Source organism: Triplophysa rosa, linkage group LG1, assembly GCF_024868665.1.
Source record: "Triplophysa rosa linkage group LG1, Trosa_1v2, whole genome shotgun sequence".
In the NCBI taxonomy this organism is placed as follows: Eukaryota; Metazoa; Chordata; class Actinopteri; order Cypriniformes; family Nemacheilidae; genus Triplophysa; species Triplophysa rosa.
The window spans coordinates 37557292-37676067 of record NC_079890.1 but is presented as its reverse complement, the minus strand read 5'-3'; the positions used below and the strand labels follow the sequence as shown (position 1 = coordinate 37676067).

Sequence of the window (118776 nt, the reverse complement as noted above, 5' to 3'; positions counted from 1 at the left end):
TTGACGCTAAATCTATGTAGTAAATAAGCATGTTAAACGTACAAAAATGCACATAAAAACTCATTAAGGACATTGATTAATGGGCTATGTGACTGGAAAATCCTGTAAATGTAAAGATTATAAAGGTTGATTCTATATTATTTATATATTTACACTTTTCAAAAGTTGTCTATTGCATACAGTATAAGACTGGCATAGAAACTATTTTAACATTAAAAGTTTACATTTATTCATTTAGCAGAAGCTTTTATCCAAAATAACTGACAAATGCGGGAGCATTTAAGGGATACTTCACCCAAAAATGAAAATTCTATCATTTACTCACCTTCCAGTTGTTCCAAATGTGTATAAATGTCTTTGTTCTGATGAACACAGAGAAAGATATTTGGAAGAATGCTTATAACCAAACAGATTTTGCCCCCCATTGACTCCCATAGTAGGAAAAATAATTATAATTTTTTTGTTCTGTTGAAAACAAAAGACATTTTGAAGAATGTTGGACAGCAAACAGTTTTGACAGTTTTGACAAAAACAGTTTTGACAACCATTGTTTTTTTCCTACTATGGGAGTCATTTCATCTTAAAGGAACAGTTCACCCCCCCCAAAAAAATCGGTCATTGTTTATTTGCCCTCATTTTAGTCAAAGCCTGTATACACAAAAGTGTGCAACACTAAAGGAATGTTGGTAGCCAATGACATTTCGGAAAATATCTTTTGTGTTCTGCAGAAGAAAGAAAGTCATTCAGGGTTTTTGGGTGAACTGTCCTTTCAGAGCCAAATATAGGCATTGTACAAGTTCATAGTACTTACTTTACTCATTTTTATATCTTCCTTTTATATATATATATATATATGACATTTTGTCAATGCGCTAAACAGTACCAATAGTTTACAAGGCTATTAGGAGGGTTAAAGGTTAAGTAAGCAAGGGAGAGAATGAAACTACATGAAAGATGTTTTTTTAATTAGACATAAAACATAGACAGTTATTGGTTAGTCAAATAAATGCGGAACAGGTTGTTTTGAGTTGTGAAGGATGCTGCAGTTCGTATGTGTGTAATCTGTGCCACTTGCTTTTGCCAGTTAAAAGCGACGGAGAACATGGGAGATTATGGGGTCATTTCATACCTGGCTGATGCTGATGGAAATGTGACTCTTGGACCTGCAACACCTTTATCCACCAGTCGTTCGGCGAAACCTCCATCCAGATCAACACCTGTCCCAGTTACACAAGCACCAACAACATCCGCACCAGTGACCCCAGTTCTACCAACATCCGCAGTTACCACAGCAACCCCAACACCTGCTCCCGTTACCCCTGTTCCACCAACACCCGCCCTAGCGACCCCATCACCACCAACACCCGCCCTAGTGACCCCATCCCCACCAACACCCGCCCTAGGGACCCCATCACCACCAACACCCGCCCTAGCGACCCCATCACCACCAACACCCGCCCTAGCGACCCCATCACCACCAACACCCGCCCTAGTGACCCCATCACCACCAACACCCGCCATAGCGACCCCATCACCACCAACATCCGCCCTAGTGACCCCATCACCACCAACACCCGCCCTAGCGACCCCATCAGCACCAACACCCGCCCTAGCGACCCCATCACCACCAACACCCGCCCTAGCGACCCCATCACCACCAACACCTGCCCTAGTGACCCCAGCATCACCAACATCCAACCCAATGACCCCTTCACCACCAACACCCGCCTCAGTTACCCCAGCACCCACACCATCCACTCCCACACCAGGTGAGGATCTCAATAAAAAGGCAGTGACTGAAACAAACACATCATCTCTGCGTAAAGGTGAGAAAGTGTGCAGACCATCAAATACATACATACATACAGTACATGATAATTCTTATAAACGGTAATAAACAATGTGGTGCTATTGTGAGTAACTTTGTTTCATATTGACTCTGCTGTAGAGTCGGAAACTTTTGGAGATCTCGCAGACTCCGTTCCTGCACCCGAGGCCACGTCTGCAGCCGAACCCGAACCTGAGGAGTCCACAGCCGCTCCTGAACAATAAACAATGAGCTGGTGTGAAACATTTAGAAAAACTTGAGTGCTAGAACTATATCATCTATATTATATGATCTAAATTAAACTGGTTGTTTTTGCTGTGACTGATATCACACAAACAATAGACCTGTGACATGTTTCAGGACTTGGTGTCTACTAGAGAACATTCTGAGTCCTTTTGTCATAGAGTACTTTTGGAAATAAATAAATAATCAGTTGCTCAAAATGATATTGCAAACATATGATGCATCTATGGAATAGTTTTATTCATTTTTCTCCAGAGAATAAAGATTCTCTATTCTGGCCATCCACTGGCGTTTAGTTAATGTCGACATAAATACACCAGGTCATTCTCTCACTCAGATAAAGATGCACGTGTCTAAATCACTGTTTTTACATTGTTTGGTAAGTAGCCTCAAAAGTTGGGTTGTTTCAACTAGTGTTTGGTAACATAAGTTCGTTCACAAGCCAGCAGGTTTTTTTTCCATATTTTACCCCACAACGGGTTGAGACGACCCAGCTTTTTGGAATGCATTTACAGCATGTAATACAAGTAAATCATAAGAAACTGTAACTAAATTACTTACATTAAAAGAATAACTTGACGTTTGTATGGGAAAGTATTTTAATTAGTTGCTCAGTAATCCCTTACACCCAACACTGATTTCAAAAGATCTGAACAGACTATATTCTATTTTATAGTCACTGCTGTTATGTTCAGTCACTGATGAGTGATGTTTTACACTGTACTGTTGATTTGAATCTGTCATATAGTAATTGAAAACAGGTCAGAGCTTTATACAACTGCAGGAAAAATTAACGGATCATTAAAAAAACAGTTTTTCTGAATGTACTAATTTTAGGTGTGTTTAGGTAAAATTATCATTTTGTTTCATTCAGTGAACTACTAAACAATATTTCTTCCAAATTTCAAATCAAAATATAAAAAAAATATATAATCAAAATAATCTTATTTGCATTTATTTGCAGAAACTGAAAACTGGGGAAACGGGTCAAAATAACAGAAAATATGTTCTGTATTTTTTCAGACCTCAAATTCTGCAAAGAAACCAAGTTCTTATTCACTTTTGAACAACACGACAGTCATATTTCTACATTTTAGGGAAAAAAAAACATTTTTTGTGTTAACCTTGATTTTTCTCACAGTTTTCATGCGTCTTGTCATGCTGTCAGTCTTTCATGTCGCTGTTGGATGACTTTATGTCGCTCCTGAGCTTTGATTTTGTTGAAATTCAACAAACACTGGACTGAAATGGCCACACAATACATATAGAAATTATATTTGAATGAAAATTTGGTCTCTTAATATTCTCTTATTTTTTCCCAAAGCTGTATTTCTCACATGAAGTCAGTTAACACTGTTATTTCAAATGTGTTGTAGTTTGGCATTTATGACATGATATCCTGAGTTCTCTGTATGTTGGTTTTCGGCATAAATGGGCATAAGTTGTTTGTACTGTATGCTGTTTGAAATAAAAAGCTCATTAATGTAAAAAAAAGCTTTGGAAAGTCAATCACATGAGTGCATCAGTCTCCTGACTTTATACATCTTAGACAGATCCAAACTGGGCCCTTGCAGTGATCGCTTGTCACTTCTGAAAGACAGTGGACCTCACATCAACATTGCATCTCTATACAAGCCAGCCAGTTAATAGAGGTCAGGGCTTTTTTAGTATCTACAACCTCAAAAAACTTATAAGGTATATTCCCCTCATAGCATTACCTAATAAAACTGCTGTTGACAATTATGCTCATACTAAATAACCATGTTATTATTTGACAGGAGTATATAAAGCTTGTGTCATGAAATGCAAATCATGTATAATTGTTGTTCAGTAATAGCTCTAATCATGACTTAGGATCTGAATAATGTTGCTGTAGTCACATGCTGATTTACAGTCACATGCTTAACTGTAAATCTGTGTGTGCGTGCATGTGTGTGGTCGTTCACAGGATGCATTGAGCAGATTTCATCTAAGAGACAGACAGTTGCACTAAACGCCTCTTATATCATTCACACTGGAGCTCAAACTTCAACAACTCAGGTGAGCAGCTAACATCATCATTTTCCACGGTAAACATCACTGTAAAAAGAAAAACTTCATTTTACAGAATTTTTCTGTTGTTATTTATTCTTTTTTTTACAGATTTTCCAAGTAAAATGTAAAAAAAATACTGAATTATACAATTTTTTTATGTATTTTTGAAATGCAGTCAAATAACGTAAAATTACAGAAAAAGACCGCAAATTTACAGGAAAACTGGGCAAATGTAATTTTACAGGTGAAAACCGTTATTTTACAGTTTATTTCTGGTGCCCCAGCTCCCAGAAAATATCTGTTTTTTAACAAGATTTGTTTTTTTACAGTTACAGTATATCCTGTAATTTTACAGGAAAAAACATATTTTACAGTACATTTCTGTTTCTCCAGCTTACAGAAAATGTCAATTTTTTACAGAATTTTTTTCAAGTGATGACTACAAACTGTAACAAATAACGCATGATCTGTATGTTTGTTGCTATGTTTCATTTGTTTGTGATGACTGTCAAAACTCATGTCAGTTTGTAGTGTTGTGATGGAAACTATGATTAGTGTTGTTAATTTTTCTATGAAGTCAACTTGTGTTTTTGATTTAAATTTTATTAAATGTACTGAATTGTCTGTAACAGTTTACGTGTGGCGTGTGGATGTAATTGGACAGAGCTGGATCTCAGTGTCTGATGTGTTTAGTGCTTCACACATGCAGAATTGAGTTTGTGTTTCACTTCTGGGGATTTACAGATAATCCACTAGAAAGGTTTTAACCCTCCTGACCCGCTCGAACAACAACAAGGGCAGAAGAAAGTGTGTCCTGACCGCTCACCTGACCGACACAAGCCAAAAGCAGCCCTTTAAAAACTACAGACATGAGTCACTGTACTATTCTTGTATAAATCTTAAAGCATCATTTATAGTGTAAAGAATGTGCTTATCATTTTTCCAGCAAAGATGGCTGCTAGATGGCAATTATTTCTTACTGTCATGCTAAAAGCAATACAGAAGATCTGTCTTTGTTTGGTGTTAGATGGTTTGTCAGAGGATGTGGTTCGGGGTGCTGAGACATCATGTGTGTCTTGTTTGGAATTAGTTTCCGCTTTGAATCGTGTCCTGTCAGGCATGTGCATTATTTGGCGTCTGTTGTGTCGGTTTAGTTACGCGTCAATATGAATCATGAGTGTTTGTCATATATGTGAATCATATGGGTGTGCTAAAAGTATGCATGTGTTTGAATGAGTAATGTTAAAAAAAGCTTTCTCAATGGATCCATGAGAACAGAGTGGATGTTTTTTTAAGATTATATATAAAATTTAAAACTGTCTTACTCTTCTTCTAAATACATTTCATGATGTTTCTCAACTCAATTCAAGTCTATTTTTATTGGTCACAAAGACTCTATTCCCACAAGTTGAGATCAATGAAAGTAGAAATAAAATATGAGGAAAATTAAGATTTAAAGAATTATAAAATGTAAAAAGATTACAAAATAATTGAACCGTAACTAATAATCTGTCAAGCATCATAAAATGTAAGATTTTGAAATCCTCTTATCCTCTACAGCTTCAAGCATTACAACAATTATTTTATACACACAATTACTGTTTGCTATTGTACAGAATATAAATAATAATTCATACATGTTTCTTTAGAGGTACGTGACAATGAAGTTTTGTTTAGGACCTACATGACCATATTTTTTCAGTATACAGTATTAGATATAAAACAAATGGGGTTGAATAAAAACAAACAATAACAAGTCAAAATGTCAAACATAATGTATTCGTGTGGCTGCTTGCTGGTTTATTGACATTATTAATACATTTCCATAAGCCAACTTTAATATTGCCATCAGTCGGGTGAAAATTTGACTAACAAATACTCGTGAGTAGAAATTTGGTTTCTGAAAATGTTCCCACCATTCTGAAGCTAAAGCAAAACGTCATACTGATAGAACACATCACCAGAAATAACAGGTATGAATATCAGATCTATATTTATATACATTTACATGTATGCATGTGGTCTGTGTTGCGTATGTAATCCTGTGGTTTCTCTGCATAAACATGAGGCTGGGAAATACTGTCACTGGTTTTTTTTTTATCCCTTTTAGGGGTTTTTTTGTCCGTACATATTGTATATGTGTTCATGTGTGTCTCAGGTGAGCAGAATGAACTATGTGGGTCAGTTGGCCGGGCAGGTGTTGGTGACGGTGAAGGAACTGTATAAAGGTTTAAATCAGGCCACTCTCTCGGGCTGTATTGATGTGGTGGTGATACGGCAGCCTGACGGGACGTACCTGTGCTCACCTTTCCACATCCGCTTTGGCAAACTGAGGGTCCTGCGCTCTAGAGAGAAAGTGGTGAGTGTGTGTATCTCACAACATGCAGTGTATCTTCAAGCAGACATCAAAGAATTCTCTAACAAAGTCTGTGACACCTGAAGGGCATTCATCTCAATGACAGTAATGAAAGTAAACAACGATTGGCTGGTCGGGACACAAGTTCAAACATAGTCTCAAACACTTTTCAGCAAAATCAACTGGTATTCATTAAATTAATTAATGACACAGTTTAGTGTCAAATGCATCAGTATTTGTTATTAATACTAAAATAAATACTACTTAAATGCTATCATAAATAATAATTACCACATTATTGCTATATTATTATTATGATTAGCAGTAGTAGTAGTAGTGATAGTAGTAGTAGTTATGATATATTTATTTTATTTTGATTTGATATTTGATATTTTTAATTTAATTTTACTTGTAATGCGCCCTTCTCATTTTTATTTGATATTTGATAAGCACAAATGATACTTAATAATTATTTAATAATTTATTTTATTTATTATACGTGCTACCACATGTTACAGAATGCAAAATAACAAATAATAAAACAAATTACATACATAACTGTCACCCAGTCGGTCTTGTCTCGTTAGTCTACCCCTTGGTGAGCACCTGGAGGTGCTCATTAAAGGGGGGGCATCTGTCACGACTCAGCCGGTATCCAGTCCGGTGCAGCCGGAGTCCATGCCGGTGTCCCAGCCGGTGCAGCAGCCGGCGTCGCAGCCGGCGATGCAGCTAGTGTCCAGTCTGGTGACCAGTCCGGTGTCCAGTCCGGTGTTCAGTCCATTGTCCAGTCCGTTGCCCAGCCCGGTGCAGCCGGCGTCCAGTCGGGTGCAACCGGCGTCCCAGCCGACCTTCCAGCCGGCCTTTCAGCCGGTGCAGCAGCCGGCCTTCCAGCCGGCGTTAAGCCCTGTCCAGCCGGCGTCTAGCTCGGCCCAGCCGGCCTTCCAGCCAGCGTTCCAGCCAGCGTTCCAGCCGGCGCCCAACCTTGTCCCGCCGACGTTCAAGTCGGCGGTCCCCCCCAGGACTTTCCCCCCTAAGTCCCCCAGAACTCCGCGCCCTCAAGCGCGCCCAGGGACTAGGACTGTTCCCCCCACAAGCCCTTGTCTGTCCCCACCCCCCCTCCCATGTTTATTATTTTTGATGTCCCACCCTAATCCTGTTGTTGTCCTGTCATGTTTGCCCTTGATTTTGTATTCATTGTTTTGCCTTGTCTTGTCTGTCACCCAGTCGGTCTTGTCTCGTTAGTCTACCCCTTGGTGAGCACCTGGAGGTGCTCATTAAAGGGGGGGCTTCTGTCACGACTCTGCCTTATCTTGTCATGGTTTTCTTGGTCCTGTGGCAGAGTCGTGACAAAGCCTTTGGTTTAGTGTGAGAAAGCCATGGGGTGTTTATCTTTTTGACACTCCATGTGTTTTCTCGTGTCCTGTCATTGGCCCCGCCCCTCTCGTTTCCTGTATTGCTTCCCTGCTGTGTTTCATTACCCTCACCTGCCCTGTGTTATTATCCCTCATTTGTGTTCCCTTTAAATGCCCTCATGTTTCATTGTCCTGTGCTCGTTGATTGTGTGCGTTTTGTATGTGCTGATGTTCTTTGTGTGCTTGTTCCTCGAGTTCCTGCCTTGTCTTGCCCGTGTTAGTAAGTTTGAGTTTTATTGATTATTTTTAGTTCTCGTTCTGCCCCATTGTGGGAAGTTTTTGTTGATCCTTTTAATAGTCTTTTGTGAAAGTGTTGTTTCCCCCATCGAGGTTTTTTTTTTTTTTTTTTTAAATAAAGTAATTGTTAACCCCGTCGCTGCCGCTGCCTGCGCTTGGGTTCTTCCGCCACGCCTGTCGTGACACATAATAGTATATATAATATAATATAACAGTATATAAAGTCACAATAATAATTACAATAATATTAAAATCTTAGACATGTTTATAGAGTTAGGGTTTTCTTACCACAATTGTTTTTTGCAGCTGTTGTTTTTATTTTGTTGTGTAATAACCAATCTGAGTTAATTTATGCTCTCCATTACTTTAGTTAGGAGGAAAATAAATATTTCTTTAACATGTATGTATAATTTTCCTGCACTTATTTTTAATGACCTAATTAGCTATTAGACACAGAGGACTTTGAGTTCACCTTTAGCGATAAAAGAAAATGGATTTGTAGTAATCAGTGTAAATAAGACCCTAGTGACATTAAACCAGACATTTATTCCAGTTCAACCAGCAGAGTTAAATAAATAAAATTAAATAAATCTATCTCTTTTCATCCTTACAGGTGGATATAGAAGTGAATGGATCACCAGTAGATCTTCATATGAAGCTGGGAGATAATGGAGAAGCATTCTTTGTACAAGAGACCCAGCAGGACAGTGTAAGTATAAATACATGATAACCACACCCATAATGATTATCTCATTTCTCATAAAGCTTTTTAATTCATTAAACAGGAGACAATTCCTGCCCATTTGGTTACATCACCCATACCATCAGACTGTGATGCGGTGTTCTGGGGACAAGAGTCAGCGGTGATAGGTTCATGTGTAGAGGGCGGGGTCATGGAGGATGACAGCACTGTGATGAGAAAGAAAAAAAGGAGAAGAAGAAAACCTAAAACGACTGAACAGAGGAAAGACGAGCAGAGCCCTCCTGGAGCAAACCAGTATTTATTTTCTCTAATTAGACATAAATGTTCACATCCCACCCAGAAATCTTCACACGCTCTCATGATTTGTTTTGACAGACACAAACACACTAATAAAGTGACACAAGTGACATCATTGATGTGTTTTTATGGTTTCAGGGTGTCGGGCAGTGAAGTGAGACAATCTCTCAGATGGTTCGACAGCTATCCTCTCTCTGACTGGCCAACAGACAGGTGCTCACACGCATTTTAGTTTATTCACAAATACAATTTTTTCAAAGAATAGTGACTCGCACATATCGCAAGCGAGCAAGCCAAAGCTGATAAGATATTTAAGAAAGAAGAAACCATAACTATAAGAGAAACGAAGACAAAGTTGGACATGCTTCTCTTCTTCTGCATGATCATTATCATCAGACTGATTCATATTTAAACATATTTATTCAGCCTTTAATGAAACTTTTCCTCCACGCATTATGAATACATTGTATTACAAACCTATACAGACAATTATTTTCATAGTTCGTATCACAACTGTATACAAACTGTAGTAAAAAGTTCAAACTTTATTTCAAAATCTGCGAAAACTTTTGTTTTTGCAAAAGGAAGTTTAAATTTGTTTGGAAATTCAACTAGATTTTCTTTCATATAATATAATTTATAAATTCGAATTTAAGTTAAAGCGACTTGTAAAGGCAATTTGTTTAACTTACAAATTCAAGGCAGCTTTTGAACTTAAGCTGGGTGAATATTTTTACAGTGCACACTTTATGACAGATTTTTTCCAATAATACAGTGTATTACGTGCTGTCTGTACAAATATTTATTAACTCTAAAGTTGCTTTGCAGCAATGCAACATTAAATTGGAATAAAATGAATCATTAATGTGGAACTTTTTTCCAGAAGTGTTCAGGAGGCCAGTTCTGCTAAGAGTGATTCAGAACTGATGAAGAAATCCTCCGACAGATCTAATCAAGACTCACATATGCAGTGGACGTGGGGAGAACTGCCAGAATCTACAAAGGTATCTTTCGTCTCATAATATGTATAAGTCCAAATAGTGGGAACCCCGTTTCTGAAACAGTTATGATGTACAGTCATGGCCAACTTTGGAAAATTGACATCTTCACCCTCTGTTCAAACATAATAATAAAAATTATACAATACTGTATGTGTTTGTGTCGTAAACTGAAGCTCATCTTTGAGAAGAATTTAAACACGCTTGACAAAAAATGGCACACAACACAACACGCGAGCAAATGCTTACTGAGTCAAGAATGTGGAGAATCTGAAGTCTGAGACTGCTTTTTTTCAAATATTTTTGTTTTGTTTATTTTTTTCTACCATACGCCTCATGTGTTGATTAAAAGCAAATATTGGGAAAAAATGGCCCGGATGATTCTCACGAAATCTTGCTTTCAATATGTCAGACATGATTTTCTTAAAAACGCACAAATTTTCTTTTATATTCAATTAAAACGAGGTATGACATGTTTAAAGGCATTAAGTGCTAAACTTTTAATGACAGTTTAACACAATTTAAAAACATTTTGACAAAAAAGCCACAAAAATTCTCATTACCGTAACCATTTAAAGCTGTCAATCTCGTAGCATGTTTTGCTAAAAACAAGCGTAGCCGTGATGCCTAACACTGCGTCTACACCAGACGCGACCGGTGCGACGCGACACGACAAAAGATATTAGAAACGCATTAGAACACATTATAATTTTAATGCGTCGCGCCTGTCGCGTCCACTGTAGACACGGTGTAAGCAAGTTTTTATTCCTCGTACATAATAAGACATTATTGAATTATACACTCACCTAAAGGATTATTAGGAACACCATACTAATACGGTGTTTGACCCCCTTTCGCCTTCAGAACTGCCTTAATTCTACGTGGCATTGATTCAACAAGGTGCTGAAAGCATTCTTTAGAAATGTTGGCCCATATTGATAGGATAGCATCTTGCAGTTGATGGAGATTTGTGGGATGCACATCCAGGGCACGAAGCTCCCGTTCCACCACATCCCAAAGATGTTCTATCGGGTTGAGATCTGGTGACTGTGGGGGCCATTCTAGTACAGTGAACTCATTGTCATGTTCAAGAAACCAATTTGAAATGATTCGAGCTTTGTGACATGGTGCATTATCCTGCTGGAAGTAGCCATTAGAGGATGGGTACATGGTGGTCATAAAGGGATGGACATGGTCAGAAACAATGCTCAGGTAGGCCGTGGCATTTAAACGATGCCCAATTGGCACTAAGGGGCCTAAAGTGTGCCAAGAAAACATCCCCCACACCATTACACCACCACCACCAGCCTGCACAGTGGTAACAAGGCATGATGGATCCATGTTCTCATTCTGTTTACGCCAAATTCTGACTCTACCATTTGAATGTCTCAACAGAAATCGAGACTCATCAGACCAGGCAACATTTTTCCAGTCTTCAACTGTCCAATTTTGGTGAGCTCGTGCAAATTGTAGCCTCTTTTTCCTATTTGTAGTGGAGATGAGTGGTACCCGGTGGGGTCTTCTGCTGTTGTAGCCCATCTGCCTCAAGGTTGTGCGTGTTGTGGCTTCACAAATGCTTTGCTGCATACCTCGGTTGTAACGAGTGGTTATTTCAGTCAAAGTTGCTCTTCTATCAGCTTGAATCAGTCGGCCCATTCTCCTCTGACCTCTAGCATCAACAAGGCATTTTCGCCCACAGGACTGCCGCATACTGGATGTTTTTCCCTTTTCACACCATTCTTTGTAAACCCTAGAAATGGTTGTGCGTGAAAATCCCAGTAACTGAGCAGATTGTGAAATACTCAGACCGGCCCGTCTGGCACCAACAACCATGCCACGCTCAAAATTGCTTAAATCACCTTTCTTTCCCATTCTGACATTCAGTTTGGAGTTCAGGAGATTGTCTTGACCAGGACCACACCCCTAAATGCATTGAAGCAACTGCCATGTGATTGGTTGATTAGATAATTGCATTAATGAGAAATTGAACAGGTGTTCCTAATAATCCTTTAGGTGAGTGTATTTTAATCGAATATTACACATGTAACATTTAAATGTTGAAAACTACCTGTATCGGTCATGAGAAGGGAAAAAGTCGTGTACACAGCGTGACAAGAGAACATCAAGTTTTTAACAAAAAAAATATGAAGTAGTTTGTTAACTTGTTAGCCATTTTAAAGCTACTAGTAGATGTGTTTCCTTACATAAAATCAAACTTAATGTAAATATATTTGTGTGTGTTTAAACCGTCATTCAAAAACGTTATGGAGGATGAGAATATCAGTGGACACTTCTTTCTTCATTTTTATTATACATGAATATTCTGTCAATCATTTTGTTGTAATGTGAGAACATCTAGAACATCCAATTGTTTATATTAATATTACATTTTTTGTTTAATTTACAACAATGTTTATTTATTTAGGAACATCAAGCACTCAATAGCAACACAAATCGGGAGGCGTTACGGTTATGAGAATTTCAGCAGAAAAAGCAATAAAATACATAAATAATTAATTCCTATGTCAAAATTATATTTTTGTACAAGGTAGAAAACACAGTTATCTTTATTAGGATCATTTTTTTGTGTTATCAAACTGTATGTTTTATAATTCAAATCTTTACTGGCATGATGTTTCAGCGGTTTGGTGTACATTACACACAGTGTTAAAAACATTGTAACATATGGTTTCTTGCTTTCTCACTTCTTTTACAAACATCCTGCAGGTCATTCAGAGAGACCGAGCACGATCCCTTCAGAACAGCAGCGCTACTCTATCAGAGAACACACACTTCAGAGTCATCCTTGATGATATGATGACACACGGTCTGCAGTCTGCTGAACGTGTCTGTCCGATCCTCAGACCTCAACCCAGAACTCCTCAACCTCACACAAACAAACCTCAGTCATCTTATCCTCTCAAAGACCACACACAAAGACCTGAACACCACGCGGGACGTCCTGCATCAGCATCACAGCATCAGACAGAGAAAACACATCTGAACACATCCAAACTACAAACACACCTGCTGGAGCATCATCCAAACAAACTGACTCCACATACGTCCAAACTAGAACCTCATATTCCCAAAGCATCATCAGACCGTGTGTGTGGACATCAACCGTCAGCTCATCCGTTGGGAGACGTGAAGGAGATCTCCCCTGAGTCTCAGAACGTCTCAGAATCACCCTGCATGAGAAAAGGTAATGAGATTGAGATTCTTGTCACTTCTTAGATAACTTTGAATTTACATCATAAGACGGTGCTTTTATATTTATACTGTGTGATACGTTTTTTTTCTATCGACAGTCTATCAGTTAGAGAATCTCAGTCTTATTGACAGTAAGACAAGACTAGAAAGAATACTAAAAACAACCAAACGCTCACTGTAAAAATAATCTGTTTCATATCATTTGCACTCCAAAAAAATCCGTACAAATAGGGAAAAATATACTGTATTAATATGAAGGAATTTTCCGTATTCATTTTTACAGTTTTACCTGTACTTTACATTTTGCACTGCTTTAAACGGCATTTTAGCATTAACAGTAATGTCCCAAAAATAAAGGAAAATGTACTGGTAATTTTCTGCCAGTACTTTATCGTTTTTTTACAGTATGGGGCAACAATCTTTTTAACAGACATTTGTGATATTTGCAGAACTTTAACTGACCCAGCTGAACATTTTAACAAGTCAAGTAATCTCATGCCTCCTTGTTGAGAAACTGTCCTGTAAATATACTATATAAAAAAAGAAAACACAAAAGAAACAAATTAAAGCTAAATTTGACTCATAGCATTGATTAAAAATCAATAAATATCATGATAATATTGTTGCTGTGAATTATTTTGTCCACAGTCATCATGTGACAGCCCTTATTTCTGTATTACATATTTTGCTGTTGGCAAGGAAAATAAGAGTGTGATAGCTCAGATATTTGACGCAGGATTGTTTTATAGACAATTTGTTAATGTTTTTTTTTTTTTGCAACTGAAACCGTCTATAACTTTTGATCTCTTGTGTTTGTGATAACATGTTATGGGGTATATGTAAAGTTATTCAAGTCTTCAGAGTGTGTTGTGTCATATGTTATGTGTGTGTTGAAGTTGTGAGGAAGAGAAGTCATCATCAGGGACCTGAAGACATTTACCTGGATGACCTCAATGGGCTGGAACCACACATAGCTGCTCGCTACTTTCCCAATAGGTACAAGCAATAACACAAAAATTGTTTTTATTAAGATTTTTAAAATTTTGTGTTGTCATCTACATTTGTTTACCTCTATAATCTACATTCATTTCACACCTATATACTCTTCATGTAAAAGCAATTTAAGGAAAATCATCACAGACACACAACTGAGAACTCTTCAGACTGGCCTGTTCCTCTGAGAAGCACTCATTATTTTGTTAATCTGTATATGTGATGTGTGTTGTCTGATGTTAGTGATCTGTTTAGGGGACACTGGGAGGAAGACTGTGAACGTTCTTCATCTCCACAGTCAGTAAGCAGCGCTACGGCCGTAGACAGTGGAACAGAGTGTTCATCTGAACCGCCTTCTGATCTGCTGTCTGTGTCTCTGTCTCTCTGTGGAGGTCTGGGAGACGATGCCAACATCAACAAAGGTACAAAAATCAATATAATCCACTTTAAATGTCCTTAAAGTCCCAGTGAAATTACAAATAACAATGCTTATTTTTTCATGAAATATTGCGGCGTTTATTGTAAATAGCTTATCAGTGTGGGTCGTTGTCTTTTTAAAATTCACGTGCCCTTATAATCTTCAGTTAAAATATGAAAATGCACTTCCGTCCTGTAAAAGTGCAGTCTCAAATGACGTCAGTTAGACGGCTTGGGCGGAGCATCTGTTAACTCCTCCCCTTCAACTGTCAGTCTGCTCCCAATTGGGAGGCTCAGAGATGACGTATTTTTGTATGCAAAACCCGGAAGTGATTTAGCATTTTAGGACTTCTGGTTCCATCGCTCCAAAGTCTATGGGTTTTTTGAATGGGTTTTTGGTAAATCGCCCAAAATAAGGTCTTTGGTAAACCAAACCTCTAAATATTTTCACGTTTTATTCTATGACATAAAACACACAAATTATAGCCCGCTTGTGATTTTTTTAAAGCTTTATTGTGTCTTAAAAATGGCGGTTGCTAACAAGCTGCTAAAAGCGACTACTTCCTTTGGCGGGGAAATTAGACGTCATCGCGCATATAAAGCTCACAAATAATAAAACATGGGCACAAATCTCTTAAAACTTAGATGTGGATTCATTCACCGAGTAATTACACACCAGGGAATACTTTTTTAATAAAGTTTGAGAGAGTTGTCGGAGGTGTGGTGGTGGTGACGTTGATATCGAGCGACCTTAAGTGTAGTCTGTTGATAGCATTGTGTTAGCTTTTTCTTCTGCCGATTGTATTTCGGCTTCAAAAGTAACAAATGTGGTGTCAACTTGTAAAGATTATATTGATAGACAAAACGTGTAAGTGTCATAACCCTTTGTGAAACACAGATCTTATTTTTTGAGATTTTCCACAACTCTACATGCATAGGCTTTCGATCGAGGGAACCCGTGCGCTTCTAACTTCCGGGTTGGCATACAAAAACACGTCATCTCTTTGGCTCCCTATTCAATTTCAAAATGCAACAGCTGTTTTACATCCAATCAAGCCGTGGTGAAAAAACAAGCCACGCCCACTATTTTTTTCATTGGAAATTCCGTTTCACTCGGAAATGTGTCAGAATAAAACGATCGCAACATCCGGTTGACGGGGACTTTAATATGGCATTTTTTAAAAAGATTAAACATTATTTCAATATTGCAAACTTACAAGTAACATGTATTTCAAATTGTTTTGTAGAGAAATTTCTGGAGCATATGGTCACACATCAGGTGTTTGCAGACAATCCAAACATCATTGACAATCCAAACCTGGTGGTGAAAATTGGCAACGGGTAAAGCAAATCCTTACATGGGTTTAAAAAAAAAAACATGTTATTTATTATCAAAACTTTAGAGTATGCAATTGCACCTGTAGAAATTATGTTGTAACTAAAGCATCTAAAAAAATCTAAACTCATATTTTAGCATCTTCAATGTTGCCACCCTTTGACTAGAATTTGTAAAATTTTACTTTTTATTCAGGGAGCCTATTGGCTGTTTTTTTGACACTTTTTTTGGTCCAATCCATTTAAAAAATATTTTTTAATAAAATGTAGATTTATAATACTAGAAATTGATATGTTGTAACAATTATATTTTTGTCTCAAGAAGTTTCAAACATTGAAGCAGATTTTTAAGGTCATTAGAAACATTTCAGTCAAGCATTTCCAAAATTCTTGACTGGTACTGTATATCAACAGCATATAATTAAGACATAAACAAAATATAGTTTGAATTTGTGTATATTATCAGATTTGTCCTATAATGTGATGTGTTTACAGATATTATAACTGGATGCTGGCAGCACCTTTCATTCTCAGCATGCAAGCGTTTCAGAAGAATCTGCCTAAGGTTTGACTTATTTATAAAGATAGAAAGTAAATAATAATAAATGACAAGTGACTGATCGGATAATGTGTTTATCTAGGCTACAGTGGAGGCTTGGGTTAAAGAAAAAATGCCAAAAAAGACGAAGAGCTGGTGGTTCTGGAGGAAGAGTGAGGTCTGTAGACTTACAGCCGCTGAAAAAATGAAGAGGCCATTTCAAAAAGATTTTCAGTTTTTCTGAATTTACTAATTGTGTTTAGGTAAAACAAGCATTTTTGTTTCATTCAGTGAACTACTGACACTATTTTTCACCACATTTAAAACAAAAATATTACTTCTATTTTCCAGAAAATGAAACAGGTGACAATAACACAGAATCTCTGTATCTTTTCAGACCTCACACTACAAAACAAGTTTATATCCATTTTCAAGCAATACAACAGTAATATTTCTACATGTACTTAGGGAAAGTTCAAAAATAATTATTTTCCATGTGATAATCTTGATTTTTATCACAGTTTTCATGTGTTTAGTCTTTGGCATTACTGTTGGATGACTTTGTCACTCCTGAGGTTTGATTTTGTTGAAATTCAACAGACAGTCTGATGACCACAATACATCTAGAAATGATGAATAAATGAAATTTGCTCTCTTCATTTTTCCGTGGCTCTATATAAGCGGACAGCACACACAAGAAGAATGGTATATTCTTATTTAGTGTATTTTTAATTTGGCAGTCACAATCCAAAAAACAAGAGACAACAAACACAGTCGGAGTCTCCCGCCATGAAGACTACAGACCCTCACAGTGAGCTTTATTCATTATTCTAGTGTTCATATGTTGTAGTTTTCTTACAAATACAAATCCATTGATTTGACGGTGAGCTCAGATGGTGATGTTTCTCAGACAGGTGACAGCAGACAGCTCGAGCGAGGAGGAATCCAGAGAACTGAACCCCACAGCGTTAGAAAACCACCACACGCCCTCCTATAAGAAATCACTGCGACTCTCATCAGAGCAAATCGTGAGAAGACCGGTCACACACAACATCTGATAATCTCCACTTTAACCTCTAAACCACATGTCTGCTTGTGTGTGTGTGTGTGTGTGTGTGTGTGTGTGTGTGTGTGTGTGTGTGTGTGCGTGCGTGTGTGTGTGTGTGTGTGTGTGTGTGTGTTTCAGGCCAGTCTCGGGCTCAAAGACGGACCCAATGATATTGTGTTCAGCATCACAACGCAGTATCAGGGCACGTGTCGATGTGAAGGAACCATCTACTTGTGGGATTGGAGTGACAAGATCGTCATATCTGATATTGACGGCACGATCACAAAGTAAAAACTGTTCGAAAGAAATGATTGATTTATGCGTACAGTATCAAACAAGTAGTTCAATTACAGAGTTCTGTTTCCTTTGCAGGTCTGATGTTTTAGGTCAGTTTCTTCCTCAGCTCGGTAAAGACTGGACCCATCAGGGCATCGCCAAACTTTACCACACCATACATGAGTAAGATCACACACACCAACACACACAAATCCACAGCGTTCGAGCCATAAACAACAATGTATTATTAATGTACAGCTGCGGAGAAAATTATGAGACCATTTCACATTTATTTTCAGTTTTTCTTTAGGTTTGTGTTTAGGTAAAATGATCATTTTTGTTTCATTCAGTGAACTACTGATGATATTTTTACCAAATTTCAAATAAAAATATTGCTTCTATTTGCATTTCTTAGTAAAAAATGAAAACTGGAGAGAACAGAAAATATGCCTTGTATTTTTTCAGACCTCAAATACTACAAAACAAGTTTATATTCACGTTTGAGCAATACAACAGTCATGTTTATACATGCATTTAGGAAAAGTTCAACAATATTTTTTATGTGATAACCTGGATTTTTGGATGTCTTTATGTCACTCCTGAGGTTTGATTTTGTTGAAATTCATCAGTTACTGGACTGGAATGGCCACAATACATCGAAAAATGCTGATTAAATGATAATTTGGAATAGTCTATTAATTTTTCTTCATTTTTTCAGCGGCAGTAATATTAAAATAAATTACAGTATGTAAATAACAAATGGAGAAGGAAGGGACGGGGTACTAGACTTTTGACTAATTACATTTTTTAAAACAATGTTTTTTTACGGTTGTTTACGTATAAATAGTTCTTCAGTTTGACTTTTGTTTTGTAACTGACAAGCGGAAAGTAAACTATAAGGGGCCATTCACACAGAACGCGTCTTTGCATTTAAAAACGCGACGCAGCGCTCAGGAATGGTTTTTAAAAAAGCCCCGCCTCCAAATTCTTCTGATTGGTCCACTGCTTTGGAACTGACATTGTTGAGCAGAGCTGGGTGTAAAAGTTGAAATTCTTTTAATTTGACAAGCTGTCTTAAAAACGCGGCACTCATGTGCGAGACGCTGCAAACGACACCAGCGTAAAGGTCTTTGCACATACAGTCAGACATTTTCGTATGCGTTTTTTCGTATTTGGCTCTCGTTTGTACGGTGTCTCTGAATTGTCAAAACGCCTCTCAAAATGCTTGCTACGGATGCGAAAAACGCAGAAAATCGAACTCAGTCCGAATGTTTTATGACAGACGAAAATATGGTAGGCAGTGTGTAAATGTGATTGAGGCAACGCGTGGTCGTATTTATTTTTTTACGTGCAGAAATTTCGGACGCAAATTTCGGACTCAATGCGCAATGGCCTTTACGGTCATGCACATCAGTCAAACGCACGTTTACAAAGAAAATCAATGGAAAAGTAGCGCATTGGAATGGAAAAACGCGTTCTGTGAATGGCCCCATACACTGCAATTTTAGGAGAAACATCCAAGACCATGTTAACACTTGAAACACAACTGAGTTTTTAGGATTGATTTTTTTTAGAAATGGCTATAAGTTTCTCTACTGTTCTGCACGGGCGATTGGCATGGCGGGCATGACCAGAGGTTATTTACATTGGGTTAATGATGAAGGCACCATCTTACCAAGAGGACCTCTGATGCTGTCACCCAGCAGTCTGTTCTCTGCTTTCCACAGGTACACACACACACACAAACACGCTAGAGAATCTTATCACCAGTGTTTTATCTGACAGAAAACCTTTCACATTATGAATGAGGGCATGCAGAACATCTCAGCCGGTTATCATCAGACAGATATATACTGTGTAAACACCTCATTTGACACTTTAGTTATACTTTGAAATGACTGACGTGAGATAAAGTTGCATTCCTCTCTCTTTCTCTGTCAGGGAGGTGATTGAGAAGAAGCCGGAGATATTTAAGATTGAGTGCATGACAGACATTAAGCATCTTTTCCCTCAGAATTCACAGCCGTTCTATGCGGCCTTCGGCAACCGCAGCAATGCAAGTATTTATTTTGTATGAAATTATTTAATAGCCTTAACAATGAACCTTATACAATTACAAAATTAACTTTTAAGCAACACGAGATTATTAAAAATGACCTTTAGATAAGTAGTGACCCAAATAAAATATCGGGACACTTAAAAATACGTAAAAAATATGTATCTGCATCTGACATTCACACATTGTTCATTATATCATGTTGTTGTCAAATTGTTCCGTTTTTGTTTATTTCAGGATGTGTTTGCCTATAAACACACTGGTGTTCCTACGTGTCGCATCTTCACAGTGAACACGAGAGGAGAAGTAAATCAGGAGCAATGCAAAACACTCAAGACATCGTAAGATCACAGCACAAATTTCACTTTTACGTACACGTGTACTTTTTTTTTTATTTAACATCAGTTGATGTTTGTGTGTCAGATACAAGCGTCTGAGTGAACTGGTGGATCACGTTTTCCCCCTGCTGGACAGAGAGCACAACTCAGCGTTCATCCACCCAGAATTCAGTTCGTTCTGCTTCTGGAGGGAACCCGTTTCTGAAGTCTGTCTCGACGATTTGCTTTGACGACATATTTCTTCAGAGGCACGTGTCAGATTGAGAAGTTGTCTTTTAGATGGAGTTTCGTGAATACAGAATCGAATTATCGAAGCCGACAAAACAACAGTGAAAAGTGATGCATTATGCAGATTTATCAAAGAATCAATATGCTGTTGTTAAAAAAGCTTTAATTTATAACAGGAAGCTTATTTGCACATTTTTTTGTAGCACTTGTCATATCAATTCAAATGCCTTTGCTGGTGTATATACTGTTGCCGTACGTTTCTTTTCCGCACAAAATATATATTAAATTGTAAAGACAGTAATAAATGATAAATGAAATGCATCGATGAACATGCCATTTAGACTTCAAAAACACATTTTGTCTCACTGGAATGAGGGCAAATACATTCATGTAGATTATAAAACGAAAATATGGAGAATCAGCCATACATTCTGCATACAGTAGTCCTGTTCGTGTACAAATGACCGCACCAGTGATTAAACATTCAACATGACCGTATACAAAAACACATAACACGTCTTTCACGAATAACTGAAATCTAGTAGTTAATTTGTAAACAAAGTATTGAGAGAGAACCCTATGGATGGGTTTAAGTTATGAGTAATACTTTACAAAAAGGTTAAACTTGTTGACATTAGTAAATGCTTTAGCTGACATGAACCAACAATACAGTTTTTAGCATTTATTCATTAAAAAGTTAGATTTTAAAATGTATTAGTAAATGCTGAATTTAACATGAACTAATATTAATAAATGCTGTAATATTGTTCATTCCCTGTTGAAAAAACCTGCATGTTGGTTAAGTATGTTTTGATGCTCGTCCTTAGCTGGTTTAAGCTGGTCAAACCAGCATCAAAACATACCCAACCCAGCATACGCTGTTTTTTTCAACAGGGTTGTTAGTTTAAGTTAGCCAATGCATTAACTAACGTTCACAAAAATAACCTTATTGTAAAGTGTTATCTGAGAAAAAAGCAGACAACAGCAAGAGAGTTTGAATTCGGTCATCTGGCGGCATAAATTCTAGTACACGTTTGTGTAATTTAAATGACAGAAAAAACCCTAACTAGCTTGTGCTCAGAAGGATTCGGGTCACGTTGGAGTTGTAAGGTTTTATCTGACGTACGTTCTTGGCGAAATTGAGTTATTCACATATTCTTATTCTGTGACAACTTATTTACATTTACATTCTTTACGCTGTGCATTTTGGGACTTTTTTAAAAAGCGAAAATGTTCTATCCACAAAGTCCAATGCAATGCAAAAACTTTGAAGCTCAACAACTCAAAACTGCTCAGAATGCAGATAGAAACATGTAATTCCAAAATCTACGAAATCATGTCGTTTTTGTGTAGTTATTCGGATCACAGTCAATTACTTTACTGACTTCTGCTTTCAAACAAACATCAAGTGCCCCACCAGACAGACCTATTTTTTTGCCATTTATGTTAAGCTATAGTTTTTTTTTCAATGGATGCTCATTTTGTTTAGCTTCTGTTCTGAAAGGAAAATATAGACCACTTCACAAGATGTAAACACTGATCAAGAAGCACTTCCGGTTTGGTTTTATTATTGTAGCCTATTATTGTATTGTATTATACATCAGTTTAAAATTCTTACATGGTTATAAATGTTCTGATTGTTGTATTTTGTTTAAATGTTTGTGTAAACAGGAAGTTCTTCTGGACCAGCGTTTCTTACGTCTCCCGAAGTGGTCTATACAAGGCCATGAGACAATTGGTGAAAAGGTTTCTCTTTGGCATTTTTTTCAACAATAATGAAAAGTTTAAATTGAAAAACAAACTAAACATAAAATGATTAGTTTTAAAATGATAAGTGTTTTTAATATGTATTGGTTCATTCTTCTTTTACACTTGAGCTGACATAAACCTCATGACTCATGCCATAAAAATCTTCATATTAGATTTTCAATCCCAGAATTTCCAAAGTGGTTTTAGACGTGAATGGAACTCTAGACTTCAGCGTTGCCGTTGGCTATCGTTTGGCCACTGTTGGGTAAAGCAACACTCCACTGAATGAAGACAGAATTTCACTGGACGCTGATATCGCCAGTTTCCCTGAGGTCAGCACAAGCCCCGCCCTCTGACCTCGCTTCAGATTAAGAGCAAGATTTACAGAGGCGGACCCTCCACAGACACACCCCTCACCGGCTCCGCCCCCCACTCCAGCGGTGTAGAGCTTCTGGATGTTGCGATTGCCTACTGAGAGATAGGCTTCCACTCGCTCTCCAGTCTGTGCTGTTAGGACGGCGCTGAGCAGGTACCGTCCATCCACTGGTGCTGTGAACACGCCTAGAAACATGAAGATTCAGATCAAAATAATGGCAAGGACGTCTGAACCAGTTTCACAGCAATGAAAACCAAGAGAGAGTAAATGCACCTGTTTTCGGGTCGTAATGTCCTCCATCGTTTAAGAGAACGTTGTTGAATCGAATGACGGCGATTTCACCAGGAAACGGCAGAAGTGTCAGACCGGCCGAAAACGACACGCGTGTCATCGCTCGCACTTCACCTGCACAAACACACTCATTCGCTTTACTGTCACCCAGTACAGATTTATGAAACGTATTCTAGATAAACTAGTTGTACCTGAGGCCATTTGAACCGTCTTCAACGGAATCTGTGCTGCATGATAAAAGGAAGAGAAATATTTTGGTTTACAAAAAAAATCATAAAAATATTTGGATAAATATAAATGTGATTTCTGTTTAGACAGCGTTAGGTAGAGTGCTGACCAAAGTCAGATGCAAAGTCATTCAAGCTACTGTATGCAGTAGACTATATTAAAATAGAAAAAGCAACACACACTGTTGAACAACTCAAAGGGACAGTTTAGTCAACTATGAAAACTCTACCCTTCGTGGATTTGTTATAAGTAAAGTATAAGTAAAATCCCCCAAAAATGATAAACTTACATTTTACGTGTACTTATTTAGCAGACAATTTTTTTCCAATTCAGCGTAGAAAAAATCAGGCTCATGGCTCTGTTATAATTTTGTAAATTTAAGGAACAGTCTGATTTTCAGGTGTGCCAATTTAAAATGTTTGGAAAAATTGTTTTTTTTGCTGTAAAAGTGACTTAAAAATGAAAGAGCGTTTAACGTTTTGTCAATGAACCGACAGTCTCTCTAGCCACATTTGAATTTGGTACGTCCGTTTTGATCTCGGTTTTGACAAACAATCTTAAAATATCAATGGTTTTCTCACACACACCAGTTGTTTCACTTCAGAAGACATTTATTAACCCAATTGAGTCATTTGGATAACTTTCGTGATTTTTGGAGCTTCACAATTTTGGGACCTATGTATGTGACAGATACTTACATCATAAAATAACTAACTGTATTTGAATGAAGAAATGAGTCAAACATCTGGGATGGAATAAATGATGAGTAAATGATGAGAACATTTGTATTTTTCAGTATATTTGTTTAAAGGTTTTTATTTAGCAGTTTAAAAGGACAGTTCACCCAAAAATGAAAATTCTGCCATCATTTACTCACCCTCAGGTTGTTTCAAACCTGTGTAAATGTCTTTGTTCTGTTAAACACAAAGGAAGATATTTGGGAGAATTTCAGTACGGATCTCGTCCCTCATTTACTGCCATTGTAGGGAAAATAAATACTGTGGGAGTCAATGGGGGATGAGATCCGTTTGGTTACAGACGTTCCTCCAAATATCTTCCTTGGTGTTTAGCAGAACAAAGAAATGTATACAGGTTTGGAACAATCTGAGGGTGAGTAAATGATTTTTTGGGTGAACTATGCCTTTAATTGTATAATTGATCAATAATCAGATCAGTATTTATCTGGCACACAAATAACTAGACATATTAAATCAATGGCAAACAGCACTAAACTTTACCAGAACTACTTTAAAACACAATCTGTCTGTAAGGATTGTTGTGTTGGACTTGATATAAGAAAAGCTTATAGACGAAATAAACGACGCTCTTAAAAATCTACGTGGTTAGTTCCTCCCCAACACTGTGTTCAGTAGTGTTAAATACCGGACACAGAATCTGGACTGAGCCCGCCCGCAGGAAACTGTGGGTAACCTGTTAACAACAACATGAAAAATTGTGTGATGACCAAATTAATTTGAAGTTTAATCGGTGAAATGAGTGCATCTCAATGCATGTACCAGGTGCTCCGGCGTAGCCCGTAACGGGTGTCATGCTCCCATTGGTGCCCTGAGGGGCGTGCAATGAGAGTTTGGTTCCAGGAGGCCCCGCCTCCCCTGACATCATCACGGGCCGCTGTGAGAGCGACAGGTCTCCTTCCATGGGAACATTTACAGCTGGTGCACCTTCACGAACACCTGGAGAAGAGCGATGACAGACAGAAAGGGTCGGAAGAAATGAATGCCTGACACTTTACAGGTGTGACATACAACTTCAGCTGCTTCCAAAAAAACCTCCCAGCGTTCAGCGGATCTGTTATTAGAGACCATCTAGATGAAAGTTATAAAAAGACGTTTTTACAAGACAAAGAACATTTTGGGCACGGTCGTTTTTTTGTCCAATGGATCTCAATCTAACCTTAACAAAACCTGACAGAAGAACACGTTTAGTGAATAATAACTTCAAGATGTCATCATTTGCTCTACTTTAATGATACTTTTTTGGTCATATTGGAACCGTTCCACATTACATCATACCGTATAGAGCCAGGATATTCTTCCCACATTCATCTGTTATGAGGTTTAGACGTTTAAACAGGTTTAAAATGACACAAGGATGAGCAAATGATAACAGAGCCTTTATACTAAACTTCTTAACATTTGTAGCATCACTACGTTTGGTTAGTTAAAGAGAGAGATTTACATGTCGCACCCTACTTGAGCTCGCTCACATGATGTAATACACGCGTGACAGACGTCTGGCACACAGCAGCATTGACTCATACACTTAAAACACACTGACACACATATGTGTGCAATTAATTCACTGAATCGTCTTCATACGTTTGGATTTATTTCAATGAAAAAGAGAGAACGGAAATAAAATGTTGAAATGATGATTTCAGCTCATTGACATTGGTTAAATTACTCGTGCACATGACATCTATATTGTTCATATTGAGATCTCACATAATGTTGACTTTTGATTGCAGACGTGACAAATCTGAGCTCATTTTGAGACATTGTTGAGATCTTATCTGAAAGAATAATCATAGACCAGACACACACACAGACATTGTAAAGGTGTTTATCTTTAGAAAGGAATGCAATAAAGATGCCATCTGTCAATTGCAGAGAGAGCGAGAGAGAGAGAGAGAAGCATTATGGGATGTCAAACAATATTGCAATAGCTCGTATCAGCGTTCTGACGATAATGCACACTCTCCTAGAATAGAGCCTCCAGATAAAATGCGTCTAAATACGTGTGTGTGTGAGCGATGAGACGGGATGCGCGGGAGGAAGTTCATCCCACAGGTCACATGTCAAAGGTCAAGAAATGAAGTGAGTGAAAACAAGACGAGTGCTGTGTATCTCACAGCTGCTCTCCCTCGAGCAGACACAAAACATTCATACACACACTCAGATTCATCCAAACCCACGGAGATCTCTATGTAGGCACAGTTCACCTAAAAATAAACGTTTCGTCAGCATCCTCTCTGTTAGAATTAAGACAGTAATGCGGGATTGGAACGGCTTGAGAGTAAAGCGATTTCAAAGTGATGGTTGACCTTCAAAATGAAAATTCTGTCATCATTTACTCATCCTCTTGTCACTTTAAACCTGCGTGATTCTCTTTCGTCTGCAGAACACAAAAGAAGATATTTTGAATAATGTTGGTAACAGAAAACCCTTGGTCCCCATTGACTTGCATTGATTTTGTGTCCATACAATAGAAGTCAATGGGGACCAACAGTTTTTGGGGACCAGCATTCTTCAAAATATCTTTTATGGTTTTTGCGCACAAAACCTATCCTCGTCGCTTTATACTGTATAATGAAAGTGGAACCACTGGAGTGACATGGACTGTTTCAACGATGTCTTTGCTCACTTTCAGCGCTTTGACGTTTGGTTACGTTGCAGTCTATGGTGGAGACAAAAAGCTCCTGGACCTCTTCAAAACTATCTTAATTTACGTTCTGAAGATAAACTGAGGTCCTAGGGTTGAGGGATGACGTGAGGCTGAGTAATTCATGACAGAATTCTCATTTTTCGGCAGAGTTCCCTTTTAAGGTTGTTAGGAGATGTTGGTAGTTCTGGTCGGTCTAGTAACATTTATTATAGTCAAAGTTGCTGGTTGTTGTAATATATACTCTCTAGTTGGTCCAAATCTGTATAAATTTCTTTGTTTGGTCCAACACGGAGAAAGATATTTGGAAGAATGCTTGTAACCAAACAGTTCTTGGACCCCATTGACTACCATAGTAAGAAAAATATTAGTCAAAAGTATTCAAAAGTGCCCCAGAACTGTTTGCTGTCATACATTCTTCAAAATATCTTCTTTTGTGTTCAACCGAACAAAAAATCAATAGTCATTTTTCTTACTATGGTAGTCCATGGGGTCCAAGAACTGTCTGGTTACAAGCATTCGTCCAAATATCTTTGACTGTGTTTATCAGAACAAAGACATTTATAAAGATTTGGAACAACTCGAAAGTGAGTAAATGATGACAGAATTTTCATTTTTGGGTGGAGTATCCCTTTAATGTCTGACCTTGAATCAGTTTATACCACATAAAATGTTTTACTGTATATAAAGTACACTAATGCAAAATGAGTTCAAATATGAAAGGGTATCAGCGAATGCTCTTTACAGATATATATTGTAAACGGTGGGCAACAGTATTTGCATATCAGTTTTTAAAACCATCCCTATTCATGAGCAGTAAAATATCATAAAAATCAGGAAATTACTCACATAAAATAAGCAACTTGATCATCTGACAACAGCAGCCGACAAGAGACGAATGACTTCACACCCATTAGGAGTCGCTCCCAAAAATTACTCATCATTTGCATAAAAATGAAACTTCTCAACTTTTCATTCACAGAAAAACGCATCTTTTAGCCAAATTCTATGGCAGAATTATATTTATCCTTCACGGCAAACCCACAATACACTCGGAAAAGTCCACTACAGGAATTTGAGATGGCTGACAAATATATAGAAAAAAACATATTTTAACAGATTAATAAACTCACACAATATTTGAAATTGAAATAGTACAATTGTGAGTACTTTAAAAATAATAAATGATGCTTTCAAATGCAGCTGCCTATGTAGGCAGCAGACGGCCAGGTAGTAGTTCACTAGGTTTCAGAACAAAGCCGTAGTATGACATCATTAACTTAAAAACAGACTGGATCGAGTGTAAATAACAGATTATATCTGTATAGCCCCAGATGCTTGTAAACACTAAAGTCAAATTTCTCAAATGCACATGCGTGAATCATTGGATTTCTGTACTGAACACAAGCACACACGAGACATAATCCTCCAAGAGCCATTGTGTCTGTCCTCTGGATTTACTGCACACCAAACTATTCTGAAAATGACTAGCCGTGCCTAAAAAGTCTTTATTTAAACCCTGTCACCTTGTGTGTTGCAACAGTATGCATTATTCTCCACCATGGGTGGAACTCTGACTAATGTATCCAGAACATCTTAAAAATTGCCAACACAAAATCGCCAAATGAGGAGCAGATGCCCGCAAGCGCACACACACAATGTTGTCGGGACAGGGGCCAGACGTTGCTCAATTCTGGAGCCCGTCCAGTTGTGACATGTGTGCACCATTACTAGACGAAGGGGAAACTCGACATCCCCCAGGAGTTACCTGCTCACATACACACACATTCTTGTGTACGTAAAGGAAATCCCTCTGTAAACGGTAACGCTTCAGTATCATCATGTAAAACACAACCTCATGTGTAGCGTTTTAAAGCTTCGAAACCCAGAGGAAGACCAGCGGCTGCACAAAAACGGGTGTTTTACTAGTAGCGCTAACACAAACAGACCTCTGTTTGCTAAAGCAAAGATGAATGACATTAGGTTACTAGATCGTTTTTGGAAAGTGCAGTGAAGCGGTTTATCGCTGGAGAGACTTCGGCTGTCAGGAGCAGATGTGCTGCTGCTGAAGAATCACATTAAACATCACACAAATCTCTATAAACTCTCACATCTCACATCAAGGTTCTTGAACCTTATCAATCTTATCTGTGAAAGATGCAGGTTCGAGCTAAGGTAAAATGGACAATGAAAACGGGCTATTTTGGTCCTCAGCAAGACTCCCAAACCTCAGGCTTCTCCAGCAGGACTGTCCTGTGTCTTCGGATAAAGGCATCACGGTTATTTCATCATCACCAGAAAAGCACCACGTACCTGTATATTGCGTCGTGCCGATCCCGTCCTGCCCGAATCGTGACGAGTTGCCTTTAAACGTGTTAATGTCTCTCGTATGTGTGCGCACTGTGCTGTTAAGTTGGCGGACGCAGGTCCACAGGCCGTTCACGTGTTTGTTGAGTCCATCTTTAATCCGTTTCAGACTGTCTGACATCGGCTCGAAGCGGCCACAAACACCCTCGATGCTCGCCACGCGTCTATCAAGGGCGTTGAGCAAGTCCGTCATCGTTGCCACCTGCTCTTGGCTTCGCCTGCAATCCACCTCCAGCATCTCGGCCTTCTGCTGCACACTTTCATTGTGACCCTCAAGAGTTCGGGACTGGTTGAGAACTGGGACGGCGTTCATCTTATGAGCAAGAGTGCCCAACTCATCCTGCAGGATGTGCGAGCGTCTCTCCAGGACTTCCAGCCGCTGGTCATGATCTGATCCGTTCCGTTGCACATTACTGATCTTTTCTTCAAATGCTTGGTTTTGTTCTTCCTCTTCTTTAAGTCGTTCACCTCTCAACTTCTCCTCAAGGTTGAGGCAAAGTTTCTCCGCACCTTTTACGCTCATCTCCAGAACACGTCCCTGCGCGTCAATCTGCTCAAGGGTGGCGTTCTGTTGCCTGATGGCGTCGGTCAGAATCTGCTGGTTGTCTTTTAGCTTCTGGACCTCAGCATTGTTCAGTCCTGGGGAGGAGGTTGTGTTTGGAAGAAGAAGACGCAAGTCTTGAATCTCTTTGCGGAGTTCGGTCTCTTTGGAGTCGAGAAGCTCTGCCAAGCTCAAGTATGAAGTCTCTTGTTCCTCGCACTGCTCCTGAACCGACATCACCTTGTAGTCGCACGCATTCTTCAGGTCGGATAATTTGATGTCCATGCCTTCGAGAAGCTCCGTACGGAGGGCGGAAAGCTTCTCATCTATGTGCGGCTGGCATGGACACTCATTGGGTGAAGCTGTGGAGGAAGGTTGATGCGAGGCGGTCGTCTCTGTTAGTTGATGAAGCTGTTCGTCAATGTTCTGGATCCGAACGTGCAGATCTTGGATGCTGTTTGTATTGGCATTGATCGTGTTGGAGAGGTGGGTGACTTGATTCTGGAGCTCATCTGCCCCGGGTGACTCATGAAGGTCGTATGGGAGCAAGATGCTCTCAGTTCCACCCGTCTTGACATCCTGCGGTTGTCGCAAGTTCCCCAACATGTTTTCGATGATCTTGCTGGCGTCTTCCTGTAACTCCATCCGCAGGTTTGCATTGGCCGATGTCATAGCACTTTGGAGGTCAAGGACTGTCTGAGTAAGACGTTCCACTTCTTCCTCTAACGCCTGAACTCGGCGACTCTCGTGAGGGGGCTGTCCTGTCTGCGTCAAGGGATCAACAGCCGGTCCGCTGTGCCCTTGAGGTGCCCATGGGTGTGTCCCAGAGAAAAGCTCTGGTCCTGAAACAACCAAGCCAAACATATAGTAAATGATACAGTCTGCTGATCTTACTTTTTTGGAAACCCAAAATATTTTAAGATCTTTACCAAGCACGCTCTGTTGTTGCCCGTTGTTGGACTGACGTGGTTCCTCCAGGACGTGAGGTCTTGGTGGGGCATCTTTCAGTTCAGTACAGTCATGACCCTGAAACCCCGGGCAACACCTCCACTCCAGCTCCGTCACCTGTTTGTAGCCTACTTTGTATATCGTCCTCAAACGAGTATGATACCTACAAAGATTGTGATTTTAAAAGCATTCTCTAAAAATGCTGGTTTGTTTCAACCCGTGGTTGGATAAAATGTAGACAAATATAAACGTTGGTTTAAATTAACCTAGAAAATGTTCATATTTGACTCAACCATGGGTTGAAACAAGCCAGCATTTTTAGAGTACAGCTTTATATACTGTATATAAATTATGAACTATCTTTACAGAAAACATTAATATTTCTGTGCAACGAACAGCACCAGATGGAAACAAACAAACTGCTACACGGTTTCAACTTGCCTACTTACACTACATGCTAAATGATGTTTTGTGTACTATGCAAGACACCTTTGATGTACTCATTTCAGTGTACTATGATTTGGGACACGCGTGTGGTCCTGCTCCAAACCTACACCACCTCTCAGGAAATCCACAATGGCAGTTTACATACATTTATCTACACATTATTAATTTGCTAAATGACACATTCCTTTCTTGGGCCTTGTAAACAAACATTTCAGTGAAATAACAGTGAAGAGTTATGTGAGTAAGTTATTGTGATTTACTCTTGACAGTGACACACATCTGGAGTGCAGCTTTGGTTGGGGTGTGAGATTTGCTTAAGCATGTGTGTAATTTACAGCTAGAATCACAAAACTGTTCGGGTGGGTTTCATTTAAATAAGCAATAAAAGAAATGTGCATGACAGTTATGTACAGAAACCGAATTCCCATGGTTGACATTGAAACTGCAGCATTTTTCATAAGTTCTCAAGATTTCTGACACATTCACACAAGGACTGTTTCTCAGCAGCCTCTGGCAGATCAGCAGTCATAAATAATTTGGATACTGATAAGATGACCTGACAGACAGTCACTGGGTCCAATTGAACTACAATGCTTTTCCAAGCAGGAGCAATGTCATCTAATCTGATCTCTGGTCACTTCCTCTAATAAAAATACTGAAGTCTGGATGTGTGTGCCAGACACAGAGCAGCGAAGATAAATGGGTGTGTGCGCACGCTCATGAACCAGTTGGCTTCCATAACTAGATTTCATTTAACTGATTCACCAAAATGTCACACTACATTTTTCCAGCATTTAAAATGTTTTTGATCCCAGGCTTCATGCATTACACAACCGGACGGATTCCTTGCTGACCAGTAAAAGTGCGCGCCCCTCCGCCCACCGCGCGCTCCCTGGAGACACTTACATCACCCGCTGTGCACAGTCCGGCTGATGCGGCGCGCAGGGCGCGAAATGCGGTTCCATGACGTTTTCAGTAGCCGCCACCACCGCGCACGACACGTTTCTGTGCACAACGAACGCGCACCAGTTTCTGTGGGAAAGTAAAGAATAATAAATACTAAACAGAAATATAGCAAAAAAAGGTAACAACCCAAATACTTCGTGTTTAGAAACTACAAATAATACAAAAATAAAAAGCACAATTTCCCAACTAACTAAATAAGTATACTAATTATTGTACATATTATTATCATAGTAATAGAATTTATTTATTCATTCAAATCCTCTCAGATCCAAACATTAAATCCTGAAATTGCTGATAAGGATAATGTTTAATGATTTTAACTCGTTATATTTTTCGTCAGTAATTGTAGGCCAAATTATTAGCGCGTAACAACAACAGATGCTCTGAAGTCTTTAAATAACTACGAGACCAAAGGATGCTAATAAGACAGGAGTGCGCTTTCACTTGCGATTTGCACGTTATTATAGAGATACTGATTGTCCATAATAACATACATGGGAAGAAAAGCATAGCCTACGTGGACTGGGACAAAGTTGACTAAATTTCAGATAGTAAGGGCCAGTATGAGGCAATCTCACAGAACACATGTTACAGTGCAAGCTTCTGCAGTAATATTTCAGATCCAATCACACATACAACAAAAATACATCTTAACAGCTAAACTTTAAGAGGTGCACTTACTTGTTCCTTTGTCGTGAGACCGAGCCTGAATAGGGATTGCCCTGAAACAGACTTAACCTCGATGGGCTTCCATAAACCAATGGAAAGGTAAGAAAGTGTATAATCCACACACAGAGGTGCACGTAACCTCCAAGAGCGCACTTCATTTTAAACGATCTTACAGGAGTGAGCACGCATGCATTTATGATAAACTCGAATGAAATGTTTTAACAAAGTTTCTTGAACACTGTATGAGTTTCAGTGATAGTAGTGAATGGAGAGACTGGCACCCCGCCCCTCAGAGCGCGCAGCTCTCCAGGGGACGCGCGTCTCAGGTTTTGCTGGTTACTTTATGGTCTCCCAATAAACTTCACATGACAAACTGATTAGATTCAAGACTCTTTCTGTTCTGTTAATAATATGTCCCACTTCAGAAGAAACCATTACTATCAACGCGTGGAACCAAGAATAAAAGGTTAAAACGCAACATGTGGGATCGATCAAGTAACAAAACAAGCACAAACAAAACTTTTAGTAACAAATAGTTCACAACAGGACTATTTAACTTCATGAATGGTGTTGAAAAAATACAAGGAAAACCATCACAGAAATTCTAACAGATTTACTGGTTATAGTGGGGATTGTATTAGTTTTAATGGAAACAATAATGGTATCTGGTAATGTGTTGGGTTCTATTGGTGGGACGTTATCTAGCAGATGGGGACCAATAGAACACCATTAAATCCTACTGGAATAAGACCATAAACATACATACAGAAATTTTGAGATGGATCCATTACCGTACGTCTAGATGGCGTGCTGCGTGGACGCGCTCAACGCGCTTTTCTTGACTGCAGCTCTTTATTAGGGTGAGCTTCTGGCCTTCATTAAAAGCGTCGTTTTACATAAGTCCAGGAGAGTTATAGCGCTACTAAAGAAAAGCTGCAGTTTTTCTTCCGTTTGATGTCGGAAATTCTCATCCCATTGCGCTCCGGGCACGACAGGAATGCGCGCAACCGCTGTCCCTCGCAGCGCAACATTTGATATTTAACTCAATTTAAAACGCAAAAACTTTCTGTTTCCGTTTTATTGAGTTTCATTACCTAATACTCTTAAGTTCATGTCAAAGTTATTTTTAGGCTGCCATATTTGTTAAATTGTACTTCATTTGTACAGTTTGTTTAGGTAAATGCTCAAGTGAGTTTTGCCCTGAAAATCTATCAAAGTAATTTGACTAACAACCCCAAACATTTATTTTGGATGTTGGCATCACTCTCTAAACCCAGAGATTTTTTTCTAAACACCGAGTTGATTTATTATGAGGTACTGCTGCAAAAAGTGAAAAACAAAGTAAAAAAATAGGACAGTAATTTTCTTTAATGGGTGGTAATAGATGGCTGCCCTCCCCCCTCTATGACGTCACACAGCCCACTGCCATAAAACAATTACTGGTTGGATTGTTGTGGCCCCAGGCCATGTTTTATTTCACTTTTATGAACAGGTTTGCTCACTCACTGAACACGTGATTACTGGAAGACGAGCCAAAGAAGGTAAAGTCAGATCTTATTTTACAGTATAAAACATTTTCTTCTCTTGAAAAAATAGATACAAAATATACTATGGACACATTCCTCTTATTTAAAATAAAACAAACTTTCTGTGAACTTAAGAGTCAAATACAAAAAAAAGGATCCACCCAAAATTTGGAAAAGTCTATTTATGATGCTCCAAAAAGCAGCGATTCCTTCTCAAGTTTTGCAGCAGCTCTACAACACATGTTGTTTAAAGAGCCCGTCACATCAGGAATCTGCAAAACAAAGCAACAAAAACAGTGACGAATAACCTTATTGAAAACAAAAGCAACAAATACACATCAAAATGACGCTGTTATATATGTGCAAATGGTATACAGTTAAGAAATCTACCCAGTTTTTGTGTTTTGCGACGGGATCTTTTTGAAGGGATGGAGGGCTCTGGTGTTTCCGGCTCTAGACTCCGTTTCACTGTCACAGGGCCAGACGTGCCTTCAAGTGTGCTGGCTGCAAACACAAACACCATATGTTCTTTGTCAGCATAATATGTGCTTGCGCGTCACTCTGGTGTAATAAACCTCAAGCCTCCAGGGGGCGATAGAACTCCCCTAATGTCTGATCTATTAAACCAGGTGTGCTATTATTCAGGTAACTCAGGCCTTGTCCACACGTACATGGGTATTTTTATAAAAAGTTTTTCATTCTTCAACTTAAAAAAAAAAAACGCAAACACATGCTATGAAGCGCTGTCAAGAGCATGCCAAACCAACAGGTGGCGAAATAAGCTTAACCATAAAGCCGTATTGGCCAATCAGAAGCCCGGAATCGGATGTCAAACAAAGGAGATAGCGGTGCGCATTCCAATGTCATACGCCAAATCTCCGGTTTCACCCTTTTACACGACAACACTGCAACCGTAGTTTCTAAAAATCTTCACCCTGGCTAGCCGTGGATTATCCCGCTTATACCATGGTCATTTGCCAAGTTAAAGCTGTTATTGATGTTTACAGTGTAATTTTTGATCAATGATTTAAATTATTTTCGTCAGGTAATTTCAAACATCGATCAAACTGACTGGAACTACCTGTGCATTAAACGGTTTTAATGCACACCTTCCAGCCAATCAGAATCGAGTATTTAAACAGACTATGGTATAATATAGATATAATTGTGCTGAACATTAAATATTGTGAATTTTGAATATTGTTGCAATTCTGCTCCCTATTTACATTCAAGAGTAGTGACATGTTTAACCTTAATTGTTTTAAATTTATTATACATTATATCATGGAGGCAGCTCTCTTTTTATGCATGCAATGATCTTGTCCTGCATTTTGTACTTACTACTGATTTGTTAAAGACCCAGTGAAATAAAGAATGACAATGCCTATTTTTTTCATGAAATACTGCAGCGTTTATTGTAAATAGTTTATCAATGCGTGTCATTCTCTTTTTAAAATTCATGTGCCCTCATAATCTTCAGTTAAAATCTGAAAATGCACTTCCGTCCTGTAATGACTATCCATCTTAAATGGGCGGAGCATCTGATAACTCCTCCCCCTTCAACTGTCAGTCTGCTGCCCGTTCCATTTCAAAATGCAACGGCTGTTTTTATACATCCAATCAAATCGCAGAAAAAGACGAAAGCCACGCCCACAATTTTTCTCATTCGAAATTCCATTTTACTCAGAAATGCGTCTAAATACGGAAGTAAAAACGATCGCAACTTCCGGATCACAGGGACTTACTGAAAAACTTGAGAAATTGTTTTTGAAGGCTCTAAAAACAAAACGATGGCATCGTTATCATATAAAAAAATGCAACATGTTTAGTTTTACCATTTAAAAAATGTCACATAACATTCACTTTTCATAACGTAATATAACGTAAAACGAGACAGAATGATACAGGTTAGGGCCAGATTTACTAACAGCTTGCAGCAGCGCAAATGCCTCTTTTGGCGCAAAAAAACGTCTGTTTGTGTATACTAAAAAACGGATATTTTTGCGACTGACCTTATTGCATTTGTAGGAGTTTCCTCTTCAGACGCAAACTTTATGGGAGGAGAGTAACGTCACATAACGTGATTTACTTAAATTTGCGCTCGTCATTGTACTGGTATTTGCGGCTTTAAAAAGCATGTCTTAAACCCTGTGCTAATTTGTGCTGATATTGGTAGATTGCGTTGGTCATTATGGGAGGTATTGTGACCGTGCACCTTGTTAGTAAATCACCCGCAGAAATTTCCACCCCCATCTGTGCTTTTTTGAAATATTTTGCCTTGTTTAATAAATCGGGCCTTTAGTTATGTATTTTTATGTATAAATGATAGGCTACATTAAGTTTTATTCTATGATATAAAATGTAACTTGTCAAAATGGCTACTGCTACATCAACACATGAGAGAAACAGACCGAGGGTTTTCTCGATGTCTCTCAACTCGTCCTCCTGCTGCCGGAGCTCTCGCTGTTTCTGCTCCATCTCAGGACTCTGCAGGTACTGTAGATGACCGTTATAATCGGACTGGACATTCGCAGCCTTCTGCATCGCACCCAAATACTGCTGCAACAGCTCTGCACACAAACACACGCACGGTTAGTGACCTCGACAGGTTTCCTGCCGTAAATCCTTCGAGGAGTGCGTTACCTATCTGAGTGCGGGTGCTGTTGTGGTCTTTGGGTAATGGAGCTCCAAACACTTGTCCTCTGAGCTTCTCGATGGACGGAGCTTTGTTCTGCAGACCTCCAAACTTGCCGTTGCTGCGTATCCTCTCCCCCTGACGGGTCAGGATCGTCGGACACTGAATCTTATTCTGGACCACCTGCCAAATGTTCCCAAAACCATGAACATGTGCATGCTGCACGTGAACATTCCCAAACACACAAAAGCGCACGCTCTCTTACCCCCCTGCGGTAATGATTAGCAGAATCTAAATCATCCACCAGGATGGTGTCTCCGAGAAGGCTCGTGAACACTGCGGGGAGACAGAAGACGTCAGTTCACCGTTTGAACACAATGAAAACAATGCATGCCAACACGCTTCATGCGAAACGATCATCCAATCCAAAACACACACACACAACGTTAGTTATTAGTCCATTGAAGTACTGCAGGATAAGGAACCACACTGAAGCTTTACAAATAAGACGATTTTCACTTAAAAGGAATTTCCATGACATCATCCCATGATGTATTACGCTGGTAGTTTCATCTGGAAACATTTTAAATATAGAAATAAAAACTCAAATGCAGCAAATCTAAGGACAACACCTCATTTTGATGAGATAAACACACATCTTTCATCTTTGATGTGTCAATAACTGATTGATTTCGGAAACATCTGTTTCTTATTCCGCTGTATAACCAGAATCCAACATTAACACTCGGCAGGCAGCAAATGTGAAAATGGGTCAATGATGAAGATGGAAAGTTTTCTTTAGGATGTGTAGTAACACAATCACAGTGTATAAACATTCGCTGCGATGTTTAGAACATGAACAGAAAAAAATCATTAGCGGTTATAAAAGAGGGTAGATGTTCTCAGTTCAGCCACCACTGCCACGTTTATTCTGACTCCAGATCTGTGTGTCGTTAAAGAATGAAGTGCGAGGACTCGCCTTTATTGCAGCTCTCGACGTGCTGAGGAAAAATGAGCAGATCTTTGACAAACACAGGATTCCCAAGAGGACCGAAGAGTGGCGAGCCATTCTTGATGTGTGGCAGGGGTCTACAACAACACACACACGCGTCAAGATACGCAACGTGATGCTTTCATTCTGCGAGTCTATTTTTAAAATGAGTACCTGTTGTTGGGTCTCCAGAAGACCGTCTCGAGGGGAATCACCTGCTGTCGTCCGTGTGTATCATTATAGATCCTCTTGGCCGCGGCTGTAGTTTCGGTGACCACGCAGTCCATGTCACCCAGGATATGCCAGGAGATGACCTTCGCTGCATCATCATCCTCAACCTGTGCCAGGTGAGCTACCTACACAACAACACACGTACAGATTAGAAACTTGCGACGCAGCTGAGATTTTAATGCAGAAAATAAACACCAACCTTTCCGAGAACATCCGGGCTGCCTTTAAAAGGATCGGGAATGGTGCATCTCCGGCGATGTTGATTCTCCATCGTGGTCAAAATAGCTTTTTTCCCATTTATTTCATTCTCTATTGCTGCGACCTGGAGAGATACACAAGAGACAAACATCGGTGTTGACAGAAACCTACAGTAACGCCTGTATGACAAGAATAAAACAGTTATACATTTTATACAGGAGTCAAAACACATATCCTCAGACTTACGGTGGTTAATTCTGACATGATCAATCCGTTTTTGATCATCTCTGGTTTCAGCTCACATAGTTTGTTAGTAGCATCTCTCACCTGACCTGAAGAGAAAAGACATATCGACTTGAATCTTTGAAACATGTACGAGCATAGAAGCCTCAGAGACGTGAGTTTTCAATCCAAGATAATATCCACACTAGCTAAACCAAAATGCAACTCAAGGCTGGAATAAATGTAAGAAAACTCAGAAAATCTTCATTACACAATTATTAAATAATCGTCAGGATGGTTTCAGATCATCGCAATTATTGCACATCTCTATAGAAGACACAAGAGGGAGCTGTAGCGACTGAATATTGCATATTTTTGTGTATATATTGTCACTAAAGTATGGTAAAACTGGTCAAATGTACCACCACCACAACACCATCCATCACTTAAAAAAAAACTTGAAAGCATATACCATAAAAAGAAACCTGCAAACCTACAATTTAATATTACTTAAAATAATCTCAGTGTGAAAACCAGCCTACCAAAATTTCATTAACATAGAAGTAACATTTTATTGGAGTTTTGCAAGTGAGAAAAAACAGACTAGAAGCTTTTCTATGACTGACAGTATTTTAATGGTGGCTTCAATTCAGCCCTGATCAATTTACTCAATTTACAAGTATTGGGCGATTGTATTATTGACACGTAAAAGCCTAAACCTTAAATATATGATGACCCCATTTTTTCAGATGTATTTCCAAGAAAAAAAACTCTTTATATACGGAACAAAATGGTCGTTTCAAAGCTGAATAAAAAATGTATGAGAATTAAATGTCAATGCCCTAAAACAGACAATTAACTGTCATAATCATCAAAGCCCCAAAACAGACAATTAATTGTCATAATCGCAATGATTTATTCGACAATTAATCGTCATAATCGCAATGATTTATTCGATAATTAATCGCCATAATCGCAATGATTTATTAGACAATTAATAGTCAGCCAAATTTCATAATTGTGACAGCCCTAATCTTCATTAATTAACCTTTAATCGTTTTATTTGGTATATGCAAACACAGCTTGTAATACGGCATGCAAATACACACACAAAATATAAATCGCACATGCACATCTGTTGATGAGACAAAATATATGCAATGCTTACATTTCAGTTCTGATATGAGCTGCTCATTGGTGTCGAAGATGTCTCTGTACATCAGAATGGTTTGAGAAAGACGATCTTTCTTCTTACTCAGAGTCGACATGATTTTCTGACGTTCTGCATCTGAAATACAGAGGTGCACCAAAACATTTGTTTCCTGACTCTCCTGTAAAATTCTCTGTGAATATGAATAAAGATGAATCCGTATCATTGTAGACAGAAATATTACCGTTTACTTTTAGAGTAACAGACAAAAAATGATTTAAAGAACGTTTCATTGGACACGCGGACCTGGACTGCAGTTAACTTCCGGTCTGTGTTTGGCTAGTGTCTAATAATATAACTATTTATATTTAATTTAATTTATGTTAATATTCATTTATATTATGTTACTGTATAATAATTGTATTAAATAAACGATTTGTTGAATGTTGTTGTATGTTCATTTGATTAAATAAACAATTTGTTGATGGGGTCCTGTAGTTTTGACGCATTTAAAGAAACCGTATGATACACTGACATCTAGCGGTTGAGCTTGGTATCGCAGTCTAAATTCATAATATTGGAGAGACAAGTTTAGCCATCTAACGGTTCTTCTCGGTTTCTTTTGATTGTTATCAGAAATATTCTACAGGCACTCTATTGTTTGTGAATGCGTACCGGAAGTTAAGGGCAGTCCACAAACGCGAGCATGAGCAGTAACGTTTGTTTATATTGTCGCTTTGAAACCGACACTAAAGATCTAAACTAAAATCTAAAGATGTTAATGTGCTGCAGGCATTGAAGATTTAAAATGAATAAAAAATGAATAAAATGGACGTGTATTTGCGATACTACATGCATAATCTTAAAACGTTTTTAATAATATATTTATTAATAACCGACTGACCGTTGCAGAATCTGAATGTGAGACTATATGAAGTGATGGTCGCACTGGACATCTTTAGCTCCGGCTGGAAGTGGAGAACGTATTCAGCTCCATCTACACCTGGACTGTTCTCCAAGATGGCCAAATCCTGCAGGACACAAACAAACACATTCACCCACGACGACTAGTAATCCACTCTTTCACTTTTAGATCAGGGGTGCCATTTTAAGTCATTTTACAATGAATATTTTAACATCCTTATGAATTACAGGTGGTTTTAATAACACACTTACAGTGATGTGAGCCTCTCCATTATTGAGGCTGTATGTAACACTTTCATCTCCATTCTCGAAACGAGGAACTTCCATGTCTCCTGTACCCGTAACCGTGACAAACACCTGTCCTTCCAACCCCTCATCTGCAGTGTTATTGTAATTATCCTGTACGCAAACAATCATGAACATCATACATATTTGAGACAGAGGACACTTTATATTTTATGTCTTACAAAGTTCGGAAAAAAACCCTTGTTCACATTCTTATATCTCACCATGATCTTTAGACACAGGCTGTCCAGCAGCGTGCGATTGACCCGAGTATTCCCATTGGACACTACAGGCGTTGAGGGCGGGACCTCCGGGGCTAATTTCGCTGGTTTATTGGGAACTACATTTATTGCAATCTACAACAAAACAAGAAATGAGTTGAACAATAGTAAATATTAGAGCTGGGAAAGTCAACGCGTTATTATTGCGTTAACGCATTAATTAATAAACGACGACAATTATTTTATCGGGTTTTTGTTTAAGTATTATTTTATTTCGAAAAGTCCACTGTCTCTGAAACGTACAGACAAACCATGGGTCACAGAAGGGGTGGGATGTTGATCGGTACTGGCTTGGGATGGGCGTCACCACGTGTCTCAACCAATGAGAGCATTTGGGGTTGACCTAAGACTGCTGAAGCACGCACATGAACCAAGAACACCAGAACTGAACGGAAAGGTACCGAACTCTTACATGGACATTTCGTTTTAAATCTCTTCATAACGGCGGAGTTGATAGAACAAACCACTCCACTCGCCCCACAAAGACGTAATATGCGCGGGTGTAAGAGGCTTATTTAATGCTATTAATGATAAAGCGGAAGGAAATCAATTACCATGCAGAACACAAAATTTCCCCGGCTAAGGTACAAAACAGCAACGACAACGAATTGTGTGCAGTGTGCAGTGTGAGGCTAATGCAAAAAACATGTTTAAACATGCGCGCCTAGAGAGTCAGAGTGCAAACTACTAAACACGTGGGATAGTTCACCCAAAAACAAACAATTTGCTGTTTATTTACTCCCCCCTGGCCATCCGAGATGTAGGTGACATTTTTTCTTGAGTAGAACCATAAAGAAATTTGTTTGGTAAATCTGCAGCCCTCTTTGCTTCATATAATGGGAGTCTATGGGGTCCACCTGACTAAGAGTTCCTAAAGCACATAATTCCAAAAAAGTGGCTCCTGGCGACATGTTGACGTCTTGTGAAGCGAATCATTCGATATTTTCATAAAACTGAACGTCATTTTTAATAATATTAGCCATACTGTGCAGCCTCTGCACACATCGCGATCTTCTTGTAGTATTTGGTGGCGGATGGCATACCAGCATCTGGTGTGTTTAGCACCACCTGCAGAAAGGGAGTGTTGAGCGACTGTCGCAGAAATTACGTATGTACTCCCTTTCTGCAGGTGGTGCTACACACACCAGATGCTGAACGCAGTGAGTAAATAAACAGCAAATTGGAGTTTTTGGGTGAACTATCCCTTTAAGTTGAAATTTACAAGAAATGTTTTAAAATTGTTAATGCTACTATGTAAAGGAAACACTGTTGTAAAAAAGTACATTATTTGTTTAAAGTGTTTGCAAACCAAATCTTATTGCGCTTTTGTTCATATAGCAGTACTTTTAAAATAAAAGTGCACAATACCCTACTTTGAATTCATTATTGAATTTTACGCTTAACAATGTGATTAATCGCGACAGAAAAGTCATGCGATTAAAAATAGTAATCGTTGCCCAGCACTAGTAAATATACTTAAATTCAACTACAGAAGACAGTTTAATTTTTTTACAAGCAAATAAAATAATGATGACAAGTTTGTGTGTGTGTTTCTACCTGTTGGCTCCACCGATATTTGGTTTTGTCCAAAGCCAAAACAAACTGGACGGCATATTTCCCTGCTAGCTCTGGAATCTGTTTGTCCCTGAGAGAATATGGAAAACACAACACGGGTCAATTCCTAATAACATTTATTTTGAAATGTGTCAAGTTCTTAGAAACAATGTTTGGAATATTTCTATTCATGTTGGTCTCTTACTCCTTGACTATAATGATGTGTACAAATGTAAGTAATTATCTGTATGAATTATATTTTTAACGTATTAAAAACAAATGATCATTGATAAATATAGTGCGTTCTATTGTATGTATTACCTGAAGCAGAAGTAGCCGTCTGTTTCTGAGTCCTGACGTTTACTGCACTTTAAAGTGGAGGCCTTTAATGCGAAACACAATAGTATTACTCAATCTTTCAAAACAATATTTCTTTTGTTATGTATATAGAGTCGGGTCTGTTTGTCATATAACGGCCCCTGTAAAGGTCTTTGCACATACAGTCCGAAATTTTCGTATGCGTTTTTTCGTATTAGGCTCTCGTTTGTACGGTGTCTCTGAATTGTTAAAGAAAGGCCACTCAAAATGCTTGACGGATGCGAAAAACGCATAAAATCGAACCTGGTCCGAATTTTTTTATGACGGACGAAAATATTGGAGGCAGTGTGTAAATGTGATTGAAACAACGCGAGGTCGTATTTATTTTTTAACGTGCGGAAATTTCGGACGCAAATTTCGGACTCAATGTGCAATGGGCTTAAGGCAAAATTCTCAACTCGAAGGCACCTGTTTATAATGCCTGATAAAAATACGGCATTATCCTGTTTAAAATGTAGTCATAAACACTACTACAATGCCGATAATATAGTGCCCTATAATATCTGTTTTATTTTTCCCCAAATTCCATTTTTTTCCGTTTAAATTATTCTGGATTCTGTCTCTTCCATCTTTTACTATATAATCGTATATATCTGCCCACAGATACTTCAGTATACTACAGTATTCACTTATAAACTATATTAAAAAACTACAGTAGATACATTGAACCATACAGGGAAAAAAATCTGTACAACTAAGTTCAGTTTCAGTTTCAGTACTATTGTTTCATAAAGTAATATTTTTTAATAATAGGTACTCAATTTTTACTGGCACATTTAGTTTAAAGTCACCATGAAATCAAACAGGAAAATTTTAAGTGTTTTACACAGTGCTGCAGACTTTTATTTTGAAAGGGTCGCCGCAAAGGGTGTTTGACAGTAGCTTTTCTCAAATGAAATACTCAATGCAGTTCATGTGTTTGCGTCCTTGTGTTGCGAGATGCCGATGCTGCATCACGCGTACAGTACACACAACCCGTCACTCTTTCACTCACAGACAACAAAAACAAGCAGATTACATATTTAAACCGCGTCTGAATATTTCTAATGTTATTTATAGCACAATGGGATAAATGCACACAGAGCGATGACGTATGTCCACTAAAATCTTAGCCAGCTCTGTTACATCCAGCGCACGTAGCATCGGTAGGAAAGAATGGAATTTTTCACTCATTGGCTACAAGATGCACCTCGGATTACGGTCAACGACATGAGTCTCATTATCCAAACACTACGTCATACATCGACAACCAAAAAGGAGAAGCGCTTCAGACTATCCGTTTCAAGCTACACTCACAAATACAAAAAAAAGCTAACTAAACTTTTGCACTTACTCGAGGCATGATCACAAAGGCATTTAGCAATGTTGTCGGTTCGCTGAAATTTAAACGTTTTCTTCCTAAACAGTTATCACTTGACGAAAAATTACCTCAGCGCAATGAGAGCGGAAGTGGCTTAGCTGGCTGAGATTTTAACAGTAGTACGTCATCGCCCCGTAAGCATATACCCCATTTAATTTTTGTCAGCTGTTCAGCACTACTTTCTGGGTAACAGATTCCGTGCCGTTCTGCGTTATACAGCAAATTCATGCCTGGATTCTGCGATTCCATCCGCGTTTTCCGCATCATGGAGATCATAGGGCCCTACTAGCACAATCTTAAATGTTTAGATATTACACTGAATATGTTGTCGTTATGTTTTTCTAAATGATCCAAAAACAAACACATAAATCACGTCAGTTAAAAACATAACAAATGCATTTACACAGCAGTCACTCACGTCAGAGGACGGCCGAGACCCCACCGCTAAGCCCTGCCACAGGAGCATCGACAAACTGGCTGGGCAGATATTCCTCACCGGACCGCCCTCTTCAGACAACACGCCCACTGTGAACACTTCAGAAACACCCCAAAACTATAATGAGTGTGATATTCTTCACTTATAAACAAACGGCATGAACGTTCCGCTGCATTCACACAGACCTGGGAAGATGTCTCCAGCACATAGCGTGGCATTTCTGTCGTACTCAATATTCAATGTGAAGGGTATGTTGGGATCAGGAATCACATTCAGTGTCACTACAGGTCCTGAAATACTGTTCCTGCTAAAAGATCCTCGAAATTCCAGCTGATGTTCTCCTCTGTAACAGAAAATTGTGTTTTCAGCAGAATGTACTTTATTTGTCGTACCGTACGCATCTTTTGGTAATGCACATACTCACTTTGGACCGTTTATTTTTTCTAATATGAAACTGGCTTTTCCTTCAACATCTACAGGCTGAGACGACACAGACGATTTGACCTACAACAGACAAGCACACAAATTCACAAAATATTAATGCAGTATAACCGGACAGCAGAGGTATTATAGTTTTGATTTTAGTTTTATTCATATTTCTAATTAGCTTTTATTTTTTGTTTTTTAGTTAAGTTTTTCAGTTATTTTTGGTTAAAGTTTTAGCAATTTTGATATATGCTTTTGTCATTTTATAATGAGTTTGTTTATTTTTTATGTTGCTATAAAAGATCAATTAAAACCCCCTTAGCTGTTATAAAATGCACTGTAACCCACTGCTTCGTGGGGCTTATTGCTTTTGTGAAACTGTTATTCCATATGCGTAGCAAGCTTTCATAAAATAAAGTAAATAAAATGATGTTTAGGCTATGCGATGCGGTCAGCCGTAATAAATCGGGGTAATTTATAACGGCTTAGAACTCGGCTCAGCCAATCCGAATCAAGGACCAGAACTGACCGTTTTATATTGGATTTTAATGCACAGAAACGTTTTCTAAGTTTTAATTTACTAAAATACCCTTGCCGGACAGTATTCGACAGTGTCTTTTCTTCCTTGTTCAGTTTTTGTGCTGGGTTGTGCTGGGTAGGAACCCAGCTGTCAGTTCCTACTTTTGCTCGGCGATGAATACCTCGATTCAGCTTTCAAAAATGTTCATGGAAATGTCTGTTTGGCACACATCCCGGCCCGCGCTCTGATTGGCTGTGCTTTTCAGGGCTCTGCGGAAAGAAACCAAAAAACAGACGTCACGGTACCTTCAGCTGTGGGGAGAGAGTCTTCATCACGATGTTGATCCTCTGATCCGGTGAAGGATTTCCCCATTCATCACACAGCTGAAGAGTGATGGGCGTCTCCAAACCATGGCCATTCAACACCTGCACGGGCTGGAAACAAACGGGTTGAAATCAAACTACAACATTTAGTGTCGATCCTAAATCAAACTGCACCTAAAACGATGGGTTTAGTAAGTGTCTTAAACCAAACCCAAATATCTGATCTCGTTGGCTGAAAAGTTTCGCCCCCTTGAAACGCTGTACGTGTATGTGACGTACCATCTCAGGTTTTTCAAGCAGAACGAGTCTTGCTGGAGGTCCAGCAGTGACTTTGATCCGCACAAATTTCTCCATGTTCTGATATTTAAAACACAACTCTCTTGGTCCGGGAGGTCCTGACGCAAACCGAACACCGCATACCGATAACTGTGCAGTACTGGCCTATAAAAAAAGCATATAAAGACACATTCAGCCTCAGAAAACATTTAATGACGCTTGGATGCAGGCTAACGTGCAAGAGAAGTTTTGATAATAAGAGTCAACAAAAATGTCTTATTTTAATAAGAGAGTTGGTCTGTGTTTTATTGTTGTTGTGTTTTCGTTCAAAATAATAATGACTCCCAAACAAAGCATTCATTTTAAAGTGAAGGTATCCATTAAGAATAATAACGAATCAAGCATAGGTTTGGTTTAAAAAAAGTTAGAGATGTAAAGATCGAACGTAAGCTCTACAGATGCCGACAAACATCTTGTGACTCAGTAACACTGATGATGTAAAGTACATGAATCCATGAGAACATTTCTTGACAATGCTACATTAAAACTTTTTTGAGTGGAGATTTCCAGTAAAAATAACTGTGTCATGCTATATAATGTTACGGTGACTCATATGGTGATGTAAGATTTTAGTCGAAGCATTCACCCTGACGCTTCAACTTCAATACTGCCATTACAAATACAAACCACAAGTTTGCATTAGAAGGCGAAATATATTTTTGCTTTAGTATAATCTGATTTAGAAAGCTGTCCGTGTTTTGTTAAGTTTACCTGCCAGTCTATGAGCAGAGCTGCTTCGTCCAGATCATCTGCAGACACAGTCAAACCCTTCACGCTTTCAGCACTCAGACGGTCCGTTTTATTCCCAAACTGATCGATCTCCTCCACATCTGAGAGACAAACACACGTTTGACAGATTGACACGTTACAGAAAAACCTGAGAAAACCGATCGCAAGCTCTGTAGATTCACTAAATCCTACAGTACACATCTCGCAACACTTCAGAGATGTTTGACTTTGTTTTGACTCTTCAAAATAAATGAAAACATTTATTACAGAGACCAGAGAAAAGTCAAGCATTCTCAGCATTCTGTGTACATTTTTGTGTAATAATGGAATTAAAAGCCCAAATGAAATCATGTACCCGACAACTTGTCGCATTGAGTTAAACAATTGCGCCATCATGTGAGCAAATCGAGTGTCTGGACATTCATTTCTCCTCACCAATACATGCAGAAAAAGTCACGGGTTTAACTTAAACATTTAAAGGGATACTTCACCCCAAAATGTTTGATTTTGTTATTTGGTTGAACAGAGAGAAAGATATTTGGAAGAATGCTTATAACTAAACAGTTTTTGGACTCCGTTGACTACCATTGTAGGAAATGACAATTGTAGTGAAAAGTGACCCAGAACATAGTTATTATAGTTTAGATTTCAGTTTTAATTATATTTTAAATTAGCTTTTATTTTTAGATTTTTTATTTTTATGTTAATTTTAGTTAAAGTTTTAGCAATTTTGGTGTATGCTTTTGTTTTTTTATCATTTATAAATAAATAAATTATTTTTTTTATATTACTATATAAGATTAGTTAATTATTATTTTAGTTTTAGTAATTATTATAATTTTAGTGCTTTAAACTTATTGCAGTTTATTTTTGAGGAAACATTTCAATTTTTCATTTCGTTTAATTTTTTACAATAATTTTTTGGTCAATATTTTATTTGATTTCAATGAACAGAAACCTTTTCAAAATGTTAATTTTAGTAAACTAAAATTACCTTGCCCCAAAACTCTTTGCTTTCCTAAATTCTTCAAAATATCTTCTTCTGTGTTCCTAGAACAAAGCCATTCATAAAGAAATATTTGCTACTATGGTAGTCAATGGTGGTCCTAGATCGTCCAAATATCTTTGTTTGTGTTTATCAGAAAAAAATAATTTATACAGATTTGAAACAATTTAAAGACTTGTACACACTGGGACGATAACCGCACGCGCTTATCGCCAGCGTTTTTCAGATGGAGCTTAATCAAAAACAGAAATACCCCGGTACACAAGGTGGCGCTGCGCAACTTTATGCTTCTGACACTCTATAGTGATGGGAAATTTGATTAATTTGAGTGATTCGTTCTTTTTCAGTTGGTTCACCAAAATGATTCGTTCAGTGACCATTTCGCCATATATTACATATATATGCCAGGAAGTGGCGAAAATGAGTGTCTTATATGTTGTACAAGTAGTTTTAATAACATGTTTGTATAATTGTAATGTATATTACACAACAATATATCATATTCTGTTGTTGATGGGAACGAGAGTGCCGTATTGAGCGATTGACATGCTTTCTCTAATTCATCGGTCAGCAGCTCCTCGTTCACGAACGAGATCTGTGATTCGTATGTCAGATGACTGACTAGTTCAGTGAAAAGGCGTAATCGTTCAGTAGCTCAAACCAATGATAGTGTTTTAACATCCCGCACTCACAGACTATCGGTTCATGCTCAATCAGTCTTGCACAGCAGGACAGTGATCCCACTCATGTGCAGATTAAAAAGTGCCTGACGTGACTGATTTCTCATATTTAATAAAAGCAACACGTAAACAACAGCAGTATTAGCAACAACAAACTATTTGTTTAAGTGTCATGAATGTGTCATAATCTCTAAATAATGTAAATATGATTATATACAGTAAATACATGCTTATAACAAACAATGCTAACCACGGTTAAATCATCACGTTTGTAAAACAGTACATTTAGGTTTTTAAAATGTAACTATCGTTTAAGCATGATATTTGCAGTACAACTATTCGTATTGGCATGGTAAGAAGACAAAGTACACCAAAAGATGGTTACTACCTTTACTATATTAAAACCATGGTTAATTTTCGTAAGGATCTTTACACGAACGAAAGGACCTGCTGATTCTTGTTCATGAATGACATGAACGATCAGTCATCTAGCTCGTCTCTCACGTTCAGACTCAAACACCGGCTCATTCGTTCAGTGAAGGGCGTATTCGTTCAGTACATTCCACCAATCATATGCTCTGTCAAAGTTCACACTTGAACACCATTGGCTCATACTTTAGACACTCTTTAAGGCAAGAAGCTCTCTGTGCTCGATGGAGAGATTTCAGTGAACAGGAGATATGAGTCGATGCATTTCGTGAACGAAAACGATTCGTTCACTTAAAAGATTCGTCAAAAAGCACGATTCGTTCACGAACGTAACATCACTATGACACTCGCTTGTCACACAGAAGAAGAATTCATCTTGCTTCCTCTTCGTCAATGTGTGCTCGGGCAAGACCGTTTTGTGCTCGAGCGCCACCAAGTCGTGTTTTACTGTAACTCCAGCAGCTCCAGGCACGTGAACAAAAGCGGCAATCTCATTGGTCGGCCAGTTTTTAATGCAGCGCGTCAAACCAAAGAAACGAGCCTGAGGCGTTTTTTTAAATGACGCTTTTACGCCTGCCATTTTGCGCATCGGTGTGCACACTCACATTGGCGCCCTTTGTTTAATCACGAGGCGTTAAAAGTCGACGATAAACGCGCGATTATCGTGGGTGAGTAAATGATGACAGAATTTTCATTTTTGGGTATCCGGAAAAAAACAAAGTAAATGCCATTGTGGACAGATCTCAGGTTATAAATGAATGAATCGTGCATGTTGATGGATCGGCGAGTTTAAATGTTACTTACAAATGGTTCCTGACAGAGTTTCACCCATTTGGACAGCTGACTCGCTGAGAGTGACCCGAAGAGTTTCTGGTTCATCTGGGCGAGTCCTTTACACATACACAAAGAGATTATTTCTCTCTCAACAGCAGAATTTCACCGCCCATCATTATCACAGAAGCAAAGTGTGTGGATGTATAATAAAAATGAGACCTCTGAATGAATGTTGGTGGCTTACACTATGATGAAGGAGGTGCTGACTATGTGCTGGTCGTGGAAAGACACGCTGTAGAAATGCTCTCGTTGTGCTTGAGTGGGGACACACAGAGATGGAAGTTTTCCTTTGGAAAGCTCATCAGCGTTCACCTCTGCCGTCCAGTTCACCTGCAGAAACATACACCGATCAGACATGCTTTCATCTGCAAATTATATTTTCTTTCTTATACATCACACTGGAAATTAAACACGTCGCATTATGCGACCGAGTACTGCATGCAATGTGTACTTGTCGAAAACTGCACATGAAAAGTTCAGAAACAGTAAAAAGTAATACGTCAGAAAAAATGAACCTGAATGAGAAAACATACGGTACGATAAGCAGAACGGATCATACACGGCCCACACCTTGATCTTGTTGGTAAGTTTTGGCGGCAGGGAAACCAGCCTATCGCCCTCGTCGTACAGTCTAAAGTTGAGACTTCCGAGCGTGTCACCAGCCGTCCAATCGATGGCCTCTGAATTCTGCAGCACCATGACATCAGAGCCCTCCTCCTGTCTGTAGACCTCCAGACGGGCCACACGTGAGCTGGGCAACACACGAAGCTTACGCTCCACACACGCCACTGTTTTATGGTTCTGTGAACGATTCCAAACCATGTGACAATTCATCACATCGATACCAGTGTTGGGTAAATTACTCTGACAAAGTAATTAATTACTAGTTACTAATTACATATTCAATAATTAGATTACTGTACAAATTATTCTCTCCAAAAAGTATTTAATTACTTATTACTAATTACTTTCTATATCCTACATCAACCTTAATTAGAATTGATTCAAGACATGAAACAGCTTATTTAATTCATTCAAATAAATACTAAATAAGTACATAAATGATTATTTTTAACAGCCCAAAGTATTACAAATGCGAGAAGGATACATTAAAACATACATTTTAAAGTTAGACACATAATTTTGATGTAATTTCCACTATTGAATATATTACACAGTATTTGGTTCAATTACATCAGAAGTAACTGTAATTAGATTACAGAAAAAATAAGAGTAATCCCTTACTTTACTTTTCCAAGGGAAAAGTAATTAAATTACAGTAACTAATTACTTAGTAACTAGTTACACCCAACACTGATCGGGAGCGTATCCAACCGATTCATGCTTGAATTAATAAACTTTAGATTTAAAAAAATAACTTAAAAACAACAAATTATTCAACAAGCTGATCAAAGTCTTACAGGAATGTTGAATTTAGCGGTGTAGGTTTGTTGAGCGTGTACGTTCTTCAGCTGAAGAGGTTTGGCCAGCAGAACTCCAGATCCCGTGTGACTGCAGTCCACCACATCTACAGGAAGATCCGGAGCTCCCAGCAACTACAAAGATGATGTTCAACAACTATTATAAAATAATATTGCTGAATATCTTTGCTGATCTGATACTGCTGTGGATATTTCTAATGCTATGAAAAATCACTCTCAAAACTGTGGGTTCCAATGCCAAAAGATAGACTTTAATATATAAAGATACAAAGCCGAGTTGCCTGCAGAACAACTGACTTCTCTCCCTTTCAGCCAGCTTAAATACACGCCTTCTCACATTCCACTATTCTTTATTGTCATAGGAACAAGGGGGTCCTCGTCTCACAGCCTAATTTGGTTATAATCATAAATAGGAACAAGAGGCTTCTCTCACAGCCTGATTTGTTTATAAGCATGTGATTATAAACATGTGAGCGAGCAGACCCTCTCCCACCGTCCGTGCAAATACATTGCACAGAATAACTCAAATACATAATGGTAGAATAAGTTTATACATATAAACCGGGGATTATTTTGGGGTATAAAATCTATTTTAGGAATTGCGTCTGGTGTCGTGTGACATCAGTACCTGATAGCGGACCGTGAGTTTGGGATGAGTGGTGATGTTGTGATACTCATCGTGAACTTCCACTCGGATGTTCGCAGGATTGCCGTTCTCTACAGAAATCACATCATCACCTTCAGGAAACACAACGAGATTGTGCGGAGGGCCTGGAAGACATGACGACACCGGGATTCTCACATTCTGTCTGTGTGTTTTCTTTTTCAGGTATTATAATAATAATAATACGTTTTATTTATAAAGTGCCTTTCCCAAGCTCAAGGTCGCTGCCCAAAGGTAGTGGATAACATCAAGTCAGACACAGATACAAGTATCATACAGACAATCAGATGAGACAAGAACTGAAACATGAAAGACTAGACTGAGGCGGAGTGGAAATGCTTGCTGAAAAGATTTAAAGGAGGTTATAGAAGAGAGTTCGCAAAGAGTAAGTGGGAGGGAGTTCCAAAGTTTAGGCGCAACAGTACTGAATGATCTACCACCCGTAGAAGAAAGACGGAAGCGTGGTGTAGTTAGCAATTTAGCATCAGTAGACCTAAGCGACCGAGGAGGAGAGTAATGGTGCAGGAGTTCAGAGAGATAGTGAGGTGCAAGTTCATGTTAAAAAGAGAATTTCAAACTGAATGCGAACGGAAACGTGCTCGGATTTCCTGGCTCTGTAAATAACCCTGGCAGCAGAATTTTGCACATACTGAAGCCTTGTAATAGATTTAGCGGGCAGACCAACAAGGAACGAGTTGGAATAGTCAAGACGAGAAGTGATCATGGCGTTAATTAAAGTTCCAGCGTCTTCAGTGGTGAGGGCTGGCCAGAGTCGGGCAATAATACGTAATGGAGCTTATGTGTGATTGAAATGCAAGTAAGGAGTGGAATAGTACACCAAAATTTTTGATAGTGTGGGATAGAGTTGAGTCAGCACCATCAATGGATAGTCTTAGTTCTGCATTTTTTAGTAGGGAAGGTGGACCAAATACGATAACTTCAGTTTTGTCATTATTTAGTTGAGAAAGTTGCTGTGTAACAAGGTTTTGATGTCGGTAATACAGGCATTTAAGGAGCCAAGTGGCAGAGCAGAAGATGAACGCGCTGATACGTAGATTTGCACGTCATCGGCATAACAATGGTAATTAGACCGTGACTACGGATAATATGACCAAGGGGTAGCAGATAGATATTGAATAAAACAGGGCTGAGTACAGATACTTGGGGAACCCCTTGTGAGAGTAAACAGAGAGAAGATTGGAAATTGTGGAGAGTGATGAAATATTGTCTGTCAGTGAGATAGGAAGTAAACCAAGACAGAGCCTTACCCTTGATACCAATAGATGATAGACGAGAAATGAGAATAGGGTGAGATACTGTATCAAAGGCAGCAGTTAAGTCCAGCATAATGAGAACAGTAATGCAGCCAGAGTCAGCAGAAATTAGTTGGTCATTAGTAATTTTCAACAGTGCTGTTTCAGTGCTATGGCCAGAGCGGAAACCAGACTGATATGGAACAAAAAGATTGTTAATGGAGAGATGCGCATGCAGATGTGAGGCAACAACCTTATCATTATGATGTCTTTGTGTGTGTATTTCCCATACCGGGCTGCACAGCAATTTGAAAGGACTGAACGCTCTGCTTCAGCCCTGGAATATGAACCTTCACTGTGTGCATCTGTTAAATAAACATGAAACATCATTAATGATGAAAAACAACCACTTTTCAATGATATTTACAAAAAACAAACTCTAACAATTTTCTACAAATCAATGCAAATAGAAAACAATATTTTCATTTGGAATTTGAGAGAAATGTTGTCACTAGTTTAAAGAATGAAACATAATTTTACTTAAACACCTTACTATTAAAGGAACAGTTCACCCAAAAATAAGAATTCTGTCATAATTTACTCATCATCGAGTTGTTCCAGATCTGTATAAATGTCTTTGTTCTGATGAACAGAGAAAGATATTGCTTGTAACCAAACAGTTCTTGGACCACATTTAGGGTGAGTAAATGATGACAGAATTTCCATTTTTGGGTAAACTGTTCCTTTAATAGTACATTTAGAAAACTGAAAATATTTTTTAAATATTTTTTTCTGTGGCTCTACATTGCAATATACTGTCATTGACAATAACTGTCATATTAAAATAGATGGTTTTAATTTCATATTAATTCCACCCATGATAATATTGTAAATAATTCAACACCCGTTTACAGTTTTCTTTTAAGAGTCACAATGGTTATATAGAGTATATGCCAGAGGTCGCGTTAACCGAAAATTCTCCATCATTGACAGATTTTTTATACCAGTGAAGGACAAAACTGAAGGCCGTCCGTCATTTTAACGGATTACAATGAGGACTGTGGTCTCGCGTCTCCAAACCATAAACTGTATAGCTCCAAACAAAACAGGCTGTCAGTTTTATTTTCACCTCTAGAGGTCGCTGTTTTACACTATACTCGGAACTCTCCACCTGTGTATCACAGTAGAGCTTTTCCTGCTGCGTCTGGATCAAACACAACCAGGAAAAACTATCGGTGGGGATTATTGCCGATAGTTCAAATTATCGTTATCGGTGCCGATTAATCGGCAAAAACGATGAATCGGTCGACCTCTAGTACAAGCACATGTCATTGTTACTGACTGGACATGAACATTTGTCTGTAATTAGTATTTTATGTCTGACAACAGAAACATTTAATATATAAACGACTTCGGCTTTATTGGCTATTCAAATTCAGTAAGTTCAAAGAACACATGTACATCGCGATGACGTCACAAACATGCTAATTGGCTCGTAATATCACCTTGCACCATAGTGACGGGCAAAAACAGATTGACGGATTTTTTACGAGCTTGTCCGTCAAAATTGCGGACAATGAAAAAGTCTAGCGCAACCTCTGGTATATGCATGTGCACCTTATATTTGTATATTCATCATTTAACTGTATTATAATAGTGATTGACAACATTCTACAGATTTTATTTATTAATCAAACGGTGTGAAGTTTGTATAACATCTGTTGCATAATCTAAACATTTTCTCTGGGTAAAATAATGAAATACTTGCCAAAACAAAATATAGTTTATAAAACATCTGTTTGAAGAAATGTATGCATATATATATATATATATATATAAATATATATATATATATCCCTGACCTTGCTGTGTCGACTGAGTTTTCCCTTGGCTTTCACGTCCTTGATGGCACACATGCACCCAAACGCCATTCCATCAAAACTCAACTCCAGTGAACTAACAAAATAAAACCAAAACAAGACAACATTAGTAAACTGTTGACTTCAAAGACAAATAATTCATTCAATAATAAAACTGGCTCATGGCACAGAATAACTCAAATACATAATGGTAGAATGTTTGTGGGTGAAAGACGAAAAAAGGGTTTAAGTATAAAAACAGTAAGTGTAATACTGCTTTAAATTGTTGTTAAAAAAAAAGAAAAAAAAATCTGTTTAATTTAATAATGCATATTTGTTTTTCTGAGCAAAAAATAAATATCATAAATTTTCCCCTGATTTACAGAAGACACCCACTAATATATCATTCAGTGTAACAATCTTGTCAGGCATATTTATACAACTAAAAAAAATTTGCGATAACAACCGGCTGCTTTTTACACGCACTCAGGGACATTTATGTTGATTATATTTTGCCGCTATATCTTCTAATATCTGTTAAGAGCATTTCATAATGAACCATGTTTCAATCTTGAGATTATTTAGAATCAGTTCTAGTATGAATGGAATGGCTACTTGTTAGTAACTTTGTAAATACTTCTGCACATAATAAATTCATTTCATTTCTAACATTTGGTTGTCAGTAGTTTGTCAGTAGGCCACTAGGACTTTGCTTCAGCACGAGAGCCTACAACACATGTTCTCAGTTACCAGGCCTTCTATGTTTCATATACAGATGTGCTCAAATTTGTTGGTACCCTTACAGCTCATTGAAATAATGCTTCATTCCTCCTGAAGAAAGATGAAATGAAAAGCTATTGTATCATGTATACAACATACTTTGGTATGTCATAGAATAAAGCAAAGAAGCTGTGGAAAGAGATGAATTATTGCTTATTCTACAAAGATATTCTAAAATGGCCTGGACACATTTGTTGGTACCCCTTAGAAAAAATAATACATAATTGGATTACAGTGGTATTTCAAACTAATTAGTTTCTTTAATTGCGCAGCCGCAAGAGGAAAATCGACCCCAGATTGAACTGAATGATAGTGCGAATGGTAGAAAAAGAACCAAGGATAATTGCCAAAGAGATACAAGCTTAACTCCAAGGTGAAAGCACGTCCATTTCTGATCACACCATCCGTCGCTTTTTGAGCAAGAAGACCCAGGAGGATTCCACTTTTGAAAGAAAAACATACAAAAGCCAGACTGGCATTTGCTAAAATTCATATTGACTAGACCAGTGGTCACCAACCCTGTTCCTGGAGATCGACCGTCCTGCAGACTGCAGCTCCAACCCTGCTTCAGCACACCTGTCTGTAATTATCAAGCAAACCTAAACACCTTTATTAGATAGTTCAGGTGTGTTTGATTGGGGTTGGAGCTGAAATCTTCAGGACGGTCGATCTCCAGGAGCAGGGTTGGTGACCACTGGACTAGACACATGAGCTTAGCATATGGCAAGTCACATCAGCTCTATGTTCACAGACGAAAAAATCAAGCTTTCAAAGAAGTGAACACCATACCTACAGTGAAACATGGAGGAGGCTCGGCTATGTTTTGGGGCTGCTTTGCTGCATCTGGCACAGGGTGCCTTAAATCTGTGCAGGGCACAATGAAATCTCAAGACTATCAAGGCATTCTGGAGCCAAACGTACTCCCCAGAAAGTCTCAGTCGCAGGTCATGGGTCCTCCAATAGTATAATGACCCAAAACACACAGCTAAAATCACCCAAGAATGGATGAGCACAAAATATTGGACTATTCTGAAGTAGCCTTCTATGAGTCCTGATCTGAATCCTATGGAACATCTATGGAAAGAGCTGGAAATTGCAGTCTGGTGAAGGCACCCATCAAACCTGAGACAGCTGGAGCAGTTTGCTCCGGAAGAGTGGGCCAAACTACCTGTTAACAGGTGCAGAAGTCTCATTGAGAGCTACAGAACACCTTTGCATGCAGCGATCGCCTCTAAAGGTTGTGCAACAAAATATTAGGTTAGGGGTCCCATCATTTATGTCCATGACATTTTCATTTGTTTTATTATTTACAATATTATGTCAAATAAAAAAATTAAATGCAAAGTCTGATGTCTATTAAATATGGTGTAAACAATGGTGGATGCCAATTACTTTTGTCAGTTTCAAGTTATTTCAGAGAAAATTGTGCATTGTTTGTTTTTTATGGAGGGTACCAACAAATTTGATCACGTCTGTATATGCTCATTCGTGTTTATATTTTTTCGATAAAATGCATATTTACGACAAAATGAGATGATCCAATAACTTGTGCACTGTTGCTGCCATTACTTTTGACTTGAGACTGGAAAACGGTAGAGCGCAACTGACGAGAAGAACAACGCGTCGCGTCAACAACTGGCAGGTATCGCACACCGGACGACTACACTATGCTTGCGTGAGCTCAACTTCAAAGTCTACTCCTGATGCAGGATGGGCCAGATTTCACTTTTTTTCATTCAATTTTTTATTCTATTTTAGTTCAAACATGTGGCTATTAAGCAAATATGCAATCCGTGGCTGGGTGCTGCAGAAACACAGACGCCGTGCACAGACATGGATTTCTTTATATAAATTGCGAATATCAATGTAAATGAATAAACCTCCAAAAAAGGTAAATTGTTCAAACTTAAACTTGAGATTTACACTGGGGAGTGCCGCTCCATACATCCAGAGCCGCTTAGCACGGAGCAACCAAAGACCATCAGCCTGTGCCTTCTATGTAATATAAAACAGTTGCAGTCCACAACCCCATGCTAATGGTAAAGCGCTTTTTACATGGAAGGGGGAATCTCCTCAACCACCACCAATGTGCAGCATCCACCTCGATGATGCACCTGGAAGATGCACCGATTGCAATTTTCTTTGCCGGTTTCTGATTTTTGCCGATTCCGATTTTCTATCCACAAACTATAATTGACAGTATACTGTATATAAAACCATATTAACTTTTCTTCAATACACATTTTTTTTTATTTTCATTGAATAAATGATTGAACATTACAATTTCCCCAAATTTCCCTAAATGCAGTTCTCCAAGCTGCATTAAATTACAGAATCTTCTCTTTCCCAAATAACTCTTATATTGAATAACTCTGTGACTGAAAAGAAGTACAAATAATAAAATATAACTAAACATGTCACTTAATTTACATTTTTCATTTTTGTACTCATCTCACAAAAGTCTAAGATAACAATACAATACTTCAACTTTATTCTCGTCTGTTTCCGTATATCAATCTAACATTGCTTTATTTCATTTTTTCTGAAATGTAAAAGAAATTGTCTTTATCTTGTGTCTGTAGTATTAAAAGAAGTGGGTTGATTTTTGCTGCAGCTTCAATAAAAAAGTTAAAACTCTTATGAGTGAATTCTACTCTAAAGATGTATATCTATTTGCATTTGTTTGTGTTAGTAAAGAACTCAATCAGATATATCACATATACAGTATTGGTTGATTTATTCATTTTTTTATATTTGGGATTTTTAAAAACAAGTAGAAGTCGTGTTGAATGTCATTTTACCTAGGTGAAATGACCACAGTTTTAACGTAAGACAAGCAATCAGGTTGAATGGAATTTACGTTTGTTTTACACAGAGTGAACGACTTCAACATGAGTTTAGCATGTGTCAGAGTTTAGCATGATGCTAATAGCATCACTGTTAGCATACATACCCCATGTAGACGGAGCAGCGAGAGATGAACTACAGTCTGTACAGTACATGATGCGTGTGCACGCGCGTGCAGTCAGCGGACATGAGAGATGCGCGTCAGTCAGCAGAGACTCGCGGTACGGTGGACACATGCGACTAGCTGTGAAAGACAGGCTGTGCGCGCGCACGTTTACATGTTTACTTGCGGCTTTGAGTGTATGACAGCTGTGACGTTCTTGCCAGCATCACGGGCAACAGAATATCGGCTTGGAATCGGCGAGACGTGAGACTGACCGGCCGGTCCGGCCGATCATACGAAAAACCGGCCGATTCCGGTCTCTGTCCGGTAAATCGGTGCACCTCTAGATTAAAGTCATATCACGAAGAAAACGAACAGAGTTTTGTGGTAAAAGGAGGAAACATCCGGATTTATTTGAACAAGTTCAAGCGGTAAGTTTCAAATTCTGTTAGCGTTTGCATTATGAATGTTGTATCAAGTTAACGGTTACATTAAAATAAACATCCCTGTTTGCGTGTTAATTTGTTAGCGCCAATGTTAATCCAGTCAAGTGTCCTAACCATTTAATGCCTTTATAACTGTAATGGGGTAAAATAAATGGGAGGACAGGATGGGGTTTAGAGTACCTATTTTACTTAGGCCTATCTGCAATCTATGTGCTAGAAAACTAGCATACTAACTGTATGACTAGCAATGTGTATGTCTTGGATAGATAACTCTATTAGGTTTAAAAAGCCACATTTAAACTAAAGAAAAATCTATCTGTTGCATTTGTTATTTTAATATACAGTTACCTTAATGTACGTAATCTTGTGTAAATGCAGTATAAAAACTGAGGTTTGTTTTAATATTGCATATGCATGTTTGTTCAGTCAGTTGACTTACTGAAGTTTATTCTATTGGTCTTCTACAGCAGCAGACTGAGGAGGATGTTCATCAGCATGACCCCAGTGAGCACACAACAGTTTCAGCAACAATTAACTTGTATACTTCATGTATACAAAATGGCATTGCTTTCTAAACATTTATATTAACAATGAGCTTTATTAATAAAATTGTGCTTCGATTAGCATGTACTGGTGTTTTGCTTTGGTACCGAAATTGGTACCGAGAACCGTGGAATTTTACTGGTATTGGTACCGACTACTGAAATTTTGGTACCGTGACAACACAAGTCTGAAAATTGAATTGTGAAACGTTACACGGACCGTGTACAGTTTAAACGACAAGTCTCGCACATCCCTAATGAAGACCACAATAAATCATGCCAACTTGTTGAAAATGTTGATCCGATGAGCCCTTTAAGTGGGGTTGGGTATCAAAACCAGTACCTATATATCCGGTATGTAACTGGACCAAATAAAAACGCAGATTTAATTGCCACTTAAATGCTGACTGAGCCGTCGATTGAGACATTTCCCTCATTCACGTGAATAATATAAATCCAACAGATCTTAAATAATGGTTAAACGGATCGTGAATGATCCTTGTCTGTCTCCTTAGTCTTTTTATTTAACTCTGCCTCTAATAACTTTGCTTCTACTTTGATTTCCTCTTCTATCCTTCCTGTCTGCTCTAGGGCTGTCACGATTATTAAATAATCATCTCATCGCGATTGTTTCAGATCATGGCAATTATTGCACATCTCTATAGAAGACACTAGGGGGAGCTGTAGTGCATCTGCATATTGCATATTTTATTGTATATATTGTAACTAAAGCTAATACTTGTAAAATGTACCACCACAACACAATCACTTAAAAAAAAACTAAAGCATATACCATAAAAATAACCCACAGTACAATTTAATATTATTTCAGTGTGAAAACCAGTCTACCAAAATCTCATTATTGTAGTCTTGCACGTGAGAAAAAAACAGACTAGAAGCTTTTCTATGACTGATAGCATTTTAATGGTGGCTTCAATTCACTCCTGATCAATTTACTTCACAATTTACAAGTATTTGGCAGTTGTATTATTGGACAGGTAAAAGCCTAAACCTTAAAGCAACAACGAGCAACTTTTTGACGTTAAAATAATGTCTCTAAAATTATTTTAGTGGTAGGTCAACTTTTAACTGGACGAATTTTACTGCCGTTGCTACCTGAGCAGCCTCCTATCGGCTGAAATTGCACTTGTAACTTTGGTGTTCGGGCTGGTATAAGCCCCGCCTATCCCCTGCTTTACGGCATACGTCACATTTTACTCGTAGCCTGGGAGAAGTTAGCCAACAGCAGAGCTAACAGTAAGACGAAACGAACAAAAACATCACCATGGCAGAGCCAGCCAAAAAACCAAAGAGAGTTTTGTCGGAGGAAGCAAAGAAAAGAAAGCGAGAGAGTGATCAGACATGAGGCCGGTCACAAATCAATATCGGACGGGCTTACACTTGGTGGCGCGAGCAGCAAGAGGCAAGGGGTTGCAAAACGGATGCAGACCTAGCGGTCCGGCTCCTGGATTTGTAAGTGTTATTTGTACATTTTTTGTTACTGTCCTGTACTTTTGAACGTATTTGTTATTAGTCTGTGTCACTGGCGCAACACCGGTTCGCACTTTATAAGCGTAAGGTAGCTGAGAGATAATATATGGTTGCCGGTGTCGATAGCTAGCATGTTGTCGTGTCTCGTCATGAATGTGTGTAGTGCTTGTAATTAAAGACTAAACAACCACACTAAACGTGTTGTGGTAAAAAGTAGAAGATTATTTTGTTCAGACCAGTAAACCACGTGAATGTTGAACAGTTCAGTCGTTGATTAGGCTAATGTTGTCGTTATATATATGTACATGCTATGCGCTGTTTTCATACCGAGTTGACTGTAGTTATTACATATATTACACAAAACACAATGCCTGGTCGCGATTGTGTTTAGTGACTTCCGATATAATAACAAAAGAAAAGTACTATAGGTTACAAAACACATTCAAGTCCATGCGTTGTGTTTCGGGTAAATACAAATGTTCCATGTAGCTAGCACGCTCTGTGCTAACTTCTAACAATCAGCTGCTACCCCCGAGTCTACTTTGAGGTTGTAGTATAGCCCTGTAGTACAGTCCATAGTGTTGGCACCCGTGTGGTATGCAATGAAGATGAAACGCTGATTTCAAAAACAGTACAGTTACATATACAGTTTATGAATAACATTTTTTTTTGGCCAAAGTTACCAGAATAAGTTGGTAACCTTGCTTCGAACTACTTACGATACATAAATATTTGTACTCATATACGAAGAACATATGGTAACATGGACTACTTTACCGGATCGGTGGACATAGTTTGAACAACGTATCTGGGTTTGTCGGCTTAGTAAACAAACTCACGTGTATTGAGCTGCCAGCGGGAAATCTTTGCGACAGTTTTTACGACACTGCATACAGACAATTCCGCTTATCAACCACGTGGGGCAAAGGTGAGCAAAAGTTGCTCGTTGCCGCTTTAAGTATGATGACCCAATCTCTTCCTATGTATTTCCAAGAAAAAGAACATAGTCTTTATATTCAGACACTATGTTCACACAATATGGTTGTTTCAAAGCTAAATAAAAAATGTATGAGAATTAAAAGTCAAAGCTCTAAAACAGACAATTAATCATCATAATCACAATGTTTTATTAGACAATTAATCGTCAGCCAAATTTCATAATCGTGACAGCCCTAGTCTGCTCAATTGGTTTCTTTTCACTTGGTGTTTTTCCTTCATACCGTGCTTATAACAGTCTAAATACAAGTCTTTATTCTCTCTCCCATCTGTTTCTCATTTCCTAACTCCAGATTTCCTTCTATCTGCGTTTCTCCAGAAACTTCAACAATTCCTGTGAGTAATGGAATTTGACCTCCAGAGGTCACATAAAGAGGGGGGCCCCGTCTGCAAACACTTCATCCTTTTTCTTTGTACCTTTTTCTGCCTCCATCAGTATTTTTCTTGCCTGTTTTATATTTTTCAGTAAGTTTTATCCGCAGGACTTTTGCCTATTTCCGCAGGACTTTCAAGCGCTTCCCTTAAACTACTATTAAAACCAGCTTAAATTTACCGCTTTATGTCAAGGCCAACCTAACAGCAAATACAGATCAATGCATGCATTTATTATCTTTTGGAATCAAAACCCTTTTTTTTAGTTCTTTAATTTTAGAGGAGCTTTAATCGTCTTACTTCTCTGGGCAAACTCGGGCAAACAACACAAACTAATTATATAAGCGAAAACTGCTTACTTTTTATGTGCCCACTTGTTTGTGTTGTTTGTCCAGCCTGCCCGCTGTGGTTTTCGCCCTTTAGCTCCTTTCCAATCCTGTTTGTGACGCCAATTGTTGTGGTTTCTCCCCGCTTTGTGTGTAGAAAACGCTCTTCAGTCTCAGGTTTGGACGCCAAAAGATAGACTTTATTGTCAGAGACACACAAGCCGAGCAACTGACTACTCCCCTTCTGAGCCTGCTTATATACACATCTTCCCACACACATGCCACCTTTGTTTATTATTAGTGGAACGTGAGACCCCTCACCCACAGTCCAACATGGGCCCATTATATCAAAAATATATGTGAACGCGAGACCCCTCTCCCACAGTCCAACATGGGCCTAATTTTATCAAAAACATATGTGAATGCAAGACCCCTCTCCCACAGTCCTACACGGGCCTCATTGCATAGAATAACTCAAATACATAATGGTAGAATACGTTTTTCTCAGGTATAAAATCTTCCACAAACTCCAGTAGCATGTATATTTTTACCTGCACTCCAGCTGGGGTTTAATGTCAGTGGGTGGCTGGGTGGGATAATCAAACTCATCCCTAAAATCCAGAGGAACAGTGAAGGGGACACCGATCTGGACCGGAGAAGAAATAACGCCCAACACAAAAGCTACAGCTTCACCCTCTAGGAGAAAGAGAGAGCATTATATATACTTATTAAGACACCTATGGAGTGACTCAGAGATGACTTATTTTTGTATGCAAACCCCGGAAGCGAGTTAGCATTTGAAGACTTATGGTTCCATCGCCCCAAAGGCTATGGGTTTTTGGTAAATCGCCTGAAATAAGGTCTGTAGCTAAAAAAAATATTTTCACGTTTTAATCTATGACATAAAACACACCAGTTATAACCCGCTTGTGATTTTTTAAACCTTTATTGTGTCTATAAAACGGCGGTTGCTAACAAGTTGCTAAAAGTGACTACTTCGTTTGGCGGGGACGTTACGTCATCGCACATATAAATCTCACAAATAATGCAACATGGGCACAAATTTATAAAATCGTTAATGGGGATTTATTCACAGAGTAATTACACACATTTTTAATAAAGTTTGAGAAAGTTGTCGGAGGATTGGTGGTGGTGATGTTGAAACTGAGCGCCCATAGTGTAGTCTGTTTATAGCATCATGTTAGCTTTTTACTTCTGGCAATTGTATTTCGGCTTCAAAAATAGCAAATATTGTGTAAATCTGTAAAGATGATCTTGATAGACAAAACGTGTAAACATCATGAACATTTGTAAGTAACAAATCTTATTATTTGCCATCTCCCAAAAGTCTATGGGAAAAATGCATAGGCTTTCGGTCGAGGGAACCAGCGCGGCACTTCCGGGTTAGCCTAAAACAATGAGTCATCTCTGAGCCACTCAATTGTGTATAATGCAATAAGAGCTTGTTTACACCAGGTACTAAAATCAGATCACAAGCAAGCAGTACATCATTGTGTTTTACCTTTAATAGTGAAATTGAGAGTGTAGTGAGGTAATCTTTCTCCAGCCCATTCATTAGCCGAGCTGTCGCTGATCATGGCCTGCAGGTGAAGTGTGTAGTTGCCCAGCTTACTAAAGTTCTCTAGAAGAGAAAAACTCTTTCAGCTAATGTTTTTCATAAAAGAGGCAAACCAACTGTCCATATTACATATATAAATTTTTTTTTCAAACTTGTAAAAATATATTTCACGCATTACTTTAATATTTTAGAAAATAGGTGACCTTTATATGAGTATTATAAATGTGACTATAGTAAAGTGCACATGATGTACTGATTCTTTACCCATAGTCCTGAACCAGTATTCCCACTTAGCCGAATGTACACCGATGTGAGAGTTGGTCTGCACATCTCCTTTAGGAGCTGAATGGAGAAAACAAGCCTTTTAAAATACTACAACAGTAGTACAGTACGCGTTTTAAAACTTGAAGACTGTATATACATACAGTGCCAGACGACTTTCAGGTTAATGGACAGCTTCTTGGCATTGCCAGCCAGAGGCAGCCGAGACATCGACTCTCCTTTCTTGTTCAAAATCTCCACTTGAATGGGACCTGAATGATCAGAGTTTTCATTTAAATATGTATACTGAAGGATGAATGTACAGGTGTGTGAACACGTGTGTGTGTTTACCCATGGGTGCGCCTGCTGGTCTGACGTCTTCATCAACCCACGGGTTTCCCTCGGGCCACGTTAGCCTCAAGCGATCAGGAAGTCTGAACACAACACAGTGATATCAGTCACAGCATGATCTCTACGGTTTTATTGATCAGATCTGAACAGTTATTTATGAGAAGAGAAAGTCCTGTGTTCACAGTGCACTGCTGATAGAAACACAATGTTCTGTCTCATTTAAAACAAGATGAAACAGTATTACTGAAAGATCAGGGCCCGTGTTCTTAAAGCTTCTAAGAATCCTCTAAGAAAGCTCTTAATTTAGCTTAAAAAACTTCTACGTAGGAGTCTTAGCTTAAAAGCGATTCAGGACAAATCTGAGAGCAGCTCTGAGCAAGGAAAAGACAAAAACTTATCTTAGTGAGGAGGCGGGGCTGACCCCGTTGGTATGTATGACACAGTCTTTTAAAGACTGTGATTGGTTGGTTGACCAAGAAGGAAAAAAGAGCGCTTTATAGGGTCGTTAGTTTGAAATGCGCAGACACAGTCATACACGCACGCACTATATCTATATCTATTCTTTATTTTTTATTTACCAAGTGCTGTAATTGTTTTTGTGATCACTTTAGAAGGTTGTGACAGCAAATCATCTCTGCAGCAAAGCTGCATTTCTCCAGTTGCTAAATATGGTAATATAGTGATTACTTATATTTCTGGCGCTAAGGCATTTCTGCGCTGTCTTCGAGATATTAGCGAGTCTCTAGTAGGAACGGTCACAAACATGAACCCTGCACGATCTAACGTGTTGTCTTATTAACTTACTGTCATTGAATTCAATCAAAGCAGCTATACAAGAAAAACAAAACTAAGAAAAACAAAAGTTGAATACACACAAAAAACAATAACAATAAAACATCAGATAAACCTTAAAAGTAATATGGAAATTGTCATGCCTTGCAACATTTCTTCTCACTTTTCGTGTTTCGTCCATTTTCTGCTAAAAAAAACCTCTTAAGCCTCCTAAAAGTCTACTCCTAACAATTTTGGACCTTAAGGACGTGTTCACATTTGCAAAAAAATGCTAGCAGCGCCCTACATCAAGCACCTTTTTCACAGCTAACCAATGACAGTGACCCATCGTTTCCATAACAACATGCGAGGAATGTGATTGGTCTAGAAGGCTCAAGCTCGAAAAAATGGCGGCCAAAACGCCGGTTGGGGCGGTTTTGTATAAATGTAAGTTTAATTTTCACTTTGCATAACTTTTGATTGCATTTCTAGCGAGAAATTAGTATTGTAGTTTTTAAATATGTGATTAGTTGTAGCAAAGACGCTCTCTGTTTATAATTCAAATAGAATTCTGTTACGCTGCCTATGAAGCCAGTCTCTCTAAGCTGCCTCCGTGCACAAATGCTATCTTTGAACAGTGCCGGCTGCTATTTGTAACCACAATGCTGTTTTTTCAGAAAAGTTGAACTTTTTCAACCTCAAAAGATGCTCTGAGCTGCAGAAAAAGACGGCGGCGCTCAAAAAAACGCTCAGGACTTTTTATAATTATAATGTAAAACAGACGCTAGCAGCTTCAAAAAAGAAGTCAAGTGTGAACATGGCCTAAGAGCTCTTTCAAGGGTTAAGATGCTTTATGAATGACTTTTTTCTTTACTAGGATCTTTTCTGTAATTTTAAGAATTTTCTTAGAATTCTCTTAGAATTTTTTGTCACAAGGAGCAACTCTTTGCGCTAAAATTTTTCATGAATATGGCCCAGATCTTACTTGGCAAATTCCTCCTCAATGTTCTTTTCAATAGATGCGGATGTGGCCTGTCGGTCAATATTGGAGATGGGAATGATCTTCTCTTCGCCATACAACTCCTTTGGTTCCTATTGTGGCACAACACAGAGTTAAAGCAATAGTGCTTTATATGGTCATTCTAACACAACAAAACACACAGAAATCGCAATATAAAAAAAGAAGCTTGTCTATCATGTGACATCTTTAGATAATGGAACCGCTGATACTGATGAACTGTTTTCATTTTTTATATGGTTTATTAAGCGCCATATTTTTGTAGCATCACAATTCTTGTGGAATTGTATTGACAAGGAGCAGCATACACATTCTGCCGACCAGGTGAACTATTTCTTTAAGGGTGACATGGACTCATTTCCTCACCAGTGCAATCTGGACGTGACCACCTGTAGCGTAAACATCTCCTTCATAATCTCCATACAACAGGAACTGAACTATGGATCCAAACATGACGGGCAGCTTTCTGACAGATTTTACCTGAGGAGGAGAAAGAATCCAATCGAAACATTTAATATTCAACAGGCCAACATTATAAAAAAGGATAAAAAAGACAAATATTTTCTTTTTTGCTCATGTCCAAGTTCCAAATGAAAATCAATCCAACAACCAAAACCATTATTGTAACATTCAATTACTGGAATATGTGTTTGGTTGTACTGCCCATCACTAATACACACAATGCACAAACATTTTATTGTTGTATTTTATAAGCAAGTTGTATGCATGATCTATCAGATCTCACATATTGTCCTTTCGTGTAAGTCTTGCCGTCCCACTTCATGGATTTAAATTTGGCCCAGGGAGACTGCAGACGCTTGGTGGTCACATCTGTACGTGTCATCACACCTAGAAATCCCTGAAACATGACCTGCAAACGCGCACACACAAACATGCATGTTAAATAAATACAAGATGCACGATAAAAATAATCTACACCCCATTTTTTTCAGTCAGGGTCAGAAAACTTTCCTCCCACCTTGTGTAAGTAACTAAAGCGCCACATTATTATTGACCAGTTCTGCGCTGGAAACTAAATGTATTATTTTTACAGACGAATTCTACATACCTGCTTATCAAAGCGCTCATGACATTCCTTCAGCCAGTTGATAAACTCTCTCTGAATCTTCACTCGCTGCTCCTGGATGAACCAGTACAGATCATGTTAAAACAAAATCAGATGTCAAGTACAGATGGTGTCAGGTCATCAGGTGCCCAGTAGATTTCAGGTGTGTGTTTCTGTACCTGACCGTTGTGCACTCTGGTGAAAATGGTCTCTTTGTCACGCAGTCGAAGTTCGAGGTCCATGAAGGTCAGTTTGTTTGTGCTGACCTGAAATCGATCGTTGGCGAAGAGAACTCCTGAAATCCGGTTATAACACTCCAAAGGAACGGCAGCTCCATTCTTCGGCCTCACACACCACTCGAACCTTACACACACAAACACAAAGCATTTATAATCATAAATAAAATGATTTTATTAATAATGTCAATAATTAAGTACTCTTCAAGCCAAATGTTTTTTTATTAGGACAGTAGGTTTTACTATATATAGTTAGACAGAAGAACGTTTTACTCTGAGACAGAAGCAAGATGGTAGTGAGACAGTAGTGAGACGGTAGGTTGACATTAGAAGGTTTTACTAATAGACAGTAGTGAGATGTTAGTGAGAAAGTAGGTTTTCTTCTGTGACAGTAGAACGATGGCAATGAGGCAGTAGAGTGTTTTACTTTGAAACAGTAGTGAAACGTAAGATTTACTACAAAACAATAAGACAATAGAGAGACAGTAGAAGATTGTACTCTAAAACTGAAGTGAGACATCACAAGGTTTTACTCTAAGACACTTGTGAGCCAATATTGAGACGTTGGGGTGACAGTAAAAGCCTCTTCTCTTAAACAGTAGTGAGACACTAGAAGGTACTGTGAGAAACTAGTGAAACGGTAATGAGACAGCAGAAGGTTTTACTCCAAGACAGAAGTGAGACGGTAGTGAGACAGTAGAATTAAGTCGCTTTGGATAACAGCATCTGTTAAATGCATGAATGTAAATGTAAACGGTAGAAGGTTTTACTCTTTGACAGCAGTGAGATGGTACTGAGAAAGAAGGTTTTACTCCGAGACAGCAATGAGACTGTGCTGAGAAAGAAGGTTTTATTCCTAGACAGCAGTGAGACAGTACTGAGAAAGGAGGATTTATTCCTAGACAGCAGTTTGACGGTACTGAGAAAGGTTTTACTCTTAGACAGCAGTGAGACAGTACTGAGAAAGAAGGTTTTACTCTTAGACAGCAGTGAGACGGTACTGAGAAAGAAGGTTTTACTCTTAGACAGCAGTGAGACAGTGCTGAGAAAGAAGGTTTTACTCTTAGACAGCAGTGAGACGGTGCTGAGAAAGAAGGTTTTACTCTTAGACAGCAGTGAGACAGTACTGAGAAAGAAAGATTTATTCCTAGACAGCAGTGAGACGGTACTCAGAAAGAAGGTTTTATTATTAGACAGCAGTGAGACGGTGCTGAGAAAGAAGGTTTTACTCTTAGACAGCAGTGAGACGGTGCTGAGAAAGAAGGTTTTACTCTTAGACAGCAGTGAGACGGTGCTGAGAAAGAAGGTTTTACTCTTAGACAGCAGTGAGACGGTGCTGAGAAAGAAGGTTTTACTCTTAGACAGCAGTGAGACAGTGCTGAGAAAGAAGGTTTTACTCTTAGACAGCAGTGAGATGGTACTGAGAAAGAAGGTTTTACTCTTAGACAGCAGTGAGACAGTACTGAGAAAGAAAGATTTATTCCTAGACAGCAGTGAGACGGTACTCAGAAAGAAGGTTTTATTATTAGACAGCAGTGAGACGGTGCTGAGAAAGAAGGTTTTATTATTAGACAGCAGTGAGACGGTGCTGAGAAAGAAGGTTTTACTCTTAGACAGCAGTGAGACGGTGCTGAGAAAGAAGGTTTTACTCTTAGACAGCAGTGAGACGGTGCTGAGAAAGAAGGTTTTACTCTTAGACAGCAGTGAGACAGTACTGAGAAAGAAAGATTTATTCCTAGACAGCAGTGAGACGGTACTCAGAAAGAAGGTTTTATTATTAGACAGCAGTGAGACGGTGCTGAGAAAGAAGGTTTTACTCTTAGACAGCAGTGAGACGGTGCTGAGAAAGAAGGTTTTACTCTTAGACAGCAGTGAGACGGTGCTGAGAAAGAAGGTTTTACTCTTAGACAGCAGTGAGACGGTGCTGAGAAAGAAGGTTTTACTCTTAGACAGCAGTGAGACGGTGCTGAGAAAGAAGGTTTTACTCTTAGACAGCAGTGAGACGGTGCTGAGAAAGAAGGTTTTACTCTTAGACAGCAGTGAGACGGTGCTGAGAAAGAAGGTTTTACTCTTAGACAGCAGTGAGACGGTGCTGAGAAAGAAGGTTTTACTCTTAGACAGCAGTGAGACGGTGCTGAGAAAGAAGGTTTTACTCTTAGACAGCAGTGAGACGGTGCTGAGAAAGAAGGTTTTACTCTTAGACAGCAGTGAGACGGTGCTGAGAAAGAAGGTTTTACTCTTAGACAGCAGTGAGACGGTACTGAGAAAGAAGGTTTTACTCTTAGACAGCAGTGAGACGGTACTGAGAAAGAAGGTTTTACTCTTAGACAGCAGTGAGACGGTACTGAGAAAGAAGGTTTTACTCTTAGACAGCAGTGAGACGGTACTGAGAAAGAAGGTTTTACTCTTAGACAGCAGTGAGACGGTACTGAGAAAGAAGGTTTTACTCTTAGACAGCAGTGAGACGGTACTGAGAAAGAAGGTTTTACTCTTAGACAGCAGTGAGACGGTACTGAGAAAGAAGGTTTTACTCTTAGACAGCAGTGAGACGGTACTGAGAAAGAAGGTTTTACTCTTAGACAGCAGTGAGACGGTACTGAGAAAGAAGGTTTTACTCTTAGACAGCAGTGAGACGGTACTGAGAAAGAAGGTTTTACTCTTAGACAGCAGTGAGACGGTACTGAGAAAGAAGGTTTTACTCTTAGACAGCAGTGAGACGGTACTGAGAAAGAAGGTTTTACTCTTAGACAGCAGTGAGACGGTACTGAGAAAGAAGGTTTTACTCTTAGACAGCAGTGAGACGGTACTGAGAAAGAAGGTTTTACTCTTAGACAGCAGTGAGACGGTACTGAGAAAGAAGGTTTTACTCTTAGACAGCAGTGAGACGGTACTGAGAAAGAAGGTTTTACTCTTAGACAGCAGTGAGACGGTACTGAGAAAGAAGGTTTTACTCTTAGACAGCAGTGAGACGGTACTGAGAAAGAAGGTTTTACTCTTAGACAGCAGTGAGACGGTACTGAGAAAGAAGGTTTTACTCTTAGACAGCAGTGAGACGGTACTGAGAAAGAAGGTTTTACTCTTAGACAGCAGTGAGACGGTACTGAGAAAGAAGGTTTTACTCTTAGACAGCAGTGAGACGGTACTGAGAAAGAAGGTTTTACTCTTAGACAGCAGTGAGACGGTACTGAGAAAGAAGGTTTTACTCTTAGACAGCAGTGAGACGGTACTGAGAAAGAAGGTTTTACTCTTAGACAGCAGTGAGACGGTACTGAGAAAGAAGGTTTTACTCTTAGACAGCAGTGAGACGGTACTGAGAAAGAAGGTTTTACTCTTAGACAGCAGTGAGACGGTGCTGAGAAAGAAGGTTTTACTCTTAGACAGCAGTGAGACGGTACTGAGAAAGAAGGTTTTACTCTTAGACAGCAGTGAGACGGTACTGAGAAAGAAGGTTTTACTCTTAGACAGCAGTGAGACGGTACTGAGAAAGAAGGTTTTACTCTTAGACAGCAGTGAGACAGTACTGAGAAAGAAGGTTTTACTCTTAGACAGCAGTGAGACGGTACTGAGAAAGGTTTACTCTGAGACAGTAGTGTAGGGAATCAGGCGCCCATTCCAGAAGCACTCAAAGATCAATCTCTTCCCTTGACCTTCAGGATTCAACACCACACAATCTTCATCTTCATCCTCTCCTGAAGCTGAAACACAGCCACAAACCAAATCATGAACAAATATCTAGGAATCCATGTTACATCAGTGTACATATTAGCATATTTTTAAATTACTGGCATCTGTGATGATCATCATTAGTGGTGTTTGACAACATTGTTATTATTCACACTTGATTTTCACAAAGCTTTGACCCAGTGTATTAAACTTTTATGAATCTGTGCTAGGGACATAAATGGCACAGCAACGCCATGGCATCCCCCACCAAACTAAACAGGAGATCTAAACATCGAAAGCACATGAATACTACTTGAGTGGATGTCTATAATTCAACACCTGATGCAGAGTATGGATCCACTGGGTATGTCTCTCTATCAAAGAGAAACGGATGGTATCGGATCATTCCCTCCACTAAAGAGTCTTCAGCGCCGGTGGCTTTAAACTCAAACGTTGACACGCTGGAGTTCACATAGAGAGTCTGCATGTCATTATCCACCTCTCTCAGATTAATCACACGTGGCATCCGAGTGGAGCGCTCGAAGAGACTTATCTGACAGATGAGAGAGATATAGAAGGAAAGCGAGGTCACAATTCCGTCTCCAGTGTCATATGAACCCCAACACACCCACATCTACCTGAATGTCGATGTTGGAGACAGGGCCTGTCCTCTGAGGTTGTGTCTTGTTGTTCCCATCAATTCCGTGTATATAATAATGGTAGGTGTGCCTGTAACAGTGCAAACGACATGAAACCAAACAATTCACCAAACTATAACACACAGTTTGGCAGGTTATCACATCAACGTCACACTTAAATAAAATCTTTTCATGTTCCTCAGCAAAAAAATCATGTAGGTTTTTGAAAGACTTCAGAATGAAATCTCTTTAAGAGAAAGGGAAGACGTACGCTAACTCTCGGGTCCACAGGTGGAAGTACTGTTTGAGGTAGGTGACGTGTTCTGGCTGGACTCCAGTTATGACGACGGCAGTAAAACTCTCTTTGCCTTCCTCCTCAAGAACAATGGAGCGCAGAAACTGCTCATCGCTCACATTCAGATGCGTGCAGTCACCAGGCTGAGAAAGAGCGAGAAGGTACATTTAACAGCTAAATCCAGACACCAGCGATGACGTGTGAGACGAGATGTGTTCCTCTGACCTTTCGGTTCCTGATAAAGCCTGAATAAATGTGTTCTCTGTTCTTCTCCTTGCGCTCAAAGTCTTCTTTGGACATGATAAATTCATGAACATCGGGAGAACCCGTGGGTTTGCTGATCATCTGAAATACAAATATTACATGAAATGGATATCATTTACAATCATGCATATGAACAAAAAAAACATTCAAGATGTTCATTGAATGAATGTGTGTTTTCTGGGGATGGAAGCCATGATAATTGTTCTGCTAACACAACTGAGCTACAGGAACACATTAAAAAATATTTATATATATATGTTTTTGTCTCTGTCCTTTTTTATTTATATACATGTTAACCTACGTTAATATTATTTTTGTCATTATTTCTATGGTTACTTTTGTTATGATAATTCACACATTATTCCTTCTTTTACAGCCACTATGTTTTATTTGAAAGATTGTATCTCAAATACACTAAATAAAACATGTAAAAAAAATTGTCTCCTTTGTTGTTGCAGGTGTTAAAGGGGAACTGCGCCAAAAAATGAACAGCCTCAGTATTTGAACAGGATGTTTTGAATAAGGAGCATGCAAACATACCCTGACGCTGTGGCCAATGTAAAACACCGCCTGTTTGCCACCCACTCCAAAATATGAGATGTCACTGTTCAGACTGCGTGGAACAGCTTTGGGCCGAACGTAACTGGTGTGATCGCTGCGGTGACAACAGAGAGAGAGATTATTTTACTCCGTATGCCACGACTTCTCCACTTGTTGACTTATGAGGAATCACATACAGCGTGTATTTTAATGAACCTCAGTTATTACTCATTACACATTCATATGTATAAAAATTCATGGTGCTGGTGCCAAAAAAATTGACTACATCAAAATTCTCTTAAACCCTTTAGCATTGGAAATCTATCAGGTTCAGCGAGAATTATGGATCGGTCCAAAATCATCATAAAAAAAAAACAGGCAAGAGAACATGTATTAGTTAGGAAGAGCATTACCCTTCAGATACGCGGTTGTTTCGTATGAATTTGGACAGACGATAAACAGCCCAGTTGTTCAGCTGTTGAGATGTCATTCCACATCCATTATCCATCACCACGACGGCAGGTCCTCCCTGAGCCTCATCAAACAACTAAAACAAACAGACAGAGAGGAGAAAACCTCTGCTGAACTACAAATAACACATGGCAGGTCATCCTCATGCATCACAATATCAAAAGGTATTTCTGGTACGTAATGCAATGAGCTGCTATATGAGATGCAACGAATCCTGTCCAAAAACGCATTTAACTTGAATATAATAGTTGAATATAATGCTTTTCAGTTCATCCAAAATGGTGGACAGGGTCAAGGGTCAATGTTATAAACATTTTATTCTGCACTCAGAAAAGATTGTACTGGCAAACATCCACAACACCTTTTTTCTTTATTCTATTACCATAAGCTCGGGCAGATGTGTTCGAGTGCGTTCAGTAGCGGATACTGAATAAGATCAAGACATTAAACACTCACCAGTCTGATTTCAATGATCCTTTTCCCGGTGTTGTTTGCCGTGGCTGACAGCGCATTATCGATGAGTTCGGCAAACGCATAGGCTGCAACACAAAAAAGCATTATACTGGCACAAAACATGTGCGTGTATGCCCAGCACAGGTGAGCACATAAACTTACGCAGTGCTTTCTGTCCCTCGCTAGCGTAGTACTCATACATGCCACACTGCACCAGGGTGTGATAGTGGGGCAGATAGTCGATGCGCTCTTGAGTGGCCACAGACAGCTCCTGATCCACAGACTGCAACAGGTGCAGGGTCTTCCCATCCAGCAGCTCATCTGAAGCATCACAACACACACACACATCAACTTTCCAGTAAAACCACATCGGCTGGAGCTTATGGAGGACAGCACATTTAAAATTAGGGCTGCACAATTCATCGAAAAACTAATCGGGATTAAAATTACGGGCAAAACAATTACATGCAGGTAATCGCCAAAAGCCTCGATTACAGCTGACCCATTTGCCTTAAAGGAGAGGTTGTTCAAATGGTTTTACTAGATGTGAAATAAGTCTCTGGTGTCCCCAGAGTGTGTATGTGAAGTTTTAGCTCAAAACACCCAGCGGATCATTTATTATAGAATGTTGAAGTTGCCCGTTTTTGAGTGCGTGTAAAAACGCACCGATTTGGCTTTTATCTCTTTAAATGTTAATGAGCTTTTCGTCCCAGCCCCCTCTCCAGAGGAGGGTGGAGTTTCAGGAACTCGTGCTGATGCGTACCAGCCAAAACAAAACATCAAAATGTCAGTAATTGTTAGTGGTGTTCAGCCCTATATGTACGAACCGGAGTCTGAGACTGATGGAGAGACACAAGAAGAAGTGACAACCTTAAGAATGGAACAGGACGTTTCCGAATGGTTAGTTGTAATTTTGCAGTTATTGTGAAATGAACGTTCTTCAAGTGATCGATAAGCATTAGCATGGTCCGTCATGATAATGTATAAATCGCTGTGCAGGTGCTCGTGTGGGAATTGCAGTAAAATGATACAGAGCCAGAGAATAAATGCTGCATGGAGGTCGAGCAGGTATAGTTTAGCGTTACTACAGTTATACTACGCTTTCAACGTTGTTCTATCATGTACTGTCACACTTACTTTACGTATTGTTTACGATAAGCCCGACAGCATGTGAGGGCAGCGTCAATAAATACAGTTAGACGCTGTACTTCTATTGTTAGCAACATTACCAATATAGTGCGATAACAAGCACATTAAGAGTGGCAATTTTGAAAGACTAATCAGCAACAATATGAGGTGTGATACTTAATGTTACTGCTTCTGCTGGATATGAGGACTGGGCACGGAGTGTTGGTATTGCTCCCGGTTTCAGTAGCAACCTCGTTGAAAGTCCAGCGTTGTACTCGCCCTCATTCGTGAAGCAGTCCGGCGTGAAATGATTGGCGGAAACGTGAAATACTTTACCGATTCTCAGCGGGACATTGCCTTCATAAATGAAATTGAACCATGCTGTGCTCTGTAACTCACCTTGCGGGAGTCTATGGAGACAGTTATGCTGGTCGGTACATCCTAATACAGAACAACTGTAGTTCCCTCCGTGGCGCAGACATTGTGTAGCTCCAGTGACGATCTAACAATGGCGACTGTTGTACTTCCCACATGGGACTGTGTCTAAGCAACTAGGGCAGATCGTCACCACTGCTGGGCGGGCTTTGCCGTTGAGTGACGACATTAACGGCAGAATTCAAATCTTTGCTTTTACCAACAGGGTTTTTGAATTACGCAAATTATTAAAAAAGGAGTGAGCACATTTTTTACTGTTTAGGCTGCTTGTTTACAGACACTGTGGGCACATTTTAATGTTTTAACACATTATAAAAGTGAATTTTGCTAAATATGTGCCCTTTAATTTCTGTGTTTGGGCACAGAGTACAGCGGCGAAACAGAGACCTTAAAATTAAGTGTCTTACCAACAACATAACTCCCGTAATTAATTGTTTTTTTTACATTATATTATTTAGTTTTGGATGTTTATGTAAAGAATATGGCATGCAGCTGCTTCACAGAAAGTTTGAAAACATTTTAAAGCTTTAATATAAAATCTATTAATCGAAATTACAATATCGAGGTGAATAATTGACAATTATGATTTTTGTCATAATCGTGCAGCTCTATTTAAAATGATCAAGTTACGCACTAAATAAAACAGTATTGATGGTCATTAGCCCTTGCATTGTGTTCATGTGTTTATTACTCTTTCAATGTTCGCAAATCTAGTGAACCCTTATTTGTGTTCTAAATCAAGAAACACAAAGATGTTTAATATTGGTCATTTACCTCTTACAAATAAGTATATTTACAAAAAAGGTGCTATCTGTTTGTTTTTTAATGTACTAAAAAAGAAAAATCTTGAAAACAGGTCCAATCGAACCAAGAGTTAACGTTAACGTTATCATCATCATTTTAAGCATTATTACAAATTTGTACCTTGTACATTATACCATTTTCAACTTTCTTATTGGTTTTAATTAAAATGTTTAGAAATCAGTAAAAAAATACGTTTTACTATTCTACTGAAACAGAAGACAATACAAATACTAGTAGTTTTCATTTCAAATACCATTGTTTAATGTTAACCATTAAAACCCTGTTGAAAAAAACAGCATATGCTGGTTTGGTATGTTTTGATGCTGGTTTAAGCTGTGCTAGTCCTTAGCTGGTCAAACCAGCATCAAAACATACCTTACCCAGCACATGCTGTTTTTTTTCAACAGGGAGAGACCATAAATTTACATTAAAACCAATACAATTCCTATTAAAACCATTTTCTTATGTTAGCATATTTCTGTAGGTATTATAATATATTGTTATATTTACAGTTTATACTGCTAGTAAAAAGATGTCTTACTGTAAAGCTCTTTATCGACCTGCCTCCTGTCAGTCGTGCTGATAACGAAAGTTTCGTTTTTCGACAATGAAAACTCCTGCGATAAAAATAAGGAAAAAAACATGACACCGCCGTCTCCAGCTGTTTAAACGCGTTATCAGCCACGCTTAATCAGTCACACAAACAGATGTTTTTTTGTTTAACACAGGTAACGTAAGTCACCCTGGACTGGTAAACACAATAAAACAAAACACTTGCTCGTACCCGCCTCACCGCCTGCAGGAACGAGCCGTAGTCCATGCCCGCGACGTCTATAGCCCGCGGCGCCTCAGCGCTGCTGTCCGGACGACAGTCGAACACTAATATCGATCTCTGGTGCGTTTTGTCCCGGTGGCCGGGCTCGTTTCCCGCTCCGGCCTCCGCCATGTTCGTATCGATACAGAGCAGCCAATCAGCGATATCTGAAATACGCGTTCACCCTCCGCGAGCTCACCGCTGCACCTCTGCCATCTTTATCCACGGCTGCGGATCTGAGGCTCGATGTCAACGCATCTAATGGTCCGCGAATGCGATATTTTGCGTGGACATGCGAATTCAAAGACTTTGGCGCCTCATGAATTCCGTTTCACTTCAGCAGCGTCATGACGCTCGAGCTGCGTGATGATCGACTGTTGACAAGATCCACGCGCTGACAAAACACAGGGCGTGTCCAGAGTAGCGCTCTGTGTACTACTCGTGTTATCTCTGTAGTATGCAGTATGGACAACATAGGAGACGGTCCTCACTGCAGAACACAACATTCAGGGCGCGTGGTTGGATCCAGATCCGACTCCGCCCACTTTATATTCTTTATATACCGTGGTCGCCAACGTTTGCTCTTATCAATGTAATCATAATTTAGCGTACGCCTGTATGTAATGATCACAGTTAAATATGTTAACCCAAACCCTTACCCTAAACCTAAATCTACTAAAATATGTCATTAGAAACGCGTTAGTAAATAAAGTTTGTATTCAGCTAGTTTGTTTTTCTGTCAAATTAATAACTTTAGTTTCGACTTAATGCGGAAATGGTAGAGCAACAACACGAGTATGACGTGTCCACCAATCGATCAATCAAGACGTAGTGGGAGGAGACTGGATCCAGTGTCGTCCAATCACAATGCAATGGGAGGAGCCTGGATCTGGATCCAACCTTGCCCCGTGGATCTCGCTTTCTGCAGTGAGGAGCTGATAGAGGTTAAAAGTCTGTATCGACTTTTTCTTATGGATAGACACAAACATTGAAAGATAACTAAATACGAAAGAGAATTTAAGACAAAATTACGAGATTGACGTGTATGCGTCTGGAGTGATGTGAACAGATAAAAATGTAATACATTCATTATTAATAAACCACACAGGGCAAGCAGAGCCCTGCTCTTATGAAAATCTACCACAGGTTTTATTATAGTAAATGTGTAAACTTATACTGCATTATACTAATTTTCTACTTTATTCTCGTAATTTTTATTCTCAAAATACTACGACTTTAACCTCGTGATTTTATTTCACCTTTAATGTGGCCATAATCCTGTGTCTATCGCAACTACAAATGAAATTAATAAAATGTTACACAAAATTGGATTTCAAAAGTAAATATTTGTCACCTGCACGACCATACTGTATATCACTTGCTGAGTAAATCATTCACTTTTAAGTAAGATAATGTGAGAATAATTCAGCACATCGCATATTTAAACATTAATGCTTATAACATGATCAAACCAGCCTTTGAAAAGATTCATTCGACTGAACCGTTTACGCGAGTCGAGTCGGCACAATGAATCAAAACAATGGTGACGCAACTAAAAAAAACATGGCGGCGTGCAGTCGTTCACGTGCAGGTTGTCAAATAAAGCATATTACAGAAATTCTCTGGAGAAATTCCTGCGATTTTTGAACATTTTGACTATATTATATTAATGTCTATCGTTGTTGTCAACAGTTGGGGCTGGCTGTTAGACTCCGGCTCGCTCAAAGATCAGAGTTGTGTTTGTGCCTGTGATGGGACTAAGGCAGAATACTTCAAATGTACTTTTAAAAGGGAATATTTTAATATATTAAAGCCTCACATTCAAGTTAAACAAGATGTTTTAAAAAACCCAGATACGCAAAGTGCTGAGAATGGCGAGAATGCAAAAATTGATCTGAAAAAACGAAAGGTGGGCATCGCATATTACTAATAACGTTATTAATCATGTAGCCTACCGTGAACCCTTGTTTTACAATCGGTGGAAATGTGCTGTACGATGAATTTGTATTTATTTGCAGAAGCGCAAGAGAAAAAAGTCTGATCTCAATACTGGAGAGATAAAGGCACAGGACTATCATGAAAAGGTGACACCACATTTATTCTGCCTTTCCTCAAACCATAGGAAAGGGATTTCAGACATTTTTCGAATTATCTTCTTTTTGTGTTGCATTGAGTCATTTATAGGTTTTGAACCACATGAAGGCAAATAAATGATGACATAATTTCTATTTTTTGGATGAACTGGCCCTTAAGAATTGCTTTCCAGTAGTAATCCTTGAGGACGTCTCTTTCACAAATATTGATCTTTTCACAGATTCAGTCAGTGGTTCTGGAGGGTTCTCGGGCTCTTGTGGAAGCCGGCCATCGGTGTGGTTACTGGACAGAAGTTTTGCCCTCGGTGACCTCTGAACCCGTCCCGGCCCAGGAGTGCCAGCTGGCTGCATTCTGTGACATGGCCAAACAGCTTCCGTTAACAGATGAGTCGATACCGGCACCAGTGCAGACACTGAACAGAGACGACCTGGACGCACCGCTTGACTTATTCAATTACATCACAGAGAATCCGTATGACATCACTTATGAGGTCACATTAATGAGTGAGAGGTATCTGCTGCCCCCTCGCAGCCACTTTCTGATGTCTGACATCACACACATACATCCACTAGTCAACAGTGAGTGTATTTTATCATTATTGATCTTTTATTTTTCATTTAAAAATATCTGTTTTATGTATGTGTTTACTATGTGATTTATTTATTATTGTGTTGTATAAAACGGCCTTCAATTAAAGACATCATGCCCGGTTTCACAGACAAGGCTTAAGGCTAGTCCCAGACTAAAATGAAAGTTTGAGCTGTCGTAACTGACAATAACGTAAAATATATCAATTGTTTTGTCTCTAGATGCACTCCAGTAATGTTTTTCACATAAACATTTTTTAAAAAGCTACTTAAATATCATAATTTAACTACGGGTTAGTCCTGGCTTAAACTAAGCCCTTTCTGTAAAAACCGGGCCTTAAAGGTAATCCAGTGTATAGAGAGATGTATGGCTTAATATGTTGTAATAGCCTTACACTACTAACATTTGTCGTTAGAAACATAAAATATTTTCAATTCTTAAAAAACCCCTAAAAGTAATACTCATTTTAACCTAAGGAGGCCGCCATGTTCTTTTCGATGACGTAAAATGGTTGCAGGCACAGGCAGCCAAACTAAACACCGACACACTTATCAGTTCTTCAGTAAATATAAGGTGCTGTAGGATAAAAAAATATATAATAAAGACGCTATTTGGTGTATTTTCATTCATTTTAATATTGTTGGTCAGAAAAAATACGAACATACATATTAATAACCAAATTCATTTCGAATTTAAAATATACATGATGTTTTTAGCCATTATAAAATGCATTTTATCCAGATTTTGACTTTTCAACATCAGTAGCCTAACGTTATTGTCTTTCTCTCTCGGTCATTAGCTGACGGGGGCTAATATTCACGTGTGCTCAAATACAGAATAAATAACCAAACCGCAAGCATCTTATTATTGTGTTTATCAGTATATTCTCCTAATCTATACAGTATACGATAATGATGGATGCTGATGTCTTAAATAGTCTTAACTGTCTTAAAGACGGTCGTTTAAAGCTATGATTTCATGCATGTTTACCTTGAACAGACGTCTAATACTGAACGCAGTCTTCTTTCATGGCAGGCAAGCTGGCTTGTGTCAATGTGACATACCGCCACCTACTGTCCCTGTGTATTATATAGTGTATTGTATCTAATCTTATGTTTGTCGTGTCATATATTACTGTTATATATGGTGTGTGCTTCTCTGTAGCGAAAGTGAACAGGTTAAGGTCGCAACCATTTGACGTCACGGATTTTGACGCAAAAAATGGCGGCCTCCGAGTAAAAATATTTTTTCATAGTTTATGAATACTGTGACAGTTACACTGATTTTTAATTTCACATTTATAAAGTCAGTGCCATTGTTAATATATTAAGCCATACATCTCTCTAAACCCAAGGTTCCTCTTAAAGAGATAGTATAACCAAAAATAAAACATTCTCATGTCATTTTAAACCTGTCTTACTTTCCTCTGCAGGGCACAAAAAATATATTTTGAAGAACATTGATAACCAAAAACCACTGGAACCATTGACTTATATTGTATGAACATAAAACCACTGAGACATTTCTCAAAATATCTTTTTTTGTGTTCTGCAGAAGAAAGAGTCATATACAGGTTTCGTCCGACACGAGGGGGAATAAATGACTCATTTTTCATTGTGGCTGAACTATCCCTGTAACTTGTCATTGACTACTTTTGTATATTAATCGAGAGTTATTACTTCGATTCGCCCGCAGATGGAGACAAATATGACCTTATAGTCCTTGATCCACCATGGGAGAACAAATCGGTAAAAAGAAGCAACAGGTGATGGTTTGATATCTCAATATCCATATTTTGATGATTTTATTGTATGTCTTCATATTTTTGCTTTTGCTCTAGAATTAATAAAAGAGGTGATTTTCTTTTGCCCCCTTTAAAATAAAAAGCACGCTACCTCTATTTTTATTTAAATGAACACATGTTATTGCTGCCTGAGTTGATGAAAGAGACAGCAACTGACTTCTTGCCATTTATATTTTCAGTTTGTTGTTTCGTGTCTGTTTTCTGAAAGCCAAACCACCCCCATACAACATATTTCGCATTCTTTTTGAGGGTTAATTCATCTCACACTCGCGCGTCTCTTTCCACATCTGTGTTACTTGCTGCCGGCATTTTAATAATGACAAAGACGACAAAAATGGCCATCTTTGACGCATTCTTCTTAATTTTCAATGAGATTTGATATTCACAATTATTCACATTATTTAGTTGTTATAATGGCATGTCTTATGAACTGAACTCATTGACAGGTACAGTTCCCTGCCGTCCTCTCAGATCAAGCAGCTTCCCGTGCCGGCCTTGGCCTCTCCGGGTTGTGTGGTGGTGACGTGGGTAACTAACCGGGCACAGCACCTGCGTTTCGTCCGAGAGGAGCTCTACCCTCACTGGGGAGTGGAAGTGATAGCAGAGTGGCTTTGGGTCAAGGTACAAACACACACACCGATCACTTGCCCAAACCTGTGGGGCCGTGACGGCTGATCGGCTGAATGTGTATAGGTGACCCGGACGGGTGAGTTTGTGTTTCCCCTGGACTCCCAACACAAGAAGCCTTATGAAGTGCTGGTGCTCGGCAGGTATCGCGCAGAGGACGCTGTCAGGTATCGTATGCGTGAGTCCATTTCTCTGTGTTTATAAACTGTGATTAGCACAACTCTGTGTTTCAGGTCTTCAGCGCAGGATGAGATTCCACGTCAAAGACTTCTGCTCAGCGTCCCCTCAATCCTTCATTCCCATAAACCTTCGCTGTCAGGTACACACACCCGTAAAATAAGCATGAGTAGTCCAAGCGTAGATAGTCCAAAACTGACACCGGCCCAAAGAAAAACTAAGACTGAGGTATTTCTGAATTCATTGTAAATGTCTGCACTTGTAATCGAGTTGATTCTGTGTCTGTTCTTCAGCCGTGTTGAAGCCTTACATTGGCTCCGATCCTAAGTGTTTGGAGTTGTTTGCTCGAAGTCTCCAATCTGATTGGACCAGCTGGGGAAATGAGGTCATCAAGTTCCAGCACAGCGGTTATTTTAGCAGACGGAGAGTCGAGGATCCACACGGCACGTCTGAGACCGCAGGTGCAACGCCCGGATTCTGTTAATGAACACTTTAATAAAAGTGTCATAATGTAAAGAGAAGTGACATAAGAGCATGTAGAGCAATTTAATTTGAACTTTATCTAACATCGTGTACCATAAGCATCAGATTTTGTTGACAACCTTGCACAACAGATTAGAATAAGCTTTTATTAAAGTTTGATATCATCTTTGTGGAAATGAAATTAGCACATCTGAACTACATTCAGTGGACATTTTTTTATGAAAGTATGACATTCAGAATGTGTTTGTTTAGGACATAAGCGTTGATGTCTTGTATGAATGTACAGTATATTATTGTTCCAAATGTTCCATTTCTAATGCCATTATACAGTTTTTTACTTCTTAAAATTGATTTATACAAAAGCGTGTCGTTTTAAGCTTGGAATTTGTATATGAATTTGTTTTAAACTTCAGTTTCTCAGAATTCAAGTTTCAGACTTTGCTGGAGAACTTTAGCTTTTTTGTAACCGATAAAATATGTTGATCTTATTCCTGTTTGCTGTCATTGTTTTTTTGTAGTTACTGCCTTTGAAACATCTTTTTTTTTTATGCGGCCAGTGTTCATGCAATTATAAAACAGTTGATCGGATGCTGCATGCATTTATCGGATGTCAATTGCAATGCCCCTTTACCCCAGACACATATTGTACGACTCATAGCCAATAAACATTTTAATAAACGAGTTGATTTGCAAAAACAGATAACTCCCTTATTAAAAGGTTTCGAAAATCATGTTTTTTATTGTGAGTTCCAAGTAATATCAATCAAACTGCAGTTGGGTTGTTTTTATTAACACAAAAACCTGATAACACAAACAAAAATATATCTAATATAATTTATAATTCAAAAGATGCTGTGACCTGATGACTGGGGTTTAATGGTGGGTTCTGGCGCCATCTGCTGGTGTGATGTCGGTAAGATCTGGCTGGACTTCATCGTGCAAAATGAGAGAAAACGTATGACTTCATGCAAATCTCAACGATATTTATCTGAGCTTGAGTTCAATCCATTTTGAATATGTGCATCTGCGCATTAAAGCGTTTCAAGAGGTGATAGTAAAGAGAGGTGGATTGTAGATGATGTTAAGATGTGTTGAGCCCAAAGCTGATTTATCACATATTTATTGAATTTATGCATGAAAGTCCATCACAAGCTAGAGTATTAATAGTAAAATATTGCATTATGCACACATTTAATAAGCTATTAAAGAACTTAAAAGGCTAAAAAGGTATTTTCAAACCGTAGGTGGAAATCCAGTATATTGATCTTTTTGAAAGCCTGTTGGAATGTCGCTCTTGGTAGCCACATTGACCTCTACATCTTTGTGTGTTTCTATGGAAACTGAGGTTGGTCTACCTGGGAAGCACATGTTGACCTTGGCACTCCCTGCGTGTTCCCATTTATATTGTTACTGTACACATAAAGTCACCCATACTTCTGCCCCTTTAGTGAAAAATAACACATCTTCTAGAAGATTCACTATATGGAAAACTTACTAATTGTAAAATTAAAAAGGGTTAATACTGTTTTTATGACTGGAAAGCGAGAAAGCCTCTTTGTTTGACAGAATTGATCATAACCTTTCAGACTGAATGTTACTATTTTTGTACACATGAACACACGATCGTCTGAACCTTCAACATCAGCAGCTGAGAGTCACAGATCATCAGAATGTTCATCTCTCTGGACTCCGGTCACATCACACTGTAAATTATCACTGTTTATTGTCCTGTTTATATGCTCACCACATCACACATTTCATGACATCACTGTTACAGATAATGCACACTCAATTATGAAAATGACCAAGATTCACCGGGGGGACACTGGAACATTTTTTTCAGATGCAGAAAATCTATATGTATAAAATTAGCATAATCTTTGGAGGCTACCATATGAGAAAGTAGTGTTCCTCAGTAAATTGAAGTAAAATTCCTAGATGCTACAATGTTTTGAACCTTACCATATTGCCATAGTAAATATTATACTACAGTATTTTCTACAGCTCGTCGAAATATTACAGAATATTATGGTATACTGTATATTAACAAGTGTAGATACTATAATATTCCACATTATACTATAAAACAACAGTTTCAAATACAAACGTATACTACAGTTTATCAATTCACTATAGTTAATACCACAGAATATTGTATGTTATGAAATTGTAGTAATCCATTTAATATACCACAGTATACTACAGTTTACTATAGTAAATATTATGGTATTGACTGCAGTTTATGAATTTATTATACTACAATAATACTACAGAATACTGCCCTATACATTAAAGTGTGGTAATAAATATACTTCCAAATAATATACCACTTCAGTATAATTTACTACAGTTTACTGTAGTAAATACCAAAGTATACTACTGTATTTACTACATTTGGTCAGTTAACTACAGTTACTATATGTTATTTTCTGCATGTTGTATATGACTTTTCACACATCATTTATTTTTCCCTGAGTGAATGTTCCTACAGTGTTTTGACGTTTGGAATGAATAGAGCAGGATTCTGAATAGTTTCAGTACGTGAGAAAGAAGAGGTCAATGTAACAGACAGCTCCTGATATTTCAAAGGATGAGAGAGACATTGCAATTTCCTTTCGACCTTGAATCCACATCAAACCCAACTGAATTATTTCACATTCATTAATTTTATATTTGGTCATAAATCAAAGGTGTCACGTTTTGTGTAATTATAAAAACATATTTTGCCATGTGTTACTGCAGGGTTTCATGTTAGACATAAGTAAACAAACTCAATCTTGAGATTAGCTTCAAGAATTAGCGCGCATTAAAAAACTGCATAAAAAAGACAAATTATGGAAGATCAGTGGGCATCGAATGTGGAATCTTCAATTGTGACTGACCAAGATAAAAACTACTGTGCGTTGTTTTGCAGAAGCGAGATTACAGACGATTCACTCTTTGGTCAGATATTTATGCATCCTCACACACACTTTAAATAACAAATCCCTGGTAAACAAACGCATGCTTCTGCATATAAATAAACCTTGATAATGTTTCAAAGTTGTTGTATATTATATTGCATGATATGACGCATAAGTGTGTTTAAATCAGCCTTCGTCAAGTTGTAAAAGTCTTTGGAATAGTCAATTTACAGTTCATTTGTGGTTATTTTCTGGAAACCTTCTTGCGTTTCTGTGGCTTCTGACATTCTGTCAATTTATCTGAAGAAACGTGGACGTGAAATGTTACGTTAGAGGAAAAACCCAATAGATGTCTGTCAGAATGACTGAATGGGTGTGAAGCTGTGACGTGTGAGTGACAGCAGATCGTGTTATACATTCAGGATCGTGCGGATTCTGCTGCCCTTCATCATTAGAAACCACCACACTTACATTTACACATTTAACACTCTTAGGTCACCTTTATTTGCAGGTGACTTTTATCAAATACAGACTGATTCAGCTTTACGGTAATAAACAGGAAAATAATGTAAGCAGTATGATATCAGTTCTGACAAAACAGTTCTGGTTGAGTTTGATTCACTTCAGGTCAATGCACACACAGAACAGAGACTGATGTGCTCTACATATCATCTTTAAACTTTAAAAGTCCTAAAGACTTCAACATCTAGCATTTTCATTTTCATATCAGCATTGGACATACTGGACATTAACCGCTTGATGAAAATGTAGCAATTATAATACACTGAAACTGCTTTAAACTAACTTAAAGGGACAGTTCACCCAAAAATAAAAATTCTGTCTTCATTTACCCACCCTCAAGTTGTTCCAAATCTGTATAAACTTCTTTGTTCTGATGAACACAGACAAAGATATTTGGAAGAAGTTTAGCGATTTTCAGTTCTGGGACATCATTGACTACCATAGTAGGAACAATTACAATGGCAGTCAAAAGTGCCACAGAACTGTTTGCTTTCCTAAATTCTTCATATATTATTCAAAAATAATTTATTTTCTACTATGGTAGTGAATGATGTCCCAGAACTGAAAATTGCATTCTTCCAAATATCTTTCTCGGTGTTCAACATAACAAATACATTTACACAGGTTTGAAACAACTTGAGGGCGAGTAAATGATGACAGAATTTTCATTTTTGGGTGAACTATCACTTTAATTAAATTATGGACAGTGGTTCCACACAACAGAAATATGTTGTCTCTACTCAAATACTTAATGTATGATGAACTCAACTGAACTGAGTAAACTTAAACAACCATGTCCAAATAATGTCCAAATAACTTGAATCAATTAAGTTCATCCTACTAAAAGCATTTAAGTAGAGATAACATGTTTCCATTATGTGGAACCACTGTCCATAATTGAATTAAGTTTGTTTCAGGTAAGATATATTTCTGATATAGCTGTTATTTTTAACACACACTAAATAAGCTAAATATAGCTCTTATTGTTAGGAGTTAGCCAGAAGTTGGTTTTGTTACACTTACGGCACCCAAGTGCTTGCTTTTTTTATTAAAGCAACTTAAAATCTGGTTAGGGTTAGGTTAGAAAACACATCTCTTCCGTCAGCACCTGACTGATCAGATCTGACTTCTATCTCTTTTCTACACTTTCTAGCCAAAAATAATAATAAAAAATATATAGCTTTGTATACTGTGGTAGGCTATATGAGACCAGTTTTATTGCACTTATGCTTGTTGTTGTCCTTTTGTTTACCTCATTTGTAAGTCGCTTTGGATAAAAGCGTCTGCTAAATGACTAAATGTAAATGTAAGACGCACTCACACTGGTTGAATATGGGTTATGAGTCGACATACTGAACTGGCAGAAACTGTAAACCCCATAAATGACATTAAATGTGTAGGAGTCGGTGACCGTCGCTTATGAATGTCACGGCTATGATCACATTTACTTTTCTTTCTCCATCTCTTTTCTTTTACTGTGGCTGTTGTTCGGTGGAGGCACAATACAGTCCTGTGGGGCTCTGAGAGTCGACCTTCAGTCTCGCTCTTTTCTAAAGCTCTTTCTCTCGCCTCTTTCCTCTTTGGAGATGCTGTCAATCGCTCGAAACATTTTAATCATGATGACAAAGAACCGCAGGATGTGTTTCAGCCAAAGGGCAAACCAACAACAACAGTTTTTAACCAATAATATTTACATGCATGTATGGCAGTGAGAGAAACGGACTTCACATTTAGTATCCCAAATGTATAACTTTAATAAGAGGCAAAGTCACATTTCACTTAACTTTAGACGGCACACATTAGCTAGTGTGTCCATGTATTTTGCCTTGAGAAATTTCTATATTTTGACTCTTATATTTTTATATATTTTACTGTTGCTGCTATGTTTTACACTTCTCCATCCAGGGTGATTTCATTGGTATTTGTATGTAAAGTATATACATGCGTTTTTGTGCATTTAAATTATACAGTAGGTTGCACGGTGTACCGGTGCTACGGTATAGCATCGCGCTGCTTAAGTTTAAAAATACCCGCGATGCGGCTCAATTTCTTTAAACGATAGTACCGTAATAGTAATAATCTAAGTTACTACAGTAAATTAAAAAAAAAATTGTAGACAAAATAAATAAAAAAATTGTAGTAAATATTCAAGTATACTATAGTATTTGCTACAATTTATCCAATTAATATAGTTAATACTGCAAAAATAGTAATGTACAGTATAATAGAGTTTACAGGTACTAAACTCTAAAGAAAATGTTTCTATATAGCACTAAAAGTGGTTATTGGTTTGTAATCATAGGGGAATCACATTAAGTGCTATACAGAACTATATCTTGGTTCTTCAGTGGTTCTCTAGAGGTTCTTTAGGATGACTATAAAGAACCTGTTTAACCCCTGTATGGCTCTTCAAAGGTTCTATATAGCACCTCAGTCATCCCAAAGAACCGCTGAAGAACCTTTGAAAAGAACCAAGTTATGGTTCTATTTAGCACTTAAAGTGGTTACCCTATGATTACGAGCCAAGAACCACTTTTAGTGCTATGTAGCACCATTTTTTTAGAGTGTATAGTAAATACAAAATGTTTCATTTAGATTTGTGTATTAAAGCGGAGGTAACATGCTATTTCATGCATTCTGACTTCTTTACACTGTTAAACGTGCTGGCTTCTCAAGCTTAACATGGTCAACTTGTAAAAAAAACGACTTGAACGTATGCAGTAGTATTTCTGTGCTCGATTCACTATTCATGAGCGTGAGAAAAAGAGCACGCCCGACGCGTCAACCAGCCAGCTTGAGAGAGTGCACGCCCATCAATGCCGCTTCACTTGGCTGACGGAAGTTTAGCTGTGTTTGTTTGTTCACTGCATTTGGGTGATTTGGAGATCGTTCAAAACTGATAGATGACGCGGTCGCATCGTGAACATGAACCGCACCCGGTAAGTCAAACTAAGTCACATGACTGTGTTTTGTTGGCAATCGGCGCGTACGTGTATAATGTAAACAACACTAACTTATAGTGAATCAATGCGATGATGTATTGTGTGCTCGTGCTGTAGTTTTGTGTGTCCCTGCACGTCTCCAGGTGCTCGTCTTTTTCTGGAAATAATCGCACAGCTGTATCTCTCTTTTATAAATTTGATCAAACGAAATACTTTTCGAAGATACGAAGTAAGCAATACTACTGTATAGGTACTCAAGATTAACATGAGATTGGCAGAAACGGCGTGTCATCTTTAAGGAAATCAGGTATATTTTTTAGATTCCAACTATGAACATTGCACAGCATCATGATACTGTTTGGTATCGTGATATTTCAGCTGGTAACGTATCGTAAGATATTTTTATGGCACCGTGCTGTGAACAAAAATGTGAAGCCTGTCATGTACTTTGGAGTACATCTCTAGATCTTACGACTGCAGGTGTTCTCCTACAGGTGAAACACAGAGGGCGAGAACAGTATTGGCTGCTCAGTGTGCGCTTCAATTGATGGCGGTCAGGAAGGTTTGACCTTGCATTACTAATGAAGACCGAATGTAGAAAAACACACAGGAGTCACAATACTGATGACAAAGTCGTGAGTAACTACTGACACGGCATGTCTTGTAACAGCCTCTCACCTCACAACCCATCTGAAAAAAAAAACTAAATGAAGGAATGAGTGATAGAATGGTGGGAGAAGACAGATTCAACATGTGCAAGAAACAATACATTTCACATGTTCAAAAATAATTTTATCCAAAAAAGATATGAGAAACTATTTTAACATCACCATTAAAGAAAAACGATATCTATATCTAGTCAATATGTTTAAATCACAGTAGCGCGAAACCCACGGCAGCTTCCACATGACTGAAACATCTCACACACACAGAGGAGCTCACAGCATGCCAGAAGACGCTTTGTGAAATTCTGATTGATGTTTATGCGTGTGTATATATTCACAGCACACAGAGATGTCTGTGGTGGAGATCAGAGAAGCTTAATAAAGAACCAGACCATCTGCCTCAATCTCAAGATACAGACGTGATGTGAAAGAGGAACACCAGGAGAAGTCCAGGACGTGGAGATGGATGCTGAGAGAAGCTTGCGGGCCAGTGATGATGAAAACCCTACAACCCACTTGTTTTGGGCCGAACTGTCCTTTTTGACGAAGAATAATTTCTGTTACCAACAAGAGTGTAACATAGATTTTACTTCAAATGTTTTACCGGATTAAATCCATATTCTACAGAATTCAATACATTTCTTTGAAAAAATCAGATTAGAAGAAGCATTAAAGTCACATTACGATGATGATGATGAAGTGGATTTTTTGCGTGGATGTTTAATTCTCTCTCTCTCTCTCTCTCAGGTGTTGCGTGTTCTTGAGTGACAGCGATTATAAAGGTCTGACTCGGTGTGTCTGTGCATTAGTGTGAGATTCTGCTCTCAACACGAGTACCTAAAAACCAGACGAGAACTGAAAACAGGACCCCACTCGAACATAATTCTGTGATGTGACCGCTTCATGTGAATCAACCCGTTAATTAACAAACAATTGACCTCTGAAAATCTGGAATAATGAAACAGTTTCATCGGTGTAAAAACTATAATATAGATTTGTCACGGCTTTTCTCCAGTTCAAAGTGGATTGTAGATGTTTCATAAGAGAAACATAAAATGAAGTGCATTTCAATGTTTTGAAACACTCTTACAACACCGACCATGCTGTGCGATTGGATCACTGATCTATATAAATGACTGGATTGCGCCAAGAACGCTAAAGCAACGGCAGGAGGTGAAGCCACCGGAAGCGATCGCGCCGCCATCTTGGTATGCCCAACTGACAGAGAGCGCCATTGACTCACAGTCAAAATGACCATCTAAAATAACCCGTTTTTCAGCTTATTAGGCGCGCGATAAGTTTTTAGTTCACATGTGTGTTTAAATTAATTGTTACTTCTGTTGTGTTTTCCAAACGTTTAAGTTTATTTTGGACAGAATTGTGACGTAGAAATCAGTGTATAGAAGGTGAGTGTTGCACACTGCTGTAACGGCACATGTGCAAATGTTTAGAAATAAAGCTTCATGACTTAAAGAACATATACAGCCTGCATTTATCTGTATTTAGATTTCAGAATAAGCACATTTTTCAATGTGAACCTCTGGATTGTTCAGCAGTAAATCATAGATGTCAAACCTCAAAGGTCTTCGTGACTCAGAGGTGTTAAAGAACTTCACTCACTCGGCTGTGTACAAGCGCCTGTGCGACCTTGAATTCAAATGAAAACTCGTCTAAATAAATTAGCCATGACCATCTGGGTCATAAAAGTAGCCAGACTGCTAGTGTAGATGATGAGATAGAACATAGGGTTTGACCTACACACACTCACACGCAGACCCTGAGCTGCTCTCTATATGTCTGTCCCACAGCTCGCGTCAAAAACGCTTTAAGAGCCGCTCGATCAAACCTGCTGGACAGAACGCCTCCTCTCTCTCTCTCTGATTTTCAACCTTTTAAGACTCAGGGCCCCCCAATGACTTCCAATTAATCCAAAGACCACCAAAACAAAAAGCCTTATAACACTTTATTATACATTAACACATATTACTACTACTACTATTACAGTTTTTCCTCAATTGTTAAAACTCTAAACCCGATTTCAGAAACAAATGCCCAAGTTCAGTGGTCTAAACTAATTTGTTGAATACATCACTTACCCTAAACACGTTCAGACACCATTTGTAAATCTCTTCCAAAATGTTCTTTTTTTAAAGGTGGACAGTACAGTATTTTTACTGTAAACATCATTTTCAAGCATCTGTACGGCAGGGCTGTAGTCAAGTCAACCTTTGTCCAACACCAGACCGAGTCAAGACCGAGTCTAAAGAGGTTCGAGTCCAAGTCAAGTCTAAGTCCAAAGAGGTTCAAGTCCAAGTCAAGACCGAGTCCAAATGAAACGGTCAAGACGTTCAAAATGGTCAAAAAGTGGATGAAATTAGCAATTTCACCAAAGTCACATGAAGCCGAAGTGCAACTTCAGATTTTCAGTCTTTTTATTGTTGTGAAACAATCTCATTCTGGGCTGCCAATGGAAAATGTTCCCATTGAATCAACATCACTTTTGCAACCGCAATTAATGTTGAAAAAATGTAGAAGTTTCAACAAACCATCATAATTGTGATCAGTATTTGCTTTAGTTGGGTTCTTGATTCTTGTGTTTTAACGTTAGGTTTTCATTCTCTGTTATAACAGTGAGCTAAAATACAATTGTTGAGGCAATGAAAGATCCATTGGGATCCGGTGATAATGATTGTAGTCTTCGTGAAGTTACCTAAATAATTGCTCTTGAGTGCATTGTGTTATTGATTTATGAGTATTGTGTGACACTACAGTGTGAGATTAAAGCAGTGGTATGGCTTAATATACTTCTTTGAATTGACAGAAAACACACACACACACACGCACGCACACACACACACACACACTCACACAAAACCTTTAAATTGGTGAATCAATCAGACATCAAGAATCAGTGTATGAAACTCAACAATAGTGACATTCAACAAAAGAAAGCTTCATGCTGCAAGGCATACTGGGTAACATCTTAGTACAAAACTCATTCATGACTCCCAGCATGCATTGCTGTTCATCTGTTTATCTGAATTTGTCTGATGATTGTCATCATTGTTGATGTTTGTATGATGAGTGTTGATGTCAGGAAAACTTTCGGTTTAATTTGACACAGCATCTTAGCGTTGTGAACCAGAACACTCAAATCATTCATCAACTTCATGAAGTATTATTTATCATCTTTTTTACAGCTTGACACCCAAAGTAAAAACACTGATTAAGTACAAATATTTGAAAAGTGAACACTCAAAAAGTAAGAAAAATATAGATCAATTGTAATTTAGACAACGTTAGTGAAAATCCTCAGGGTGACAAACAAAGAGTTACCTCAGTAAGATTCCATTATTCTTGAGTGGCACAGTTCACTCGCTGGTTGTTCATGTTTCAAATAAACTTTATTAAAAATCTGTGGGGCTGAAGGGCTAATAACCTACCGTCTCACTGATTGAATTTTGACGGACAGCTCATGGTTTTTAATCACCCGTGGGATGCTGTGGACAGTGAGCTGAATCACTACATGAAGACAGATCAATAGGAATTAAATGCTTTAAGAGTCATTCAAAGCGAATCCAGAAGTGGATAGAGTGCATTTAAACACATCATTCACACTGCAAACGGAGAAGACAAAAGAAGCATCATTAAAACGATGTCGAAGCTTAAATTTGTTTTAAACTGTCTGTATGTGAATACTCACCCATGTGTGTTTGGGAGTGTGACGACAGAGCTGACATGGGTCTTACTTTCTGCGTAGTAGGGCAGATATCCCAAATGTCCCAGAATGCCACTCAGCGAGATGTGCTTGTCAGTCCCGCTGACCTCCGACCCCATGCAGCTCTTTCGTCTGACAAAATAAAATTCGTCTGGGTTCTGAACGCTGTCTGGCGTGTCCCCGCGGCACACCGCTGGAGGTCAAAGACACATTTCCTCATGGAATGTATCAGTCACTTTAACCTAAGACACTTGCAGTAACAGTGTTGGGCAGTAGGGTCGCTACAAGTAGTGACGCTAATAGTTTAACTACATTTCTCAGTAGCGCGGTGGTAGCGTTGCTGTTTTCTGAATCAAATAGCTTTTCGGTAGCGAAGCTCTTTTTTTGATCAAGTAGTGCGGTATCGTCCACAGAAGCTACATTTCCCAAGCATTTGTAAAGCTCAAATTGGAAATACAACTACTAAGGACCACTGATCTGATCCTGGATCAGCAACCGGTGACTTCTTCTTGTTTTACGGCGGTTGTCAACAAGCTTTTTTTGTGCGTTACCGCCACCTACAGCTCCGGACGGTGACAACATGTACCAATCCTTTGGCTGACACGTGAGAAATTTAGTTGATGGAATGATGGCAGACAGTGAGTGCGGACGGAGAGGTATCGCTCCCGAGAGGCGAGTCGCCGTGGCCACGATGTTATTTAGAAATATTTGTTATTCGGATGATATTTAGAAGACATGTTTTTTGCCATGTTGGTACTGTTTGGGGCAGGTCTTCATTCTTTGGTTTGAGCTGAGCTGTAAATGACCTTACAAATTTTCCGGCAAATGAACTTACACTCTTGACACACATTTAAACTTTTGTTATTCTGTGGATCACATGTTTTTGTTTGTTTGTTTTTGTTACCAAATCGATTTGGAACAGTTGTTGAATAAATTATTGAATTGAACAATTATGCCTGCCTATCTGTTTGACTGACAGTTTTATTAATCACTGAGATTTGGAATGAAGTTGGTTTAAAATAAAAATTAACTTTTAAAAAGTAGCTTTAGATGTAGTAAGCTACATTTGCCATGTTTCTGTAGCTTAGCTTGCTACATTTCCCAGTTGGTAGCTTTAGTGTAGTGAAGCATCATTTAATGTAGAGTAACTGTTAGCTTAGCTCACTACGTTTTCCAAGTAGCTTTCCCAACACTGTGCAGTAAGTACACAAAGAGAATACATAACTCACACCGAGAAATTTCTAATAAATGATGAAGTACCGTTTAGGGTGAGTGAGCGCTTTTCCACTGCATGGTACCGTCAGGTTTAGTACGACTCGGCTCGGTACTTCCAGCCGGTGCCATGTCCTGTCGAGCCGGCCGTCGAGCCGGCGCCATGTCCTGTCCAGCCGGCCATCCAGCCGGCACCATGTGTTGTCCAGCCGGCCATCCAGCCAGCGCCATGTGACGTCCAGCCAGCATTCCAGCCGGCGTCACGTACTGTCCAGCCGGCCTTCCAGCTGGCGTCACATACTGTCCAGCCGGCCTTCTAGCCGGCACCATGTACTGTCCAGCCGGCCATCCAGCCGGCGCCACATGTTGCCCAGCCGGCCGCCCAGCCGGCCATCCAGCCGGCGCCATGTCCAGTCCAGCCGGCCGTCGAGCCGGCACCATGTCCTGTCCAGCCGGCCATCCAGCCGGCACCATGTGTTGTCCAGCCGGCCATCCAGCCAGCGCCATGTGTCGTCCAGCCGGCATTCCAGCCGGCGTCACGTACTGTCCAGCCGGCCTTCCAGCTGGCGTCACGTACTGTCCAGCCGGCCTTCTAGCCGGCACCATGTACTGTCCAGCCGGCCATCCAGCTGGTGCCATGTGTTGTCCAGCCGGCATTCTAGCTGGCGCCATGTACTGTCTAGCCGGCCATCCAGCTGGCGCTATGTACTGTCCAGCCGGCCATCCAGCTGGCGCTATGTACTGTCCAGCCGGCCTTCGAGCCGGCGCCATGTCATTGTTTGGAATTTTTTTTATGTATCATGTTTTTCCATGTCTTGTATTGTTATGGTTTTTGTCACAGTCTGTCTTGTCTTGTTTGTGCCTTTTGGAGCTTCAGGATATTGCTCATTAAGGCAGGGGTTCTGTCGTGATTCTGCCTCTTGTCATGTCTTTCTTGGTCTTGTGGTAGAATCACGGCAGGATCCCTTGTTATGTGTGGAGAGAGTCATTTTGACACTTTCGGCCTTCGATACTCTCTCTGGTCCTTGTCTGTGTTCCTGCCCTTTTGTATCCCTCGTTATTGGTTGTTAATTAGTTCATACCCCACACCTGTTCCCCTTTGTCCCCTTATTTAATGCCCCTGTGTTCTCTGTCTTGTGTCGGATCATTGTACTGTGTTGTGTTTGTCGTGTGGGTGAGTTCTTGTTGTGTTAGTAAGTCTAGTTTATTTTGTTGCTATGTGATGTGTTATTAGTCTAGTCTTGTTAGTTTAGTTAGTCTTGTTCTTGTTCCCCTGTTTTGTTATGTTACCCCCACGTGGGTCTTTGTTTTGTATTTTGTTATTATTATTAAAAGTCTAGTTTACCCCTTACCCTGTCTGCACTTGGGTCCTCTGTCCGTGTATCCGTGTCTCTCACCCCCGAAACGTGACAGTTTTATTATAGTAAATAACTAAAACAGTAAAGAACTTTTAGGCAACAGAATCCCGCGGGGTCCTAAAGGCGACCAACTTCGAGAGGGGACTCGATTTGTCATGACACCGTTTCAATTTTAGACGTCGCAGCTGACAGCTCCACCCACACAACGATCTCATTCGATGTAAATTCTGCACCTCATGAATATTAATCGGCAAACATGGATGAGGACAGGCTATACACGTTTGTTTACATGGTGCGTCGACAGAAAAAAACCTGTTCTGGTGGAATCTCATCGCGATTGGTTAGGATGCGGTGTAAGATTAAGATTCAACAATAACAATATACAGTCTGGAGTTTTTACATACAATAAACATGACCAAACAAGTCACGTTTCATTTAATAAAATGTAAAATATAATTACACTCCTAATTTATATGCATATTTATAGCTTAATTGACACGAAATTCAAGCGAGTCATTTATTAAGCTGTCATCTGTCACATTAACATCGTGTCTTTCGATTCTGTTCATTTGGGAGCTTTATTCAGCCAATATTAATCTACACGATTCATTTGACTCATTCATTGGCATTTCATGTCCTCTATAGTCGATGAACATGTTTAATGGATTGACATCTGAAGCATCCGACTGATGAAAAGAGAGATGGTTTTATTATTCATGAATATGGATCGGTTTGTTTTGACTGTAACGTGGCTCTGGAGGAACTCTGGCTGGGGTTTGATGACAGTATGGAGCCGGACTTGTCGTGTAATGGCTCACACGTTACGTGAATCTCGGCTCGGGCAGACGGACCTGATTGAGGATGACTGCTGTGAAACAGAGAGCCACCGTTTCAATTAGATTTCATTCAGACATAATTAAGATTTGATGAATGGTGCATGTAATGAATTGTGATGGGTGCGAAGAGCACATCTCCGCCTCCGGAAAGCAAATTTGCAATAATTTAATTTGTGGTAAGTGAAGGGTTTAATTTTTACATTGTGGATAATTGGTCTGCAGTGAACGGCGCTGGACTCGCACTGAGCTCGGGTCAGCGACACGACAATTTAAAGCCCAACAACGCTTGAAATCAATATGTTGTAAATAAATTATAAATATTCTTTGATTTCACGACCCACATCTCATCCTGTCTCTGTAAATAAAAAATGAAAAGAATGCTTATTATATTGTATACTTTACAATGCGAGTGTGTGAACTGTACTTTCAGGCCAAGTACTTTCGACACGTCAAACTGTCCCTGTTTTTCTGTTCTGAATGTTCCATTCGGGCTATTTGCTTCCAAGTTGACAGATGAAATGTAGCTCATGCCATCTGTGCCAAACTGTGAATGTTTGTGTGTTCATTGTGAGTGAGTCTTGATGGTGACAGTTTGTAAATAAGGTTGCCAGAACATTGACTTTGGTGAAGTACAACATGTGCAATAATGTATATAATTATTAGAAACAGTCCTCTATATACAGCAAAAAGATTATTGACTATTATTGACACACTCGTACTTACACAGAAATGTATTTTCTTCTCTACCACACACACACAGATACACAGACAAACAGACTCCCGCAATTTTTTCTTTAAAAAAAAGATCATTTATTATGTTTTTTTCACAAAGGAAGTGTCCCCGAAACCATGTTTACATGGTTTACGAATCTGTGTAATGACATGTGTATAACAATGTATACAAGCACACACACACTCACTCACACACACGCACGCACACACACACACTTCCACAGTAACACACAGACATACATACAGAAATACTTACAGGTACAGAGACTCATACAAACACAAACAGATACAGTCACACTTCCACAGACACGCAAATACTAAAACACACTCAAGCATGCACACACACACACACGCACACACACACACACAATTCAATTCAATTCAATTTTATTTATATAGCGCTTTTCACAATGTGCATTGTTCCAAAGCAGCTTTACAGGAGCAAATAAGAAAAACACAGAAAGGTAAAATACAGCACAGTGCATGGTGTTTATAGACCAAGCAAGATCATTATAATAAATAATATCTAATAAATAAATGAATAAATAAATAAATGGCAGTTCGCGATGAGCTAAGCCACACTGCATCTGCTCTGCGTGTGCTCTGCACCACACGTACTCCACACACACACCAGCACACGACACGCCCACACACACACCACCACACACAGAGAGAGGAGCTCGCACACTTCATACACATACTTACATCAGACAGATGAATTTTTTGCTTTCACACACATACAGAAATACAACCACACAGTCACACTCTACACATGCACAACACACACACAACCTCCCAAAGACACACACCCACACACTTCCACGTCAACGACACAGCATAACATACAGAAATACTTACAGGTACAGAGACTCATACAAACACAAACAGATACAGTCACACTTCCACAGACACGCAATACTAAAACACACAATCACACACACACTCCAGCACACACACACACACCCACACACACATACACACACCACAACGGTGCATGCACACTTCACACACATGCAAAACACTTAAACACACACAGCATGCAACACACAACAAGATAACAAGATGCACATCCCCTGAAGCACAACCTAACACACGCACTCACAAAGACACACACTCTTCAAACAGAAATGCACAGACACTCGCAACAAGACGTACACACACACACACGCGCGCACCATATACTGGATCGGAAACTGTGTGTCAACACTTGCATACATGTCAGTTTAATTGGTTTTTGGTTTGATTTTGAGTTCATAAGATTCTATCATCACCTCATCTTCACTTCCTGCTTGCTTAAAAAGTCATCAAACTCTGCTCATCACTCTCCCCTTCCCTCTCCTCTCTCATCCGTCTCCTCTCCTCTCACTCTCCCTGCTTCCCTCTCTCCCTCTCCCTCTCCCTCTCCCTTTCCCTCCCTCTCCCTCTCCCTCTCCCCCTCCGTATTTCCAAAACAGGTATATCCAAAAAACAGGTAAGTATTCAAAAACAGGAATATCCAAAAACAGGTAAGAATTCAAAAACAGGTATACTTATCGGGGTAAAGAATTGCAGTGAAGACAACAAGACTGAACAGGGAAGAACAAAAAGGTGCAAACTTAAATAGAATCCTGATGATGTGATGCAGGTGTGGACTAATCAAAAATGGTGGATGTGCGGTGCATGCTGGGAAACTGAGTTCAGAACTCTGGGGAAAGGGAACGGGTGAAGCGAGCTGACGGTGACGACATGGGGGGCGTGGCCGGTGGTGCTGAAACTGTTACACCTGTGACACATTTTTGGTGCCAAACTGGATGGCGCAACCTTGAAGCCCAGGGCCCCCTCGGGCTCATGGTAGTCAAGGGCCCCCGGCGCACTGGCCCGGTCAGTAATCCATCCCTGGCACTGAGATATCATCTACTATGACATCAAGCTTTAAAGACTACAGAACTACATTACAAAGCTTCTTTCTAACGCTTCTCATTTCTACATTTATAATAACAAGTGAAATGCCGCAGGAGTCAAAACTCTGAACTTTCTCCTTTCCATAAAAAAACAAACTTTCCTTTTTCTGGTTTTTGATTTCTGTGTTGCGTCTCTGAGAGTTTTTGTTTTATACTGATCGCTTTGACCGACACAAAGGCCCGGTTTCACAGACACGGCTTGGCTTAAACCAGGACTATGCCTTGGTTGATTTAAGATAATTGTGTCGCTTTTATAAAAATGTCTCAGAAGAATACATTACTGGTGTGCATCTCGAGACAAAACAATGGCACTGTTATATTTTAAGATATTTCTGGGCAAGTTATATTAAGACAGGTCACACATTAATTTTAGTCTGGGACTAGCCTTAAGCCTTGTCTGACAAACCAGAAAAACACTTAAAAATAGACCAGACGTTGTTTGACTCCCACGGGAGTTGGCTTCTCAACACCACCTCTCCGTACTAAGAATTCAAAATCAACTTGAGGAAAAATATTTTTACAGTTTCTAACCAAACTCTGTTATGTACCATGCAATATTTGTGCATGAATGACATCTCAAATCGTGTAGCTTTTGGTCACGTGTATTTACTTTCGGACCTTTAATTTTCCGTCTGACTATAAAACAGGTTATACAATTTCATAAACTAACACTGAAGGACTTAACTAAGTCTATATCTATAGAACAGGATCATAACAAAGATTTGGGTCCTTTTGACCTGAACCCATCAGTAACCACACTAATCTGCCATCTGCCAACTACCCATTAACAACTATTCACAACACTTCATCAACTTCAAAGCAACGTCCTAGAACCCATAGAGATCACACCCTTGCTTTATTATGATGCACCACTCGCATTTTCTACAAAAAAAAATGTCCAGACGGAAATCACAGGAATTAATCTAAATAAAGATGCATCATTCATTCATATATCAGTATGGTTTTAACTCATTTCTAGTAGCTGAATTTAGCTATTTGTGAAAATGCCTGTCTAACATACAAAGCAGACAGATTTGAAGATAAACAGCCGGAGGGAAGTCAAGACTTGGGAAGGTCTTGAGGAGAAATATAAACTCCCTGTTCACACCGCAGTGGCTCTCATACAGTATAGCTGCAGGCTGTGTGGCCTTTACAAAGCAACCGAGAGCCATAAAATTGATACGAAGGGTTATCACGAAAGCACATCACTGCATACCTGAGATCCTCAGGAAAGAGTCCGGTGGGATTCTGAAGAAGCAGAAAAAAGAAATGTGGTTTGTTTGGTGTTACTCCTGAATGTGGATGGAAACATCTCACAGGACATGAGGAGGAGGGCGTGAGGTCCCTTCAATCTGCAAAAGATGTTTAAAACAGTTCAGCGAGCGTATACACATCCTCAATTTTTAGCATACAAACCTGCTTGACAAAGTGTGAATTTATTTGTAAAATATTGTGGCTATTCAGTTTCATATAATGAATGAACACTGGGGCTGAAAAGCTCCAAAAATCACCATATTCATATGACACGGACACGCAAATGTGTTTGAAACCACAGAATCAAATATGAATAAAGAAAACATATACGTGCTTAAGAAATCGTATTTCCTGCTGTAATTTGGAAACACACACTACCGCATGGTCACACGTGTTTGTGTGTGTGTGTGTGTGTGTGTGTGTGTGTTTGTGTGTGTGTGCGTGTGTGTGTGCGCGTGTGTGTGTGTGTGCGTGTGTGCGTGTGTGTGTGTGCGTGTGTGGGGTGTGTGTGCTGTGTGTGTGTGTGTGTGTGTGTGTGTGTGTGCTTGTGCTGTGTGTGCGGTGTGTGTGTGTGTGCTGTGTGTGTGCGTGTGTGTGTGTGGTGTGCGTGCGTGCGTGCGTGCGTGCGTGCGTGCGTGTGCGTGTGCGTGACAGTGTGCGTGTGTGCTGTGTGTGTATTTTCATTATAATTATTTATTTTTCCACTGTGCACATAAAGCTGCAATAATAAGTGAAATCTTCACAGGTAATGGTGATATACAATGCACAAGAATTCTCTAATATGAAATTGTGAAAAAGCAGTACTGTTTACTTGTGGTTTGTTTTGATGTTTAGCAAATAATTGTTGATCTATTAATGTTCAGCTGATGATGTTTCTATTTAATGAAAAAATATATATAAAATCATCCTGATCTGATTGGTTGAGCAAGTTTAAGGTTATAAAATACCACGATTACACTCACCTAAAGGATTATTAGGAACACCTGTTCAATTTCTCATTAATGCAATTATCTAATCAACCAATCACATGGCAGTTGCTTCAATGCATTTAGGGGTGTGGTCCTGGTCAAGACAATCTCCTGAACTCCAAACTGAATGTCAGAATGGGAAAGAAAGGTGATTTAAGCAATTTTGAGCGTGGCATGGTTGTTGGTGCCAGACGGGCCGGTCTGAGTATTTCACAATCTGCTCAGTTACTGGGATTTTCACGCACAACCATTTCTAGGGTTTACAAAGAATGGTGTGAAAAGGGAAAAACATCCAGTATGCGGCAGTCCTGTGGGCGAAAATGCCTTGTTGATGCTAGAGGTCAGAGGAGAATGGGCCGACTGATTCAAGCTGATAGAAGAGCAACTTTGACTGAAATAACCACTCGTTACAACCGAGGTATGCAGCAAAGCATTTGTGAAGCCACAACACGCACAACCTTGAGGCAGATGGGCTACAACAGCAGAAGACCCCACCGGGTACCACTCATCTCCACTACAAATAGGAAAAAGAGGCTACAATTTGCACGAGCTCACCAAAATTGGACAGTTGAAGACTGGAAAAATGTTGCCTGGTCTGATGAGTCTCGATTTCTGTTGAGACATTCAAATGGTAGAGTCAGAATTTGGCGTAAACAGAATGAGAACATGGATCCATCATGCCTTGTTACCACTGTGCAGGCTGGTGGTGGTGGTGTAATGGTGTGGGGGATGTTTTCTTGGCACACTTTAGGCCCCTTAGTGCCAATTGGGCATCGTTTAAATGCCACGGCCTACCTGAGCATTGTTTCTGACCATGTCCATCCCTTTATGACCACCATGTACCCATCCTCTAATGGCTACTTCCAGCAGGATAATGCACCATGTCACAAAGCTCGAATCATTTCAAATTGGTTTCTTGAACATGACAATGAGTTCACTGTACTAGAATGGCCCCCACAGTCACCAGATCTCAACCCGATAGAACATCTTTGGGATGTGGTGGAACGGGAGCTTCGTGCCCTGGATGTGCATCCCACAAATCTCCATCAACTGCAAGATGCTATCCTATCAATATGGGCCAACATTTCTAAAGAATGCTTTCAGCACCTTGTTGAATCAATGCCACGTAGAATTAAGGCAGTTCTGAAGGCGAAAGGGGGTCAAACACCGTATTAGTATGGTGTTCCTAATAATCCTTTAGGTGAGTGTATTTGTGACTCTGGACCACAAAACCAGTCATAAGGGTCAATTGACTTTAATACATTGAAAGATGAATAACTAAGCTTTCCAGTGACGTATGGGTTGTAAGGATAGGCCAATATTTGGCCGAGATACAACTATTTGAAAATTTGGGTCGCAAAAAATCGAAATATTGAGAAAAAAGTTGTTAGAATGCTTTCTATTGGCTTACCGCTGTAATGACGATGTGGCGAGTAGATTAACCCGAAAGCTGAAATTCTAAGCTTTACATAGACACCAAACTTGAGCGGGTAATTCCTAAAGAGCGGACTGCAGCCAGTGATGTTTATAGGCATTTCCGGCTATTTTTATTTGTGAATTTGCTGCATCCACTCACAAAAATAAAGTTCTGATAAATGATGTTTGCTTAATATCCTAATGATTTTTGGCATAAAAGAAATATCGATAATAATTTTGACCCATAAAATGTATTGTTGGCTATTGCTACAAATATACTCGCGCTACTTATGACTGGTTTTGTGGTTCAGGGTCACATTTAGTCTTAGAGAACAGACAAAAAAATGAGACTAAGACCTCCAAAAAACGAGTCTGAACGTATGTGCTTACAAGCCCAAATACAAGGCGGCAACCGCTAAAATGTGACTAAAATAATTTAAGCACTAGTTTCACTCATTTTTCTCCTAGAGGACAGACAGCTGCATCATCACGGGACGTGGAGGATGAGTCACCAATCAGACGCCAGAATAAACAGCAGGACTGCAAACACCACCTTAGATGAGACTGCTGTTCTCATAAATTTGGGATATTGCTGTGAGAAAACACTTTATCAAAATAAAGAGACAAACAGTAAAGGAGACGCAATGCTCATTTCTGCATCACTAGTGCTTTCTAACACTCCTTTTTGTGCCATTGAGCAGAAATTAAAAAACGAATGTCATTGGTTTTGCGTTGGTTGTTATTGATTGCACATTAATACTATCCAAATCCAGAGGCCAGTCCTAAAAACAATTTGGATTATTTTGGGTTTACGAACCTATTTGGACTGTTACAAAGTCTTGGCTTTCTTCAACTTTGTTGTTTATCCCACCTGCTGCCACCTTCGTTATCAAAGTCTACAATGTCCTCTATCAGCGAGATTAACAGTTTAACTCAATCTATAGCTGTTACCCATGCATTTACTGAGCAAGAAATTGAGAAGATTTTGTTTCCTAATATGGATGGTTTTGATGACTCTTCAGTCGACACTTCATTGTTTGATCGTGATCTCAGGCTATTTTTGCAGTACACTCAGTGAGCATAGGAGTCAAGAGAATGCTCAAGAGAGATGCTCTTGACTACCGTGACGACAAAGTATACCCATGGCGGACTACATTAGCCAATGGGCCCAAAAACAAACGGAAAACAGTACACTTTAAAGATACACCATACTCCGGAAGCTCATCAGAGGCCTTGAATTCATCTGAACACCTCACAGACTCTGAACTCTGATTTTTTATCCGATTCCCACCAACCAAAATATTCATTAAGAAGAAAACCCGTAGGGGCAAAGGGGGGTCGAGAAAGGGTAAAGAAAACACCAGATACGGACAGAAGAGAATTTCGTTTTCAATTTAACTGATCACATTCTATCCGAGTCTGAAGAAAGTATATCCTAAACAAAGGGTTATCATTTGTACCGAATAAGCAGACTAATCCATTTCAATTGAAAGTTGAATTGTTTAAATTCTTTCGCTCTTTCAAACGGAGATACTTTTTTGACAAAAATTCAATAGCCCCCTATACACAAAAATCTCATTCCTCCTTTAAGGCTAAAAGTAATTTCTGTCCTCCAATGTCTAATGCCTGTATTGATACTTTTATCAAAGTGGTGGAGAGAGAAGTTGACGACCTTCTTCAGGAGAAAAGGTCTTCTGTTTCCAGCCGTACCCAGGATGAATCCCTCGCCCTGCGTTCTCGACAAAATATGAAGGAGATTATTGTCAAACCTGCAGATAAAGGTGGTGGAATTGTTTTAATGTCCAGGAAATCATATGACGAGGAAGTTTTTCGTCAACTTGATGAAGATGAGTTCAATAAAAAGCTCAATGGGGATCCTACACATTTCTTGAATCAGCATTTAATATCCAAATGATTTCCCAAACAGAACTGCAGTTTCTGACTTGTAAATATCCAGCGAGGCCAGTTCTATATGCGCTACCCAAAGTACATAAGATGCTTTCTAATCCTCCGGGACGTCCAATCGTTAGCTGTATAGGATCTCTCACAGAACCCCTATCAATCTCAGACCAGTTGTGGCTGAACAACCCTCTTACTGAAGGGATACGAGTGATTTTATTGACCAACTCAAATTAGTAAAGGTGGATAAGATAAGAAAATAAAATGAGTGACCTTGTATGTAAGTCTATATACTAACAATCCACACTCTGTGGGGCTTACAGCGTTAAGACATTTTTGGGATCTGAGAAGTGACCTTATACCTCCCTCCCGACTTCTAATTGATATGGCAGAATTTATCTTGACTAAGAATTATTTTTTGTATAATAAGGCATTTTATTTGCAGAAGAATGGCACAGCCATGGGAGCCACTGTTGCACCTGATTATGCATGTTGCTTCATGTCTTATTTGGAGGAGGAACATGTCTTCAACGACAATCCTTTTTCATCTTTTCTCAGTTTCTACAAACGATACATCGATTTCTTGATCCGGACAGGAGAGGATGATGCTCTAGACTGCTTTGTCCAATATCTAAATGACCTTGACCCAACAATCAAATTCAATATGGAAACAAGCTTAGCGAAGATCAATTTCTTGGATACTTATGTTTGTGTTGGTGACAACTCTTTGTCTACTCTTTAAAGAAAGTCAACGGACCGTGATAGTATTCTGCACGCCAAATGTTTTCACCACATCCCTCTCAAGAAAGGTCTTCCTTACAGTCAGTTTCTGCGAATCAAGAGAATATGTTCTAATGCCACTGACTTTGAAATGGAATGTGAAAAAATGTACGAACAGTTTCTTTTTAGAGGATACCCTGAAAAATGGCTTACATAACCAATGGAGAAAGTTATATCTACACCAGTTAAATCCCAATTGGGGAAATCTCAACCAGGAGATTAAATCCATCATCAAAAAGCGCTGGCATATTCTCAGGGCAGATGACAACGGCCACAGAATATTCAAGGAGTATCCCCTGTTTGCACATTATAGAGGTCGCAATATAAAGGATTCTTTGGTCAATTCGGACAACCTACAACTTTGGATCATTCTACTGTTTTTTTCCCATGCAGGCATATGAAAATGCCATCAAAACTGACTCGTTCACAAGTACTGTCACTCAGAAAACTTCTATCAGAGAGAACATCACTTGCTTGTCTTCCTTTGTTATTTATTTACTCACGTGCCCATGTGGCGTACAATATATTGGCAAAACCAATCGTCAATTGAAGATTCGCATTAAGCAACACAGGAGTTCTATAAGAAGAGCAGACATTCATTCTCCTGTGGCAAGACATTTTGTGGAAGCAGGCCACAAACTCAGTGACATGAGATTCTGTGGTGTTCAGAGATCGATCAATTCCAGAAGAGGTGGTGATTCTAATAAGAGACTGTTACAGAGTGAGACTATATGGATTTATTATATTAACTGTGTACATCCCAAGGGCTTGAAAGAAGAACTTCATGTTTCTTATAAAATAATGATTTTTTTATTGTTCTTATGGAATTACAGTATATATAAATGTATTGTTAGACTTTGAGACGTTACTTGTGTTGTATTTTCGATACTGAATGATTATTTTGTTATTGAGAACATTTTTGTCTATACTGATCATGTGATCTTATCCGACCATGTGAAACTTTAAATCAATATGGCTTCTGCATCCCCACATTGTTTGACCGGCATTGAAAAAGGTCACATGTGACCGAAACGTTTGCTTGCCTTTGTTCTTCAGTAAAGCATGCTTTTTATCTCGCACTTGAATATTTGTTCCTTCTTTGAGCCATAGTGTGCGGACCTGCATGAAGAGTTTCAGTCCTAAAAACTAAAATGTATGTAAATGTAATGTAAACAGTCTGCCAAGTGGTAAAGCTGAAAGTGAACGAATAACAAAGTTATTGGTTTGGGGAAAATGGAGTCGACTCTGAATCATGCGAACTGTCGTTCTAATTTCAGTTCCGGGTCATATTTGCGTCACTCTGTGTAACGCCAATGTAGACCAATCACAGCAGACTAGACCATCTGACCAATCAGATCAGAGTAGGCTGACAGAAAGGAGGGGATTAGAGAGATGACTCGCCGAACGGATCATTTGAGAGTCAGTCAAGAAGTAACACTAATAACTGCCTATTATTAGAAAATGAAAGTGTTTTTACACCTTACGTAAACTTGTTGTTGGACACTCCATAAACCAAAGTAGGACCTTAAAAATAAAAAAATATTTACTCTTTAACATCTAGTTTACATCAATTTATGCAAATGAATATAATGTTTTTGTTTGTATAGTAACTATAAATGATTTCACCAAGTCATTAATGGCAAGTTTTATCAAACAGATATCATCTTAAACTTAAACAATTTGATTCAACAATATATACAAATAACACTTCATTTCTATGTAGACTGATACTGTATATAATACCATGTAAAGATGGCCTGCTTGAATGCGTGTCTTTGTATGATATTTTACTTTAGTTATGAGTTTAGTTTAGTCTATTTGTCATTGTTGTATATAGTTTGAGAAGTATTATCGCTGTCAGCCTGAGACCTTGCTTTCTCAATTTTTTATGATTTTTACTTTTTATAATTATTACTATTGATCACCTTGGATTTGCAAACATTTAACCAATACATTTTTTGGAAAAGAGAATATTGCATTTTTTCAAAAAATGTTTTTAATTTCCTGTAAAGTGGCAGTTTTAGAGATACAAGCTTTCAGTCCGACAGTGACGATATACACTATCGTCAATAACTTCCTGTCTGTGTTTGGTTACAAAACAATTTGTCTTAGAATTAATTTATGTTAATATTAATTTATATTTTATTTATTGTATATTAACTGTAATAAATGACATTAAAACTACTCAACAATTATTGGTTCTTTGTGGAGGTCTAACGGAAGTTATGTTTGGGCCACATAACGTTTGTTTATCCCGCTGAAACCGTCTATAAATAGATTTTGCATCTTGAAATGAATAACATCAATGAATAATAAAAGAATGCATGTTTACTCTTGGTAACCTTTCAACTTTTCTGCAGAATAATTAGTCTAGCTTTACTCCCTCCACCCTGCGATGTCATATTTTGCCCTTCCCTGCCCCGGCTCATTAAATGAGGTGTAAGTCTATGTTTGAACCCAATGAACAACATGGATGTGTGAGTGTATTTTTATAACCTCACACTGGCCATGTGTGACAAGTTCTGCCCACGGGAGACTAATTGGCTAATGACATTTAACACACTGTTCAAAATGAGCTGATGAACACAATGCACTGTGGGATATCGAGAAAAAAAAACACTGCATCAGCGGCGGAGCATGCGGGGAATTGCACTTAAGTCCAGCGTACAGTGCAAGTCAACTGACAGGGCAAAACATCTTTATCATTCACTAGCTAATCCTTTTTATAGTTAATATGGAGATCAATAAAGCCATAAAGGAAAAAAAACTCTAAAAGAACAATGTGCAACATTCACACTTTGGGTTATTTAGACCATTTTGCAAGAAGTAAAGAAGCACTTACTGTCTTCATTTTTTTATTTTACATAGAGAAAATAATTAAATCATTGTACAAAACTTTGAAAAAAAAAAAAAAACTGAAACAGGAAGTGCTTCTGCACCAGTGTTGTTTATGTCTTGCAAAATATACATATAATAAAGGAATGACGATATGGTTGAAATATCTTATATTGTTCCAAAACATGCACAAAACAAAAAGTTAATCAAATATAATTATTGCAAAGTGACTATTTTATGTATTTATTATAATGTGGTTTTCACTTTACTTGCAAAACTGCAGGTTGTGGTGGAAAACTGTGATGCGTATTGCATACTCCACGCAATATCATATTGCAAAAGAGAACAGCTGTTTTGCGTCACACAGAAGCAACATAGAAACAATGTATCGACCAATCAGCTTCCAGGACGATGTATTTTATAACAAATGGTTTCTATATGGCACTCTGAAGACTGACCTCATTACAGAATGTTAGTTTGACGGCTCTGCGCTTCCAGACCATCGGTCTCAGACTTACACACATCATATGAAGTGTGCGTGCTCCCTTGTGACGACAGCTCGCTCGTTTCTGCCCTCATGACGACTATTCACCTACATATTCACCTGCGTAGACACCACCATCTGCGTAGAGACCACATACAGTACCATCAGACATACCTGAGCCACAGTATGGATCTGAAAGTTAACACAATTTCGTATACAACAACAGATTATACAAATAGACAACAACGATGTTGAAAAACATTCTGCATTTTGCAACTTTCAATTGTGTTAAATTCCTACACCATCATTAGATCAGTTCATCATCCGAGATTAACTGTGTGTTCACACCGCCAGCGACACCCAGCGACAAAGCGAGGCGATGTCATTCGTTTCAATGGAGAGCTGGCGACACGAGCGACAGTGACCGTTGGCGACAGGAAGTGGGCGTGTCTAACGACGAGACAAAGTTGAGATTTGCTCAACTTTATGCAAATGATGAGCGACTTTCGGGAGCGACTACCAATAGGAGTAAAGCAGCGGAGCTCACGTCATCCGTCTCTCGTCAGTTACTGCAGAGTTTGTTTATAAATGTGACTAGAGCAACCAAAGCTAGGAGCGCCTTCTAACCACCTCATTGCAAGAGACTAGCGACACCTAGCGACAGAGTCGCTGGCGGTGTGAACGCACAGTTAGAGTACATTTTTGTTTTAATGTGAAACAAGTACGCACAAATATGCCTTTTTTTCATTCTGAGCCTGCTGTTTTAATAACACACTATCTTTGTCTTCCTCGACTTCTTTAATTTAATAACCTCTCTCATATTTGGGCTTTATACTTTAGCGTGTTCATAGAAAGCTCAGCGTTTATGATGATGGAGGATGCCATTGTGTGTCAGATAATTTAATAAGGCTTTTACTCCTGGCTCCCTGTACAAACATCGCTCCGCCATGACAAATGCAAAAGGAACACAGAAGGCGCCAGAATCGTTTGCCCAATCCAAAAATAACAGCATGTCATTAAAACGAGGATCAGGACAACATACAGTCCAGCTCAACATGTAAAACACAAGAAACAGTGTTTGAATTATGTTTGAATACTGATTTGTATTTGTGAACCATCAGTCTTTCAAATCACAAAAAAAGGATGAAACTTATAAATGCATCGACTGTGTTAAATAAATGTAGTGAAGTCAAACCGATTCAATTTTCACATTATAAGTATGTACATTATTTATTTAATTATTTTAATTATTTACTTTTATTTTACAAGGAAGCCAAGCAAATAAAATTAAACTAATTCTCTACAATTGTTTGTTGTTAAAAGGCTTTATGTTTCAGATGTTTACGTGCATGCCTTCTAGACAGACCAGATCGCATCAAAAATAATAATATGAGATTTGATGGGGACATAAGTGTGATTTATGAAGTATAAACCACAACTATTAACCAATTGGTATCCGTATCTACACATTATAGGGCTATTCAACGATTATTCGCATCCGGAATAAAAGTTTGAGTTTTCATAATAATATATGTCTGTGCACTGTGCATATTTATTTTGTTTTATGAACACATACAAGTACACATACATTTAGGAAATATGTATACAATAATGTATATATTCATATTTATACATAATTTAAATTATATATACACATTTATTAATTTTCAGATGTTATCTTTTTATTAAATATATACATGTACAGTGTGTGTATGTGTTTATAAATACGAAATTAATATGCACACTGCACAGACGTATATTATGCAAACATAAACTTTAATTCTGGATGCGATTAATCGCAATTAATCACTGAACAGCCCTCCTACAGCATAATTAAACAAAGGCAAGTAATAGCTTTACATAAACAGATTTAACAACATTTAATTGACTTTGATTAAATGATAACAGGTTTGTGCAATGTGTCAATATTTAATAAGAACAACGAGAAAAAAAATTGCGTCGAAGTTCGCAAATGTGAAAAGAAAACAGTGAGGAAATGATTAAAGAGAAGGACAAAAGCAGTTGAAAGTACAGACAGTTAGAGAAAGAGCGGAAGAGAATAGGTCTTGGTCATTAGAGCTCAGCTTCTTCACTTTGAATGTTTCACCATTGACATTTCCAGCAGAATGAGTCTTTATTCATTTATAATGACCTCCTAAAGGTTAACTAGTCCATTGAGTCTCAAATCCTCCCCTCTAATTTCCCGAATCAACTGTCTTCTTATAACAAAGCTTTAAATGATGGCTCTCTGCACACCTATGAATTATCTTTCTGTCCAATTAGCATATATCAAATGAAATGCTTTCATATAATGTTTAACAGAAAACTCATATTACCCTGTAAACAACACTGTAAAGCATTACACCTCTCTATTTGACTCTTTCTCCGTGTCCGTTTATTCAATAACAGCGAAATTAGCCTCAATGTTTGTGTGTAGTTCATGCATCATATCTACTGTTTGCTCTTCATCAAGACTCGCATTGATCCGGCCATTTTATTGAACTGGATTTTCAGAGGCCATAAAGAACGCTGTCTCTGCTATAACAGGATATTACATTTCAGACACATTTAAAACTTGTTCTTATAGTTGTGTGTACAGTGACCCCAGCGTAACTTTGCTGTTTATACACGTACGGCGGTAAAGTTTATTATTGACACGTATTGAATATTTGGAATATTGCACATAAACTAAACATTTCCACTTGCTGTCCTGTCCATTTTATCATTGACTTTTACACAATACCCAGCCTAGACAGTAAAACGCAATAGACTGGAGTAAATGTGATCCTTTAAAATCTTGCATCATTCAGCACTTTCTAATAATAGAAGCATGATGAAGGTTAACACACACACTGAAGCACGCACTAAACCCCGCAAAGGTTCGCAATATCCCAGTTTCAGTCAGAGGATTTGTTCAAAGGTTTTTTCTTTTTAGAATGTCAATCATTTTATATTCAAAACATTAAAAAACACACCTACACTTTAAAGAATCCTTCAGCAATAACATTATCATTGACAGAAACAACAAAAGAGAGAGAAAATTAGCTGAAGAGATGTTTGAAATATCTGGTTTATACTTTCAAAAATGGTCAAAGATAAAATGGCATTTTCAATGAAGCGCCAAAGATTTTTGGCTTTTTTCTAAGCGCATCATTAAAATAAGCCTAATTCCTTCATATTTTCAAAGTCGTCTCTGAACAAAAACAATCGCGTATCTATTTTTGGATGTTTAATTTGAGCACTAATGTGCTTTATTCTCACCGATTGACGTGTTTTCTCAGGTGACCCCATGAAGAACTCTCCTAAATGTTTAATATCTTTGATCTCAAAGTGTGAAACAAAACAAGACAAAAGATTCAGTTTCACTTAGTTTCAAGGCATCAGGGACATCATCGGGGTTATCGGTAACACCCTGGCTACACCGGATAGGGTGCGGCGCGATGCGACAAGAGACAATAGAACGCATTAGAACCCATTATAATTAAAAAATGTGTCCACACCGGACGTGGCGCGGTGTGGCCGGTGTAGACACGGTGTAAGAGTATGTTCTATCGTTCTTCATTGATTTTCGTCATGTTGCAACAATACTGAAGGGTAACAAGGTCATAGTTATTGGACAGGACGAACAGTAAACATATCTGACTTTCAAAATGTTTAACTTTTATGCTTAATCCTATATATAATAAAAAGCTTTCCTTCTGATTTCCCAGCTGTCAAACTGCTTGTAATGATTAAAACAATAAGTGTTGAAGACCAAGGTCAGAACTATACTTCAACAATTTTATCACAATCACACTAATAGGGCTCAAGATGAAACAATCTACATTCTCTGCACTCACCAGCCGTCCATCTGAGATCTCTGGAGTATCAGGCTGGTCTTTGATGCTCCTGTTACTCTGTGATGAAAGAATGAAAAGCATGAGAAGATGAAGCACAAGTTCGCAGAAATGCAAACAAACATGCAAACACTGATTCTAGAGAGACAACATTTCTTTGAGGGGTTTGACATGACATTTCTGCAGCGTACGTAGGGCATGGCAGACCATAACATGTGGTTCATACACATTTCAAAACTGTTGAGTAAGTAGGCTACACAATGGCTTATGTCCATTGTGGTCTTCTGTGATCATAAATAGACTGAAATCAACATTAAGTTCAGCATCTCACAATACATCTGAATGGTGAAGTCTCTTTTTATTTTCATTCCAAGCAATAGACTTAGTGCATATGCATTATTTCATTGTCAATTCAGTGGTTGACAAATGTGAGTTTCCTTAATTCCTTATAATAATGAATAATTTTCTATGTAACTATCAAGAGTTTAAGTAACTGGATACAGAACGCTTTGTACTCCCTGTAGATCACAAACCACTGAAATGGGTTCAGAAAATGTAAATTACATCGTGCATTCTATCACGTAAAAACACAGCTCCCTCATTCACGTCTATTGTGTTTATAGGGCAGTCTTTACTGGTCCAAAATGGCGGCGACGTTGACGTGCGAATCAGAGGCTAATTCGGCGTCTGCACTTCACTCCCCTCAACATCACAGATTAATGAAATCAATCGGGTTTCACGCTTGGATTTTTACCAATTACAACTGTCTGCTTGTTATATAAAACCGTTCAAGCGTATAGATTTGAAATAGTGATTGTATATATTTCGAGGCGCACCTGACGTAGGCACATCTCTGCACTTCACCCGTGAGTAAACACCACACCAGCGATTAAATATCGTCATTTCATCATATATGTATTGTTTACTCTAGTTAACTTGTTATGTCCACATGTATTGAGACGTTTAATGAATTACAGCTCTGTCGAATGCTGGAAATGAAAGACATTTTTGGTCCCTCATAAGACGCAAACCCGTCGTCGTTTATTTCGTCACAGCGCCCTCTACATTTCTACCGCCAGACTTACAATACAGAGAAGAACAATCTTAGTTTGATTTAAGAATATTTTTCATTGACGACTGATTACTGTTTAACCATTTAAGTTATATTATTTTAAACATAACTATCCAAATGAAGCCATCATCGGATGAAATTTAAATATTATTCAGTAAAGGTTTGTCATATTGTCATATTGATAATTTAATTGGCCTGTTTGGAGAAATTATATATATATATATATATATATATAGCATATATATATATATAGCCTATATATATATATATGAAATTTGCATCAGGGTAGGCTATAATATACATTAAGAATGAATTAATATTAAGATATAAAGCTCACAAATGTCCCCAAGTCTTCATTCCTTTTTGCTCAAATAGTCTGTAATACTGGTTATTTAGGGCATTACTTCAGTCAATGTTTTTAAAGTTTGGTTTCTTATAATTAAACTTGCATTTATGAATAGAAATATGATTGAAAGTACCTATGTAAAACTACAAGGTCTCTGTTAAAAATATATTTTTAAAAAATTAAAAAAAAATTTTGTTTTAAATAATAAAAAGTAATTTATACACAAAATGGCCCGGTTTCACAGACAAGGCTTAAAGTTAGTCCCAGACTAAAATGAATGTGTGACCTGTCTTAACTGAATATAACTTGCCCAGAAATATCTTAAAATACAGTATATCAGAGCTATTATTTTGTCTCGAGATGCACACCAGTAATGTATTCTTCTAAGGTATTTTATTTTTATAAAAGCGATATAAATACCTTAATTCAACTAAGGCATGGTTTAAGCTAAGCCGTGTATGTGAAACCGGGCCAATAACTTTTTTCTTGACTTTCAAAACTCAGCACATCATTTAAAGGAGCGACAAACACAACAACACTAGTACATAAACACAACAGTGAACAGGACAACAGAAGTTCCCATGATTTATTAATGATGCAGTGCATGCTGGGAAATGGAGCCCTATCCGCATCACCACAGACATCACTGTTACCCAGGGGTCTTTCTGACCTTTTACAGACCATAAACCCTTGGTGAAGAGAGAGAGCATGCGCCCCCCTTACATAATTTATATATGTGTTACCGTTGATTCTGCCAGTGTACATAAGACTTTGTAAATGTAAATATTGTCTCATAAAAGCTCATTTATCACTTCGTATATTCGCAATGAAATGACAGAGTGGGCTCAGGATAAATGAGGAGAGTTCTTGCCTTGCCATTCCTTTCAAACTTTATTATGCTTGATGTTGTGTGTATTAGACAGACAACAGAGTTCACAGAGTGTGAACGCTCTGGTCTATATTTGGAGTGCTAATTAACTCTGTTTTCCTGTCTGCACGGACGTCACGTTGTTTACTCTTGACACTTCCAGACTTCCATTTTTCATTCAGTCTCCACTCTCATTTTCCATGTCTGTCTCTCTCTCTGCTTTATTGGCATGACAAATACGTACACATGTATTGCCAAAGCATTTACAGCCCCGCATACAAACAGTGCAAATCAATAGCGACAGTTGTGCAAAACAATGTACGTAATGTAAGAAAAAAGGACACCGTATTTGATGTATAGGACAGGCGAAAGGTAAAACGTAACCCACTGTTAAAAGTTACCCATGAAGAAAAAAGAATGTTTCTCTCTCTCTAAAAATGAGCTTCACTTCAGTCTTTTCTGTACAGAGCCTGTGATACTGTTAAACAGTGAAATTTGAGAAGTGGTTGCTAGGCAATAGTGTACACTACCATCTGTTGACTCTTTGGTACATGAAGAATCACAAATGAAGAGTGTCAGTGTGTCCGTATCTCACTCGCAAATATCTCTGAGACAAACTGATTTAATGATACAACTTTCGCCGAAAACTTTTTTTGTTTTTGTCAAGCTGCACCTCGACACGTTGGAAAGCAAAGCTATTTACCAAAATTAACCTATTTTTATAGTAAAAGTGTACTAGTAACCATGCTTTTTTGGTGTATTGACTATCATTTCTATAACTATAGTTTTACTAAGTTGGCCTAAACTATCGTGGCCAAAAGTATTGGCAGTGACATAAATGCTGTGTTTTGCTAAGTTTCTAAGCTGTTGTGGTGTTCATTCACATTGTTTAAAGGTTATTATGCAGAGTGAACCGATGCATTTTAAATAATTGCAAAAAAAAACAACTCCCCAGATGTCAATCCCATAGAGAACCTGTGGTCAATCCTCAAAATTTAAGGCAGAAGCCTTAAAATTGTGATATCAGAGCACTAATAAGGCAAGAAAGGTTCGCCCATCAGTCAGGATTTGGCACAGGAGCTAATATCCAGCGTGCCAGAGCGAATTGCAGAGGTTATGAAAAACAAGGCTTAACTTAAATATTGACTCTTTGCATGTATTATGTTTCTGCCAAAAAACGCATTGAAAACTTAAGGGCCCGGTTTCACCGACAGGGAAGACAGGACTATGCCTTAGCTACTGTAAATTGGGATATTTAAGTCACTTTTTTTAAAATGCTTTGGGAAAAAAACATTACTGGTGTGAATATTGAGACAAAACAATGGCATTGAGATATTTTAAGAAGTTATTTCTGTTAAGACAGCTCAAACGTTCCATTAGTCTGGGACTAGTCTTAAGCCTTGTCTGTGAAACCGGACCAAGATATGCTCATTTAAGAGCAAATAACGCCAAATAACAAGCGAATGGTAAGCAGTCATTAATGGAGGGAGATGAAGAATGCGAACGGGGAGCGAGCAAACAGACGGGGAACTACCCCGCAACGCAAACAGACAAGTCTCAAATCAGACACGACCGGCCAAGATTGGCGGAAATATTTATATTGTTAGGCGGAAATAAAATAAGTTACCATTGCGAAACGACCTGCAAAAGCCTTCCTTGAGGAGGTGTTTCATGTACGTTGGTTTGCTCTTCTGGATCGGACTCAGGCTCGATCTGATAAGGCAGTACAGAAGCCATCATTTCCATAGATATCTGTCTATTTACATTCAGCAACAGATGCAGTAGCTGTAACCCGGGTATGGTCATGGGCGTTACATTTCCGACACACTCTCAACACAGTTGACCAATAACAGTAGATTAGGCCATGTGACCAATCAGAGTACACTGGGCTTGTGATGAGGCGGGCGTTAAAGAGACAGTAGCTAAAACCGAGTGTTTCGCAGACAGGAAAAATGAGGCGAAGCTAGAAGGTAAATAATAAGGCAAATAATGCGTTCTTTGAAGTTTTATCGCATTTATGTATATTGTTGGAGACCCAAATAATAGAATTACGGATGTTTTTATCACTAAAATAAGGGCTCTTTAAAGCATACATTTTAAAGGCAGGATGGGTGATCCTGGCCAGAAACATTTTTTGTCATGTTGGTTGGAAATGTCTTTACATCCTGATAGAAAAGTATAGCGGTCAAAAAATATTTTTATAATTATACAGTATTTCGTCTGTGAAAGGCGTAGGACCAAAAAACGTTCGCCCAATCAAAACGTTCTGGCCGAGCGCTGTGACTGGTCATGTGTACATTTTCAGACAACGTATTTTGCATACCACTGCGCACCCTGTTCACGTAGACATCATACGTCATCAGCGCGCTCACGTCTGCTGTGTCAATGTAGGGAGAATGGCGGACAACCAGCAACAATCAAACTTTCCTGCGGAACCAACAACAAGTAAATCTACAAAACGAAAGTCAGTTTTGGTAAAAGCAGTGACAAAAAAGTCTGGATCATGAAAGAGGAAAAACTC

At 38.7% G+C, this 118776-nt stretch overlaps 4 protein-coding genes across 10 annotated transcripts; 2 read left to right on the top strand and 2 right to left on the bottom strand.

Annotated features, from left to right (window-relative positions):
• Window positions 1-4024: 4024 nt before the first annotated feature.
• Window positions 4025-22490, top strand: LOC130558166 (phosphatidate phosphatase LPIN2-like). Of its 7 annotated transcripts, XR_008963400.1 has the most exons (21): window positions 4060-6464; window positions 8724-8819; window positions 8896-9107; window positions 9249-9323; window positions 9994-10114; window positions 12836-13313; window positions 14218-14317; window positions 14558-14736; window positions 15979-16072; window positions 16562-16631; window positions 16708-16782; window positions 17342-17415; window positions 17515-17632; window positions 17791-17939; window positions 18025-18111; window positions 19503-19655; window positions 19870-19984; window positions 20222-20325; window positions 20408-20570; window positions 22222-22296; window positions 22473-22490. XR_008963400.1 is itself a non-coding variant. In XM_057340478.1 (20 exons), exons 2-20 carry the CDS (start codon window positions 6273-6275, stop codon window positions 20550-20552), a joined length of 2637 nt encoding a protein of 878 aa, XP_057196461.1. In that variant the 5' UTR covers window positions 4025-4111; window positions 6264-6272; the 3' UTR covers window positions 20553-22454. The 7 variants fall into 7 exon arrangements, 6 of the variants coding, with proteins under 6 accessions (XP_057196461.1, XP_057196428.1, XP_057196445.1 ...); XM_057340478.1 differs by lacking the exon at window positions 22473-22490 and having other exon boundaries at window positions 4025-4111; window positions 6264-6464; window positions 20408-22454; XM_057340445.1 differs by lacking the exon at window positions 22473-22490 and having other exon boundaries at window positions 22222-22456.
• Window positions 22491-22528: 38 nt separating this feature from the next.
• On the bottom strand, window positions 22529-32817 carry emilin2b (elastin microfibril interfacer 2b). The gene is made up of 9 exons (XM_057340487.1): window positions 32547-32817; window positions 31806-31931; window positions 30434-30615; window positions 28910-30346; window positions 24712-24888; window positions 24578-24625; window positions 23158-23193; window positions 22949-23080; window positions 22529-22860 (listed from the first exon to the last, which is right to left on the bottom strand). The coding sequence occupies exons 1-9, from the start codon at window positions 32690-32692 to the stop codon at window positions 22544-22546; spliced, it is 2601 nt and encodes an 866-aa protein (XP_057196470.1). The 5' UTR covers window positions 32693-32817; the 3' UTR covers window positions 22529-22543.
• Window positions 32818-33843: 1026 nt separating this feature from the next.
• Window positions 33844-78759, bottom strand: smchd1 (structural maintenance of chromosomes flexible hinge domain containing 1). The gene is made up of 49 exons (XM_057334951.1): window positions 77867-78759; window positions 77624-77699; window positions 74878-75036; window positions 74719-74801; window positions 74205-74338; window positions 73792-73906; window positions 73213-73332; window positions 72964-73130; window positions 72693-72783; window positions 72394-72607; window positions 71969-72086; window positions 68335-68518; window positions 68159-68230; window positions 67835-67960; window positions 67456-67569; window positions 67057-67163; window positions 65301-65383; window positions 65114-65221; window positions 64953-65030; window positions 64632-64751; window positions 63661-63805; window positions 55210-55303; window positions 53640-53712; window positions 52059-52201; window positions 51410-51544; window positions 50559-50789; window positions 50173-50318; window positions 49959-50044; window positions 47022-47140; window positions 46254-46415; window positions 45957-46085; window positions 45130-45209; window positions 44891-45048; window positions 44688-44803; window positions 42853-42914; window positions 42535-42622; window positions 40921-41052; window positions 40664-40810; window positions 40392-40518; window positions 39506-39625; window positions 38362-38447; window positions 38117-38239; window positions 37861-38042; window positions 37675-37784; window positions 36961-37031; window positions 36704-36878; window positions 36472-36630; window positions 34451-34564; window positions 33844-34332 (listed from the first exon to the last, which is right to left on the bottom strand). Exons 1-49 carry the CDS (start codon window positions 78026-78028, stop codon window positions 34325-34327), a joined length of 5952 nt encoding a protein of 1983 aa, XP_057190934.1. The 5' UTR covers window positions 78029-78759; the 3' UTR covers window positions 33844-34324.
• A 659-nt stretch (window positions 78760-79418) lies between these two features.
• mettl4 (methyltransferase 4, N6-adenosine) lies at window positions 79419-84371 on the top strand. Its single transcript, XM_057335753.1, has 8 exons — window positions 79419-79805; window positions 79915-79980; window positions 80211-80568; window positions 82274-82343; window positions 82829-83003; window positions 83076-83176; window positions 83243-83328; window positions 83480-84371. Exons 1-8 carry the CDS (start codon window positions 79566-79568, stop codon window positions 83668-83670), a joined length of 1287 nt encoding a protein of 428 aa, XP_057191736.1. The 5' UTR covers window positions 79419-79565; the 3' UTR covers window positions 83671-84371.
• Window positions 84372-118776: the final 34405 nt, after the last annotated feature.

Bases quoted from the DNA above. Each gene is read 5' to 3' on its own strand.
- LOC130558166 (XM_057340445.1), top strand. From the start codon at position 6,243: ATGTGTTCATGTGTGTCTCAGGTGAGCAGAATGAACTATGTGGGTCAG. The intron at 10,115-12,835 runs GTATCTTTCGTC...AACATCCTGCAG, and splicing joins AACTGCCAGAATCTACAAAG to GTCATTCAGAGAGACCGAGC. The intron at 19,985-20,221 runs GCAAGTATTTAT...TGTTTATTTCAG, and splicing joins CCTTCGGCAACCGCAGCAAT to GATGTGTTTGCCTATAAACA.
- emilin2b (XM_057340487.1), bottom strand. From the start codon at position 32,692: ATGAAGTGCGCTCTTGGAGGTTACGTGCACCTCTGTGTGTGGATTATA. The intron at 30,347-30,433 runs GTAAAGATCTTA...TGGTTGTTTCAG, and splicing joins GCAACAACAGAGCGTGCTTG to GACCAGAGCTTTTCTCTGGG. The intron at 22,861-22,948 runs GTGCATTTACTC...TCATGTTTCTAG, and splicing joins ACATTACGACCCGAAAACAG to GCGTGTTCACAGCACCAGTG.
- smchd1 (XM_057334951.1), bottom strand. From the start codon at position 78,028: ATGGCGGAGGCCGGAGCGGGAAACGAGCCCGGCCACCGGGACAAAACG. The intron at 68,519-71,968 runs GTAAACCTTTCT...TGTGTGTGTAAG, and splicing joins CCCTACACTACTGTCTCAGA to GTTCGAGTGGTGTGTGAGGC. The intron at 63,806-64,631 runs GTAAAACACAAT...TCTTTCTCCTAG, and splicing joins TCTCAATTTCACTATTAAAG to AGGGTGAAGCTGTAGCTTTT.
- mettl4 (XM_057335753.1), top strand. From the start codon at position 79,566: ATGTCTATCGTTGTTGTCAACAGTTGGGGCTGGCTGTTAGACTCCGGC. The intron at 79,981-80,210 runs GTGACACCACAT...ATCTTTTCACAG, and splicing joins CACAGGACTATCATGAAAAG to ATTCAGTCAGTGGTTCTGGA. The intron at 80,569-82,273 runs GTGAGTGTATTT...ATTCGCCCGCAG, and splicing joins CATACATCCACTAGTCAACA to ATGGAGACAAATATGACCTT.